The 138,297-nt window shown below is 31.6% G+C and overlaps 6 protein-coding genes across 7 annotated transcripts in view; all 6 read right to left on the bottom strand.

Annotated features, from left to right (window-relative positions):
• Window positions 1–1,212, bottom strand: part of LOC134688063 (short-chain collagen C4-like) — a 2,521-nt gene extending 1,309 nt beyond the window's left edge. The window contains exons 1-2 of the mRNA XM_063548531.1: window positions 1,011–1,212; window positions 123–200 (exon numbers count right to left, since the gene is read on the bottom strand). Of these exons, the coding sequence (XP_063404601.1) occupies window positions 123–200; window positions 1,011–1,212 (280 nt within the window). The remainder of the gene's footprint in view (window positions 1–122; window positions 201–1,010) is intronic.
• Window positions 1,213–50,184: 48,972 nt separating this feature from the next.
• LOC134686469 (aplysianin-A-like) lies at window positions 50,185–59,448 on the bottom strand. The gene is made up of 8 exons (XM_063546136.1): window positions 59,253–59,448; window positions 57,761–57,859; window positions 56,831–57,037; window positions 55,957–56,146; window positions 55,379–55,474; window positions 52,573–52,797; window positions 52,106–52,190; window positions 50,185–50,898 (listed from the first exon to the last, which is right to left on the bottom strand). The coding sequence occupies exons 1-8, from the start codon at window positions 59,353–59,355 to the stop codon at window positions 50,215–50,217; spliced, it is 1,689 nt and encodes a 562-aa protein (XP_063402206.1). The 5' UTR covers window positions 59,356–59,448; the 3' UTR covers window positions 50,185–50,214.
• Window positions 59,449–71,301: 11,853 nt separating this feature from the next.
• LOC134688064 (trophoblast glycoprotein-like) lies at window positions 71,302–72,063 on the bottom strand. Its single transcript, XM_063548532.1, has one exon. It carries the CDS (start codon window positions 72,061–72,063, stop codon window positions 71,302–71,304), a length of 762 nt encoding a protein of 253 aa, XP_063404602.1.
• Window positions 72,064–87,165: 15,102 nt separating this feature from the next.
• LOC134686470 (chaoptin-like) lies at window positions 87,166–88,766 on the bottom strand. Its single transcript, XM_063546137.1, has one exon. The coding sequence runs from the start codon at window positions 88,576–88,578 to the stop codon at window positions 87,379–87,381; it is 1,200 nt and encodes a 399-aa protein (XP_063402207.1). The 5' UTR covers window positions 88,579–88,766; the 3' UTR covers window positions 87,166–87,378.
• Window positions 88,767–96,951: 8,185 nt separating this feature from the next.
• LOC134688367 (5'-nucleotidase domain-containing protein 1-like) lies at window positions 96,952–112,280 on the bottom strand. 2 transcript variants are annotated; one of them, XM_063549029.1, is made up of 12 exons: window positions 112,085–112,280; window positions 109,012–109,103; window positions 107,952–108,023; window positions 107,440–107,552; window positions 104,772–104,860; window positions 103,895–103,976; window positions 102,451–102,625; window positions 100,810–100,898; window positions 99,838–99,956; window positions 98,492–98,658; window positions 98,076–98,269; window positions 96,952–97,328 (listed from the first exon to the last, which is right to left on the bottom strand). In XM_063549029.1, exons 1-12 carry the CDS (start codon window positions 112,244–112,246, stop codon window positions 97,237–97,239), a joined length of 1,446 nt encoding a protein of 481 aa, XP_063405099.1. In that variant the 5' UTR covers window positions 112,247–112,280; the 3' UTR covers window positions 96,952–97,236. The 2 variants fall into 2 exon arrangements, 1 of the variants encoding a protein (XP_063405099.1); XR_010101802.1 differs by having other exon boundaries at window positions 97,145–97,328; window positions 98,076–98,250.
• A 15,024-nt stretch (window positions 112,281–127,304) lies between these two features.
• Window positions 127,305–135,514, bottom strand: LOC134686473 (uncharacterized). The gene is made up of 4 exons (XM_063546139.1): window positions 135,379–135,514; window positions 133,846–133,953; window positions 133,266–133,379; window positions 127,305–127,494 (listed from the first exon to the last, which is right to left on the bottom strand). The coding sequence occupies exons 1-4, from the start codon at window positions 135,439–135,441 to the stop codon at window positions 127,366–127,368; spliced, it is 414 nt and encodes a 137-aa protein (XP_063402209.1). The 5' UTR covers window positions 135,442–135,514; the 3' UTR covers window positions 127,305–127,365.
• Between the last annotated feature and the right edge of the window lie 2,783 nt (window positions 135,515–138,297).

Raw genomic sequence — 138,297 nt, forward strand, 5'->3', positions numbered from 1 at the left:
ATATTGTGAAGATACATTGTATATGTTTATGTTTGAAACTAAAAAAAATCAATTCATATAATTCACTTCTATAATTTTTCTGACATTGACCTGTATATATGTATATTTATTAAACTAATTACCTGAAAATATTGTACTGGTCCCATTTACAGTAGGACAGAATTTTCTCCCCCATATTGTGTATGCTGTGGCACCTAAAACTATAAAGACATCTTGATTTTTATATATTTCATCAAAAAAAGCTTTTCTGAAGTAGTGAAAAATACATTGTAAGAATAAAAAAAAAACGCAAAAAAAAATTCTACAATACGCATAAAAATAAAATAAAATGATGCTTTTTTTTCTGTAGAAACTGAACTAAATTGATTAGATAGATAAATAGATTAAAAAAATTGAATAAATCCAAGTACAATTTGAATGTGTCTAATACGTCTTTTGAATGTCACCCATTATCAACAGACACCTAAAAGTCAACATACAGCCTTCAGCCTGTGGCAGTAGAGAGGTGGTCAAACAATAACTCAAACTCTAAGCTGCTCGGATTAAGATAAAAGTTGTGAATAGAGAAGAGAGAAAGAATCAATGATCATCCGTCTGTACCTGGCTTGTTCTCAAATGATGTGATTAATGCATAAACACAAACGTGTCATATACGACACAACAAGACAACACTTGATGACACATCTGTAGTAGAACAACAAGGGAGATTTGTGTCTAGCTCATTACTAATTTTGGATAAGTGCGGTCTTTAAAAACTTTTTTAGTGTTGTTTTTAAATAATGTTGCTAATTTTCTTTGAAGCATGTGAACGAGAACAATGACTTTTTTACGCTCGGTCTTTCATTTCAACAATTATGACACCTATTGGTGTGGTATACTCCAAGAAAAACCTTAAAATATGCATTATATATAATATAAGTGTTAGTTCAATGACGGCATACAATACACAAAGGTCAAAACTGTCTACTCTTCGTGTTTTGCTGGTGCGCATAATATAACTCTTTGCATACCTTGTGTGTTCTGAAGCTGCTTCTTCATTATCGAGTTTTCATTCTCTAACTGGGTCATTCTGTTTCTTATCGTCTGCAGTTCTCGGTGGATGACATCCTGATCATCTAGTAAAAGACGTTTCTCGTTTGATTGACCAGACAAAAAGCTAATATTACCTAAAATGACAACAAGCCCTATTGTCAACATTTCGTCCGTCAGCATTGTCAGTAAAATAAGTGCAAAGTTACCGAGATAAGATAATATACACATATGACAAACCATGATTAAACACTGATTGTAAAAGTGTTTGACTTCAAATGAAAACAGGTAAACCATGTTCAGATATTTGAACAGACATAAGAGCCCAGGTTCTACAAAAAACACTGCAGACCAAAATTAGGGTGTCGTATTCCACATCTGGCGCAAATACAAAATTTCAATCATGTATTAAAAAGAAGATGTGGTATGATTGCCAATGAGACAACTATCCACAAAAGACCAAAATGACACAAAAATTAACAACTATAGGTCACCGTACGGCCTTCAACAATGAGCAAAGCCCTTACCGCATAGTCAGCTATAAAAGGCCCCGATAAGACTTCCCGTATTTTCCCGGCTTTTCCGTATTTTGTTTATCTAAATTTCAAAAAGTATTGATAATTTTAATGTGTGTTTGTTATAATGATTGGCAATGTTGATATCATGAAGAAAAATATCACGTACAGAGTTCTGTTCACCTTAACTGTAGTGCAAACAGAAATAGTTGTAAAGAAATTATTCTAAGAATTACATGGAGCTTTAAGATAACACTGACCCATGTAATACGATAATGCAATGACTTTGCAATGTTGACTTAGCCTTAATAACTATTCAATTGAATGATAACATCAATTATATAATTCTTATTTGTCTTAGATGTAAAGCAGCCTTTATTGAAAAAACACTCACCGCATTAATTTGATTAAGAAAGTTTCGATCCTTTTTTGTATTGGATGTAATAGTTGTTATAAATACATTCCTATGGACATTGAACTTAACACTGTAGTCATTGTTTTACGTTGTCTTTTAATAACTATCTTTTATTATTGGTTTTAGGTAATGAAATGAGCAGAATTTATAGAAAAATTCTCCAATTTCCGGGATACAACTGTAATGACGCAAATCTTTATTGACTTTGATAGTTTCTAACAATTACAATTATAGAGATTTTCTTAAAAAAACATATTTTATTGTATCTTTACTCTTACACATTGATAAAGTAATGAATAGCTTGTTGTTATCTTAAACATACATGCTTTTCATTGTTATAAATAAAGAAAGTGGGATACGTTGGCTATGAGACAACCATACCCACAGACTACAGGCCAATGATTGCATCTTATCCTAATCAAAATGTTAAATGACAAAAATACCGAGTTCCCAGGAATATTCAATATTGAAAATCCGTAGTCAAATGGCAAAATTTAAAACTCAAATACATGAATCAAATAGAAAACAACTTTCACATTCCTTACTTGTTATAGTCATTTTCATGTAGAACATGGTGGATTAAACCTGGTTTCTTAGCTATATAAACCTCTCTCGTATGACAGTCATATAAATTCAATTCAATTATATTGTTAATGACGTGTTAACAAAACAAACACAAATAATAGGAAACATGTCAAAAATAGGGGTAAAGCAGTCAATATTGTATTTTAATCTTAATCACTATAAAAACAATCCACAATCAAATGTGTAACAAAGAAAACCAAAAAGAAACATAGACAAAGCACATTAGCAAAAATGAGAGACAAGAATACAAATATTTACCATGGCATAATAACACAATGACGGGAGGTATAAGTACAGAGCCACATAATGAACATGTAACAAAAAAATCAATGATGGCATATAAACAAAATACAGTTGCATACATTGAAGACAAGAATACAATTTGATTAACCATAACACAATAACACAATGACGGGATGTTTAAGTACACAGCCACTTCAAATTTATATAACCAAAAACATAACTAAACAGTAAAAGTAATTCTTAAGACAAATAAAAGAATAATATAACACGGTTTTAAATGATAAACAACGCCAGAATCCAGAATCTATACATCAAGATCATCGTATATTATTTGTGAAGTTGATACAGAATATTTATCAATAAGATCTGGGTACCTTCCGATCAACGTTATCAGTAAAAGAACGAGATGTTCTTTGACATACCTCTTTTCGTCAACTTTTTATCAGACACTGGTGACGTTTGACAGAGTCTGAGTAGCTGCTGCAAGCTCTTGAGTACTGAACAAAGTGGATAATATATATCCCATATGCATGTGGAGTTGGTATATTGCTAATAAGGTGGGCAAAATTGAAAAAAAATAAAATCGTTTCGTGTGTCATAGGTTCTGATACTGAGCTGACTGCTTTTGTCAAATTCGAGATATTAGTATAAAATGAGGCGGAGGAAGCCGTGTTTGTTGTGTCTTAAATTTCTGGTACTTGGGTATATCAACAACAACGTACAAATCCAAAATAGCATGTGCCTTAACATGCCTTAGAATTAGCATATTAACAAAGAACCCATCTATTTTTTTCAAACTTTTTACCATTTTTTTTATTTTGCACAGCTCATAATATCTTTTTCAATGAGTTCAAAACCAATCTATAGTAGACATGGTTTTTTAATGACACTATTACTCCATGCACGTAAAAAATAAAAATGCCTCTATTTAACATGAAAATTCTTTAAATTTTCATTGAAGTCATTTGAACAAATATACATTATCAATGTATGCAGATAATAAATCTAAAAATACAATGGTGAACAATATTCTTCATGAAAAGCTCCTTATTTTCCAAGACATAAAACATAAAAATATGTTGTTCATTAGCTTAAGACAAGACTCTGTTTGACAAGGTATAATTTATTTCTAGTATTTTCTCATATATTTCCGAACAAAACAAATTTCATATATGATTTGTCAAATTCTCGAATTAAACGTAATATTATCACCCCAAAAGACCAATTAATTTGACGTAACAACGATTAGATATTGGAAATTGTTTTGGGATGAGAACATTTGTGGTTGTTGATTTAATGCGCATGATAATTCTGTGTAAAAAGAACTAATCAAAGATGCAAGACTTAAGACATTCATTTACTTTACCCCTAAGATGAAAACAACTTAACTGAAAAAAAACAAAAATAGATATTCGATCTTCATTGTAATAAAAAAAAATATTTGTTTTTTATATAATCAAATATTTGCAACGGATTTTTTTCTAATTTGAACGATTTCCAACTGAAAAACAAATAACAGTCCGTTTTGTTTCCGATTGCCTTGACCTGACGATAGATTACAAAGAGTAATGAACTCAAAACACGAACCAAATATCGTTCATCTTATTGTTTTGTGAAAATCAAAAAGACAGTCACTGCTTTATTTTTTACTTGGTATTTGCACTTTATAATACTAAAATGGTGGTGTCTTCAGCTTTTCACAAGCACATGAAGGTTTTACTGTTGATCAGATTTTTTTCTATCTCTAAATTACAGATATATAAACGGCTGCAGTGCAGGCGATTTGGTGTCACGATATCACAGTAGCATGGGTTCGAATCCCGGCGAGGGAAGAACCAAAAATTTGCGAAAGCAAATTTACAGATCTAACATTGTTGGGTTGATGTTTAGACGAGTTGTATATATATATATATACAACTCGTCTAAACATCAACCCAACAATGTTAGATCTGTAAATTTGCTTTCGCAAATTTTTGGTTCTTCCCTCGCCGGGATTCGAACCCATGCTACTGTGATATCGTGACACCAAATCATCTGCACTGCAGCCGTCCCGCTAGACCACACGACCACCTGGGCTCTCTAAAAGAGCTTTCGGTGGCCATATGTTACCTTTCCACGTCAGTTTTAATCTAGCGGCGTACTACAGTACATGATATATTAGGCATGAAGATGTTATTGTTACAGATCAGCTAAATTATCTATAGTAAAGGATCCTACAAATTAATGTAAGATACAGTCACAGAAAATAATTATATTCATAAGTACGTCTGAGTCAGTGACAACCCTACAACAGATGTGTCCATCGGATCGCCATCAATGATGGTGATACATGGCTGTGTACATAATGTATATACAACTCGTCTAAACATCAACCCAACAATGTTAGATCTGTAAATTTGCTTTCGCAAATTTTTGGTTCTTCCCTCGCCGGGATTCGAACCCATGCTACTGTGATATCGTGACACCAAATCGCCTGCACTGCAGCCGTCCCGCTAGACCACACGACCACCTGGGCTCTCCTGGGCTCTCCTGAGAGCCCAGGTGGTCGTGTGGTCTAGCGGGACGGCTGCAGTGCAGGCGATTTGGTGTCACGATATCACAGTAGCATGGGTTCGAATCCCGGCGAGGGAAGAACCAAAAATTTGCGAAAGCAAATTTACAGATCTAACATTGTTGGGTTGATGTTTAGACGAGTTGTATATACATTATGTACACAGCCATGTATCACCATCATTGATGGCGATCCGATGGACACATCTGTTGTAGGGTTGTCACTGACTCAGACGTACTTATATATATATATATATATATATATAAGTACGTCTGAGTCAGTGACAACCCTACAACAGATGTATCGTATCCATCGTATCGCCATCAATGATGGTGATACATGGCTGTGTACATAATGTATATACAACTCGTCTAAACATCAACCCAACAATGTATATATATATACCTAATAGACATCTACACAAGTTATGGCTCTCCTCGAACTTCTAAAGATGGACTAAACAACTTTCCATTTTCTAAAGGCGATGTTGTTCAATCTATAGTTTTCCATGTCAATAAATTATTTAAATATTAAGTATGTCTTTTCGTTTATTGTTTGTTGACTTTTTCTCTCTTTTGGACATAATATTTTCACCCTTCTTCATTTTCATATTTCTATAATGCCTACTTAATTTAATCTTATTTCAAGATGCAAATCTAACAACGCATACATGTCATAACAGAGACTTGTTTAAGTTCTCATTGTGAAATCAGTGTAAAAAGAAATTAGACATTGGTACAATTTACATTTTAAAAAAATAATATATAAACCTTTCAACGTGATCGACAGGGACAGAATGCCAAAATGTCACCATTTAAGCATGTCATACATAAAAATTATGTTTAATAAATATCGACAAAACATATATTAAATACAAGTTCAGGTTTTATATGACCTTCATTGAAATATATCTTATTGAATATTTTGAGAAACAAAAGGAGACACATTGATACTATTAATAAATTAAAAGAAATCAAAGAATATCATCTTTTAAGATGGATTTCAATGTTCTTTCAAGAATCTTCCATCATTTAATATAATTAGCCCATAGTTCTCAGAGGTTCATTAATCACATGTGATATATGATGATGTATTAAAACAGATGGAATATGTAGTGTGTTAATTTATAACCCATAATTGCTACATGATAAACGAAAAACACCAAAAAAGCAGAAGAACATCTCGGTATGCTAAATGTGATAAAACTAGATATTGCTGTCGTGTCGTACTTAATTAATTTGGATGCTACATGTTGTTACTGTTAATTGACACTTCATAAACAAAAACGTATGTTTTGTCTTTCAAAATGTTTAACTTGAGTGTACATAATGCAGGTTATTAGAGAAGCACGAACTGTGCTAACAGGGATCATATTCTATTAAATATGTTATTGTAATTTGTGAACAGTCATATTCCAATGTATTATATCCTACCAATTAGCAATGCTGCCTTTCAAAATTAGAAAATTTCTGTAGGGAACTATATGGGAATGTCAAATTGATAAGTTGACTATAGAACAGACCAATAATCATAATTTATCGGAAGAAATTAATTGGAAGCAGTGATATATGTTGGTAAATTAAAATATCACGTTATTCCACCTGATGGAATGATGTTGTTGTTTGTTTACCATTTTTCGGTTCAGATAATTCATATCCAGAAATCAATGCCACTTTGTTTATTTGAATATTATACTAAAGAAATCGGATACGGGTCTCGGAAAGTACATTAAATTGATAGGGAATTTTGAAAAAAAGTATTTTTTAATTTTAATTTAAGTGATATACAGGTTGCCGGGGAAGAAAATGAATATACACAAAAATCTACACCATTGAAACGAAACATAATGGCTGTTGTTGCAAACATACAGGTTCCTGAGCAATTTTAAAAGTTTAAAAATCGAGGCGAGAGGCTTTTATCATTGCAGTGTAAAATACAGGCTTAAATGGCTGAAACGTCAAATTTGCAAACTTCGTGTTGAAAATTGGCTTATAATGTCATTACAAAAACAGGTTGCCGGGGTGAAATTTGAAACTTGAATTTCCAAAGAATAAGCAAGTCCAAACCTTGAACTCTAGGTTCCCACGTAAAGTTAAAATGTCGCTATTTCAAGGAGCATAAACTCACGAAAGTACGAAAAATTCACTAAATTCGCGTTCATTGTTTTGGTTTTGACCGCCTGACAACTTTACGGAAATATCAACGTGATTATAAATAAGGACTCTGTGACGGACAACTTAAAATATCCGTATTTTAAAGATTTTAATGATATTATCCAGTCCAGTTCAAAGTACTATCACGTGGTACAATTCGCATTTACATATTATGAATATTAATAAGCAAAACCTTTACTAATTTCTGGCTATGTTCTATGAAATTTTTTTTTTTTTCTACTTAGTTTTTTTGGCTATTATGATTCCTATTTTGACTAATTGATATAATTTAATGTACATTCAATGAAATAATTATCTTTTTTTTAGTTTATCCTTATTTTAGTTTGTAGATAAAAGAGGGACGAAAGATACCAAAGGGACAGTCAAACTGGTAAATCTAAAACAAACTGACAACGCCATGGCTAAAAATGAAAAAGACAAACAGAAAAACAATAGTACACATGACACAACATAGAAAACTAAAGAATAAACGACACGAACCCATCAAAAACCAGGGGTGATCTCAGGTGCTCCGGAAGGGTAAGCAGATCCGGCTCCACATGCGGTACCCGTCGTGTTGCTTATCTGATTACAAATCCGGTAAATAGTCTAATTCGGTAGGTCAAATTCATGAAAGGGAGAAAAGGAAGGGGTTGCAGTTGACATAGGGATGCTTTTTCAATGCCATACATCTTCTCATATTATGTTATACCACATACATTTGTGTTGGACCAAGTCAGGAAAATGTCCTTTGTTATATTTTAGTGCGCTTATGTGTTTCCCTTAGTTTTACTTGCAACCCGAATTTTTTTTTTTTTTTACAATCGATGTATGAATTTCGAACAGCGGTATACTGCTGTTGCCTTAATCTATTTCAAAGCCAAATTTGCTGTTATAATGCCATTACAATGATATATGTTCTTCCCCGAACTGTTGATACCGTTTCACTTTACAAAGAGTGTGCTGTTAATTACCTACCGAATAAGACTATTTACCGGATTTGTTATAACATAAGCAACACGACGGGTGCAACATGTGGAGCAGGATTTGTTTACCCTTCCGGAGCACCTGAGAGCATCCCTACGTTTTGGTTGGGTTCGTGTTGCTTATTCTTTAGTTTTCTATGTTGTGTCATTTGTTCTATTGTTTGTCTGTTTGTCTTCTTCCATTTTAAACAGGCATTGTCAGTTTATTATCCATTTATGAGTTTGACTGTCCCTCTGGTATCTTTCGTCTCTCTTTTATTATTATTTATTCATTCAATCCGTTTCAAACGCCCTGTTGAGAGGTATTTTAATTTTTTTCCATTTGTGTTTTGATTTGATCTTTCGATATCTGACACTAATTAAGTAAAAACGGAATATAGACCCTATTCAATGAGAAAACTCCCACTATTGGAAAAGTATGTAGTTGCTAATCGAAATCCAACATTTTATGTCATATTAATATTTTAATAATATATTTTATAATAGTTACATGTTCCCCAGAATTGTAATGCTGTTCAACTCTTAACGCCACCTAAAATGGGTTACATATTTATTGTGAATAACTCTTGTCTTTCGATTTCTAATATTGTTAACAAAGTTTATATTTAACTCTCTTCGATCAAACATGTTTTTCTTTGAAAACCACAAAACCAATTGAGAAAGGAAAGGAGGAACGTGTCAAAGACAAATATACAACAACCCTACCAGAGATCAGAAAACAGCCGAATGCCACTATATGGTCTTCAATATATTAAGAAAATTATTCACCCGTAGGCGGGCCTCAGCTGGCTCCTTAACAAAAATGTGTACTCGTTCAGTAAAAATGCACGTTAAAATTATACTAAACTCCAAAACATATGAATGAACTAAAATAATTAGAAATCAAGCAGGACTAACAAATGCCACAGGCTCAGAAAGTTTGTTAAAGTTTCATTAAACTCACCATGCTTTGAAGTAAATAACTTAAATTTCATTTTGCATTCTCATTTTTAGTTAAATACATATCCATTTTTAACAATCAAACAATATGCAAAACGACACTTTTCTGATCCCCGCCCGACCTTGAATACTGGTAAACACTTGTGCGTACAGTCAGCTATAAAATCAAACGAAAAAAACATTACAAACCATAATGTAACCTATCATTTTATTGATTGGCTATTGTTTAACTTTGCCCAGTGGCAAATATTTCATGTCCATTTAAGACGACATCAATTAATTCATAGATATGTGAAAAGTATAGACTTGACACTGACTAACATCTAAAGTGCATCATATAATAGCAGCATCCTTGGTTAACAAAACCAAGTTCATTTCCTTAATGGACTTCCTAAGCTACCGTCTGTAATAATATCTAGCAAAAGTAGTGCATTGAATTCAAGTAATACTATTAGACATATTAAAAGGAATATTTATGTGTTAATGGTATGAACTGCGGTGACGTGTCTGTTTACGAACACTGAACATGCTTGGAATAAGATGTTTCCTATTAACAAACAATAATAATATATATTAAACTACTTCCTCCCACATCAAACCAAATAATCGGATAAGACAGAAGAAACGTCTAAAATGTAAACAAAAATGTTGCACTTATATGAAATAAAGCATTACGATATTGTTAGTAAAATTCAAACTGAAATTCAAATCACATTTATGAGTTGTATTTTTCAGTGATGAATTCGACATATTATAAGATTAAATCATACTAAAGAGGTCTGTTGAATGCGTTGTTCTGTACAAATACATACCACATACAGATTCTATAAAATAATACGAATCGATCTGTAACAAAAATTGAACACAAAGACGAGGTAGAAGTAGAATATAAAGGATATTTTGTAAGGTACTCATATTACTGATTTTATCTTAACCCTTGTATAAATTTACCCTTTTTTTATTTAGCTTTCGATGCTTTGAATTGAAAATGGTTATATTGTACCAGCAAAAGCTTTTAACGTTGCTATATATTTGGCTGCATTGACAGATTCGAGAAATACTGTTAGTCCAGTTGAACAACCGTTTTACTCTTTACAGTGGATGCATTCTCTTATTGGATCATCATGTTTACCGACGAATTCGTCTTTAGTATAATTAACCTACCATAAGATTTGAAGCGTAGCTTGGCTATTCCTACGAATATAAAGGAGCCTGTTTCGGTAGAATTACTGCATAAAATGTGGGTTGCTATGTTTTCTTTTGATAACGTGCTTAATCAGCATCATAATTATTTGTACGTGTTTCATTGCTTTTGTGAGTTTATGAGTTGCTTTATATCCGACGAAGTGAGTATAACAAAAAAAATATAGCAAGTTCTTAAAATTGTAGCCATTGCACTAGTAAAAAGATTTATGACATGTGATGGCGTGTTTGTGTAGTTTAGTTAGTTATATGTAGTAAGGATTTTCAAAAGATCATAAATAAAGGCAACAGTAGTATACAGCTGTTCGAAATTCATAAATCTATAGAGAAAAAAGAAATCCGAGTTACAAACTAAAACTGAGGGAAACGCATCAAATATAAGAGAACTAGCTTATTTTTTAACTGTGTTATATTAAAATAAAAAAGACACATTTTCTGAATTATGTTTAAGTATAAACATGGAAGTATTATATTGTCAATATAATACTTCCATGGTATAAACACATTGGTCTGTTTACATCTTTTCCAAATTTAAGTACGGGTTGTCTGGAACTGAAATTGATATCTTTTATGAAAATATATAATACATTAAGACATTTGATTTAAAAGTGTTTAGTACTTATAGCAGTCACAGAAATGCTGTCAAATACAAATATATCACGCAACAAAATGAAATATTCTATTCAATCCGAATCTGTAATCCTGACAAGTGATGATAGGTTATTTTCTTTTATAGAAAATTCAGTAGACATGTCGGTAAAGTACAACTGCACCCTAAAAAGTAATGCCGTGAACTCCAGGAGCCATTCAACTGAGTTGGTCTGTAACACTTGTAGGGATTGTCTTGTTTTATTTGTTCAATTGAATAAAGTTTCAAGGAGATAAACACTTTTACAATTACTGACAAATAAGTATCACATAAATTCGTATAAACATCAGAGAGATGTAAATAAGAAAAAAACAAAAACAAAACGAACAAATCAATTCGTAAATTAATTGAATTAATCAAACAAGTCGATTGAATAAAATTATATATGAGCATACCATACAAGCGTAAAGAAAAACAAACTAGCCTATCAACAAAATTAACAAAATGAAAGTACAACAACAAAAACAATGAAAATAACGAATACTATCAAAATGAAGAAAAACCTTTACTTATGTCAAATTAATTTAAAGTTTGATTTCAATACGATAAACCTTTTAAGTACAGACATGTCACGAATCGCAACATAATGCTTTTGTCTGTTTGTTGGATACAAAGCTTCCATTGTCTGTATTAAAACTATTCACCACTTAATCAGAGAGTTAGACGCTTAGACCTTAAACGAATCAACGTAATTTGGAAGTTAAATAGTATGATATTTATACAGTCAAACATTTGTATTATCATGCTAGCCATTACACTAGTCTTTTGTTGTCTAAATAATAACAAACGTTAGGTCCCTCCAAACTCTTGTTTGGAAATTTCCTTTGAGACGCTTGAAGATATTGAGCATGGTAAGCCGCTTAAATATCACTTAACAAAAAAGATAGAAAAATTGTGTCAATTTCTTTGTCATTAACTTTAGATAAAGAGAAAAGATATAGGAAATTACACGTGCTACATCTTTTCTAAAGATGCTGAATGTCTAGTGATATATGACACAAAAATACAGAAATGTGTTGGAAGTAGTAAAAGGGTAATTTTACAATTGTAATTGTCCTAATACAAAATTTGATCTGCTAAACAAAACACTTAATATACAGTTTTCATATTATCATATTTGGTTAATTATAAATACATTAATACAACTCTCTATATCAGCAAAATCTCTACTTAAAAGAAGGAAATAGAAAGAAGAAAAAAACGTGAATTAGTATTTCAACAGAATCCTGTTGTTCTTCGTGATCACAAACAGTTATATAAATTCAAAGCATTATTTAGAACAAACTCAATCATGTTACTAGCTTAAATATTTGTTTTAACTGTTTAATATTTTGCTATCATGTCACCCTTTGTACCTTACTATACAGTATATGTTTCACTCAAAGTTCAAGATCGTTAGTAGACCTGTACCGTTATTCTCTGGGTCATTGGATCTCTGGCGGTTATTTGCCTTATCGGCAATCATACCATATCTAATAATTTTAATATTAATAATTCACTACTTGATATTAGGTACGATTCATAGAAATATCGAAATAATCAGGATCGCCTTCTCAGTGTTTGAGCGCGTAAGGTTTAGAAATTGAATCTCCGAAACAAGACATTGATATATATATTGTCGTGTAGGTCAACTTTCCTCCATTGATTCTCCATACGTTATATTCATTATAAATGAAGACTTTATCAGTTTGTACCAGATAGGGTTGCTTTCCAATTCATTACACTTTTTCAGTTGTTATTATACTTTGTTTCATCTCTAATTGGTTCTTTGTTCGTTGTAGTAAGTGATAAATGTGTCAACCTATAAAGTAAAGACCAGTTCTAAGAATGAGATTGAAATTCCACAGTATCTGCTTTGACTGCAATAGTAAAATCTGCTTCTTCTACATGGTTAGCTATTAATATTAGCTATTAATACAAAAATAAAAACCTGTCATAGGATTGCCAATTCGAAATCTCTCAACTACAGACTTAAATACTGAGAATTAGCGGGGTTAAAAATTTTAGCGAGCGCTCTCTAACCTGGGACAGTGGTGAAACATCACAATTATACTACAATGAATCCTTAACTAAAACACATTAGATAAACGAAAAATAATAAATTGAAAACTCCTCAGAACCTTCCTCACATTTAAGATCATGTGTCAAGTGTCCCTCAAGCTTACTTCAACGATTGTCAATCTGCTTACCCTTCCGGAGCACCTGCGATCACCCTCATTTTTGGTGGGGTTCGTGTTTTAGTCTTTAGTTTTCTAAATGGTCTTTTCTGTACTATTATTTGTCTGTTTGACTTTTTATTTTTAGCCATGGCGTTGTCGGTTTATTTTCAATCTATGAGTTTGACTGTCCTTCTGGTAACTTTTTGTCCCTCTTTTTTCACATATGGGGCTGTGTAACTATATTATATCGACGCACTTGTAATAATGGTGCTCAGCATTATTTGATTTTATGTGCTGTTTATTTTCTTTGTCTTTTAGTCGTTTTTCGTTGTTGTCATGATTTTGTTGGTTTTTCTAGGACTATAGACATTTGATGCTCCCTTTGCCAATTTTGCCTCATTTTTATCACAGTTCACAATTAACTTAACATTTGTTAATTATAACATTCTAAAAACAGCAACTTTCGTTGTCAGTATTACATTTCATGGAGCAAAATATTCTAATATCATTATACACATTTGTAATATTGTTTTTCAAACTTCATTTAGCTTCAATCGGATCGTTAGTTCTTTCTGTTGTATTGTTTCACATTAGACTATCCGAAGCTTTACATAGCTGATACCTTCATTCGGTATTAGTTGAAGGTCGTGAATTAATGAAAGTCGTAAGGTAATTAATTGTTCTTATCTGTTTTAGTTGGTCTTTCTTGGTGCTTGTCTCATTTGTTTATCATATCACATATTCTTACTTTCATGCTGAAAGCAAAGTTATAGTTAAAATATCAGGTGATAATATTTTTTCTATAGGATTTTTATAGTGTTGACAAAACTAGGACTATGTTTTAGTCATATCAATATAATTAAAAGTGGTTTATCGAGATTATGGTCCACTTTCAAAACGCGGCATTTGTTTTAGTATTTTTAGTTTTGTATTAAATATAACAAATTTGAAGGACTATGCAACTATGAAAGTTAAAATATACTTTTTATTTCATTACATAAACACGGACCTGATAAAAGTATGTCTTGTGATTTTTTTTCATAGCGTTATTGATACATATATCAATTTTAATTTATTGATCCATAGAATGGCTTTATAATTGATATTTTAGTATTAAATACATGATTCTTTTATCAGATTGTATTGGCTTTGAACAAGTTGTCAGTAACTGTGAGTATTCTCAGATTTATACTTAACGTCTTTCCGTTGTGTGGATGTATAAGTTCCCGTTCACGTCAACTCTGTGTTTTTGTAAGATATTGTTCTTTTTGGTGAGTTAAGGCTTTTTCAACTTATTTTTATAGTTTGTTCTTATGTTGTACTGTTACATGACTTTCTCAAGTCCAGGGAGAGTTGGCGCCTTCAAACAAGTTTCAGGGTTGCCAAATTATATATTTGTCTGTCCGAAGTCAGTGTTTATCGGATATTGTTATGTTACATATTTGTCTTGGTTTTTTTTGTGAGTTTTTTTGTGTCATTTTGGGACCTTTTATAGCTGACTATGCGGATTGTGCTTTGGTCATTGTTGAGGGCCGTACGGTGACCATTGTTGTTAATTTCTGTATCATGTAGTCTTTTGTGGTCTTTCTACTTTCCAAAATCTTTCAAAATTAAACTTTTCAGCCATCTTTACGTACTTTTGATTTAATTATGATATATATTACATAATTTATTTAATTTACCTCAATGATGTTATAAACATTTCAACTAAATAGCCGTAGTTTTTGGCAAATACATCTTAATATTTCTATTGACTTATCTGTCCGATCGCACATGGCGTTTACTACTCTGAATTGATAGTTGCTGGCGTGCATGGTCATATTAGTCGGACTTTGTTAACAAGGATTAGCTTGCTTCAAAAATCATCCTCAGTAGGGTAAAGAGGAAAACAGACTGAAACCATTACTTCACAAGATTTACGATCACCGTCAAGAATTGGTTGACTCATACGATGCGTCAGTGTCTTATAAGATAAGATAAGATAAGATAAATTGTATTTCTAATAGAGGACCCATTATAGGCATATAGTCAGTACATTACTTATAGCATGAGACGTATGCTATGTTGTCTTACATTTCAATGCACCCGAATACTAGTTTGATCTGAAAATTGACTGATTGTCATCTGTTTCCTTTCGTGACATTTTCAGCTGACTCAATACGTATGGGTTGATACCAAATATGGAGAAGACGCTACTAGAAGCATTTGCGTTTTTGGACAATTCCGTTAGGGTCTTTTTCTCTTCGATGGTACCGTATATTTGAAATAGATATTGGATTTTGCATCACCGATTAACTAATTTGATTGAAATTAAGGAATTTATCATTTCTATGAAAAGCTTTGATTCTTTGCCGAATTTTGGCTATACGTTTTGTCTTTTAGGTTTAACAGCTCTCCGTTTTTTGTAAAATATTTAGATTTTCAAATTTTTTGGCCTCGATCATCTTTGAAGATACATTTATTGCGAATACGTATCTGGTGCAGGAAATTTGATTTCGTCAATTGCATTAGCCATTGTTGTGTTGAAGTGACATACATGTACATTTATTGCCAAAACAATGCATGGATCCTTGTAGGGCATGGTTTTACAGGAAATCAACAGTGGATAAATCTTAGATAATTTCTTTTTAAATAAGTATACAGTTTTTATATATTTTTTTAGATTTCAAAGTATTCTCATGCGACCAAATATGGATCAAAAGTGTAATTAGAAATTAAATCATATATCTTTTAAATCTTTATATCGTTTTCAATTTTTTGAAATTCTTAGATCAGTTATTCTGTAAATATGACTCTATACATCATTAAATTCTCTAGTTGATAGAAAGAAAAAGGAAAAGTGTAAATTGATTTACATTTAATCAGTACCATGTTAAGTGCTTTACCAGCAGCAGTACAGAATTGTCAAATTGAATGACGTTTTAATCAAGTTTTTTTTATTTAGCTTTTTTATATTGTTTGAAGACCTCTGTATTTAAAATTAAAAACTTGCAAACGTGTCTTCTTTTTGAAACTTATTATCTCCTTTGTAATTATAGTTTTTATATTCTTAACTTATAATAAAAAAAAACTATGAAAAACAATCTGCTTATTTTATTATGCGTCTTTCATAAAATAATCTTACAGACTGAATAGATTTCTTGTTGCATTCATTTGAAGTATTGTCAAATCTGAAGATTTGGTATTTCAGAATTTTTAAATGAGATATTGAATTAATATCCTCGATTCTTTGAAATATATATTTAGACTTTTAAAGATGTCTTTTTAGCATTGTATTCTGTAGAAAGTATTGTAGAAGTGGTTTTAGAGGAAAGTCAAAATGTTGAAATGCTGTACGGAGGCAACATAAATAGAATTTATAAAAGACTGGCACAATTCTCATGTCATCGTTGAAACAGTTTTTAAAAGATTTTATTTGCAATTCATGGACAAAGAATTGCTATTTTAAACATGAAATGCTCTTCTTACATCTTATGTATTCTGTTATTTTGTTCTACCATCAGTAAACATAGTTTCGTAGAAACAAAGCCCAATAGTAGTGGCGTAATAAATGTATATCGTCTTTTCATATCAAGAAATAGAAACATAACCTTATGGTAGCTATGTTATAAATTTATATATGATCCATTCAAATCAAAATACAGAACAAATATACCAATCAATAAATATTCCTTGTTCACATCAGAAAATCTGCAAATCAAATCTAGATAAACTATCTGATTCATTATACTGTGACCCACAGTCATTTAGACAGTTCCGGTTAAATGATAAATATTTAATTTACTTCCATCTTTACATAATAGGAGATTTATTCATCACGATTGTTCATTATCAAACTTGTTATAGAACTTGGTTTATTAAGAAGAGGTAAAAAAAAAAAAAAAGCATTTGATCACTTCCATGGACATAATTTCTAGTCTTAAAATAATTTATCTCACCAATTATTGCGATATAACGTAATATAAGTTTGTATTTTTCTCTCGATTAATCATAATGCATCCATATGACAGTGTTTGGTTCTATGGCGACAGATTGGATGAGTTTTCTTTTTGGCATTGATTCAAAGGAGGAGTCTATAAGATCTGAAGATTCTCTATTTAGACTATTTCAATAAAATGTTGAAATGATGTGCTTGTTTTTATTACAATTTACGGATAATAACCCGAATTGGTTTCTTTACTTCCGTCGATGTGCATGACGTTTCAATTAACAAAGCATGAATTACGTCCTAATCTGTAACTGGCAGTATGCTTTCTGAGTTGGCGTTTCTAAATTGATATTTCAGCTTTGACAAAAACAATTTGAATATATTGCTGTGAAAATTACATTTGGATAAACACATATTTTTCTATATATTTCATTGGATAACTTAATAGCCAAGAGGATTCACTTTAATTATTTTTTTTAGTTTTCAAACCAGACGGGAAAAACTATTTGTTTTACAAGTTAGATATAATCAAATATGTATATATACTAAACAGAGCAACTTCACAAGTCCTATAATTTTGTATTACTGTATAATGTCAAATGAAAATCGAACCCAAGGAATAAATGCAACTGTACCAACAGTGGAAGACCTTCTCGTTTTATATCTCGGAGAAAAAAGAAAAGACATTGGATCCGTTGTTGTGCTGACTGTTATATATGCTGGTGTGTTTATATTAGGGATAATAGGGAACCTGTCTACTTGTGTTGTCATAGCAAGAAGTCCCTACATGCACACAGTTACAAATTACTACCTGTTTAGCCTAGCTATATCGGATTTGCTCATCTTGATTATGGGTAAGTTAACATTCTCATTAAAGATAGCAGAAAATGAATGTATTATAAGTATTATGAGACTTATCAAATACAAACAAAAACAAAATCAACAGATCTTAAAGGTAGGATGCACATGCCAGCATGCATCATGTTTTGTTTCATAACCCTATATATGTAGCCAACGAGAAAAGGCATCTCCCTATTAGCGATATAGTTCCAGTTTATATAACCTAGTTTATCAGTAGTAGTCTAGTTTTCAAGACACATTGTATATGTATGCGTTTAAAGCTACATATAGAATATTGTTCAGATATGTCACAGTGAGGGGTCTAGGAAATGCATTTTGTTATTCTTTGTAGGATTTTAAACAAAATCCACATACAAAAAAGAGAAGCTCATTCCTTTTAGTTCTTAAGCTAAATGTTTACAAACAATGTGAAAATTCAAACAATTGAGCAACTTGTACAAACTGTTATAACACTATGTTTCATCATAATGTTGCCTGGTTTCAAACCCGGCCGAGGGAAAAAGATATTGTTCCCTAGTTGTTGTAAATTGGTTCTTGTTTTTTTAAGTATCAACTTGTTGAACGAAAAAAAAAGGTTGTTGAAAAGGTGCAATCTTTATTTTAATATGTCGTGAATTCTTTTTTTAATTTTTGGTAATCAAAATCAATATAGAACCTGGATACTGATTGGATGTTAAAAGTCATTAAATACAAAAGTATCGGTAGTGTTGAAAGTCGTAAAACAAACTTGAATTATTGGATACTATTGGTTTATGCGTTCGTCTATACATAGCTTCTGAGTTCAAAACAACACAGAACCACCAAAAACTCGTTCTCCAATACCATCACAGTCACTTCCCTCCCTTAGGCTGTTCCAGACTTAATATACCGAATTCTATAGACAAAATGTAATCAAGGGTAACTTAAATAAACAATATTAAAATCTTTTCAATTCAGTATTTTTGGTTTCAATGTGTTGCTTATACACTTTTTCTGTTAATGAAGACGATTACGTTCAAATGTTATTCTTCTATATATCCGTATTTAAGTATTTACCATTTATGGGCATTTTGTTTTTCTGGTCTTTGCGTCCATTCGTTTGTCGCGCTTCAGATTAAAGTTTTAGGTTTAAGTTTTTGGTCGAGGTAGTTTTTGAAGAAGTTGAAGTTCAATCAACTTGAAACTTAACACACATGTTCTCTGTTGGCCTGGAGTCGATTTCACAAAAAAAGACTTACGACTAAGATTGGTCTTAAATCATGAACAAATCAGTACATTTACGATCAATCTTAGTTGTAAGTTTCTTTGTGAAATCGACTCCTGATCTTTTTAATTTTAATGCCAAATTAGAGATATTTTCCCTATTTCACGGTCCACTGAACATAGAAAATGATAGTGCGGATTGGACATCCGTGTACTGGGGACACATTCTTGTTTTTTTATATTTTAACTGTTACATTTCATTTGAGTTGTTATAGCCATGACTTTTGTTTCTTTTTTTCCATGTCATTGTTAGATTACAGCGATCATTTATTTTAATTACAAACCAAACAAAAATTTTTAGATTTACAGCGCGAGTTAGTTGACAGCATTTGTATACCATTGCTATCTACTGATCTGGCTGATGGTCATGACTTTGTGTTAATCGTTACTATTGAGATAATGACAACTCCTGGTTTCTTATTTATCGATGATTACTACGTGTGAAGATTAAATTCGATACTCAATTACGCATCGTAAATATAAATTCTTATTTCCCAGATATGGGAAAGACTTTGCATACATTTATCCAAACAAAAAAAGTAATCATTACTACTGTGTAACAGTTCTGTATAAGCTTAATAGGCAAATTAACATAAATTGAACATAAAGACATATATTTGAGATTTTCTCAAAAGATTTCAGTCCAGACACTATAAATTATATGTTAGTTTTACTAACGGTTTTTGCTCTAGCAACATTTGGTATTTGTTCTAAACAACTTAGATGTTTTTGTTTCATTTTGGTTCGTTTATTCATAAACTTATATAAAAAAAAGATGATGTGTCATAATTCCCATTGAGACAACACTCTACAAGAGACCAAATGAGAGAAAAATAAACAGGTATAGGTCACCTTTAACAAGAACAAATCCCATACCGCGTAGTCAGCTATAAAGGACCAAGTCAAGTTCTAATAATAAACATGTATTTTCTGTATCTATTGGGGTATCATGCTTTCCATATACCAAGTATAATATTTGGAGTTTAAAAAAGACTTGCATGTGAATGTGATTTTTTCAACATTATCGTAATATATCTTTTTTAAAGAAAATAAAGACTCAGCTGTTCGATTGGAGAAAAAGGCTTTGTGATGAACAAACTGTATATATTATGACATGAACGAACACTATGAATATTTAAATCCAAGCACGCCTTGAATCAAGAAATTTCACCTATGAGTTCTGAGTTTTGTTGTCGCTTTGACATAATCCCCATTTTCTTTCTCAATTTTATTGTATAAATAAATGTACAATTTTGGATCCTCAATGCTCTTCAGCTTTGTACTTGTTTTGTTTTATAAATATTTTGATATGAGCGTCACTGATGAGTCTTTTGTAAACGAAACGCGCGTCTGGCGTATATATAAAATTTAGTCCTGGTATCTATGATGAGTTGATTTACAACCACTAGGTCGATGCCACTGCTGGTGGAGATTTATTTGCCCGAGGGTATCACAAGCCGAGTTGTCAGCACTTTTTGTGCTGACATTAATTATCATTGATATTGTTATATTTATAAATTAGCTGTTTACAAAATTTTGAATTTTTGAAATACTAAGGCTTTTCTACTTCAGGCATGAATTACCTTAGCTGTATTTTGCAATTTTTTTAGTAAATTTTGATTTCAATGCTCTTCAACTTCGTACTTTATTTGGCTTTTTTAATTTTTTGGGGGATTCGAGCGTCACTGATGAGTCTTTTGCTAAAGAAACGCGCGTCTGACGTATATATAAAATTTGGTCCTGGTATCTATGATGAGTTTATTATGCAGACGAAACACGCGTCTGGCGTACTAAATTATAATCATGGTACCTTTGATAACTATTTAACAATGTTAAACTTTTAGCTTATCAATACAAGAAGTAAATATAATAAAACAAAACACTATTATAAAATTCCCTTTCGTGCTAGAAACTATCAATTCATTAACAGAGAACCCTACTTTTAGATAATCTTCCATCTCGTTGCACTTGGAAACCAGTCTGTAACTGTACATCATAAAGGTTAAGCCTGGTTTATCTATTTTTGAATACATGCCTTATAAAATATCTTTAGTTGATTTCAGCATGAAATTTCATTAATGCGTAGGGATTAAGTATAAGGCGTACGAAGTGATATGTATAACAAGTTTCTGTCAAAGTCATTCATTACTAGATTGGACTATTGATATGCTCTCTAAAGATGACGTTATTACGTGTATCAATCTCCATTGATTGCTATTTCTTAGATCAAGTTATATTAATTGTGTCGACCTTTTCAATAGGTAATGTTAAATGAGCCAGATTTTCATTACAATCAATCATTATCCAACCGCAACATGAAACACGTTAAATAATTGGTTATTAAAAGAGTATTGTTCATTTCTCGCCTTTAGGATTTCTATTTGTCAGTAAGAATTATGACTACCTTGGTGATTTATTTGTTTTTCTGCAAAGTTTTATGAAAAAGTGCAAAAGCATTATTTCTTTGAGATAAAAATACACTCGTTTTTTTCAAGATAGTGCGAAAAGCTGAATATAACTTGCTATTATTCATAACAACTGTTTTCAGAGGGAAACAATGATCGTGCACGCTATACTTTCATGAAATTACAATACTCTTCTTGCATTAGCTACTTATGCCCACCTCCCCTATGTTACGTGTATAAATTCATCGTTCACTTTCTTCTGTTTGAAATGTCGTACTATTACTCATTTCAATATTTTGTATGTACTATACATAAAAATACTAACTGACTGATCTCGGGGAAAAGTTGAAAAAAACATTGGCTGATCTATGTTACAAAACTTTCGTCGAACTTAACATTTGAACAAGTGGCCGAAATGTGAATCATCAGTTCTTTTTTTTTCTTTTATTCAGAAAAATAAAAAGAAGAATGATTAATGCTATTTGGGGGAATACTTTTATTTTAAAAATTTAGAATTGTATAAAAAATAAAGATATAGTGTAAACTTATTATATTTTTATGAGACAGCCTCGCTAACGAAACGATAAAAGCACCAATAAGGCAATAATAAAGTTATGTTGACTGTTTTGTATTTTGGAGATGTGGTATGATTGCCAGTAGGGGGATTCATGTTGCTCCTTTTTAGTTTTTCTTATAGTTCAGTTTAATTATTCTTATATCACAGACGACTGCTGTATGCAATAATTGGACACTGTACACCCTTCAATAATTAGCAAAACATATAGTTAGCTATCAAAGCCACGACAAAAAGTGAACTGTATATATTTGTTTAGGGGCCAGCTGAAGGACGCCTCCGGGTACGGGAATTTCTCGCTACATTGAAGACCTGTTGGTGACCTTCTGCTGTTTTTTTTTTTCTGTGGTCGGTTTGTTGTCTCTTTGACACCTTCCCCATTTCCATTTTCAATTTTATGTTTCAAAAGAACAAAAACACTTCTACCTGGGTTATGATAGAAATAACAAATGGAAAACAAATATTACAGACAGCAACAAACGAAAACCATTAAATTACAGACGTTAGAAATGGGACAAGCACAAACCGAATGTGACGAAGGGTAAATATATGTGAGAGAGCTCAACCCTTCACATACTAAGTCAGTTAGTTTTTTGTTTTGTTTCACTGAAATCTATTTGGAATGGCTATGGGCGATACTATCATGAAAATAAAAGATATTACACGTCAACTAGACATATAGTGTTTCTATGTTGTAATGTTGCCTGTACCAAATCAGGAATATGACAGTGTTTGTCTATTCGTTTGGTGTGTTTGAGGATTTATTTTTTCATTTGCTTCGCGACTTTCCGTTTAGAATTTCGATCTTTTTATTACTTTATTTTATACTGCTGTTTCAGGCTCGGGTGAACATTTTCCCCTGTTAAACGTTTAAACCCGCTACCTTTGTTTGTGTCGAAGCTTTTATAGGTTGTTGTTCGGTGTGAGCCAAGGCTCTGTGCTGAAGACCGCACTTTGACCTATAATGATTTACTTTTACAAATTTTGACCTGGATGGAGAGTTGTCTCATTTGCAGTCATACCACAACTTCTTATATCTATAGACGTACTCTTATTGACGATTGAGATGACCTCCGATATAAACAAACATAAATATAAATATATTTCGACCACTTGCAAGTGAATAATTCATCAGAGATGTTCCTTTGCTTATTTTTACAAAATTGAACTTATCTGCCTGCAAATATCGAATCATTGTTTCACTACTTCACTTTCATTATTTTTTTCACAGAAAACAATTATATATCTTTAATTTTCTTAATATCTCGTAGCTAATGCCGCTTTAAGAAAATTATATGTTTATGCTAACTTTTACAAAAACACGTAAAATTTCCAATATTATATCAACATGGTCTTTAACAGCAAAACTACATATTGATTTTTTTTTGTTTTCAAAGTATGCTTTACACTCTCTCAAATTCTGGTACGATTCAAAAACATGTGAATGAAACAAATATAGATGAACTTGACCCTACTTTATATTTGATCTTTGCCCTTAACTCACCCAATCGTTACCGGTTTGACAATAATAATTATATTATTTGACAAGTAAACACGTATCAGAAAAATACATTAGTGAGATGGTCGTTTTTCAGCATGAAATCCCATCGGTTTGAAAAAAATATATCTGATTAGTCCTTGATTTGTCCTGTCCCTCCATTATGTTATCTGATAAATAGGAAGTCCAATAGAAGCTACAATGACTATTAAGATGTAATTGAATACAGACATGCAAAAATGATCTATCTTCGTCAACAGTAATTGTGTAAACGTCAGAAAACATTACCCCATATCAGATTATGCCATTTAAATCATTGTTTTTCGTTTTTCGTTTTGGAAAAAATCACGCATTTATCGCAACGTATGATCGATAATATAACGCTATAATTTGTATCACTCCCTTTTTATTAGTGGAACTTTTTGTGATATTAACAATAAGGATAAAGACAGTGTTATCAAAATTTCAAAAGCTGGCTGTGTTGCATATGTCAATATATATAACAATGACAATCACATTCAAGTTTTTTAAAACCTATTTTTTTATTTAGAATTCTATGAATAAAGTGAAATGAATCTTACAATTTGAAGCTTGCGTTGTATCCACGACCGACGTAGGTTCAATGGATGACTTGATGTCCAACAACTTTAAACTACACTGCTGTGGATTCATTAATATTCGTTGGATACCAATTTTCGTGGATTTCGTGGAAACATGGGAACCACGAATTCAAATGTTCAACGAAATATAAAATTTTAATAGCAATGTATGCAAACTTTTCTCAAACAACGAATTTAAATATCCACGAATATGCAAGTTTTCCGCAATCCACGAAAATTGGTACCCACGAAAATAAATGAATCCACAGTATATAAATAACACATAGCTGAGAGGGTGATAGAGCAGATTGGTACCCCGAGAAAACATTTTGAACCGCGGCGAAGCCAAGGTTGACAATGCCTTTTCGAGGGGTTCCAATCTGCTCTATCACCCTCTCAGCTATGTGTTATTTAATTTATTATACTGAATGTCCTATCATTATTGGCTTTTACAGATTACTTTTATTTTAAAAGTATTTCCATGACGTCACGTTCATAACAACGTTACGGGCATTAGAAAAAAAACCAACAAAAGTCAAGCATTTTTAATTATTTTGTTTATTTTAACAGTCGATAATAAAATCTGAGCCAAAACGTAGAACTTGAGCATTGTATTTTATTTCTTGATGTAAATTCAATTCATTGTTCTTTGAATTATCGATTTCTGATTGGTCTAGACGAGAGGGTAACATTCAAAAAAATTGTCACCCGCTCAGCCATGTGATAGAGTTAAATGACACCCTTGTCTTAGCCAATCAAAATATGGCATTTTAACGTGAAGTATAATAAAAGCCATTAATATGCAGCACATTCACCGAATGACGAGCTAAAATTCTATCGAATTCCAAAGAGAAAACCATATATCTGACAATAATTCTTATTTCAAAAGAAATCGACATGTATGAGGAGATTGGGACAATCCCTCTTAAAATCCTTCGCGACGGAAAGGCACTTCGCAGGATAAAACTGGATACAAATGTAGTACTCAATTATTTATACGTTTTATCTTTAGCATAGTTATCTTTGACTTGAAATGTTGTATTGTCTGTCCCCTTTCGGTTGCAAGTTTTATGGATTCACTCTTATTCGAAGAATACCAATTTCCTTAGATTTCAAGGGAAACATGAACCACAAGTTTAAATGTTCAACGAAGTATATCTTTTTCTATCGATTGAATTGCAGAAATGGCAAAACCACGAAATCAACAATCAACGAAAAGACTTTGTTTTTCAATCTACGAAAATTGTCATCCTTGAAAATAAATAGAACCACAATATGTGTTTTTCATTTTATATTTTGCTTTACCACCTTTTGCTCACGCGCATTCCTACATGTGTAAATTTTTGATTAAAAATGAATAATTAATGAAGAATCAGAAAAACAATTTAGTGAACTGGTAAATGGACAATTGGTCTCACTTCATTTAACAGTGAGCACATATCTGGTCAAGGTTTAGTTGCTCTGCTTTCTAAATTAAATTAAACTCGTTTTTTATTGGTCACGCAGTACAGTAATTTATATTGGATAAAAAATTCAATTTAAAAGTAGAACTCACTTTTGAATTTCACTTTTCAGAAACACCAGAAAACAGGTAGTCAACATTTTAATAATTTAGAATTTTTATGTTTAAATATGTCTTAGTTTGTCGTTGAAACTTCTATCAGCGTAGCCAATTTGTTAAAGAACATTGTGTTTCGTCGTTTGTTCTTTTTTCAAAAGATATTAGCAGGTAGTCATAATCATATATATACATATGTCAAGAATATAATACAAATGAAATACAAAGTGATCATAGATTATAACTGACAAATAAACTAAATTAAAGAACTACTAAGTGGTATCTTCATAAATTTAAAGAATGAAGCATAACAAATTAAAAATTCTATGAAATACAAATGAAATATAAATTTCATACCCGCCTCGTACAAACATATTCTACCTTAAGGGAATGGGAGGGAGGGTTTTGAAAAAAGAACAAACGACGAAACACAATGTTCTTTAACAAATTGGCTACGCTGATAGAAGTTTCAACGACAAACTAAGACATATTTTTATTTAAACGGTATTTTCTTCTGAATTAATTTATCAATAACTGTTTTATGATTATCGAAAGGAGCATTATCGAAACGTTTAAATTTGAATTATTTGTGCTATGTCGATGTGTGGACTGTTAGCCCCCGAGGGTAGTTTATGACTAATTCTCATCTGCCAATTGCTGTTATTCCGTCACGTACAGCAAATTATAGACATGTTGGGTTTCCTTCGTGTCTCTTTTTGTGCCTGTTTCAAGTAGAGACACACCTATGACTTTATCAAGTGTTCGCTTTGAGCGTTTGTGGTAAAGGTTTATTGTATCAAGTACACTATACTTATTACGTTCTACTTCGAGTATTATATACAACCATTTTACTCTGAGGACAATCCTTAAATTAAGAAAAGGGAAAAAAAGAAAAATAAATATTAATATTCTATATTACCTCCAACATTGATTTAAAGGTCATACATTACATCAAATTTAACAGTCTCCAGTCAGCTATTCAATACAATAAATTTAATTACTCATTTTTCAAAACAAAATGTTTGATATCATGTACTTATTGTTACTAATTTATCATACTTTTTAAAGTAGTAGAAATCGGCATTGCATTTCTTTAGTGAAACTGAATAAGAAAATTAAAATATCAAATAGTGCTGTTAGTTTTAATAGCCTGTTATTTCCTATTCAAAATCTTAAAAATTTTTGGAGCGGTAATGTAATATTGATTATTTATGTAAATCTTCGATAGTGTCTCTCGTTCCTTTTGTTAAATTAAAACATTACAATATTGATAACGGCAGCACAGAGTGCAAATGCAAATTTTATCGTTTTTAATTGTTCTAAGAGCAACTATTAAAATGTTTTACGGGCTCATTCATACGTTAGTTGATTCAGAGAAAAATTTAATCGAAAAGTGCAGTATAATCTCCCTATTTTGCACGGTCTATGCTGCTTCAAAGAAATGCACTTTTCAATCTGAAATTTGAATATCATTGAAATTGCTTTGTTTTGAAATCCCGGTAAAGTTTTTTTCTTCCAAGAAATATTTTTCTGCTAACTTTACAAGGGATTTTACATACAAGCACACTTATCAATTAGAAAAAGGCGGTAAACAATTGTAGACATTCTCCCTATTTCAAATTAGGTTAGATTAATATGTGAAGATGAAAAGTCAGGGTCCTTTTTCATAAACATTTACACAATAATATTACCATTTTTTAAAAGGTAAATTTTAATTGTCAATTGTTAACGTTATCATTGAATACGACAGTATTAATTTCAGATTTACTACCTTTCTGGGTTTACACATAGAAAATCCATGTAAATGACTTCCCTCGACATCAAACGTGTAGTAATGTCTGATTCAAGGTTAAAACGCCGACGATCGGATATTGAATATAAGCTTCTTTATCATTCTTTGACATGAAAGGGGAATTATACCATGTATAGATGGTAGACTCACAGCCATAAGTCGAAGTCTATAACAATAATCATTTTTCACGATGACAACATAATTCTATAGTACATTCTTCTTTGCACAATTTTTTATTCAACGGATCAAGATTTGAAAAGATGATGATATCTTTTAAACACAAGTTGAGACATACATTTGTAAGATCACCTCCGATTTTCGGTGGTGTTTGTATTTTTCTGTATTAAGTATTTTGCAGGTTGTTGTTTGTATTTTCGTCTTTTTTAATTTTAATTTTGCCATGGCGATGTCAGAAACTTTCGCTGTTGAGTTTGAATATCCCTTTGGGATCTTGCTAAACGGGGGAAACGGAAAACGGAACGGAAACGGAAAACGGAAAGAGAAAAAAAATAACATCTTTTCTTTTTTGTTATTTTATCTACATAGGCATGTTTAATATAGTATTACACATGTTCATTAAAAAAAAAACACCAGTGCAATGAATTAAAAATAAAAGATTGTAAAGTGTAAAGTATTGAAATAATTACCAGGAGATGATGATACTATGTTTTTGAAATATTTGATAAAGTCATGTGTACGTCGTTCGTGCAAATCAGGATAGTTGTACGACTTTTTTTGTTTTTGTTTAAAGTTTGGTCAATGTCAATAAGTTAGTAACCCAACAACATAAAAAGAAATCTCTAAAGACCTTAAAAAAGATTGACATCGGCCTCGATTCTATAAATAGGTTGTGAAGTAAAACACTTTTGGGGAAATCCTTTGCATCATTTCTTTCTATTTTCTTTTTTAATTGCCTTGAATCAAGATTAGTGTTGTGGTGTATCTTGTGGCGTTGTTCTGCATTGGTGATTTTCGTTGTATCCTTTTTTTGTATAATGGAGAGAACGTAAAAGAAACATAATAGGACAATGGTACATGTGGACAAAATCCGATATGAAAACCAGGGAACTAGAATAGAAAATTGTATATACTTTATTTTTATGAAAAAAAATTGACAAAATTTCTACTATACAAAGCCTTTCTCACTCTTTTACAATACTCAAGGATTTGTATAGTAAATCCTTGCAATACTGAAGTATGCTGTTTGGTGTTTACGTAGGAAAAGTATCTCTTAGAATATAAATCAATAAATACGAATTGATGTGCAAAAAGTGGCGAACAATTATAGTAGCCTACATGAATATATACAATTTGCGCAGTACCCTCACCAAGTTAGTTGTAGTCATGTCCTAAGGTTTTCAAAATCAAATTGTCAACGCTGCTTCAAATATCATGCCGCTTAATTCTTCTCATAAAGTTCAATTCCTCTCAATTTTGCATAATCAGCAATGAAAGGCCCCGAAATGACAATGTAAAACAATTCAAACGAGAAAACTAACGGCCTTATTTATGTACAAAATTATCAACGAAAAACAAATATGTAACACATAAATAAACGACAATCACTGGACTACAGGCTCATGACTTGGGACAGACACGTACGCACAGTATGTGGCGGTGTTACACATGCAAGCAGGATCCCAATTCTCCCCATACCTGGGACAGTCGTATATAACATTACAAAATAAGAACTTACTTACTATAAAAATCCGTTGAAAAGGCGTCATCCTCAGATGGACACAAATACAAGCGGACGTGGCAGGGTACTTGTACATCCCAATAACAAAAGGACACTAGGTATACAGATCTGAGAGTACCCGCAGTTAACCGACAGCTATTTCAAAGCCACTAACAACTAATAAAAGAATCATGCATCTAAGTCGTAAAGCATTGATGATATAATAATAATCTAGACGGTAAAACATTATGTTGGACAATACTATATGCTACAGCATTTTGCAGAGAATGCATGTTTGAGATACTTAATTTGCGGAAATGCACAAATGTCTCCTGTTGTCCATTCAGCAGGTATCAAGCTGGTATTGATGATTGTTGGAAAATTGTTCAAATAATAATATGATAGCTGCTAATTCATTTTATATTTTTTAGGTCTATTTTTTTTTTACATTCTATGGCCTATTTCTTGTGGCCCTCATAATTTTTATTTATTAAATTCATATTCTAACTTTTTCTTGCCCATATTAAAGTTATTATGTGTTTACGTTTTGGATGGCCTGGTTTATTTAGTGGTACATATTCAGTTGATGTCTTCTTAGTTGATACAATTATAGAGAAATGTTCATTCAATATTTTTGCTTTGTCATTGTCGTTTTCTGCTGGTACTATGACCTGCTTTAGTCTTTAGTGGTATACTTTGAGAGAGTTTTTTTTATCTGACCTGGCCCTGCTAAGTGACCTTTGCTCGTCACTTGACGTTCGTCGTACGATTTCTTCTTTGTTAACTTTAACAACATTTCTCAGTCTTTTAAACTACTGGGCCAAATGTTAGTGAACTTCTGATTTTTAGGGAGTCGCCTGATAGTTTTGGTTTAAATATTGCAACAATTACCATTGGTGTATGTAATTAAAAAAACTGTGTTGGATAACCCTGCCTGTCAGCCATTTAGCCGACATGGCTTAAATCAAAACATAGGGATAGCAAGTGCTGTCTATTAAGAAACACTATGAAAAACGAAAACCTGATGTGAATAAAAGATATAATCTAACATCGGACTCGGACTTCTTTTAAAATGAGTTTTACTGTGTGTATGCCTCATATATATGTGTTTCTTTATTATACATTGGCTAGAGGTATTGGGGGAGAGTTGGGATCTCACAAAACATGTTAACCCCGCCACATTTTTGCGCCTGTCCCAAGTCAGGAACCTCTGCCCTTTTTAGTCTTGTATATTTTCTTTTATATGTTTTGGAGTTTGGTATGACACCCATTTTACCTGAACTAGTACATAATTTTATTTAGGGACCAGCTGATTTTCTCGCTGCGTTGAAGACCCATTGGTGGCCTTCGGATGGTGTCTGCTCTTTGGTCGGGTTGTTGCCTCTTTGGCATATTCCCCGTTTTCATTCTCAATTTTATTAGAATGTTGAGTTCTACCTAATGTCCATTCATGCACGTAAAAACGGTCAAATGTAATCTTACAGGAGTTATCGACCTTATATGACGAATTTTCTTGCTTGCCTGTTCGCCTGATATACTGAAATGTGGTAAATAGATAAAACTTTTAATAGCAAAAATTACCAGCAAGATATAATGATTTTCACAGTTCTTTATTTCCCCCAAAACTGCAAAATTCCCTTAAATTCCGTCTATATAAAAGTTTCTTTCCATTTCCGTTTCCGTTCCGTTTTCCGTTTCCGCCGTTTAGCAACACCATTCCCTTTGGTATCTCCCGACTCAGTTGTTATGTACCTGTGATCGGAACTAAGTTGGTGGTTTAAGGATGACTTATTGGTAATGATCGTTTGTAAACCTGTACGTGTCTGTTGCTTTCTTTGTGCATTTAAATTGATGTATGAGCGCAAATCACTGTTGTTTCTCTGTATTTTATAGATAATTTACTATCGACCTTTAACTATAGTGACAAGAATATATACGTTTGAACATTTCATATTAAAATAAACGACCAAACAAAATATTTATCTTTTGGCCTTACTTCTTCTCATCTTCTTATTTCATTTTGGATTTACTAAAAATCGACGGTAGTTATTTCAACAGGTTGTTTTTTTCTTCAAATTGATACATTTCAAAACACTTACCAAAGACGGGCTAACATAACATAAAACTAATGTAAAGACTCTTTAAACATTAGTGTTATTAAGTTCAGTCTGAATATTCCACCAAATTTACTGTCAATTAGAAAGGCTTCCAAGTCCTTTTAACTGAATATTTGAAAGTAATAAAGAAATCGAAATCGAAATTACTGAATGAACTACAGTACTTGAAGGCCAATGGACAACTTGTTTTTGCCAAGACGTGTTTTTCTCTTGTATAAATTCATTTAGTAGTCATTAATTGCATATAGAGTAAACCAATTTTTTGTCTGGTGATACAGATTGCTCATTACACTGAGTTGTAATTAATTGTCAAACCATTTTACCTAATAGGGAAAACCACTTTCCAGCAGACAAAAGTATTTAACACATGAACGTATCTATTATCTGTATTGCGGAAGGCACAAACAGATAGAATACATTCATGCGACAGTTTATCTGTATCAAGATATACCGTATGGTAATTTGTGTCATTCTAGATAATAGTATATGAAATATTAAACCCATAACAGGAATGGAAAACCAATTCAAATATCTGGTATAACCTCATTATTGAAACATCGTATTGGTTTATATTCAAATCAAATAAAACAAATGTATCCGATCATATCTGGCATTGGAAAAACGAAAAAGATTTATCCTTCATTTACTGAGTATGGTTCAACGAAGGTCATCGTACATGATTTCATATAAGTATTATATATTTATTGGAACTTGATATCTTTTATATATAATGACCCTGTCATATGCCAACATATGTATGGCCCAACTCAAAAAACACCTCTTATCTAATGCTCAATACCAGAAATCAAGGTTTCCGATTCATTGACGATATTGATATTATATAGGTAGATTCACAAAACCATCTTAATGCATTTCTATTACACTGTTACTCTTTCAACAATTCCATTAAATTTACAAACGAAACATCAATTGAAAAAAATAAACTTCCTTGATACTACGAGTTACATCCAGAACGGTTTCAATACTACGGATCTCCATACAAAGAACATCAATGTTTCTCTCCAAAAAGTTGCTAGCATAAAAACTGCTCACGTAGTATCACTATCAGTCAGACATTGTGATTTAAGATAACATACTCAATAGTAATTTTGGGGCCCTTTATAGCTTGTTGTTCGGTGTGAGCCAAGGCTCCGTGTTGAAGGCCGTACTTTAACCTATAATGGTTTAATTTTTAAATTGTTATTTGGATGGAGAGTTGTCTCATTGGCACTCACACCACATCTTCCTATATCTATTAATTAAAAATAAGCAAAATGTTTGACTCGATAACTATGCAAGCAGCTAGTTGATCGAGGATACATTAACAATATCATCGATATAGCTTTCGAAAATCAAAAATAATTATTCGCGAAAGACTTCTGGAGTACAAGGATAAGAATAAATGAGTTAACAGAACATCTCTTGTACTCACTTACAATCTTGATTTGAAAATTGTGTCATCCATTGTTGGAAAGCATTGAAGAATTAAAGAGAATGACTCCAATTTGAAAACCAACTAATTTACTCACTACCAGTAATGGCCATCAGAAGAAACGCTCGTTTGATAATGTTACTTTCCAAAGCAAAAAAATGAACCCTGAGTTTGATACCGCAGCGAAAAGAAGAAGATAAAACGTTTTGGTCCACCAGTTCCATACTTTAAAACCTGATGGGCTTAATGAAAAAGACGAGAAAAGATACAAGAGAGCTAAAGAATAATTTATTTTGTAGCTTCCTTCTTAATATTTCTGTAATATCCTGTTGTTATCTACATCTCCCTTTGAAACTTCACATCTGTATTGTACCTTTCAGAGTGGAACATATCAGGTATGAATTGTATAACCAGAATGTATTTACTACAGGAAAATTAGAATAGGGTACCTCTATTAGTATTGGAGAGTCGTCTACGTTGAAAATCAAAAACATCCTGCTTAATATATGATTCACTTCTTCAGATGCTATCTAGAGCGTTCGAAGAAATGAGCTAACAGCATATATTGTGAGATGCATTTTTATAAAAGATGTACAATACGTTGACCGATTAAATTCCAGAAAAAAGAACAAAAATAGGAAATGAAAGTTATTTCCAGGAAGTAATTGATGTTCTACTACCGTGTTTTCTGCCCCTAGCAAGACCATTATTTAATAATAAATCCGGGTTCTATACAAATATTAGTTTCTAAAAATTACAGGATAGATATTTATTCCTACAGGAGTATAATGACAAAATAGCTTACAACAGGAATTATCACTCCTTAGAAATTAGATATATGTAAGTAACAGGAACACACGAAACCCTGATGGCAACATGGAAGACAAATATAAAGAATTTTTCGATATCATTTACTCCATTATGTGATTTTTGTCACACGTCATTTGAAATCAATTCGATAAGTTCCATATGATGCTCACCTTTGGCAAATACAGATTTACCAAATGAAATAATTTGTTTGTAAAGGACATTATTATGCAGGACATTTTATTTAATATGGCGAACCTACTATTTGTCAATTTTCCTTAACCACATTATTGCGTACATAAAGTTAATACTATATGACATTATATATATTAACATTGCCACCTGAGCTGGTCGTACGTCTAGACGAAAAAACACCCTTTAAGGAATATCGGATTAATTTGCCCTTCGTTTTCATGAATTTCCCCTAACTATGTTTATCCTCAATGATAATGAACAATGTTTGTAATGTTCGATGTACTTTTCCGTCCTTCTGTAAAAGAGGTAGGACCAATTCATCATTGATTAATTTCTTTACAAGACAATTTTCCTAAAAAGTCTCTCAAATTAAATAGGTTCACAACATCACAGCTTCGTTTGTATACTTTGAGAATCAGTCAGCATTAAATGCCACTTTTGAACAAACAAAACTCCTTTGAAAGCTTTTTGAAATGGCTCAAACTTAATTTGCAATAAAAGACAATCAGAATATAGCTTGGAACAAATTACAAACTTCTCATGGAAGTAAGCTGTATGTAACTTTTCAAATACAAGTTATATGTTTTTCTTTCAGATCCATATTTTATAAAAACATTAAGTTTGGTATCTATGATGAGTTTATTATCGTAGGTTTTCATTTTGAATTATTTAACGTTTCATCAATTTTCCTATTACGATCTCTTTTTGAACGAGACATAGCTCGATGACCTTCTCTACTAACTAGCATGGTCACCACTGACATCAATAAAATATTGGACTGAAAAACAAATAATTACCATTTTTTTCTTCAATTGTATAATTTTGTTCCTATGTGTTTATAAAGGGATGAAAGATGCGATCCATTCAGTTTTATAGTGGGTGACCCTCCCTAATAGTCTCTCCCTTATATTTTTTCTCACAATAAATTATTAAAATTGAGAATGGAAACAGAGAATTTGTCAAAGATACTACTAAAATCAGAAAACAAAGCAAAGCCACAAATTGGAAAATCCCACACCAGAAGGAAGGTGCATGTAACAAAACTTCATATGAAAAAAATAACAAATATTCGAGATAATCTCTATCTTAGGAACTATTTCAGATGAATCCTATCGCCAAACAAAGTTGATTTTTTATAAATATTACATACTAGACATTGGGAAACATAAAATAAAATCATGTAGTAAGTTGTGATGGTTTCTCTTCGTTTTCACACCTTGGTGATAAAATGAATATATATGTATATTGGTTAAAGTGATGCGGTTCCTCGGATAACTTGTTAAACGAAAGGAAACATCGACACAATATTCATAGCATAATTGAAATAGCGTCAACTCTAATTATGTTTAAATCGTTTGTTGTTGGTACTAGGAATTGAAATTAATACTGAGAATAAGTAGAATTATAAATTTGGTTAAAAAAGTCGTTTTAAAAATAAATTGCCCTCAAATATATATCACGTATAAATGGTGCTCAGATAAGCGTTAGAAAATAAAGAACTAGTAAGTGCATCGAACATGTTGCAAACTTAAGTGCTTTAGATTAATAGAACTGTTCTTGGCTTCCTATAATAAAAACAAAAATCGTATTGAAAGCAAATTCAATTAAATTTTAAAGATAATCCTAAATCAATAAATTAATTTGTAAAATTATCCAGTATTTATTCTCATAAATATAAATGACAGGAACTAGTATAAAAATAAAACAACACGTATAAATGTAATGCGTCCTGATTTTATATGATCACTCCTTTTTTTTTTACAAGAAAACACAACTATTTCTGTACTTAATTTCCTAACTTTCATTTTCAACGGAACGCCTAGTGTTATCATTGCTTAGCATGACGATAAAAAAGTTTTTTGTTTAAATATTGTGCTAACTGACAAATAGTTACAGGATACACTAACATTTCAACTGGAATAACTGTTTAACCCCGCCACACTATTTATGTGTGTGCCTGTCCCAAGGAGCCTGTAGTTCAGTGATTGTCGTTTGTTCATGTGTTACATATTTGTTTTTCGTTCATTTTTTTTTTTTTACATAAATAAGGCCGTTAGTTTTCTCGTTTGAATTGTTTTACATTGTCTTATCGGGGCCTTTTATAGCTGACTATGCGGTATGGGCAATGCTCAATGTTGAAGGCCGTACGGTGACCTATAGTTGTTAATGTTTGTGTCATTTTGGTCTTTTGTGGATAGTTGTCTCATTGGCAATCATACCACATCTTTTTTTTTATAACAGTTACTACACTCTTGTGTGACAGTGCTATATAGGATCATTTTACATAGGATGTCATTATTACAATTTCCAGGAAATGGAAATAATTATTTTCTTTTATACGAGACAATGTGATGTAATTACTATTAAGGCTTCCCTTACTACTTTCCATGCTTTGAAGCGTTGTGGCATATTCTTTGATTGCCATTCACAGCCTTAAAGTAATTAATGCCTTCCAGAACGGAAAATCGTAAGGTAACGTCAAATCATTGCATGGTATTCCATGGTGAGGGTAGGTGATATTCTTCAACATTAATATCAATGCTGTTTTACAATATTGGAATTACTGATTTTCTAGAACCTGGAAGTTATTTTGTTCTAATTTAAACGGAATAATAGTTTATTCTTAAAATGATTTACACAAGGAAGATATTTCGTGATGAAAGTGCACATCTTTCTATTCTATGTATAATAGCATGATAATTTTAAACGCTCTGTCATATGAACTGCAAAGAAGTAAAATTAATTGATTTGTTATTTGAACAATGATAATACTTTTTTATATTCAACTAGATCAATTTAATAAAATGAGGTTTGCATGCATTATAGTTAACGTTAAGCATTTCAACTTCGACTATCGGTTCCGGTTTTCATTTGGGTGAGTTGGTCTGAGTAACCTCTGTTACGGAATAACAGTTGATTAAAGTTTTTTCTTAACAATTCTATAGACATGCAATAATTTTCCAAATGAGTGTAAAGAGAGAAATAAAATCGTTTCGTTAACTTCCTTATCGCCATAGACATGCAATAATATTCTACACAAATGTTAAGAGAAAGAAAAAAAACGATCAATCAATCAAATTGGACTGAAAATAGTAGAAATGTAATATTTCGTCGGTCGTTACATTTTTTGTGTTAGAAAACGACCTGTTTTTCATTTATCTATTATCCCATGCAATTTTATTCTTCATAGTCTTGTTGGGCATTTGTAAATTAAATTTAAGTTCCTCACAAAATTGTATTGAAATTGAATTAACTACTTTTTTTTACACAAAACAGGTATATAGCCTTTTATTCTTGATTCTTTGTTTCTAAACACAATTTTTCCTTGTTGTTGAAATCATGATGCTAGTTTAAGATATAATAGAATCCCAAATGTAATCTGTTGAGAGGATATATATTCAATTATAAACAAAATAAATGAACTGTCTGTGTTTAATATTGCAATGATTTTTTATCCCGACTTGATCATTAATTATCGATGATCACATTGTGGTATTCTTTTGACCTAAGTTTGACTTCCTGACAAGATATGTTTTATTTCCCATAGGATCTTAAATAAAAGATTTTTTTCTACAATATCATATATTTGGAAACGAAAAAGGAAAAGCACATTATGTAGTTATACATGAACAGAATAAATAAGTTAACTTTCCAAATATGGAATATCAAAGAGATACCTATTTCACAGTACTTGAATGAAAAACATTTTCTTTTTAAGCCAGTGTTGTAAAGTGAAAATAAAGCGACAATAGTTTTACAACACTAATTACCTCCATCCAAACGTTTAACAAAACTGGTTTATGTGAAATCTTAAAACATATACATACAGAAACCACAGAGACTGCACATTAAGTGAAATATCAAATATCTCTGAAAAATAGCAGAATTTCAATAGGATCTGATCTGCAATGCACAACCAAACAAATGAGATAACCGATACTTCAAAAACTACTTGAAAAAACCTCTTTTTGATGGAATGGAATGAATGTGATGGAAATGAAATATATGACAAAGACTAAATATGACTAGAGATCCCAAATATACAAACAGTACATAGTAATATAATGTTCGGAAATTTTGTATTGTTCAATTGAAATGTTTACTCCTACTGCCTTTGCACAAAGGAGTCGATCTGAAAAGCGTCTATAATCTGTTACGTAAAGCGGGAGGAGCAACGCGTTAAGGAGACAATGCATATTTTAAAAAAACTGGAAATATTCGTGTTTGAGATAGATAGATATCCACAGAATTTTGTATGCACTGAAACAAGACTGTGGCGATTGTTCACGTTCGACATGCTCGAGACGATGTGGTCGGAAGATAAGAATAAATATATAAACGTACAAATTCAAATGTAAATTCCCACATACACCTTTTTCGAAAGCTACTATTATATGTTGCAAAATGTACAAATAGCAATTAAACCAATGTCATTGTTGTAAGACATAAATACATTTCTTATTTGATTGTACAAAAACGTATAAACAAATAATCCGAGCTCAAAGGTAAATTAAAATGAGGAGGAAATACATAAATCCTGTACAATATCAAAAGTTTGACTACATTAATCATATGTTCTTCTCCTGGATTCCATCAGTAATGAAACTAAAAACTAAAGAACGTTTTGAGTATAACAATATGCTAAAAATATGAATAAATGACTGAAATGATATATATATTCCACATGTTCCAATTGCTATATATAACCATGATAAATGACATTATAGATCGTATGTTTTACTTTTGTATCTGTTATGGCATGAATCTAAAGGCATTAACATATCTTATTTCAATTCTTCTGGAAAGCCGTGTTCGGAGATATTCATTTGTTTTGTTGATCAGCTAAAACAAATTGAGTCTTAAATGTGTTGATAAAACCAGATTGTTGACCTTTATCAGTAAACAGTCAGACATTGTAATTTCCTTTTATCCAAATCTGGACAATGTTAAGGCGTGGTAACATTTTTCATTTCGTGTTTTTTTTATTGAATCTGTTCGTCACAGATTACGTTTATGTGCTTAAGAAGGAAATTACCAGAACTTGAAGACATTTTATTAATGAATTACATCATGCCATAAGCTAGCCTGTAATCTAATTGCGACGAATTATACACCTCTTGTTGTACCGTGAATTGTAGCACGCAATCAGACTGCGTGTTATATATATTTCTTCATTATGGCAAATTTTCTCTATGTTTCTGTTAGACAATTGACATTCATCCCTAAATCATGTGGAAGGAAGTATTTCTCCAATGGTGTCGATACAAAATAGCTACTGATTGCATTCATTAGGATGATTAATAAGATATGGCAGGTAAATGTCATAGGAAGGATATGGAGTAACAAATATACTAACTAAGTGTAAAAAGAGAATAAGTCGGGGGAAAATCAACAAGAAACTCACAAAAAATACACAACATATACAGGGGAGAAGGGGGAGGGGAAATGGATGAATTCTTAAAATTTGCAGGTTGAGATTGCAACCAAATCATGTAGAAAAAAACTGACTTTTGTGTTGGTGATGATTCGGAGATAAACCATTATAAGCAGCGATATCGACCTAGTGATAAAACCCCTTCTAAACGTATACGTGGTGCGTCCTAAAATGTAAAATAAAACAAATACCAAACTCAAAAAGGCGTAATCAGATGACTGAATTAAAAGTTCAAACACATGAAACGATTGGAAAAGATATGTCATAAACTTGACTTGTAACAGCCATTTGCTCAGGTAGAAAATAATGGAAAAAACCTTGTTTTATATCTAGCTATTTCTAACATTTACCTTCAAATACTAATAAGTGAAAGCCATGGGTGTACTTCGATACCTAAAAAGCTATATGACAAATGTTTTACTTTATTTCAATGGACTGAAATGCTTTTTTTCGCACTGAACTTATTTGCGTATTCTGCATGTGGACTATCAGTCCTCGAGGGTATCATCAGCTCAGTAGTCAGTACTTCGATACTGACATAATTTAACAAACTTTTCAAAAATTGTCCGTTTATAAAAAATGAAATTATTTAGACTAAGGTTATAACTCTCTCAGGCAAAGTTGACTTTAGATGAATTTGGCTATTTATTTTAGGTATTTTTGTCATATAGCTCTTCAACGGTTCCGGTACTTATACATCTTTAGATTTCAAATGTTTGGCTTTGAGCGTTCCTGATGAAGGTAAATCCCAAAAAGCGCTTCGGACGCATAGAATTATTTAACGTTTTGTTTTCAATTTTTTTTCTTCTATGCACTGTGACACATACGAATAAAAGGAGATCGAGAAGAAAATAATACTACTGGAAAATCCCACACATCTTCTGTTTCATATTTTCAAACAATAGTGTATTTTACATTAACTATGTCGCATACGTCGTCTTTAAAATGATAACATGATTTTTAAGCAATAAACAATATGTTTTTGAAATGTAAATTCTATATATGTATATTGTGTATTTATTTTATATTGTCGTATACACAAGAATACAACGAAAAACAATACTTAAATAATATACTCAGTAAGTTCAAATTTTCAAATGAATCGATTTCATGAATGATTATTTCATTTTTTTTATTTTTAGGTCTTCCTCCAGAGTTATACAGTATATGGGAAGCGTATCCATGGCGATTTGGAGAAGGATTCTGTATATTCAGGACATTTTTCATTGAAATGATGTCATATTCATCCGTTTTAACTATTACGGCTTTCACAGTTGAAAGATACATTGCAATTTGCCACCCAATTAAAGCGCAAACCTTATCAAATTTGCCGCGAGCTATTAGAATAATATGTGTTATTTGGATACTAGCAGCAATATTTGCCATTCCTTACCCTGTTCACACCAGGTTGTATCATTATGTACCTTACAATGGAACATATCTTTCTGCTTCATTAGTTTGCAACATTCCGTTAAAATGGTTAACTCAAATGAAACATGTCTTCCAGATGTCAACATTTGTATTTTTTATATTTCCAATGGCACTGATTTCCATTATGTATATATTAATTGGACGAGCGCTTAGCCAATCAGATTTTCAGCCAAAGAATAATTCGAATGACAAGCATTCAACGAAAACAAGAGCAAGAAATGCTGTTATTAAAATGTTAGGTAAGATATTTATGATTAATTGTACATTCATGGTAACTTTTAATGAAGATTAATAGAATGTTCACGATGTGAATTAAAACCATCACTTAAAGCGTAAAATTTGATTTCCGCACGCAAAAACACTTGTTCCTGAGATAACCTCCGTCACTTTACGCTTGTGACCTATACTATTTAAACATAATTTAGTAATTAAAAGGACTGGGATTTTACAAACAAAATGTATCATTTGAATATGACTGGCTATTATATACAGGATAACCGCAGAGGGTTAATAGAGCATAAAATGGAGACAACAAAATAATATGCTTTCCATGTATACACGTGTTTATCTTCGATCTTCATCAGATCCGTTCGTGACAAAAACTGTTACAATCGGAAAAAATATGAGTGCATTAAAACTAACTATCACAATAACATAAGTTTTACAAAACTTACAATTCAAATCAAATTAAAATGTGTGGATAATATACACTGAAGCATTTAAAGTTGATGAGCGATTGTCCTGTTCGATGAGATACATCGTTCATGTCTAGAATTTTCTGCATTTCTTGTTTTACTAGTATATTGACCAAATTTAAGAACCGAAGAATAACAAAAAAAGAATGACTTACAAACATAATACGGAAATATTGCAAGAAGAAATTCTCAAATCCATGGACAAATTACTCGACCATTATGTTTGGCAAACTCTCAAAATGGTTCAAGCTGTATATTAATTGCGTCCAAGCCAAAATGAGCGACGTGTTTATGGCTAAATAACCACGTTGTCAATCATCTGTCGAAATCAGATGACAGATATAGCCAAAATTTAATTAAATAAGATAAATTTATGTACATAACCCAACTTTAAGGCAAAGAGTTATTGTCAGGCATTTTATAATGTGCGCTTTCAAATTGACGGTTTTTAATATCCTAATATCAGGGTACATAAAAAATAAATAGGAAATACTAGAATTAATATTCATAAGATATTAAAAATATCTGTACATCAATAAAACGATTTGCAATTTGTTGAATATGCAGACGATTTTATTTCTTGGAGAAATTATATGAAACTTAATTAGATATTCTAATGATTTATGTCTTTAGAAAAATTCTTCATAATTGATGATGCCTCCTTCTCCATTCTTGCGCACTGCCAATGTCTGTAGTGACGATTTATATCCAAAAAGAGGGACGCAAGATACCAGAGGGACAGTCAAACTCTTAGATTGAAAATAAACTGACAACTCCATGGCTAAAAAAGAAAAAGACAAACAGACAATAATAGTACACAAGCTTAAGACACAACATAGAAATCAAAAGACTAAGCAACTCGAACCCCACCAAAAACTAGGGATGATAACAAATGGATATCAAAACTTATTCTTACGATGATTGTTTATAGATCTCGTAGATAATGAAACGATTCATTTAACCTTATTGTACATTAAAATGAAACAACTCTTAAAAGTAATCAATTTGGTGCCAACATAAAAAGTTTAACCGCACCACAATCGTCGTGTGCTAGTTGATAATTGCTGTTTGCCATACTTTTTACTCGTTTAATGTTTTAATATTAATTAAGGTAACATTAGTTAACCGATAAACTCCATTTAGAAACCGTGCCTTTTATTCGAGTTGTATAATTAAATTTAAACAATATTGTCAACATTTGTTTTAGATATTGAGGTTGTTGTTTGTTTTTCAAGAAGATTCTGTAGGGAATAGTGTTCTATTTGTTATAAACTTGCAAATTGGCTTCAATGATGTTGAACATGTCATCATTGCATGGTTTATAAATGGAACGAGTTTCACCCTGTATGCTAACATTGCCCATGTGAAATTTTAAAATTGTTTGTAAATACATTGCACGACCCTGTATGCTAACCTTGCCCATGAGAATTTTAAAAATTTTTTGTAAATACATTGAACGACAAATATATGTGACGTATAAAATTTTCTGACGTCAGACAATGAATGTGTTTGTAGATAGATGTTTTTGTGTTCTGTTAAATTGTTCCTTTTAAAATTTTTACACGATGATGACTGCTGTACCCATATTTTGACTATTTTATTTCTTGTGTCTGTTTAGTTCACGCATCATTGTATATATAACGGAATTTGATGAGACTGTCATCAAAGTGAGAGGTTTAGCGCTATAAAACCAGGTTTAATCCAAATTTTCTACATTTGAAAATGCCTGTACCAAGTCAGGAACATGACAGTTCTTGTCCATTCGTTTTTTATGCGTTTTGTCATTTGATTTTGCCATGTGATTATGGACTTTCCGATTAGAATTTCCTCTGAGTTCAGTATTTTTGTGATTTTACTTTGTTTCATGATCCTCATTCTCTCTCTCTCTCTCTGCTGTTCATTCACAATAAGAGATTTTTATACCTCTCTTCTGTGGTCTATTAGTTCATTAGTTGACTAAGGTAGTTTTGTTACTTCAAATTTATTTTCAGCTTATTCAAATGAATTTCTTTCTAAGATTCGTTATTAACGATATAAAATAAATTCTTTTTAAAATAAAAAAAAATGTACTTGTTGATACATATTGTACTGCAGAAATACAATCACAAAAATTGCATATGTTGGATGAGTTTTTGTTTTCGTAGCTGTTTAACTTTTATTGCTTCTGTAAAAAAAGTAACTCGAAAATCTTTGATCAATAATTTGCGCATATATTTTTTTCACAACTATACGACCATTAGTTCTAGTTTGATTTGTGAATTGGGGACTCTCAAACATAAATTAACGATATTTTTTAATTTTAACTTTATATGTATATGTTTCTCTCAGTTTAACCAATTTATCCTTTTATGAATGTTTGTTCACTCACCGTTGCCAATATGATTGAATGTATGCAATGCAACTGTCATACAGATGAGAGGTTTAGCTAGCTATAAAACCTGGTTTAATTCATTATTTTTTACATAATACAACGCCTCTACCAAATCAGTTTATAAGAGTTTTAGCTTTTGAATTTGCCATTTGGTTGAGACCTTTTCGTTTTGAATACTCCTCTCGGAGCTCGGTCTTTTGGTTCTTTTTCTTTTTCCTGAAATGTTGATTATTTGTATTTAATCAGCGTGCCTCGAGTTTTAAATTTGAAAATTACACTGTCTCAAGTGCATAAATACCGTATTACAATCGAAGCAATTGTAGAATATAAGTGTATATGTATGGAGATTCCCAATCTCACATAATATTTCATACGGTCATATATATCTTACATTGTTTTTCAGTGGCTGTTGTCGTTGCATTCTTCTGTTGTTGGGCACCGTTTAATGCACAACGATTGATTACCTCATACGTGTCAGAATGGACGCCTCTACTTTTTGAGATTCAGTCAACTTTATTTTACATATCAGGTATACATTTTTATTAATATTATAGACATTGATTTCTTGTTCCATATACAATGCTAAAGGATTTACACACGCAACGTAGGAAAACGTGAATGGTTGAATTCAATAAAAAAAAAATAGATCTGTTGTATATAAACTCATCATATATACTAAGACTGAAATTGGGTACGCAATAAGCTATTTTTTTTTTAAACTTATCTAGCCCTCGAAAAATAGTACAGTTCTTGTTTGAGTCATACTCAATTCGTAGAGGATAAATTTATATAGGTCTTCTCAATATCTAGATGATTCATTTAGATATCTATTCTGATTGCATCATGTCATTACTCGTTTAAAGCAAACCTTCTTTTTTCGAAAATAAAACGTCATAAATTTGGGGTATAAGAAATATGTTAAAATATAAAAAGAAAATAAAAATTGAGAAATTATTAAGTTTTCCATTCAAGGATGGTGATAATATTATGATACGTTCATTACTTTGGTATTTGATAATGATGAATAAAATCCATACGGGACAAGAATAAACAAGACCGATTACAATATAAATACAAATATTTTTTGTCGTGGATGATAGCACTCCTTTAAATAACGAGAATAAATCGACCATAAAATGAAGACATAGCCCTTATTATGCAGTGCAAAACCAAATGAATAGTTTAAAACGCAATAATAAAAAAACAATCAAAACGTGTACCACCGGAAAAAAAGTTGAAAATGTTTGAAATGCTCAACATTAAAGTTTAATTTGTTAAATCAATTTGCATGTGAATAGCTTGCTGTAACTACTTACTCAGCAAGCATTACTTTGGATACAGCAAACATCTAAAGCTTTTACAATACTTAAAGCACAGTTATTACTTTGAATACAGTATATATCTGAAGTTCTGTAAAATTTAATACGTTGTATAATACATTGCATAAATTAATTGATTTGCTTTTATCTAATTATTGATTTCAGGTGTTTTATATTACATTGGTGCAACTATTAATCCGCTTTTGTACAATCTTATGTCAAAGAAATATCGAATGGCTTTCAAAAGAACATTGTGTCGGTGCGTATACAGTCAAGAAGAATTATTAGAACTAAGTGTAAGGTCAAAATCAGTTCTTGTGTATTCAGATAGATCTCCAAACATCCGACGGTCAGCTTATCGAGGCAACCATTATAAGTTTTTAAGTCATCCGGATATTCAGAGATCAAAATCAGGAAGTTCTCTTCTTGCAATGTCAGATTCAAATTTTTCACGAAATAACAATTTATCGGTAAATAATTTTTATCCAAACATACGAAAATGGAATAACCAAGGATATGACAGTAGACCAGAAAGCCCTACCAAATGGAGAAGTACAAGTCCAAAAAGGACGAATACCAATTTATTAACTACAGATAGTGACATATCCTTCAAAGGTTCACACAGTTTAAATATTAGTTCTAATTCTATGATCAAAGTTGGCTCCACAGGGAGTATGATCAGTTATGCTGAGCTTCAGCAAGATATATATGTGGAATTAAACAATAGCACGACACAGCTGTGTCGCCCAGAAACATTGTTGCTCAAAGATATGAAACAGAGATTATCAACTTCATCTTTTAATAGTGGGTTAATCTAGCTCATCTGTGAAAAAAGAGTTAGAAAAATTGATGTTTAAAACTATTAAGAATTTATTTTCTTTACAAACATGGTGTATACGTTCAAATGACCAACATATAATGTTTTAGCTTATGAAACAGGTATTAGCGTTTGATATGAATTATCATTTTTAATAAATGAACTCGACAGATAATAAACAGACAGCTTACTTACAAGTGATGTCATAAACATGTTGAGATTGACATATGAGAAAAAGTAGCCATTGTTTGGACAAAATATATATGACCTAAAGTATTACTCATTAAAATTTGTACAACATATATCTTGGCTCATATCGTTATATTTAGCACATGATATGCAACAATTTGTTTGCACTTTTCTACTGAATTTAAAAGTTATTAAGTCCTAATGCAGATCTGAGACAAAATTTAAAAATTGAAATCCCGATATCGGAAATACTTATATGTTATGAATGTTTGGGGATGTTGCCTCGTTGGTTTATAATATGCTGTTAGATTTTTGAATTCAAGAGCCTATTAATATTCTCCTCCCTTATTAAATTTCCTAAGATTAGGACAAGTTTTAAATTATTTAACCTATTTCAATAGCGAAGTATTGTACTTTAGTTGTAAGAATAATCCAGAGAAAATCATCACTTGTTTGTCAAGTAGTTGTTATGCTAAAATTCAATAAACATAGAACACTATAATTTAAATCATTTATTTGCTTTACTAATGAACCAAAAAAAGAATGCATAGTGTTACATAATTTGAACATCGTTGAAATCCACTTTAACTCAACATATTGAGATTATTTTCATCCTTCATAATCATTATCCGCGGATAAAACCCGAAATATCGGAAAATAACAATCCGAGTAAACACAGAAGGAAAATATTAGTTTTGCTTACACAAAAATAGTTTGTCCAACCAAAACAAAAATGCCGCAAAACAATTTTTTTCATTTTTCCATAAGCCTTAATGTGGAAGGAAATCACATCCATTTCAAAAAATGAAAATTAAATAATAATTAATCACATAATCACAAGAACTATGATATGCTGGTGTAAATGTTTACAAAAAACGAATATTATGTTTAGCATTTAAGTGTATCAAAAAAATGTTTTTTTTAATTTTATTTTCGTGTTTCAATGATAAACACTGCGCATACCTTATAAACTCATTATGGTCTCTGGTGGAAAGTTGGCAATTATACCACAACTTCTTATTTTTATAGCTGCTAGTAGTCCATTGATAATTGATAAGGATTATTGTCCTTTTGCTTTTTCTGTAAACTAAGATCCGACTCGATCTGAATTTATACTGTGTTTGTTGTTACATATAGGCTTTAGATATAAAGGAGAGCTAAAATCTTACAAAGCAAGTTGAACCACGTTGCGGTTTTGCGCCTGTTCTGAGTTAGAAAGTGTAGCCTTCATTTGTCGTGTATGTGTGTTGTTATTTTTTTTTTATTTTTTTTATTTAATTTAGATGATTCGGAGTTTATTATGGCATCCATTTCGTTAAAAGAGGGGTGAAAGATACCAGAGGAACAGTCAAACTCATAAATCGAAAATAAACTGACTACTACATGGCTAAATAAAGGCAACAGTAGTAGTATACCGTTTTCGAAATTCATAAATCGATTGAGAAAAAAACAAACTAAAACGGAGGGAAACACATCAAATATAAGAGGAGAACTACAACACAGCATTAAAAAGTAACACACTCAGAAACGAACTATAATATAACACTGGCCATTTTCCTGACTAAAATGAAAAAGACAAACTGACAAATAACAGTACACAAGAAACAACATAGACAACTAAAGACTAAGCAACACGAACCCCACCAACAAGTCGGGTGATCTCAGGTTCTCCGGAAGGGTACGCAGGTCCTGTTCCACATGTGGCACCCGTCGTGTTGCTCATGTTATTACAAACCCGGTAAATAGTCTTATTCGGTAGGTCACATTCCTGAAAAGGGAAGGAAATTGTAGTTACGATGTAAGTAACATATCATCTGTGAAACGGCTATTCCATAACGGTCAACCACTTCGTGATGATTTCAACTTTACCATTTGTAACTCTTGGTTTGATAGCTTCCTTGTGAGAAGCAACCCTGTATCAAGGATATCATGATAGGAAATACAAGCGCGGGAATATCGTATCAATTGTGAGATATATACGCCGTACGCAGGTACTGCTTGAATTGCTTGAATGTTGCTACATAGAAATGGTAAGTTTACAATTGGGACGCTGAAATCATCTCGTTTGTCGTAAAGATTTGTTTTCAACCTACCTTTATTGTCAATTTCTACATGTAAGTTAAGTTATGGGGCAGACTAAACTGTATTTGTTGTATCCTTTATCTCTATTTCGATGTGATAGATGCGTTCAACATAATCACAAAATTTTGAATTATTTAGTGGAAGAACATCTTCTATATAGCGGAAAGTAGACTTAAAGGATTTTTCTAAATTCTTATTTTTCACCCAAAGAAGTTCCTGTATGACGTCAGCCTCATAATGATAAAGAAACAAGTCGGCAAGAAGAGGGGCACAATTGGATTCCATTAACGTAACAAATATGTTGTCAATCAAGAAATGAAGCATCTTGATAATGTCTGTTTCAAAGAACGTTTTGTTCGATTCAGTGTGAGCCTTTACAAAGGACGATTTATCTTTCCCTAAGACAAAATACTTGTATCTTCGTTGGCCATTCTTTTTTATGAAACAAAGCAATACCAACTCTTTTAATTTGTCTTTTAGTTTTGGGAATACTTGTGTAAAGTGTAGAGAAGTCAAATGCTTTAATACTATTGCAAGATGAACGAGTCTTCGATTGTATGTACTCTAAAAGATCTTTGGAATATTTTAGATCCACATCTGATTCACACCACCTCTAGATAAGGCAGTTTCGCTAGTATACAGTATTGTTTATAGGCCAGCTGAATATGCGGAAGTCCGCCTCCGTCTGCGGAATAGTTTCGCTGCGTTGAAGACTACTTGCAATTGGTAACCTTTGGCTGTTTTCTGCTCTTAATAATGCCAAATATCATATATGCACTCTGCCAATATAATGCATTTGTTATAACATATTCCTAATCGACGATACATGTGTTGCTTGCAAAATCCTACACAACCAAATGAAAATCAATTCAGACTGGGTTTTACTGCAGGAGGAATCCTTTTGGTCAATTTCTATTCACCAGTCTATTATTTGGCGATGCATTAATTGAGTACTTTTATAACTAATGATTAAAGAAAATCTTTGCTGGAACAAACATTCGGGAAATTCCCGAACAAAATACATACGTTAATAACATGACAACCCCTTAAATTAAAAGAATTAAAAGAATAAATCTTCAAAAAAAACAAAAACAGATTCAAATTTCATGTCAAATTATTGATACGCTATTAAGGCGGTCATAGTAACAAAAAAATGAATCCGAAGAAAGTTTTGAAAACAAAATGTAAAAAACCCTTAAGCCTATAAGATTACAACCTTGTTCGCAAACAGGATTAATAGCCAAGCGTAATTGACAAAATAAACTAAGTTAGTTTAAATTTAACACCTAAATATAAAGGTAGTGAAAACCCTTTAACGTCCAATTCAATATATTGATAAGGATTCACCTCGTCGTCGATTGGGGACATCGCTCTAAAATGGCTACTAAATTCAGTCAAATTCTGTATATCAAAACAAATATATTCCACTGATCAAGAACGCAATGTTTTTACAACACCATAAGGAATGATAAGGTTAGTTTATGTTTGGTTTGTCAGCAGCTGCCTTCTCAGATTATTATTCAAATATCAGAACTATGTGCATATAATGCAGCATAGTAGACAGGGATATTCAATACAAAAACAAACGGATTTACTTAAAATATTGTACTGCGCACTTAAATTATACCACCAATATATATGACTCACGATAAAATCAACAAACAACACATGGCCTATTACTAACGACACAATGATAGACATGTTTACATCTGTTGTCTAAGGAATAATATGAAGTACTAGCATTTATAATTTTTCCCGTTTATTCAAGTTTTGAACGTTGTAATATTGAAATGTTCCAACACCAATTCTGCTGCTTCTAAAGCACTTTCACTCCAAAAGGAAAGAGATTTGGAGTTAAAAGCATTTGAAGCAACATATACTTCATCGTGTGAAGATGGTTTGACCATTTGTTTTTCAACATCTGGCATAATGTATCCAGGCAACCACTCACACCATGCACCACCAATAGGATAAGCGTCCCAAATACCAATTACTCCGCCTACTGGTTTTGGAATAGTATGCATATCAATATTATAAATTGCTGCCAAATATTTATGAATGATGAACACGGTTTCATTTGTGACAGAATGCACCGAATTACCGGATACACGTGGGCCTCGTTTTACCAGTTCTTCCCATAAGGTTACATCATTATCCGAATAAACAGCATCTAAAACCGAAATATTGGTGCCCGCAACAGGCCCGAAGTCATATGTTCGATGAATTGGTGTATCAGAGATAGCGAACTCGGAATACATGTTACTTTTTTTCCACCATGGTTGGTCATAGGCTAGGAAGAATTTTACAGCATGTGCGTCTCTAACGGATTTAGTTATGAGGTCCCTTATATTGTGTTGTTTCAACACAGACCAATTCAAATGCTCAAGTGCTAATCTGTTTATTGCCAGAATTACCTTTTTTGCACATTTATCGTGTGCTGCATGATTCTGTAAGTAAATATATAATAAAAAAAAAAGATAATTGGTATAGAAATGCAAAAAACAAATAACCGTCTGTCTGTTTTCGGTAATGTCGAATTTAACAAAAGTATTTTTTTCATAAATTATTTATTCAAGTTATATGAGTTTGTAAAAAAAGTAATATGCATATATGACTTTAGTATCATAAGGCAAATGTAAAACAGACTAAATTGTGCACCCTTTATAGCTTGCTGTTCGGTGTGAGCCAAGACTTCAATTTGAAGGCCGTCCATTGAACTCTAATGGTTTACTTTTTATAAATAATTTCTTGGATGGAGAGTTGTGTCATTGGCACTCATACCACATCTTCCTATATCTATGTGAAAAAAGACAATAGCAACAAAAACAAAGTGCGATATGTTGCAGCAAAATCTATAATGTGCGTCAAGTGTCTTATGTTACCATTATTGATTCCCCAAATTTGATTACATATTTAGAGGTATTTACGAATATGCGGTAAATTATGATAAAGATATATGTCTAAAATGATACAAAACTATTAAAAATCATAACAGATTCTTTTTGTATCTTCAAGGCAATTCAACATTTGAATTTTTTTTAATTGCTGATACCTGGAAAGACTTGTGACTATTTATATGATATAATTTCCTCTTGAAATACATTTAGATGATCAAAGCAAGTTCCCTTGTATACAACTCTTCAGTATTTTACAAGGCAATTCAGCATATTGTTTTACTACACAAATTGTGTCGATACCTCTGCTAGTGGACCATCAGCTCCCGAGAGTACCACCAGCTCAGAAGTCAGTACGTCGGTACAGTCATTCATAACAAACCTGTCTAAAATTGTCTGTTGAAAATTTTTGAAATTAATAGAAACGAATTTCTCGACTCCCTTAGACAAAGTTACATGTAACTGTAGATTTATGGTCCTCTATTGTTAAGGTTGGTATACAATCTGGGTTTTTAAATATTTGGCATTGAGAGTTCCTGATGAAGATAAATCCAGAAAAGTGCTATGGATGTATTACATTTTTGACGTGTTGGTTTCATTTTTTTGTTAAAGAAGTGAAACCTTTCAAGGTATGCATTGTTTTTCAGTATCATAAGTTTAAATCAGTTTTTGTCGATGATGTAGATAAAACATAACATTGTGTCAAGGGTAGCAAATTAGTCAGATGGATGACAAGAATCACTCATAAGATAATACCTACTCTGTGGTTGTCAAAATGAAGCTGATATGTCCCATCATGGTTCTTAGTTATTCCCTTTAAGTTGTAATTTAATAATACATGGTGCCTGAAAGTATTTTAAAAACGTCATATTAATTTTTATTTAAAAATTATCGACACATTTTTCTTAAACTTACATCACCATCTCTGATGCGTTTTTGACAATTAATCGAGTAAGCTTGGTGGGTGTGTTTATGTTAAAGACATTTAACCTTCTTGTGGGAAATTATACTAGCATTAGGCAAACAAAGCATACTAGGGCTCCGTTACAATAACTAATTATCATTTTAATTAATTTCAGATATTTAAAGTAATGTTTACACGGGATTTTTTTTAATAAATATACAAATCATTCATAGATATGTTTGTAATATATCACATTACAGTTTTGAAAACAAATATTCAATCTTTTCTGTCTTAAAACATAATTGCGAAAAAGAGTTTCTCACTTGCTGCTTGCATTCTTGAATTGATTAATTAGCCTTTTTGGTATGGTACTAAATCCTTCTTTGATAGTTTTCATATTATAAGACGATTCTCCAGGGGTAATTGGATCAGACGCTGGTAACGCATACGCTGCACTAGTGGTACCAAAGTCAGACAAAAAGCTGTTGATATCTTTGATATAATGTGCGAGTTCTGTGCTTATCGTCTTTGCAAAGACAGCTTGGATACTATAGAATATAACAGAAGTATATGTTAATTTTACTTACATTTAAGTAAATACCATATGATATGATTACTAAAAGAATACTGCGTGTTACTAGAACACTCATCTGAAATCCTCGTGACCAAATATTTTAAAAAAGAAAGAATGTCAAACCTTTTGTTATATGAAACTAAATTTGACTTTATATATCTTGATGAATATTTATTCAAGTTTGACAAATAGAAATCCATTTGTCCACCCGTTGATTTATGAGAAATAGAAGGATACAAGAATGACATGACATTGATACAGTACTATCAATGACCCATCTTTTAAATTAATTTGCCTATCATCAATCCCAGTTTCACTTGATGTGTGTTCAATCTACTCCAAACTTCCTCGATTGTGACATCACAAGATGGAAGTATCCTGATGTGTTAACTCACTTTAAGGAATATGATTGGTGGATAATAGACTGTGCTTTTGAATTAACCCCGTTTATTGGAATGGTTCATGTTACTCAATCTTTAGATTTTTGTGTAATTTTTTTAATCCATTTGCCTCTTCCTTGACTTTTTTTCCTTCGTGAAATTTGTATTATGTCCTTTCTTTCAAGAACATCCATAAAATGTTTTGTGGGATAATAATGTATTGCTGTACAAACAATATGAAAGTCTAACTAATTCTATCTTTATATATGTAATGTAAGACATATTCAGGAGTTTATTGCCGGTAGGATTTTGCAGTTTTTATACACGACTCTGCATAGACACTGTTGAACTTCTGAAAGTTCAAGAAATTAAATACATAAATGAGTAGGAAATTGAAACAAAATTCGCAATTACAGCATTTGGAATGTTTAAACTTAAACACGACAATGAGGTTTGACACAATTTTGTAATCATTAGACAGACTATTTTCAATGATGTTCAAGGTCAAAGAAATTTAAAAATCCAAAACCTAAAACAAACTTTGAAGAACTGATAAAACCTAATGGATTAAAAAGTAAAGACAAACCTAGAAATGGCATTAGAGAAAGGCATTACGGAGATTAATTATTCAATTCTTAATGACTTCGAAAGTTTAAAACAGCATATTTAAATAAAACAATTTTTTTATTTTTTTTATGCCAGTACGAATGCCGAATTACTAGTAACTGGACTGTAATAGGCTCCAGGGCTAAGCATCCAAGTAACAATAGCAGTACCAATTCCACTGCATTTGACAAGTTGCAGTAGAATTAATAATTTTGTCTGTATTTAAAGAAATTTTATCAAGATGGAAAATTAGATGACCGTGATGACCGTGAATAAAGTTGCCAATGATAATTATACTGAAACTTTGGTTCATCCGAATAGTTATCAAAGTACCAAGATTATGATTTAGTACGCCAGACGCGCGTTTCGTCTACATAAGACTCGCCAGTGCCGCTCATATTAAACTTTTTATCAAGCCAAACAAGTGGAAGAGCATTGAGGATCCAAGTTTCCCAAAAGTTGGGCCAAATACGGCTTAGGTAATCTATTCCTGGGATATAAAAATCCTTAGTTTTTCGGGGTTTTCAGAGTTTTGTTAACAAGAAATTTATAAAAATGACCACATAATTGATATTCAGGTCAACACCGAAGTGCTGACTAATGAGCTGTGATAACCTTGGGGACGAAACGTTTTGCAAGATTTACCACTGTCAGGAATGCTTTAAATTAAAATCAAGAAAGCTAAGGATGTACAAATATATAAACACGTGTTGAAAAACCAAACAAAATAGACCATTATTCATTTACATCAATTTTATCTTTGGAATAGGATTCTTGTTTTCTAAATTATATTCAAATCTATCCACAAAGACTTCCAGAAATGTATGCTATAAATCATATCAGTACTGAAGCACAGACTACTGAGGTGATGATACCAGTGAACCAAACAACACGAACTAAAAAATATGAAGCTAATAAAAACATTAGTTTATCAAAGGTCAACATTGTCTGCGGGAGTTGGAAATTTCTAAAGTTTTAAATCATTTCAATACTTGACATGTATTGGCTACTGAGCTAATGATATCGTCGGGACTACCAGTCCATCAGCAGTGGTAACGACCGAGTGATATAACACAAATATAACCCTTGTAGATGCAAGCAAGGTTTTATCGAAATCATTAGTTTCATCATGTCAGGACCCCGTGCGTGATTAACATTAGTAAAAATGGGCCTTTTTCACAGTGGTCTAAGTTATACATTACCAATAGAATACTAACTAATGTTACAGATGTATTTCCTACTCAATTCAAGAAATTCTAGTATATTTGACCCTGATTTTCCAAATGATGTGTCGTTTTTTTTTATTTTCTTGTTTAAGAAAGTAGTCATCCTTAAGTGGTTGCACTGCAAATGTTTTGATGTGTGTTTAGTTTAACGGCATAATCTCTAAATAGGAAAAGATAGGATCGTTAGTCTCATTCATTTACAGGTTATCTGAAATTTTAAAGAAATTTGACAAATATTTAAGCTGAACATACGAAAAGAGGTCTACTTAGACTGAACTTAAAATTCGGTATGCAAATTTAAGGTCCTTTTTGCAAATTGTTATATAAATGACTATTACCGCACCTTTGTTTGTATAGTTCAAGTCCATCATGGGTCTTCAGATGAAAGGAATCTCGATGTTTGTGTTGTGAATAGTCAGTACTGTTAACATATATATTCCTGAAAAATAAATTTCATTGTCATATTCTATCATCTGATACGTAATGAATCTCTGTAATCGTTCTGAACAAACGTATGTCACTTTTTCTACATATTTAAATATCATGTGTCTGTCAATCAATTCACTGTTTAGATTAATACCAAAGTCAAGCCTCAAATAATTAAGAATATCATATCCTCTGTTAAACAATGACAGAACAAGAATGTATCCATAGTACGCGGATGCCCTTCTCGCATTTTCATTTTCCATGTTCAGCGGAGCGTGAAATGGCGTTAAAAACTCTAATTTGGCATTCAAGTTTAAACGATTATATCATGGGGACATGCGTCCAGTTGATTGGACTTCATAAAAAACTACCTTGACCAAAAACTTTAAGCTGAAGCGGGACAGACGGACGGACTGACAAACAGACGGAGGAACTAATGGACGCAATTACCGAAAGAATGGTATGCCCATAGGTGGTGTCTAGTAAATCCCTTACCTTAATATTTGGCGGTATGATATTTTTTCCTCTGGTTTTAAATTATACGGCATCTTGCTACCAACTTCATTATATCTCATGTGAACTCCACGCAAAAACATTAATGTAGAGTCTGAAGCACCGTAACCCAATGGAAAATCAATGACAGTAAGACCAAGATGCCGTGCTGTTTTATTTAAAAGTGCGTGAGCTGAAATTACAAAATTATTTGTCCTTTTATAAAAATATGATATGATCTTACAACTAGCTCCTCGTATGAATACAAAAAATATTCAAACATAAATCGAGTCTGCCAGAACTATTTTTTATCAATAACATTAACGGTACCTATTTCACTGCACCAGATGCGCATTTAGGCTATTATGTCAGTGATGTTCTTGGCAAAACTAATCATTGCATTCAAAGTAAATTTTGGCCTAAAAACGAACTCTACTGTCAGTGTTTAATTTTCTCCAAATTTTTAAAAATTGATTCATTTTCCATTATGCAAAAAACATTTTTTTTACTATATCAATTTTGTATCATTTTTTTACTGTAACACTTTTTTGTCATTTCTGTTTTTTATCTACTTGTCAGGCCAGGACAATAATGTGAACTAAAGATTGAAATGTGTATAAATGTTTTATTTTGCCACTTTTGCATTCTAATGCAAGAAGAATGAGTATTGAGATTGCATACGAGATGCAAATCAAGATGCACGAAGCAAGAACTAAACAGTACATTCGTTTTAATGAATTGAGCCGATTAAGTATAAATTACTAGTTCTAATTTACCTTTTTTCGGGTAAAATGAAAGAGAGTTTTATGCGAATAGTTTAAATTCTTCCTCCTGTTGTAATAACACTTATTAATGAATAATAAAATAATAAACATACACGTTTCATGGAATCGCATTGCACCAAGTTCTGCATTGAAACCTTTAACACCATGTATATGGCTTGTAAATATTCGTCCACCGATACGATGTGAATATTCATATACTGAAATTGATTTATTGCTATTTCGGAGTCGCCATGCAATAAATGAACCTGATATTCCAGCCCCTATTATTGCTATGTCGTCACACACTCTTTTGGATCCCTCTGGAAAAATAGATTATTTTATGTTATACTGGTATATGCGATATGACTTGAACCGTTCAAATGCTTATACATGATTATTTGAACACAACATTCTGAATCAATGTCTTCTGACTTAGACTTATATGCTGCACATATGAAATTGGAATAGTATACAACTGTAAAAGGTTTAAGATACATAACAGGGGATGTCAACGCATCAATTGGCCCCTAAACGAAATATTTACAGCGATAAAAGAGGCCATACTAAACTTCAAAATATATAAATGACTTAGAATTAAACACTGTATGATACTTTGATTTCTTATCACTTTATAACTTTAACAACGACTTTTTTAGAAACTTCCGTGATAAGTTCTGCTTGTACCATAGTACTGACTACTGAGCTGATGAGACCATCGCGAGCTGTAGTCTACCAAGAGCGGTATCAAATCAGTGCTATAAAAAAATCGTAAATATATTGAGTAAATTGCAATCGTTATGAGCGTTAGAAGCTTAAGAAGCCTTTTTCTGAACTTTGCTTTATTATGAATGCGAAATGCCGGAAAAAGGACAAAGCCAAATTAGCTGGAAAAGATGTTGGAAAAGAAAGACCGTTTGATCTTCTAAATACCCCATTGAAAATCGCAATTTTAAGGAAACGCTGATTGAAGACGCGATTGAAGGTCGTCCCGAAAACTTTTCTGTTTACAGTCACCATAAACATTCCAATAGATCACATTCTACCTGTATGACTGGCTCCTTCGGTACCAGGAACTCCAAAATCATCAATTACAACTGTATCACTGAACAATGGATCCGTATCTGCTATTTCGTCAAAATTAACTGAAAATGAATTAACAGATAATAATCATAAATAATAATAGCACAATGGTGAGTCATTACAGGATGGTAGAGAAATATATAGTAGAAGAGTCAATGTATAATTATAATGACCAATTCTAAATTGAATGAAGGTGTCCGATTTGTTTGTTCATCAAATAACTTTTATTAGTTCTTCCGATAAACCAAGGTTGATGTATTTTTAATACCATATAATCATGCCTTTACTACATAGCAACTCCCTGTATTATCTTGTTCTAATGATCACAGAAATGAAACAAATGATTCAATATAATTTCCAATGGACTGCAATTATTTATATCCTATGATGGCTTCTTAGCCCACTCCCTTGTACTTGAAAGAAGGCACACAAAAACACTACAAAACGTATCTTGCGTCTTTCAAACTCATTCAATTAAGGATAAGTATAGTTGAATCTCGATATTTCTAGCACAGATAAATGAAAATATTGATCAAACAACACTTTAGGTCTTTAAGTAAATAATGATTATCATTTTGTCTCTAATATCTATCAAGGTCGTAGATATAATTATTTGGTATCTTCAACTCGAAATGACCAGAATATGTTCTAACGGTTTCTATGTAAAATGAAATTGTTCAGAAAAAAGGAAAATAATTCTTTATTTCCAACTTTTTTCAAGTCGACACTAAAATGATATTTATCACATTTATATGTATAACTTGATAGTCGTGTCCAATAAAGTGTCTATCCTTATTTTGAACTTAATTGCAAATGTACTATTATAGTCTCTCATACTAATGGGATTACGGAAAAATAACCGATGAAAATTTAACATGCACAATCTGAAAAAAAAATTATAGAACAAAAATAAATGAGAATAAATATCCTTTTGGAAAATAATTCAAAACAATTTCGCTATTGCATGATGAAAAGCTTGCCATACAATGTTAACATTACTTCCAAAAAGGCCGTTACATGAGCTTTCGCTATTCATTTTTACATATTATACATCTTCTCTTTGGCATTAACATGTTTCTCCTTTTCCATTTATACTGTAGAACTCTCAATTCGAGTTACAGAAATATTTATAAACTCATTAAAAACAAGGCGACGACCGGGCTGATTTGATTTAATCAACTCTAAGTATTTTTGTTATCATGATTATTATGTTGTTATTCCTCTCCTAATTTATATATTTTTATTTCTTTTTGAAAACATATCATTTTGTTCTTTTAATTTTCTGCTTAAATGATAAAATCAGATATGCAACCAAATCAAAGTCTATCCAGTAATCGGATTGTAATGGTTATTGCGAATCAATATGATAATGTATTACTCAAAAAAAGGTAATAAAATTCAACATTAACATCGTTACAACAGAGTTTAAATGGATTGACCAGCATTACTACTTACCGTTTGGGTTATTTTCATCAAGCAGAACAGCCTGTAATAATTCACATTGTGTTTTGGTCCATGTGAAACAAAATAGAAATAGAATAAACTGCATTTTGATCATATTAGAATATGCACTTCAATTAATACTTCGAACACCGTCACATAACTTTATAGTACAACTAGGGTATGTTTTAGTTCAAGTATAACTGAGATATGACCGAAGAAAATGATTTTGGAAATAGAAACATGATAACCCTGTCTGTGTCAACCGAGTGACACCATTTTGTCAACATTGTTAGTTCATGATAAATTTCGACGACAAAAGGTGACAATGTTGGTCTTCGAACAAAGCTAACAGTAAACGTTCAATATGTTGTTAAAATGAACGATGCAAACAAGATGATGAAGTATTTTTTCATAGAACATACAAACACAAAATCAACAATGTAAGCTTTAGTAATTTGTTCTTTTTCCCATACAATTTAAAAGCACTTTAAGTTGCAAAAAGGACAGTCATATTCATTAGTGAAATATGTATTCGTCCTTTTTCTAACTGAAACAAGTTTCCATATTTGATTTATCTGTTCAAAAAAACTTCAAATGTTTTTAACTTTTCATAAAGTGTTTTTATATATTTGAGCAATATGTTACATCTGCAATTAGTTAGAGTCAAAGGTCCACAAGGAAATATGCAGGTCATTTTAAATTCTAGGTCTTTACCTACATATATGACCAAATAAATATGCATGCTATCACCGAATGATAATAATGAACAGTTCTGCCAAGACGCACGTAATCTTTAAATGAAAACCAGATTCACATTTCACAAGGTGAAACAAGTAAGCAGATGATCGTAATAAATCATCATTCTATCAAGATCATTTCTACAAAATCAAGCAACTATGTGCGTTTTCGTAAATCCGATTAATTTTTAAAAGGCCATAGGGGCTATTCTACATTTACAGACAAACTCGAAATTTTTCTTCATTATTCTACTACTTTGAATACTGTGCACAGTCGCACAATTCCAAATTTTCAAAAATGAATCGACGTTTTTTAAGGGTCATTAAACATTATTGAATTAAACTTACATATCAAGACAGTAAGCTATACCTAATCCAGTTTTATTTATATAATTCAGCAAAATGGGATTTCGTCATTGTTACGATGTGTTGAGAAAACTTTGTTTGACAGAAATCTCTTAACATTTATTGATTTCTTTAACTGATAATACTTCAGTTACACATATGCATACATACTGCTATATATAAACAGTGTTTATGTTTTATATATTAAACCGTACGGTGAACTATAATTGTTATTTTCTGTGTCTATTTGTCTCTTCTGGAGAGATGTCTATTGACAATCATATCATATCCTCTTATTTGTATAAACAATGAGTTTTACCTATATATTTCATATACAAATAGTTATCAAAGGTACCAGGATTATAATTTTGTACGCCAGACGCGCGTTTTGTCTACATAAGACTCATCAGTGACGCTCATATCAAACTATTTGTAAAGCCAAACGAGTAGAAAGTTGAAGAGCATTCAGGATTCAAAATTCCAAAAAATTGTGCCAAACACGGCTAAGGTAATTTATGCCTGGGATAAGAAAATCCTTAAAATCCTCGAAAAAAAGTTTTGTAAACAGGAAATTTATAAAAAAAAAATGACCACATAATTGATATTCATGAAATTCAACAAGTTTTTTTTTAAACATTGTCAAAACTGATGTTAATGAGCGTGTATTTGATTGAGGACAGTTCTTTTGGCTATTATGAATTAGTTTTGTTACTGCGAAATCTTTAATTTGCCAAAAAAAAAAATCAAACTTGTTTTCATACAGTATTTTTCTGTGAATTATTAAACCAATAAATTATTCCAAGAAACTGCAGGCATGTCTTTATTTTAAAGACAAGAAATAAGTCGAGTGTAATCATCAATAGTGTGTTTTAAAGTGACATATATAGCGAAATTTTCAAAAGATGACACTGTTTTTACCTTTGACTTTAGTTTGCGATTATTTCCCTGAATGGATTAGCTAAAACAAACATAAATTAAGAAGATGATCTTGTTATTAACTTTATGATTATTGAAATTAGTACGTTGTGTTCTCTTAATGTGTGCTTAATGGCCTGTAAATGCTTGGGACATTTTTTCATTACATGGAAACAATGCTTTGTTTATGCCCATTTCACATGACTATCATCCATTCTTTTTTACTGTTACATTTTGAGAAGTAATGTTTATTCATATTTGCACGATGCTAGGCTTTTAGTTTCGAAAAATATACACGCCATCTTTAAATTATTTCTTAACTGTAATTAGTTCTTATTTGTTTCCTAATGGTGTGGCTAAGGTTCGTTTTGCTTGACTGGGTTATAAAATTATCAGCACATAAGGAGAGAAGAAATCGAATATGGACCGGATTGAATAGTAAATGTATTAGACACCCGATCGAGGAATTTATTGGTAGAGGATTAAGTAGGATACATATATTTGATAAGCACCGATAGTTACAGTTTAACTGTCCCTTTTGGTATCTTTCGTCCCTCTCTCTTGACACTTATATCATAATGCATTCCCTTTGTATACATAGTGCTATATGTATACCCGATATGGTTTTAACATAATTTCAAATCTGATTTTAAATCAAATATCAGCAGTCATAATTGAATGACATGCGAAATAGGATACAAATTGTAATGCTCAATTTATTCAATCAAATTGAATGCTGACCGATATTTTAGTACTTTTATTCGAGATTCGTTTGATATAGTCTAATATTATTAATTCGTATATTTTAACAAATTTGATTCGTTTAGGGATAGTCACATGTTAAACTATATTTTCGAAGGTAGATAGAAAACGGCGGATAGCAAAAAGCATATTGACCGGCAAAAAGCATATCGCACGGTTACTTTTAGAATATCTAAAAACCGATATACTATGTGACGTCATGTAATGAATTCAAGGATATTAAAACACATGATGTCTGTGATCGATTATTTGACGAAAAATATCTTTAAATACATAAGATGCACAAAAAAAGTAAATGAAATAACAACTAATATGTTGGTATTGTCAGGGAGAGAATGTAATGTCTATAAAATTCCAACAAACCTATATGACGACTTTGATACAAATATGGTCGGATATTAATAATATAACAAATATAGCCTTTGTATGAGGTCAATACAGGATATATCGACCCAAAGAAGTATATCGACCTCGGACTACGTCCTCAGTCAATATACTTCTTTCAGGTCAATATATCCTTGTATTGACCTCATTCAAAGGCTATATTTGTATAGTATGTGATTTGATAAGAAATTGTATTTCAATATTTAGAACGCGTGCGTTTACATAGAATAACAACACAACACACAAGTTACAGCAAACATAATATTTCTTACCACAACAAGCATCAGGGCATGGTCAATTTAAAGCATATATTTATGTATAATCTCGCTATGTACTAAATGTGCCCTTAATTGTAGACGATGATAACAATGGACCTCAGACAATTTAATTGATAAGAGAGCGTTACAATATTTCAGAATGAACGATTTCTAGTAACAGTCTAATCAAGGAGATCCGTTAAAAACCTGATTTTTCTAATGAATGATTTTGGGGTCAAATCTTATTTTCAGCAGTTTGAAGTTAAGAGTTCGGACCATGTTCGTTGCAAGTTGCGTATAACGTAGAACTAAAATTACTACGAATGGCATTTAACTTTCAGAGGTTGCAATTTCTATCCAATAACTCCGGCTTTCTCTATGATTACATACTTGATCGCTATGATATATCAAATCCGATGACAATGGTGTTAGATACCAACAATAAAAAAAACTCAAACTTACGTAACCATTTATTCGTGACAAATAGCATTTATAGCTCATATTAGGTCCTTGTAAGAATGATCTAAGTTTAATGTTTCTATGATAATAAGTGTAATAGACTTCAAAATAAGAGTATCCGAAAAAATATAAATACAACTAATTCATATAAAAGAAAAATTAAATTAGATTAAAACTAAAACAAACCACAAATATGATTGGTATCAGCAATTAAGTATACAGCATCTTGGATCGGGATTTACAATAAATGATCATTTCTGGTTGGCAGAGTTTTAAATATTCTGATACACAACTTCAATTACTTTATAAGGTTGATTTATGAAATCTTTAAAAAGCTAAAAGAGAGGCGTAAGATACAAAATACCAAAGAGATGTTCTTCAAACTCCATGACAAAACAAAATAACAAAATAGAAAACTTAACATCGAACAACCCGACCAAAAACTGGTTGAGATTTCAAATGCTCTGAAAATAAATATAGATATAGCTCCTCATCTGCCACCTATCGCGTTGGTTATGATAACCAATGTTTAATAGCGTCCTTGTGATCAGCAATCATCTTTAAGATAAAAACCATGATAGGAAACACAAGCCCGTGAATATCGTATTTATTTGGAGATTCGTTTGCAAGAGCCGCCTGAATGTTGTTCCATATAACATAAAAATGTAACGTTCACAAGTTAGAAGCTTAAATCATGTGTTTTGTCGTAAAGTTTTGTTTTGATCCGATCAGTAGTGTCAATTTTTTGGTCATAGTCAAGCTAGTACGGTATCTGTGGTAGCCTTATTTCCAGTTCGATTTTATGAGTGCGTTCAGCATAGTCACCGATCGATGAATTGTTTTTTAAAAGATCATCATATTTATTTCAGCACGCAAAGTTAAACTGTATTGCTATTTTCTGTTTATACTTCTTTAGATGCTCCTGTGTACTTGCTGTTATATATTAATATAGAAAGAATCCGCGAAAAGAGGTGCACAGATGGTTCCTATAGAAAGGCTTATTGTTAGTTAAATAACACGTCATCCAAACACAACAAAATAATATCAATCGGGAATAATCACTTTGCCGTGAATAACCCTAGATAATAGATATTACAATGAATTTGCATTATTTGAAGTTTGAAAATCAACCTGGTGAAGTATGCTTTTACAAAATAAAAAATCTTAAAATGATGGTTGATAAAAACAAAGGAGTATTTTTCGGAATATTAAATGCTAAATAACGTTAACAAAATGAATATAATTATATATTGTCATTACTCTTGTGTTTTTATAAGACATTTTTTTCAGTTATATTCATTTTGTTAATGTTATTTTGGCATTCATTGTTCCGACGAATGATGGAAGTCATATCTCATTTACTGAACCGTAACTGATTGTAAAAATAATATAAATGTATTTCTGACCATGCAATGCTTGAAGACGTACCTAAGTACCAACATCGCTGCTAAGGTATAATGTATCAGAAAATGCTGAAATGAAAAATTTGTTTTCGTTATAAAGAAATGGAAAAAAGAAGGCTTAGAATATCCATCTGAAGTATTCATAACAAACTATTGAATAAGGACATTTAAATTAAAAGTGAATTCTTTTAAGATTCTCTAAGATAAAGTTATTCATTGTCTTACAGATACAAAAATAATTTAGTATGCATTGAATGAGTATATCCTTCAATGCTAAAAAAAAAAAAAAAAACTTGTCCAAATAGTATTTTTTTTATTTTACTATCTTGGATATTACGCAGATAAGATAACTATATAAAGGTGTCGCGTATAGCAGTATATGTTTATCTTTTCTGGTCATTTGATATCAGTCCAGTGTTAAGTCAGAGTCGTTGTGATCTACATTAATTTTTTTATATAGTGTTTTGTAGAATGTAGGTGACTTTTATTATTTTTTGTGTTCTATTTTCGACTTATGAGAGTTTTTTTGTATTCCTCTATAATATTCCGTCTCTTTTTTAGGTCACCTGGGTCACAGTCCCAAGTGAGCTTTTCTCATCACTAGGCGTCCGCCGTCGTCGTCGTTAACTTTTACAAAAATCTTCTCCTCTGAAACAACTGTGCCAAACTTAACCAAACTTGTCCACAATCATCATTGGCGTATCTAGTTAAACAAAAATGTCCGGTGACCCGGCCAACCGACTAAGATGGCCGCCATGGCTAAATAAAGAACAAAGGTGTAAAATGAAGTTTTTTGCTTATAACTCCAAAACCAAAGCATTAAGAGCAAATCTGACGGGGTAAATTGTTTATCAGGTCAAGATCTATCTGCCCTGAAATTTTCAGATGAATCGGGCAGTCGGTAATAGGTTGCTGCCCCTGAATTGGTAATTTTAAGGAAAATTTGCCGTTTTTTGTTATTATCTTGAATATTATTATAGATTGAGATAAACTGTAAACAGCAACAATGTACAGCAAAGTAAGACTTTAAAATAAGTCAACATGACCTAAATGGTCAATTGACCCCCTAAGGAGTTATGGCCCTTTATAGTCAATTTTGAATAATTTTCAAAAAAATTGTAAATTTTTACTCACATTTTCCACTAAACTACTGGGCCAAGTTCATTATAGATAGAGATAATTGTAAGCAGCAAGAATGATAAAGTAAGATGCACAAACACATTATCATCACCAGTACACAATTTTGTCATGAATCCATCTGCGTCTTTTGTTAAATATGCACATAGACCAAGGTGAGCGACACACGTTAGATTACACAGGCTCATCATTATTGGAATGTTACTTATTTGTCACGTTTTATTCTATTAATTTTATTCTAAAACCGCTATTGAAAAACCTTATGTAGAAATTGATTTTCACTCTTTAACATTCGTTCTAAAACTATCAAAGTCGGCAACATTGTCCGTGCCACGATCTATTAATGTTGTGTTTCATTGTAAAAAATTTTTATTTAACGCAATGAAAATTATTAAGTAATAATGAGTTTCATATAGCTTGCTTCTTCTTTTTGCAGACGATTTTGTTGGTCTTGACTTTTTACTTGAATTCCATTTAGATTTCGCCTACACCAATTAATCGTTCCATTTTGGAACGTAAAAGATTGCTTTAGGAGCGTGCAGGTGTTCTATTAGTTTTCAAAAACAATTTATAAAAATGTAACTTTTAACAGTAGAAACAGTCCAGACATTTCCAATATCCTTCAGCCACGTACGGTATCATAGAGTATAATAGCTTGCAAAATTTACACTCATATCTTTATTGTTTTGTCATGTGTACTATTGTTTGTCTATTTGTCTTTTTCATATCTAGCCACGACGTTGTCATTTATTTTCGATTTATGAGTTTGGTATCTGTCGTCCCTCTTTTGATATCCACGTCCATTACAGATTTGAAAATGACGTTTAATTTACTTCAAACTCAAAATTCAACTTTTGGTGAAATTCAACAGTTAGATATCGGATCCTTTTGACATTAATGTGAAAAATAGGATAAAAAAACTAAAAATCCAAATTCAATGCGAGATTCAGCATATGAAAGATCCCCAAAAAAATCATTTTGTATTCAAATCAAACAAGAAAAATGTTAATTTGAACACTCTGAAACTCAATGAACAACAATTTATAAACGGGACTAATAGGCCAAAATATAAATATATGTGAATATTCAGCATCTTACAAAACCCAAGAATACAAGACCTATAGTCCTGTCATGTAAATAAACTCATCATAGATACCAGGACTAAATTTTGTATATACGCCAGACAAAAGACTCATCATTGACGCTCGAATCCAGAAAAACTAAAAAGGCCAAATAAAGTACGAAGTTGAAGAGCATTGAGGACCAAAATTCCTAAAAGTTTTGCCACATCCAGCTAAGGTAATCTATGCCTGCCTGATGTAGAAAAGCCTTAGTATATCAAAAATTCTAAATTTTGTAAACAGTAAATTTATAAATATAACTATATCAATGATAATTCATGTCAGCACAAAAAGTCCTGACTACTGAGCTGGTGATACCCTCGGGGGAATAAATCTCCACCAGGAGTGGCTTCGACCCAGTGGTAGTGTTGTCATTTTAGTGCGTTATTCAACATTGTTATAATGTTTAATGTCATGTACCAAAGTCAGGAAAGTGGCAGTAGTTATCTTATAGTTCTTTTCTGTGTTGGTTGCATTGTCGTTTTGTTTTTTGTTGTACTTCAGTGTTTCTGTTATTTCGATGATTTCCTCTTATAGTTGATGTGTTTCTCTTGTTTTCAGTTTATAATCCGGATTTGTTTCTCTCAATCGATTTATGGCTTTCAAACAGCGGTATACAACTGTATAATTATAAATAGATTCATACATTCATATTCAAGTTACAAAATGTATCAGACGACGAAGAAATCGACGTCATGCCATAATACGACCATAAAAATTTAGCAGCTGTATATAAAAAAAACCCTCATAACCTGATATATAAATTTAAATTGCAGATACCGTATTTAACATCCTGTTGGTTATATTGTTTAGATTTGAAAATTACATATCAATTGATCTCAAAGGACTTTCAGATAATAAATAGTATGAACTGGACCTTCTAACTTAAACTTCATTTCAACATACAAGATGCAGGACAAACAAATTAAAAATGACCTGCTAAATCAGATTTTTTTGATTTTTCAAAGCTCATAATTAAAAGTAATGTGCTTTGTCCAAAGTCTTCCTGTAATGCATTTGTTCCTGTTGTTGGTTATTGGCGCTAATATTCGTTTATATCACTTTCTTTGTTATACATTAGGGCCTTTTTCTCCCTGTTTCACATTTTTCACGTTGTGACCTTTTATAGCTTATTTGATGGTATTAGGTTTTCTCATTATTGAAGGCTGTACAACAAAGACCTGAATCGTAGTATGTCTATGTCATTTAAATCATGATGAATAGTTAAGAAATTCAAAATCATACCATATTCTCCTTATTTCTATCATCGGCATTTTTTTCGATCAATTTTTAGTTTTTAATTTTTAATTAATAACATCTGAACAATTCATAGTGTTCTTGGTTTGATGCATCTCCCTCCACCCCACTCCCTCACCTCTCCCTTCCAAACCATTTCCTTGCAAAATGTGTGAATCCTGTCGTCATAATATTTATACGGACCTTCATAATTTGCAAACTGTGTGTAACTATATATAATCTTTTCGTGTGCTCCTCTAGAAATTCAACCTTAATTTTCACTTTTAACTTTTTACTGTGTTGTTAATACTTTCTATCGTTTTAAACATAAATTATAAATCAATGATTTAAAAAAAAACACTTTATTCATAAAGTATAAATATAAACTTGAAGAAATATTTATGAGCATATGTAAATATGAAACCGTAACATTGTACTTTTATAATATAATTTATGCAATGATTTTTCTCATTACAACTTACTACTTCCTTGTGCGGGTACGGGGCGTAAAGCACTCAAGCACTAAACGATCAACAAAAATCATTACGATATTGCTTAAGGCAGTCATCAAAGAGATATAACACTTAAACAGGATCCTGTACTATAACTGACTATATAATTATCAAGGTAAAGTACAATAATAAAATCATTCCCTACCTGTCTTGATTTTTTCAGTGTCAATGTGATTTCTGTCTACTTTCTCTTATTGCGTTAAAACTTTTCACAAAACGTGAAGAATCGAATATGTCAACCCTCGTCCTGATTGTTAAAACAATTTGATTACTATATGGAAAGTTGTGAGATATGGTAAAAAAAAACTCTTGATTGAAGTATTAAAAATGAAATATTATTTTTTGGTTAGTTCAGGATATCCTTGTCCAACTTACAAGTTACTGTTATGGAATGTAAATGTCTATGTTAAATGGAAATAAGTCTAACATTTCCATTGTGGTCAATATTCTGTTTCGTTAAAATAAATACCACAAAAATCTGAATTTTATGAAATAATTAAAGGCACAACCTATTTTAACAACAAATAACAAATAAGAAATATGTTTCGAAGCACAACCTAGCTTACAAATTAATTAAAACAAAAATGATCTTAAACTGATAAGTTGCTTGAAATCTTGATTAACAACGCATTTGTTACGTTTAGAGGACGTGCTTTTTTCAACAAACTATCGACATTCCCATGGGAACCATTTATGCTCTCTTCTTGCCGGATTGTTCCTTTATTCTTATGAGGCTAACATCATACAGGAACTTCGTAGGAAGAAATAAAAGAAGTCAGCAAAGTCATGTAATTTTACTTTCCGCTATATAAATGATTTAATCAAACTTTGGTGACTATGTTGCACGCATCTATTCCATCGAACTAGAAATACGAGATACAAAAGATACACTCAAGTCTGCCTCATATCGTGACTTACACCTAGAAATTGACTCTGAAGGTCGGTTGAAAACAAAACTTTACGACAAAAGAGAGGATTTCAGCTTCCCAATTGCGCACTTTCTATTTCTATGTAGCAACATTCCAGCAGCCCCTGCATACGCATATTCCCTGGCTTGTATTTCCTATCATGATTTTCTTGATATGGCTGCTGCTCAAAAGTAAATGATCAAACCAATAGTTCAAAATGGTGATATTGACATCAACCCTTCATAAGTTTTACGAACGCCATGAGTAAGTTGACCGTTATGAAATATCCGTTTCACGGATGATATCGGATAACATCCTTATGACGTAACTACAATCAGTTTCCATTTCACGAATGTGACCTACCAAATTACAATTTTTACCAAGTTTGTAATAACATGAGCAACACGACGGGTACTACATGTGAAACAGGATTTGCTAATCCTTCTCGAGCACCTGATATCACCCCCTGTTTTTGGTGGGGTTCGCTTTGCTTAATCTTTAGATTTCAATGTTGTGTTTTGTGTACTGTTATTTTTCTGTTTGACTTTTTTTTGTAAGCCATGCCGGGTTTTTTTTTATCTATAAAGGCAACAGTAGTATACCGCTGTTCAAAACTCATAAATCCATGGACAAAAAACAAAATCTATGTCTTTCTGGTATCTTACGCCCCTCTTTTATAAACTTGTAACAACATGTGCATAGATATATATACATTACTACCTTAAATGAACTATAAAAAAAAAAATTGCAAATAAACATGATAATCTAAATAAGAACGTAACAACACATAAAAAAATTCAACATACAAATCTTAAATATCAAATCATTGAAAGAAATAGAAAAATTGTTTTTAAAAGATATTTTGAATCAAAGATGGTGTTAATTACAATTATATGTACAATTATATGTCTGTAAGAAAGCAAATCAATTACACAAAAAAATAACACGAAACCTTACTAAGAGAAATAAAATGTTATCACAATTGTATTAGAATAAAATCATGAAAAGTTTGTATTTTTATTCTCAATGCAATGTAAAGGATTAGGTTCAGTAATACCCCTTTTTGGCCCCAAAATATAGCAGTTTTACAAAATTTTGAAAATGTAATCTTTTAGCTACTTACTGCAAAGTAGAATGCTTCTGCTACATAAATATAGGCTGTTTTTGACAATACAATGCACATATATCGGGTACTAGCAGCATTACAAAAATCTTCACAATTTGAGCATTTTAGTTAAGTTATAGACGGTTTCCGTCTGAAATGAAATTGGCCGCATTCGTGTTCTTTCATAATATTGAAATATAAGTTGCATTTGATGATAATACATAACATATATAAAGGTTGAGGATGAACACTTTCATTTTTGACAAAAACCATCTGAAAAGTGACATTTTTTTGGCATATTTGATAGATTTTTCATATTCAAGCTTGAATCGGAGCGTTTTTAATGACTAGCTCAGTGATAATCTTTTACAGAAACTAATTGAATCAATAGAAACAGACACTTAAGTATTTAAAAAGTGTCCAAAATCTTTCTTTAGATGAACCTGAAATTTGAGGATAAAATCGGCCCTTACCGGACCTCCTAATTTCAAAACAAAAAAATGTTTCTCACACATTTAGTATATGTTGCAATATTTGATTACTTTTGGGGCTTATCGAACATAAACATATTATATATATACATCTATATAAATTGCATTTGCTATTATAAGCAGCAGAAGTAAGTAAGTCTGAGATAGAGTAGACAATTTCACATAAACAAACTAGGACTATATTTTTTTCCAAAATCATAAATATTTGAGAATGCAAACAGTAATTTTATAGTTGACGGAACACATGTACGACCACCAATTACAATCTACATTCATTTTAATGAGTCTGTTAGGCAGAATTCCAACTTCCATGTTTTGCATTTTCATTATTTTCTGATAAATAATTACTTAACAATTGCTTCTTAACCGTTGGCTGTCTCTTGAATGAACTTACAACATGTTGAATAGTTTCTCTCTTAATGTAAGCAATTACACTCAGGAATATTGCAATCAAGGCAAGCCTTGTTACCAAAACATCAACGGTTGCATTACTACTAGATCTGTTACTGCTACTGTCCCCAGACAAACATATGAATTCAGCTGACTGCACTGATACTATGAATCTGTTAAAGAACAAACCATCATGACATGTCAGGTTTTGTTTCTTAATAACATGGACTTCTGGTCTCTTTAGCCAGTCATGAAATTCTCGCAACTGGCAATCACAGGCGAATTCATTTCCAAAGAAATTGACAGAAAGACTTGATTTTTTCTGAATCTGATCTAGTGAAAATAGAAGCCCATTATGGTTAGAGTATGCTTCGAATGTACTTATACTGTTATAAGATAAATCGAGGTACTCCAGATGTGTCAAACACCTTTTATGATAAAAGTTCAAGCTCTGAAGTATGTTATGGGCAAGATTCAATCTCTTTAGGGCTGTAAATGTACACATTGTATTAGCAGTATCTTCGTCGAAAACCGATAATTTGTTGTTGTCAAGTGCTAACACTTCAAGTTTGGTAAATTGACTTTCCAAGAACAGAAGCCGAATATGGGTGATATGAACTTTACTGTCAATCTCGTCATGCAAAGCATCACTTAAATTCATTTTTTTCAAATTTTGAATATTTGTAAATGTCCGTGTGAGCATTGTAGAAACGTTCCACTGATTATTTGCAAGGTTCAATTCTTCCAAATTTGGCATACATTGGAGTGATTGTCCATTTATTTTCCTTATCCTATTGTTTTGTAAACCTAACTTTTGCAGAGAATAGAGATGATAACTAGAATCGTCAGCACATGATCCAAAAAGATTTCTTGGCAATTCGAGAATCTCACCATCAGTTATGTGAAGTACACTCTATACTTATATATAACAATTAATATATAAAACACAACTTATATTTACCGATCGCCCACAAGACTAGAAGGACACCGGATTTTATTATAATCTATCATAACCTGTCCTAAGTCAAGAATCTGATGTACAGTAGTTGTCGTTTGTTTATGTAATATATACGTGTTTCTCGTTTCTCGTTTTGTTTATATAGATTAGACCGTTGGTTTTCCCGTTTGAATGGCTTTACACTAGTAATTTTGGGGCCCTTTATAGCTTGTTGTTCGGTGTGAGCCAAGGCTCCGTGTTGAAGGCAGTACTTAAACCTATAATGGTTTACTTTTTAAATTGTAACTTGGATGGAGAGTTGTCTCATTGGCACTCAAACCACATCTTCCTATATCTATATAATATTTATGCAAATAAAATTTATATACATATATATGAACAATGCTTTCAATACGAAATGAAAACATTGACTCTGTCATAAACGAACCCGCCGGCCAGGAAAAACCAACAACCAAGTTACCTTAGTCGATATGGAAACCTGTGTCCAAACCCTAATGCTCGGAAGATCGTCTCGAGAGTTGTACTTGGACAATACTGAAAATTAGCTTATGTTTACATAAACAAAATACCATCAAAATGTGTAATAGCAAACAAAAAAAAACAATTTATAGTACAAAAAACAAGAAAAAAATAAACATTAATGAAACAACATTAAATCTTAACTTGACCATTTCGAAGTTGGCGAGAGAATGGTCTGATAGGGAAATAAACCCGCCAAAATGACCATTCACGTGATACTACAATTAATATCACGTGTCCATACATATATATGGAAAGAACCGTTAGTACAATAATTTTCCTCTATACTTCGAAACGCCGAAAATTATAATTCTTTCAAGATCAGTTGTAATTGAGCGCAAATTCATCACTCTCAAGAGAGCCGTGGTGTAGTGGTTAGTGCATCGGACTACTAACACAAAGGTTCCTGGTTCGATTCCCGTTTGGGATGAAAATTTCAGGAACTCAATTTTCGGCTCTCCCTTGACACCATTTGCGAGTATGGTCTTGAGGAAACAATGATAGTCCGTCGGACGGGGACGATAAATGGCTGACCCGTGTTAAGAGAGAGCCATATCTCTTGTACGTTAAAGACACCCTTGTAGATTTCGAAAAAGAGTAGGCTAATGCCGCTACAAGGCAGTACTCACACCCGCAAAGTGGAAAGGGATTAATATAAGTTGCAAAACTTGTTTCCCAATCCACTATAAATAAATATGTTTAAACTAAACTCAATGTCATCTTGATTAAAACCGTTACATTGTAGAATTTTTGAGTGACAAACGCACTTTCTGTGACATTTAGTCATGCAATTCGTTGGCTGAACAATCAGATATAAAATAGCGACAATAACACTTGCTTTCATAGCTTAATTTCGAGCGTGTAAAATTTCATAAACTTTTCGAAGTGTTTTTGACTATGTAAAAAGGTTTATCTCCTTGATTGAAATTTTCTTCACAACATTTGCGATGAATAATTCGGGTAAAACTTATTTGCAACAGAGTTATATCTCTTATTCGAAACTTCTTTTGTCGTTTTTTTTTTCAATTTAACTTTTCAATCAGCTGTCTAGACCGGTGTATATAGAAATTAAAATTCGATCACTCATCAGTAAATTCATTCGTTTTAGGTTGTTTATTCACATTTGTTTACCTGTTTTAAAATACTCTTCTATTATTGTAGATATTCATCGACTTCCTTGTTTGTGTATTTTAATCCAATCTGTCGTAAGTTTCAGATACTTTTTCGTCAATTTCGTGTGCTTTCTACACACATGATATAAAATTTCAACCTTTTTGAAAGAATTCCAATATTGATATTTGTTTTTTGAAATATTACTGTTTGAATTCTTTCAATAAAAAAAGTGGACATTGTGCAGAAACCATATGAAATCGTCGAACCAAGTTCTGAAACTTTCCCTTTGAATCAACAAATTTCTATTTTATAATCCATAGATTTTTCTTAAATGTGCATTAGCTGTCAAATTTATATTCCCCGATTTCACTCAAATTATCATATTTGATTTATTACATGCTTAAACGTATATCCAAATTTCACAAAAACTTTGAAAACTGTTATCCGCTAATATAAAAAGGTTCTCTATGAAATCATGTTGAAGTCCGTGTCCTATTTTTAACATCGAGTTGAATTGTTGTGCATCATTTTGGTAGCCCAGGACACCGCAGCATACAAGTCGAATGTGGTTTAAATTTGGTGGTCAATTAAAGCCTGTTTGGTATCGATCTGATGTATTGTAAACTTATTTTCATAGGTTGATCTTGTGTTGTGTTGTTACCACTGTCCAATGTTAGGGGAGGGTTGAGCGCTCACAAACATGTATAACCCCGCCAAATTCTTTGTGTGCCTTACCCAAGTCCGGATCCTGTAGTCCATGTCTGTCATGTTTGTTTTTCGTTTTTTGTTTTGTTATAAATTAGGCCGTTAGTTTCCTAATTGTTTCATATTTTCAGGTCGAGGTCTTTTTATAGACAACTATATGGTATGGGTTTTTCTTGCATTGTTTACAAGTCCGCACGGTTGCCTACAATTGCTTACATTTACTATATTTGAACTTTAGTGGATAGTTGTCTCATCTTCTTTTTTTTATCATTGACAATCATACTTCATCTCGTTATTTGTTTACTGGGTGTGAATATAGTCCAAATGTCTGTGTACGGGATAAAACTATTCCTGTGGCTCATTTTGTGGGCGTTGAATTACATAAGATGTACCGTCTACTGCCATCATTGCTTTGGGCAGTCCTGGCCGTAAGCCTTGCAAGGAAAACCACTCGTTATACAACGGTCAATCCAATTGAGAAAATATCTGTCCCAACAACGATACTACATGTATAACGTCAATTGTATATGACATAGTAAATGGAGAAACAACAAACAACATAGACAGAATCGAATAATCCGAATGAAATTAAATTCTTAGCCACAAATTTACCCCTAAAAGGCAATTTCTGGGAGACCGGATGCATATGACTGCTTCATCAGTAGGCAAATTCCAAAAGAGCTTTTGGTATTGACTCAGAATATGATTCTGATACATATTTAAATAAACATAATATACTAGTATATAAGTTATCTTTATTTGTTAATATATCGGTATTTCTATTACAAAAAAAAATATAAATATAGATACAGACGTTCTAATTCAGGACATGTATGTTAACTCTGTTCTCTGAACTGCAAAACATTATGTCGAGTGAGGTAACATTGGCGGATCAAGGGACGTGTTCCGGGGTTTGAACTTCCTTTTTTCCTTCCGATTTTTTTTTTCAATTATGTGAACGTTTCATGGTGTTCCTGGTGTTAGAACCCCTATTTAAAATGGCTGCATCCGCGTCTGTGTAGCAATGTTAAAATATTATTATGAAAATAAACTCATCAAAGATACCTGGATTAAAAAAAATATTTACGCCAGACGCGTGTTTCGTCTACAAAAAACTCATCAGTGACGCTCTAGTCAAAACATATTTAAAAGGCAGAAAATAGAATACGAAGTTGAAGAGCATTGAGGACCAAAAGTTCCTAAAAGTTTAGCCAAATACAGCTAAGGTAATCTATTCCTGAGGTAATAAAGCCTTAGTTTTTCAAAAGTTCCAAGTTTTGTTAATACAGAAGTGCTGTCTACTTGGCTGGTGATACCTGCGGGGAAATAAATATCCACCAGCAGTGTCATCGACCCAGTAGTTGCAAATAAACTCATCATAGTTACCAGGATTAAAATTTTATATTTTAACCTAGTAAATACATAATTAGTTCCACTCTTTTGTGATGATCACTAATTTATATGTCTCAATTATAGACTCTCGACTATCAATTGTCAACAATAGTTATTCATCTACCATGTCTATTTATTACATTAAAAATTACATACATATAAAAATAAAAACTAATATTACATTAAAAAAAATGTATAAACTTTAACATTTATATGTATAATTCAGTCACAAGGAGCAATAAATTTAGGAAGTATATAAAAAATATTCAAATTGTCATTTTTTATAAAATATCATTTTAATCACCAGGCCATACAGATAAAAGATTGGTTGTATTCATACGTTTTAGTATTTTGTTATGTAATTTTATGAAGTTTTGTTCACTTGTCAAAAATTTTTTTTTTGTATTTCTATGAAGAGAGGGCGATCTCAATCTACCACCGATAACATACTTGAGAACACATGTATACTACTGTTGCCTTTGTTTGTAATAATGTGTTACATGGACCAGTGACATGATTACAACATACCACTGTGATAAATTTTCTAATGAAAATTAGATTTATTCTCTATTTAAACTTACTAACTTACTTAATCCTCTTCATGTTCTTGAACACATAAGGCATCAATATTTAAACTACCAACATAATAACATCATTTTAAAAGTTAACTGAAGGGTATGAAATTTTATTATTCAAGATTTGTTTTTCAGGTACTTAGTTAAGTTCTGACAGATTAAAACAATTTCTGAATAGGCAAACCATACTTGTACATAACATATAAACATGTCATTCAAAGTTTTAAAATAAAAAAGATATAACAGTTATGTTAAAGTAACTTCCGTATATAACATGCTAACAACTATTTTTTCTTAAAGTCATATAAAACGAGTGAGTGTTGAAAAATAAGGTTTGTCCAATTCTTGAACCAAAGCATGTATACATCATGAACGTAGTCCTCTGTGACGATTTTATCATTATTTTCGCAAACATATCATATATTTGTCAATTTTTTTTTCTCTCTGTTTGTTATGATTTAACAAATATTGCTGCTCATTAAATGCCGTTTTTTGAATCCGAGTTTTACCGATTGTCCCCTTATAGTAAACAAGTCACAAAAAGCATGGGTATTGAGCACCTGTTTAACATGTATAATCAAATATTTGTTTATTTCAATGACAGATCCATGCGTATTGTGGTCACCGGATTTTACGAAGAGGGTTACGCTCGGGTCACTATGCATACGGAAAATATGTCGGCGAATTGCTTCCTGGCAGCAAGCAATTAAAAATAAGTAAACGTCTTCTAAATGTTGACAAATTAAAGAATTTTCCTAGAAAAAAGTATATAGATATAGGAAGATGTGGTGTGAGTGCGGTGTGAGATGTACATAAGTTGTATAATGAAAACTATCCATTTAGTTATAAAAAACATATGCATATTTTTTTTTAATTTGAGGTTTCTTATGACTTTAATACAATATACAAATTATACATGTAATAAGTAAAAAAATGTACGTTTGCTTCGTGAATGTAATTACATATATGTCCTAAAATTGAACAATCATCATATTAAGGTTGCTGTTTTTGTTGTTGTTGGTTGGTTTGTTTTGGGTTTTTTTTTTTGGTGTTTTTTTTGGCATTTAACAAGTTGGTTAGCATTTGTTATTTATTATAAGATGACAAATCTTATTTCATTTTCAAAAATACAAAAACAAAAATATTTAAATAACCTTGGCATACACAAATTAACAAAAAGCAACATAACCTTCAGTGTCATATTAACTATATTGATTCAACTTTAAAAATCTTAATAGATCAGTTTGCACTTGTTTACCATAACCAAACATGATCATTATGAGATCCCTACTTATCTATGTTCAAATTTTAAAAACTACTAGATCAGTTTGTCCTTGTTCACAAGAACCAAACATAATAATTTGGAGTTATCTCAATCTATCATGAATAATTTTGTAGTTCTTAAAGTCACTGTTTGACATTTACCAAACATTCACTTTCATTCATAAATGTATCTAATTGTATGTTAAATGTACAAATGCATGTCACTGTAATTCACAGCTGATTTATTGTGTGTTTTGTTTTATTGTCGCTTTTCATTATTCCTAATGTATTTAGCATCCTAATGATTATTCAAACACTCATTATTATTTTTAGGGACAAAATTACCCAAAACCATAATGTTTAATCTTAAGCTATGTGTAGTATATCTGAAGAAATTAAATGTAAGTTTTCATCAAAACAATAATAAAATATACATGTATAAATGCATATAAATGTACTAACCTAGACTCAAACTTTCAGAAATCCAGAATAATAGTGATAACATACAATTTTATTACATATTTCTGACTATTTTAACAAAAAAGAGAAGGTCATACATTTCTAATAAAAACTTACATATAATTTGTAAATAATGGAGTATCCAAACTTCCATGTTTTGATTTTTCATTATTTTCTGATAAATAATTATTTAAAAACAGCTTCTTGTCCATTGGCTTTCTCTTGAGTGAACTTAAAAAATGTTTAATAGTATATCTCTTGATGTACGAAATTGCACTCAGGAATATAGCAAGCAAGACGAACATTGTGACCAAAACGCCAACGGCTGCTTTACTACTAGATCTGTTACTGCTACTGTCCCCAGACAAACACATAAATCCAGCTGACGGCACTGATACTATGGATATGTTAAAGTGCAAACCGTCATGACATTTCAGGCTGTTTTTATTAAAAACATGGACTTCTGTTCTCTTTAACCAGTCATGGAATTCTCGCAACTTGCAATCACAGGCGAATTCATTTCCAAAGAAATTGACAGAAAGACTTGATTTTTTCTTTATTTGATCTAGCGAAAAAAGAAACCCATTATGATTAGAATATGCTTCGAATGTACTTATACTATTATACGATATATCAAGATATTCCAGATGTGACATACACCTCGTATGATAAATGTTCAAGCTCTGAAGTATGTTATGGGCAAGATTTAATCTCTTCAGTGCCGTAAATGTACACATTGTATTAGCAGTATCAGCGTCGAAAACCGATAATTTGTTGTTTTCAAGTGTTAATACTTCAAGTTTGGTGAATGGACTTTCCAAGAACACAAGCCGAAGATGAGTGATATGACCTTTACTGTCAATCTCATCATTCAAAGCATCACTTAAATTCAACTTTTTCAAATTTTGAATATTTGTAAATGTCCGAGTGTGCACGGAAGAAACGTCCCACTGATTATTTGCAAGATTCAATTCTTCTAAGTTTTGCATACAGTGGAATGTTTGTCCATTTATTTTCCTTATCCCATTGTTTCGTAAATCTAACTTTTTCAAAGCATTCATATAATAACTTGAGTCGTCAGCACACGATCCAACAAGATTTCTTGGCAAATCAGGAATATCACCATCTGTTATATGAATTCTTTCAAGATCAGTTGTAATTGAGTTCGCAAATTCATCACTCTCAATGTCATCTTGATTAAAACTTTTACATTGGAGAGTTTTCGCGTTACAAACGCACTTTGGGTGACAATAACTCACGCAATTCGTTTGCTGCACAATAAGGCATAAAATAACGACAATAACACTTGCTTTCATGTCTTACTTTCAGGCGTGTAAACTTTCTTCAACTTTTCAAAGTTTTTTTGACGTAGAAAAATAGTCTATCTCCTTGATTTTAACTTACTTGTCACAACATTCGCGGTGGATAATTCGGTTATTAAATATTTGCCACAGATTTTATCACTTTTTCAAACTTCTTCCAGTGTTTATTAAACTTTTCAATCACCTGTCTAGGCCGGTGAAGACAGAAATTAAAATCCGATCAACCAGTAGTAAATACATCCGTCTAAAGTTGTTTATTCACATTCTTTGGCCTTTTTTAAATGACTTTTGTATTATTGTAGAAAATCATCGACTTCATTGTTGGTGTATATAATCCAATCTGTTACATGTTTCAGATATTTTTATGTCATTTTCGTGTGCTTTCTAAACACGTGATACAAGAAAATCTACATTTTTGAAAGAATTCAAATATTGATATATATTCTGTGGAATATTACTGTTTGAGATTTTTTCAATAAAAGTGGACATTCAGCAGGAAGCACATGAATTCGCCGAACCAAGTTCTGAAACTTTGCTTCAATATCAACAAATCTCCATTTTCTTATCCACACATTTTTCTTAAAGAGGCATTAGCTGTCAAATTAATGTACATCGATTTGTCTCAAATTATCATATTTGATTTATTACTTGCTTAAACGTAAATCCAAATTTCACAAAAAGTAAAAAATAAACCATGCATACTAAAAATATGTATAAACATTTCGTGTGTATTTTGTTTAGTCGTAATCTAACTTACCACCGATATGACCTCCGAAGACTGTCGACGGTCTTACAACCCAATTTAAATTTGAAAACAATTATCAACAAATACCTTCCATACGCTATTAGCTTTTTCTAGATCTGTTTGAGCTCATATTGCAAGTTAAAAGCATGCTGATCATCAAGTTTATCTGTATCAGAATGATTTTTGAAATCGAATTATTCAACTAAATTGTTCATCTTTGTGACACTTCCAATGTTGACATTTTTTTATTTTGATAGCTTAAAAACATGGGTAATAAATCTCTATTATTAATTAAAAATCACATGAATACAGATTCAATGAGGTCGAATGATTCACTTGCAAATGAATATTTATCAGCGATTGTTATTGGTTATTTAACAAAATTGAAACAAATAGGCTGCTCAAAAAAATTATTATTTAATTATTTCACGTTAATTGATAATTGCATCGCCCCCTCCCCCTTTTCCCAAAAAAAAATCACACTTTGACCATTTATCATCTAGTAGCTACTGCCCTTTAAAAAAAAACTTGTTGGTAACATATAATTTCTGAAAATACTTATTTGGTCATCGACCTTTGTGTACAGTATGTTGTTATCAAAATGTGTTTAATGTGAAAAGTGACCAAAAACGTCGAAATAAGCGTCACGTCATCGCTTTGTAGACCGTTTAACGTGGATTGTCTACGTTTTTTCCTCCCATTTTTTTTCTCGATTTTCAACGATATAGGCATTTTGTTTTTAAGGACCAAGTGTGAAGAAAATCATATATAAAACTATTATAATATTATTACACAATTCATTATGTTCCAGATATGTTACATGTATATCAAATGACAAAAAATATATTTAACGAGTCACTGGAGATAAATTGAGGTTAAAAAATTTCTTTAAAAAAGCTAGCAGATATATTGAGTATATACAACTGATATACTACAACAGAGATCGCAGGTGAAATGACCGCCTAGACTAATGTTTAAGACAGTTATTAGTTCCCTTGATGACAATTTTTTATGTCTGCCTGTGCGAATTTCAAACGCGCACTGTTACACCAGTACTGACAACCTTCCATCTTTTATGGGTAGATTTTACATAGATAAATAAAATCGTACAATATAAGCAAAATGAGGAGGTTAAATTTGATGTTGTTGTCTATTTTGTCTTTTATTGGAAGAGTCGGATGTCAGGGTGGTCAATTTGGAAAATATTTTAAAATCATTTCAGAGAGTAAACTGGAATACAGGATGGAATATCAACCAGTGCATCATGATATACAACATTTCATTGCAGATGTTGTGTTGATGTTGTTTACAAATTTTTCCTTGGACTGTAGTGTCAATATACAATATAGCTGACTTGAATATACCCTTAAACCAAATTTCAGAAATCCTTGTATTGTAGTTCCTAAGAAAAATGCGACGAAAAATATGCATGGAACGGACGGACTAACGGAAGGATGGGTGAACTGACGGATAGACAGACAGAGGTAAGACAGGAAACCCCTTTTTCAAAACGAGGGTATAATTACAATATAGGAAACCTAAGATTGAGTACCACGTTCCTCACCAAAATATATGTAGTCTCATGTGATCCGGATATTTAAACAGATCCTGCTTCTCATCTGGCATCCGTCGTGATGCTCATGAAAATTTTGATTTAAACAGCAACATCTGTGAAATAATTTCAGAGAATGATAGCAAACGAAAACTTTGGAGTACCTTATTACCTTGGAGATATACAAATCAAATACATTTGCTAAATATTCCGTTTTGAATTTTCCTCTAAATCCTATTTTTGTAATTTTCTTTCTTCGTTAGGAAATTTATGTACAAAGTCTGGAACTTGACAGTTGTTTTCCATCCGTTTGATGCATTTAAGCACTTGATTTCCCCATTTGATAAATGACGTATTTGAATTTGCCATGGAGTTCGGTAGGTTTGCTATTTCACTTTTGTTGCTTCACATACACAGCTACTTTTGCATAGGTACTATTTATGTACTAAAAATATGTAGTACTGGAAATTTACTTTTAATTTTCAGTACTATTTTGTTACTTTAAAATTATGGTAATATTTAGGTACCTGTTTTTTACAGTACTTAATTTGAACTTGAAATTTAGGTACTACAGATTTTTGGTTACTATCGTTACATTTTCAGCATTTTGAAAGTTTTTATATTTCAAATCTCTTAAAATCATGATTTTCAAACATGGAATATTGTATTATTTCTGTACCAAAATATTTAGTACAAATCAAGTACTGTAAAATACAAGTCCCTAAATATGACAAGAATTTTAAAGTAAAGAAATAGTACTAAATATTAAAAGTAAATTTCCAGTACTACATATTTTTAGTACAGAAATAGTACCTATGCAAAAGTAGCTATGTAGAATAGGAATAGAACGTTCACAGTTTTGAAGCTGAATTATATGTTTTGTCTTAAAGTTTTGATGTCAGTTTCTCAGTTCTAATTTCTAGATGTAAGTCAAATTATGACATAGACTTATATGTAAACGTTTGAATTTGCTCAAAACACATTCATTCATTATAAACTAACCAAGTGTGCTCCTATCCTTGCTTTGAGAGTATAAAAGGAATGAAAGATCATAGCTTTACTTAATGTGTTATTATGCAGATGATGACATCGTACTAAAAAAAATCCAAGTTAGTCGAATGTTTTGAATGCATTCATCCAATGTAAAATAAAATGAAATTATTTTTAATGACAGTATCAAATATGTAATCAATTAGTAATACGCTAATTTCCAATCATTATTTTTCAATATTCCATCATTCAGTTTTCTTTCTAGATATGCTTTTGACATGAATAATCCTTTCAAGTGCCACATGTGGAGCAGTATTTGCTTACCCTTCCGGAGCACCTGAGATCATCCCTATTTTTTTATGGGGATCGGGTTACTTATTCTTAAGTTTTCTATGTTCTGTCATGTGTACTATTGTTTGTATGTCTGTCTTTTTAATTATAGCATTGTTTGTTTATTTTCGATTTATGCGTTTGACTGTCCCTTTGGTATCTTTCGTCCCTCTTTTACAAATTAAATATTATGATTAATTAGCATTATCGGTAGTTTGAAAGAATAATTTGAAGAAAAATATATTAGTATTTAATATGAAACCAATGTTCACGTCTTAAACAATTGCGTTAAACTAAATACAACCGACGTACGAAGCCTGGAAAGGGGATCACCAACCCATATCAGACATTTCCAATTTCGTATTGATACATTTCGTTCATAATATTGCATGAAATCTTATAGAATTCTAAAACATATTGACTTTTAAATTGAAATATGTCCTTAATCAACGCACAGTAACATAGAGTATTATAGCTGCCAAAATTTAAATTCATATCGATTACACTTTTTCTGCGTCTGGCACAGTTTTTGAAAATGATATTTGATTAATTTCAAACATTAGTTCGTTTTGTGGACGAAACTCTCGTCTGGCGTAAATACAAAATTTTATCCTAGTAGCTATTATGAGTTTATTTTCGTTGTGTTATGAATATGAATATATATGGTCATCATATCATGAAAATTCAACTTTTGATGAAATGAAACGATTAAATATTAGACCCTTTTTGCCTTGATGTGGACCAATTGAAAGATTTAGTTAATTTGCACCCTTTGACCTCAATGTAAAACAGTTTATTAACGGGGCCAATAATTCAAAATCTGAATATACAGGAAGATTCCGCATCTCTAAGAACTCAATAAACAAGACTTCAACTTACATTCCATATAAATTGGTCAAGAAATAAATGATGTATACAAAGTATTAAAAAAGTATTGTTGTTGGCCACTAATTCCTAGTTGGTTAAGGCCCATGCACTTTAAATCAATCAGTGCCGTCCTTTTTAACACCAAACCTTGCGGTACAATAATAAAAGGTACCAGGATTATAATTTAGTACCCAGACAATTTTATAGAGATTCAAAGACTTATTCTCAATTTATTCTCCTGAAAACAATTTCAAATAGATCGATATATTTATACTCAAGTTATTGTCTGGAAACCAAATGGATTTAGACGACGAAGAAATCATCGTCATGTCATAATACGACCACAAAGCTAACTTTAAATTCAATTCCTCACACAAGATGCAAGACAAGCAATGTAGCAATAGTTATCAAATGTACCAGTATTATAATTTAGTACACCAGACGCGCGTTTCGTCTACATTAGACTCATCAGTGACGCTCATATCAAAATATTTATAAAGCGAAACAAGTACATCTTTAAAGAGCAATAAGGATCCAAATTTCCAAAAAGTTGTACCAAATACGGCTAAGGTAATCTTTGCCTGGGATAAGAAAATACTTAGTTTTTCGAAAATTACAAGGTTTTGTTAACAGGAAATTTATAAAAGTGACCACATTATTGATATTCATGTCAACACCGAAATGTTGACTACTAGGCTGGTGATACCCTCAGGTACGAAACGTCCACCAGCAGTGGCATCGACCCAGTGGTGTAAATAGTTATCAATTAATTTTTTTTCTAATTTTTAAATTAAGGTGAATTTAAGTAATGTGTCTTTCAAAAGTAAGCTTGAAAACTTGTTGTTGTTGAATATTGTCGGTCATATTCGTTTTAGTCAATTGTCTTGTTATAAATCAGATCTTTTGTTTTCCTGGTAAACAGTTTCACATTTTTATGTTGGGAACTTTTATATCTAATTTAATTGTACAAGTTTTTCATATTATTGAAGGCTATACTTAAAAACAAAAACCTTAAACTAATTCAAGTTATGATGAATAGTTATGTCGTTGAACATTATACCATTGTCGTTTGTTGATATGTTGAATTTTTGTTTTTTGTTCATTTCTTGTACATACATTAGGCTGCTCGCTATCTTGTTTAAATGTTTTTTACATTTGTCAATTCGGGGCCTTTTATAGCTGACTATGCAATATTGGGTTTGCTCGTTGTTGAGGTCTTGCGGTGACCTATGTTTATTAATGTCTGTGTCATTTGGTCTCTTGCACAGAGTTGTCTCATTGGCAATCAAATCACATCTTCTCTGTTTATGAAGTAGCAGAAAAGGGACCAAACATAAGTACAAGTCTTTAAACTATACAGTCTATCAACTCACATGTTATACAAAGAATACAATTTAAATATAGTATATTGTACAGAACCTGGTCATTAGCTGAAAGTCTCAGATCATTAATGATTGTATATATTCATTTGAATAAAAAATATATATATATCTAAAAGCTGAAGCAAAATCCAAATACATGTGAATATATGGCACGCTATGTTGTTCCGTTGTTTTCCTCTTATACTTCATTGGTTTTCCTAGGTTTTATTTTGTAACATGGATTTGATTTCTTTAAATCGAGTTATGACTCTTGAACAGCGGTATGCTACTGATGCCTTTATAAATCAGTTCAATATGTTTATGAAATGAACTTGAGTTGAAGGTCTAAATAAAATGTATTCAACTTGATAAACATGTAGATCTGGCTAGCTGCTATTTCAAATATCACATATTACATGTATTTCATTATACAATTATAAAGTTAAAGAATAGGTTTCTATTACAATGAGTTCCTTTGTTTTCTTCTTATAGTTGATGAGTTTCATTCCGTTTAAGTTTGTCACCCGGATTTGTTTTCTCTCAATTGATTTATGACTTGAGAACACACGTATACTACTGTTGCCTTTGTTTTCATTTTGAATTTGTTATTGATAGCATCATCATGAGTACAATATGCCACTGTGATAACTTTTCTAATAAAAATAAGATTTGAATCTCTATTTAAACTACTAACACAATGACAATGTTTAAAAGTTTATCTGAGTGTATAAAATGTTATGTTTTATGAAAAGTACTTATTCACCTATTTTAGTTAAGTTCTGACAGATCAAAATAATATATGAAGAGGCAAATTGTGCTTGTACATTTTACATTAACATGTAATTAAAGGTCGAAAAATAAAAATATAACCGGAATGTAAAGTAAGTTATATTTTTTACCATGCTAAAAACTACTTTTTTAATACAATATGTATTTAAGAAGCTAGGGAAAATGTGAAGTATATATACAATAATTGAACAATAATCAAATAAAGGTTGGGTTTGCTTTGTTTTGTTCTGTGTTTTTTTTTCCATTACACAATTGGGTTAACATTTGTTTAAATAAGTCGACAAATTTTATTTCATTTAAAACTGAAAAAAAATTAACATGTAGTAAAATCTGCCCTTAGCATATATGAACAAAATGAAACGTAAACTTCAGTGTCACATTACCAATATTGATTCAAATTTTTAAAAACAACTTAATAGATCAGGTTGCACTTGTTTACCATAGCCAAACATGATCATTATGAGATTCCTACTGATCTATCTTTAAATTTAAAAAAAATACTCAACCAGTTTGCACTTGTTTACCATAGCAATGCATAATCATTATGAGATCTCTACAACTATCATGAAGAATAATGTATTTTTAAAGATTGCTCACTGTTTGATAGTTGCTAAACATCCACTTTCATATAATAATGTGTGTAATTGTATGTAACATGTACAAATATGTTTCACTGTAATTCACAGCTGATTTATTTTGTGTTTTGTTTTATTAACACTTTTCATTATTCCTAAAAATGATTCAAACAGTCATTATTATTTTTATGGACATTTTGATCACTTGTTAGAAACAAAACCTCCCCAAAACACAATGTCAGGCTTTGTGAAGTATATCCGAAAAATAAAAAATGTAAATTTTCACCAAAACAACTATAAAATAATAAAAATATACATGTACAAATCTGTATAAATGTTCTGAACTAGACTCAAACTTTCAGAAATGCAGAATATTAGCGATAACATACATTGTACAGTTGTATTAGATATTTCTAACTATTTTAACAAAAAAGGGAAGGTCATACATATCTAATAGAAACCTACATATAATTTGTAAATAATGTAGGATTTCCATGTCTTGCATTTTCATTATTTTCTGATGAATAATTACTTAACAATTGCTTCTTGGCCATTGGCTGTCTCTTGTATGAACTAACAACATGTAGAATATAAGCAATTACACTCAGGAATATAGCAAGCAAGACGACCATTGCTACCAAAACACCAACGGCTGTATTATACCCAGAACTGTTACTGCTACTGTCCCCAGAGCTGCTAATATCCAACGAGAAACACTCAAATTCAGCTGACTCGACTGACATTATGGACTTTTCAAAGAGAACACCGTCATGACATGTCAGTTTGTCTTTCTCTAATACATGGACTTCTGTTCTATTTAACCAGTCATGGAATTCTCGCAACTGGCAATCACAGTCGAATTCATTTCCAAAGAAGTTGACAGAAACATTTGATGCTTTCTGAATCTGATCTAGTGAAAATAGTAACCCATTAAGGTTGGAATATGATTCGAATGTACTTAAACTATTATAAGATAAATCAAGACATTCCAGATGTGGCATACACCTTTTATGATAAAATGTCAAGCGCGGAAGTGTGTTGTGAGCAAGATTCAATCTCTTTAGTGATGTAAATGTACACATTGTATTAGCAGTATCAGCGTCATAAACCGATAATTTGTTGTTGTCAAGTGCCAATACTTCAAGTTTGGTAAATGGACTTTCCAAGAACACAAGCCGAAGATGGGTACTTTTAACTTTGCTGTCAATCTCGTCATGCAAAGCGTCACTTAAATTTAACTTTTTCAAATTTTGAATATTTGAAAATGTCCGTGTGTGCGCTGTGGAAACGTCCCACTGATTATTTGCAAGGTTCAATTCTTCCAAATTTGGCATGCAGTGGAGTGTTTGTCCATTTATTGTTTTTATCCCATTGTTTTGTAAATCTAACTTTTTCAAAGCATTCAGATGATAACTGGAGTCGTCAGCACATGATCCAACAAGATTTCTTGGCAATTCAGGAATATCACCATCAGTTATATGAATTCTTACAAGATCAGTTGTAATTGAGTTCGCAAATTCATCACCCTCAATGTCATTTTGATTAAAACCTTTACAAGTGAGAACTTTTGGGTTACACATGCATTTTTGGTGACATTTTTTCTCGCAATTCGTTTGCTGTACAATGAGACATAAAATAACGACAATAACACTTGCTTTCATGACTCACTTTCTGGCGTGTAAACTTTCATAAACTTTTCACAGTTTTTTTTCTTAGCAAAATAGTTTATCTCCTTAATTAAAACTTACTTGTCACTACATTCGCGAGGAATAGTTCGGTTAAATATTCTTTGCAATAGAGTTATATCACTTATTAGAAATTTCTTTTGTCACGTATTTTATTCTAACTTTTCAATCACCTGTCTAGACCAGTGTAGACATTATTTAAAGTTCGATCACTCATTGGTGAATCCATCTGCCAAATATTGTTTGATCACAGTTTTTGACCTGTTTTAATTAGTTTTGTACTATCGTCTTATATTCATCGACTTCCTTGTTTGTGTACCCATTCGGTTACAAATAAACTCATCATAGATACTAAGACTAAATTTTGTATATACGCCAGACGCGCGTTTCGTCTACAAAAGACTCATCAGTGACGCAGTCTCCGATTTTTTTTCCGTCATTTTCATGTGCTTTCTAACAAATGTTAAAAAAATTGAAAGAATTTCAATATTAATATTTTTTTTAAATGTTACTGTTTGAATTCTTTCAATCAAGGAGAAAATTCTGCAGAAAGCACATGAAATCGTCGAACCAAGTTCTTAAACTTTGCCTTAACATCAACAAATCTCCATTTTCTTATCCATACATTTTTAAAGGGGCATTAGCTGTCAAAGTAATGATCATTGATTTGTCTCAAATTATCATATTTGATTTATTACATGCTTAAACGATATATCCGAATTTCACAAAAAGTCTAAAATAAATATTTAACAATGCATTGACATTAAAATATGTATAAAAATTTCGTGCGGCTTTTTGTATAGACGTCATCTAGTTAACTACCAAGATGACCTTTGATGACTGTCCACGGTCTTATAACCCGATTCAAACTTGAATTTATTAACGAATACCGGACATGTGCTATTGGATTTTTCTAGATCTGTTTGAGTTCATTTTGTAGGTCACAAGTATATTTATGATCGAGTTTATCTGTATAAAAATAATTATTTGGATCGAATTATTCAACTGAATGAACGGTTCGTCTTTTATATCGTCAACTATTTTCTATTTCGTAGCTAATGACCTTTAAAATTAATACATATGTATGTTATTGATAAATTTCTGTTTTATGATAGAAAAAAAATAATTTGTCATCGACATGTTTTTACACTATGCTGTATTCAAAATTGTGTTCTAGGTGAAAAGTTATCAAAAACGTCGAAATAAGCATAACGACATCGCTTTATAGACCGTGCAACAAGGATTGTGTATGGTTTTTTTTTTTCGATTTTCAGTTGAAGTTCAACGAGCAAAAGATGTATGCACAAATCCCACAATCTGTAACTTTGCCCCTTTACTTTTACTTGACATTTTTAAAAAAATGTTCCATTTATAATGAAACAATTATGGTGTATGCCTCGCTGTGACGTTGAAACGAAAAACAGCGATAAAATCGTTCTTTTTTTTTTCTTTTAATTTTGTACACATACTGATTTTGTTCATCCTTTCTCTTCTATTGCATTTACCGTTTTAAGGAAGTTTCGTCTTTTTTCTTTTACATGTTTTTTGATTAATATTTACTTATTACCGACGTATAATAAACGCAGTATAACCTCTTTTAAAGAATTAAAAAAAAATGATAGGAAACCCAAACTTTGAAGTAACGCATCACCTTGGAGATGGTTTGAATGCTGCCTGAATGTTCCGTTTTGAGTTTTCCTCAGAGTTCGGATTTTTTGTTATTTTTTTCTCTCAATATTTTCTACACAAGGAAATACCTGTACCAAGAAATTGACTTCACCGTTGTTTTCCATTCGTTTGATGTTTTTTAGCTCTTGATTTTCCCACTTGATAAAGGACTTTTCATTTTGAATTTTCAATGGAGGTCGGTTGTATTGATATTTTACTTTTGTTGTTTCAAAAAGAATAGAAATAGAACGTTTCGCAGTTTTGAAGCTGAAATTGTATGTTTTGTCATAACGTTTGGTTGTCAATTCCTCAGTTCCAATTTCTAGATGTAAGTCAAAATATGACGTAAACTTAATGGTAAACGTTTTGGTGTGCTTTTCAAAAACACATTCATCATTTATATAGGAACCAACTGTGCTTCTATTGTCGCTTCGAGATGAAAAAAATAATATAGGTTCATAGCTTTACTTAACGTGCTCCTATAAAGATGATGACCTCGTACTAAAAAGGAAGGCTACTGTGTTGAACGCACCCATCCAAGTACAATGAAATAAACAATTTTTAGTGAAAGTATCAAATATGTTATCAATCAGTAATAAACTAACATCGAATGACAAACTAGATAGTATGATACATTTGAATTATCGGTAGTTTGAAAATAAGCCTTTTCAAAAAAGAAAAATTCAATCCAAGCGATACACACATCTTTTTTTGCAAAGTTCGTTTCACAATTTGTTTGTATATGCTATCATATGCTATCATGCATTTGATTTGTTTGATTTTTCTTTCTGCATTTTTGTTTTACTCGAAATATGTTTATTCAAACGCATATTTCCACAATTTACAGTTTCGCTTAGGATCTAGGATGTGGTGCTGCTATACAAAATATATAAATCTAAAAATATATTAGTTTTAATATGTAACCAATGTTCATAGTCTTCTACAATTGCGTTTAAATAAATACAATCGACGTACGAAGCCTGGAGGGGGTCACCATCCCAGTAGTCAGCGCTTCTGTGTTGACATGTATTATCATTGATATACTCATAGTTATAGATAAGCAGTTTACAAAACTTGAAATATTTCCGAGGATTATTTTTTCCAGGGAGAGATAACCTTAAGTAAATTTGCCAAAACCTTTCGAACTTGTAATGTCGGTCTATGAATTTTCACTTAATTTCTGTTTAGAATTTATTTACTAACTTTAGCTGAATTTGGCAAAACCTTTCGGATTTGTAATGTTGGTCTATGGATTTTTCAATTAATCTATGTTTATGTTTTACCTTCAACAATCTATAGTTCAATTTTGCACGTAAAAGATTGCTTTGGGAGGACGCAGATGTTCTACTAGGTTTCATAATCAACTTTCGAAAACATTAAAAAGACAGGAACGGACAAGACATTGACGATCCCGAATTGATTCATTTCGTTGATGATGTTGCATAAAATCTTGACTTTTAACTTGGAAATAATTTTTTGTATCCACTTACAGTGACCTAGATTATTAAAGCGTGTAAAATTGACAATTGCATTTTAACATTTTATTTCTGCGTCTGTTACAGTTTGAAAAATCATATTTAATCTTATTTCAAAATCAGTAAAATGTGGAATAAATCTGGATCTCTGTCCTTCTACGAAAGCTGTCAGCTTAATACGAATTTCATCTTGTTTAATATATTCAAATATCGGATAATACGATTCTGTGGTAAAACTACTAAAAGTAGGGATGTTAATTACTTTTAACTAAAATGGTTTGCTTATACTAATTACATTTGTAGTTTTTCAATCAGCTTTCCCTTTGGTCTAAGTGTCTTATTTCAGTTTCAAATGCATGTAACTATGTTATTTCTATAAATATATGTTACCTGCTAATTTCTTTTTTTTAATACAAAGATGTCAATGTTAACTTGGTTGTATTTATTCGTGTTGAAGTTCTAACATTTTAAGTAAACTTGTATTAGTTTCTATTTAAATAACCATGAACCAATTCGATGACCCCTACCTATTTTCACTTAGTAATGCTTGTGTCGTTTTCATAGATATTGGAAATATATGTGTCTGTATGCAATGTACTATGCATCGAAATTTTAGTTTGTCATAATTAGTTTTGAGCTAACTTGTGCTTGAAATAAAATCATGAATTATCGTTCCAAAGTAGCAAAACGACGTTTTTCATTTATAGCCGAAAATAGATTTATCATCATGAATAAATTTTAAAAAAACGCAGTCTTTGCAATGTTTTGCTATTTGGCGTAACATTTCGTTTTCGTTGTTCTACGTATTTGATTAACATTCACAACTCTTCCATTAAAGCTCCATTGGTAAGTTTCGTTTCGTTTACCTAATAATAAGCTTCGTATCTTTGATGAATTCCTTCACGATCTTTGAAAAAATGTTACATTCAAAATAAAAAGAAAATAGATAATGCAGCGTTTTAATAAGAGGATTTTATCAATTCAAATGACAATAGTGACATCACCGAGCAAGGATACGCATAGCCAGTGGTTGCATATCAATAGACAATTACACTTTCGACGCATCTGGTCATGCTCCTTTTGATGTTCATGCTATTTGTATTTGGTTTCTTTATATGTCTTCTCAAACTATTTATTGTAAACAAATATGACTTACTAATACTTGATTTGGTTTTTTTTACCTGATAATTGTAATAAATATTAATGAGATTATAGACAGTTATGTTAAGGTTCACTGCCCTAACACGAATAAGTTGATAGTTCATACGATGACAAATGAGCATAGTACACTTATTGTCGTCACCCTATGAATATCATTGATACCATATAATTGCATTAGAAATTCCAATTCGATAGTGTTAAACGAAGCATAATACACTTTCTAAGACTCCTTATGCACGCCCTGTTCCAATACGAGTGTATGTTGTTCAACATATATGCATAAGAGGAATATTCAATGTCAGAACCCTCTAAAATTTAATGAGAATAAAAGTACCGTTATGAATACTTAACGCCCTACATCATATCGATACTTAAATTCATTAACTGCACAAAGACACGTTATCTCAGACTGGTGAATGCGTTTTCATTTGATTTCATCGTTTTGTCTAGGGAAACATGATTTATCTATTGTTAGTAATTTACTATGAACTGTCTTAATCAACTCTTACATCGAATATTTTGGTCTTCTGTCTTTTTCTTAGTTGTTTGTGAGTTTTCTGTCGGTCTGATGAGGGTCGGGCTGTGTTCAACCGATTCATAATTTGTTCTGATCTTGTGCTGTTACACTATGCTATGTTATAGTTATCTCAGCACCACGGTATCAGGTTATAATATTGATAAGTGCTCCGCAACGTTTCGCCTCGTCAAATTCTGTATTAGGCTGTCATTGTTAAACTGTCCATCATTAATGTTTTCAGTGACATAAACGTTAGTCCTACTCATAAGTTGTGAATGCTTTGAAAGATATTAAAATGATCATTTGTATTGCCTGTCACCTCCTTTTCTATTAACACTTTTTCTTTATTATCCAAAACTACCTTGACAACAACTTTAACCTGAAACTGGACAGACGATTTTCCATGTTCAGTAGACCGTGAAATTGGGGTCAGAACTCTAATTTGACATTTAAATTAAAAAGATCATATCATAAAGAACATATATACTAACTTTCAGGTTGATTGGACTCCAACTTCATCAAAAACTACCTCGACCAAAAACTTTAACCTGGAACTGGACAGACGAACGAACGAAAGGACGAACAGACGGACGAACGGACCCACAGACCCGTAAACATAATGCCCCTCTACTATCTTAGGTGGGGCATAACAATGGGTAACAATCGGCATTTATAAAGGTACTGAAATGCTATTGAAATTTCCATTTATGAACAATAACTTCTATGTCAACATTATCGTTAGCAGTTTTCTGACAATTTCAGCTCAATGACTTAATTGCTGATATTGTCTTTTTAATCAGAACTGTTTTGCTCTTTTCAGGTTTTCTTTATTTTCTATAGTTAGCGACAAAAATCAGTATTATGATTCATGATTAAAAGACAATAACTTATAAGAGTCGGCTTACTTTTACAGCTATGAGATTTATTTTGAAGACGTTATAAAAAATTGTTGAATATAAGCTAATGTACATGTTATTTTTAGCCTTTGGAGCAAAATGGTTGGCATGTAAGACACATATTTTGAACTGTATACCTTAAGGACGAGGGTGTTTCAATTTTGTCTTCATTTTTTCAGTAGTTTCATAGAAGACGTTTTAAATGACAATTTGACAAGAAAGCAGCCAAAGCTAGGCACTTAGTGTTAATATATCTGACCATATGGCCCCAAGGGCCAGGTGAGCTTTAAATACCACATTTTGACAGATATCTGTAGCACATTCTCTCTCAGCATCACGGTCTTCTTTTACAGTTAAATCATGTCATCAAGCCACCATTTTATGAACTACTTCTGCTTTTATTAAAATAACTTCACATCAATAACGGTGTCAATCAATTATTTTTTAGTAAATCAATATGCCATGAAATAAACCAAAATGTAACTATTTTGACTTGTTTCTTATTCAAAATTTAAAAATTCCAGAATTAAGCATCTTATAGTTTAAACATATTTATTCAAATAGTGGATTGGGAAACAAATTGTTGAAACTTATATTAATCCCTTTTGACTTTGCAGATGCAAGTTCTGCCTTGTAAATGGCATTAGCCTGCTTTTTTTTTTAAATCTACAAGGGTGTCTTTTAAGTGAAAGAGATATGGCTGTCTCTAAATACAAGTCAGCCATTTATAGTCTTCTTCCAATGGACTATCATCATTCCTCAAATGGTGTCAAGTTAGAGCCGAAAAATTATGTCCTGAAATTTATTCCCCAGATCTGGTATCAAACAAGGAACTTTTGTGTTAGTAACTTCTATACCACGGCATCTTTTATTAGAAAAGAATTGAATCTAGTTTCTAGAATTCGATTTAAGTCCATAAAATAAATAAAAACATACAATGTGTATAATCATAACTAATTTATTCATAACCTGCCAGTTATCACAGTAAATTACAAAAAAATAACTAAAGATATATAAAACAAAATCTGGCAAAATTAAAACAAATATATAGAGAATAAAAAGGGTACATATTTTCCTGCATACAAGCACCTTTCAATAAAATGTGTCTCTTACATACTAATATAGTGTAAAGAGATTTTTTATGTGAAAAATTCAGCAGTAGGAAGATAATAGTTAACACAAATGTAAAAGGCATTAACTTTTTTTGTAAATTCATAATTAACACAATTACCTTAAGTTAGTTAGCCAATTAGCACCTATTGGTTAAAATTCATTTGATATGTAACAATACCCACGGATTATATTGTTGACCACACTGCCTAAAAGTCTGAACTATAGACATTGTACGTCAAATATCAGTAATTTAGTACTGGCATGAAAATACGGATTTTTTGTGTTATTAAAATTTGCTGTTACAAAATATTAGAAATTATTAAAAATTAAGGAATGTATCTCCCTCATGCAAAGCTCTGATTCCTTTCACGAATTTGGCTATACTTTTTGGACCTTTTGGATTATAGCTCTTCATCTTTTATATATGCTTTGGATTTCAAATGTTTTGGCGACGAGCATCACTGAAGAGACATGTATTGTCGAAATGCGCATCTGGTGCAACAAAATTGGTACCGTTGATTTTATTACATCATCTTCTTTTTTACGTTACTAGAGTTTAATAAGTATGATCAAACATTGAATTATTTTTAGTTTTCAGTGCAAGAAGTTTAATAAATACTCTGAATATGTAAATCATTCAGCTGAAAACATTTGTGGTTTTGATTTTAAAGGATTTTATTAATCAATGAAAACAAGTAAAAATAGCACCTAGCAAAACAACTCACTAAACACTTTGGTACACATGTTAACATGATTGTCTGATTTCAACTTAATGGAGATGAAGGACTCATGATTTCCACATTCACTTAAGGTAACATATTGTTTTACATTATCAATTCCCTAAAGTAAAATAGTGTTTGATCCATGTAAAAAAAGTTGAACTTATTAGACAAATCAATCTTCATTTTCAAAATCTAATCTTTATATTTTCAGTAAATCAAATAATGGAATAAAGAGCATAACAGTAAGATGAATATCACCATCACATGTGGTTATATTATGCAGTCTATGTTTCATAAATCAACAGCCAAAGCCCGGCCATGAAATGTTTTGAATCAAACAGTAAAAATAATATAATCACATTATTAATTTAACAATTTACTCCAGACTTTTTTATCTATCATAAAAACTGTTATTGATCACTAGTTATGACCCCACTCCAGATCTTATAGTTTTAGAAGCAGTACAAAGAACATAGAAGGAACTGAAGTTGTTAAGGACTCAGTATAAGTATTTGGCAAAAAAAAAGTAGAACTTTGAAAACTAAAAATTTGGAACACAATGTATCTAGATAAAGGTTGATGCCATATATCAAGCTTTGACTAGACATTCACGCTTAAAATGTAACAAAAATCAGTTATAGATAAAACAGTACCCTGTTGAAGGTATATACCAGATGTCAAACAATAGTTTCTTCCTTTAGAGCAGGGTAATAAACGCAAACACATTTCAACAACAACTGTTGATGCAATTAAAGTTTGAGTTTCATAAAATGTTCCAGGTTTTTACATGTGTAGTAACCTATGGTCTACTTGCTCCTTTATAGCTCATACCAATTATGATGTATTTTTAAGTTTCCATGTATATATCATTAAAATAAATAAAACAATATAAATTACTTATTAAATTTAACTGAAACATAACTAGTAATCTATGATCATTTGGATTTCTGTCTTTGCAACACAGAAAATTGAGATTTTTTTTTTTAAATACTACTCTATTTATTGTACTTCAAAGATTCAGCCCTAATTCATCAATCCCAAATCTATCATAAATTATGTTCTGTCATTATAATGTCTTCCTTTTATAACAAAGGTTTTGGCTTAGCAGGAGAAAAGCCATCTGTACTGCCCACTCCATCACTAAATCTTTTGTACTTATGATCAATAGGCATTCCTGGAATAAAGAGAAATATGCATGTTAATCAATCCAACATAGAGATATCAAATGGGTCTTGAAATAATAAAGTTGATTTTTCATTTATTGAAAGTTTATTAAATTTTGCATATATTTCACTCAGGGGCATGCACTTCCAGAAATTAATTAATGAAGCACATTTTTTTCTGCATTAAAGCATCATAAATATAACTTGAGTCAATCATTATATATCGTGGGTCAAAACCATTTTCTGATGCAAAGCTGTTTTGGCAAACTTTTAAACCTATTACTTTAACATTCACAAACAGGACCATATATACCAATATATGTACATTGTCAGAAAATATAAAATTTATTTGTATGAGCTTAAGAAACAGGACGAAAAAAGCGAAGCTCCTTTGAGCTTTTCTCCTGTTTCGTACCGAGTACAAATAAATTTTATATTTACTGACAATGTAAATATATTGTGTTTATCCTAAAATTACTCCCAAAACTTAAAAATTTAGTTACCAAATCAAAATCATTGTCTGTAATTTCTCAAAGAAATCGACATAGTTGAAAGGCAGACTGCAAAGAGGACCCAAAAACCAACTGGTTAGGAAACAGAAATATTCATATTACAGCTTGCTCAACATAGGAGTTGGGTAACAGGAGACTTTATTTGTACAAGTACAAGTACAAATAAAGCAAAAATTTATTTATATACCTGTTTTTTGTACAATAGTTGGCTAATTGAAGGATAAATATATATGTTTGGATACCTACCTGCTATATATTCTATAAGTGGCACAGCTATGGCATTATATTTGCTGATAAGACGACCCCAGAATGTGTTCATATGTTTATCATGCTTTACGTCTTCTTCTTCGTGATAGAAAAATGAGCCCCATCCCTTAGATAATAGGAAGGACTCTTCTTCTGGATCAATATATAAATTAACCTGTAAAAACAAATCATACCTTTATGTAAAACATATTAAAGTTCTAATCTTAAATTGTTTTTTTCTTAATCTTAACCATGACATTCATAATACAATAAGATCTAAACCATGACATTCAAGATAAAATAAAATCTAAACATTATGTGAAACAAAAATTAAGTTTGAAATACCATAAGCTTTTTTTTCCCGCTTAAAATCAGTAAAAAAAAAAATTCTCAATAAAAATATTTTTGAATCTTACATCTCTTTTTGGTTTTTGACTGTTGCTGTATCATCACATTCAAGATCTTTTGGTGTTAGGTGATATCCCTCTGCTTCCATTTCCTCCAACACTAATACTACATCCCATCCAGCATAGTTGTTGGCAGGGAAACTGTCAGAACATAAACTATCACCAAAATACACAACCTAAAATAAAACAGGGAAACTGTCAGAACATAAACCAAATCACCAAAATACACTATCTGAAAATTATTAAAATACATAAAACTCTGCACACATTATTCTGCGTTTAACTTAATAGTTTTGGTTGATTTGTGTTTTAAGTTTGATGTTGTTTGATTTTCTAGGTATCTTAATTTACAATAAAACATTGACCAATCAATACATAACTGGGTGAATAGAGAATTCATAGTGAATACCCATGCATGGATTAATATATTTGTAATTGTTATAAATAAAAGCTGAAGAGAAAAATAAGAACTGTCAAATATGTAATAGATTATAAGTCTGGATGTAAGTTATTAAGGCCGGATCAAGCACTAAGGAATGATATATAATGCATTGAGATACAGATACCATGACAACACTTCTCTTACAAGGATCTCATAAAGCCTACAGAATCATCAAAAAACTCTGGTTTCTGATTTGAAGAGGTTTAGAAATCCTTTGTAATAATGATATGCCCTGTCCAAAATTCACTTATATTATAATTACATGTACAGAAATAAAACCAATAGTCACTGTGGTAAGATCCTTGAAACCTAAGTGGGGTCACAGGATCAGTATTTAATTCAGACTCCAATGCATTTGTACTAATATTAACAAAATTTTCTCTAATGTTTTCAATATTTTCACATTTTCCAGCCGATTTTGATAAATTGCTCTCATGACTAGTGAAATATCTGTTCTTGGCAAATGATTTGTTGAAATCTTATTATGAAATCAAATTTTCTTGCTTTCTTTTAAATTTTCTATTGTGATTTTACGAAAGACGTCAACCATGCCTGATAACCTTGCATATAAAGAACACAACTTTCTGAAATGGTAGAATAAAATCACTAGAGAAACAGATTCAACCAATATAACTCCACTCTCAACAGTTAAATTCTATTTATCTTAAAGACTTGTCAAGCCTTGCTCTTTTATATAATGCCACTGAGTGGTGAAATCTATATATACCTCTAAGATATATTAGTTAGGATACTCTATTTTGTCAGCCTTCAAAAACTGCTGTATTCTGATTTCACTTTAAAATAATATTTTTTAATTTGTTTGAAATTATTGAAGTTTTTTCTGTAACTACGGTCCTGGGAATGTTTTGTTACTGATACATACATTTCCCTTGAAACAAGTATGAAACTTTACCTTAGGTTTAACTCTCTGTGTTTGCTGTGATATAAACTTCATGAGATCAGGATGATTACCCATGGAATAACATGTTTTGGCTTGTAATTCTGTAACAGGAGTAGTTTCAAAATGGCCATCTAAAACAAATATGATTTTCATCAAATCTCAGACAATCTTTTAATATTAATAACGAAATGGTTTATTTAGTATAAAGTTGTTGAGTTAGGGACAAACAACTGATATGAATCTGAATCTGTAATTAAAACACTGATTAAGTTGTTGCTAGTTTGCAAATGAGTACAAGTTAAATATGGTAGCTACATACCAATATTTATTGACTCCACAAATACACCTTATTCTGTAAGCACATAATTTTATTATCAAATTACTGTTTTCATTATACTCAACATTATCAGACATTTTTAAACCAATTTTCAAACTATTTTTGTTCTGCTTGTTCCAGCAACAGACAAAATTATTATCTAAATTCAGAATAATACATGGAAAAATTACAAACTTGTTAATTGGTAATGTTTTCTTTTGAAAAATATTCTTGTGAAATGACACATCTGAATGCAGATCCAAGTAAAGCTTTGTTGGTAATGGGACCCTGACTGCCAGGGATTAATCTCTTAGTAAGTAACAGACGAAATCTTTATTTCAAAATCAGAAAACTAAATATGAAAAAACACTGTTAAGTTATTCACTTCATCTATCTTTAGTAATATACTGTAAACCAACTAATTTTGGGAGTAATTCATTTTCACAACTTCCTCGAGAAGAAAAAAAATAAAACGAATATAAATCATTGTGACAATCGAAAACCCGGATCTTTCCTCGTCCTGTTAATTTGACAATTGCTCAATTTGATCATCACAATTTGAGATAGAAAAGGCTAAATGCGAAATAAAGTTAATGTATCCACGAAAATAAGTTGGTTTACAGTATGTGACTATCTCAGGGTTTTGTCCACTTTATTTCCTTGCTTACCTAGACCTAGAAATGAATTCCCATCAGTGAAGAAGGCTGGCTTCTTTGCATTAAATAAAAATATATCAAAATATTGTTGCCAATCTGATCTGGAATTATATAAAATGAATAATGTCATGGCACATAACAAAGTTGCGACTGCAAACTACTGTGGATTCATTATTATTCGTTGGATACCAATTTTCGTGGGTTTCGTGGATATAGGTGAACCACGAATTTAAATGTTCAACGAAATAAACATATTTTCATTAGGCTCTTGGCAAAACCACGAATTCAAATATCCACGAAACTGCAAGTTTTCAGCAATCCACGAAAATTGAGACCCACGAAAATAAATGAATCCACAGTACAACAAATAGCAATCTTCTCATTTAAATGTTGCAAGTCTATCTGACCTATATAATAATCAATCTCTCCAATATTTGACCTGAGATATTATCTTTTTTTATTATCAATCTTTTAGCTGGCTACTAAAATTTTGATGATAATTTTTATGCTTAGGTTTCGAGAGATTGGTTAGCAAACAGACTGGTTGAATTATAAAAAAAAAAAATTCAGATGCTGAAGTGGCAAAGTCAAAAGTTTCATTCATATACTACATTATCATATTCCAACAAAATTGGGTTTTTTTTCCATATCAAAGAATTTTAAGTTAGCAGGAAGTTTAATCCTACATGAACATATTACTCGTCTGAAGTTTCGTTTGCATGAGCACTCAAATACAATTCCTATACTGTAGATTTATTTATTTTCGTGGATTACAGTTTTTGTAAATTGAGGAAAAAATTTAATTCATGTATATTTGGTTTATGCAAAGTCTGCATAGATAAGCAAAGTCTGCATAGATGCCTATATATAAAATGTATACTCTCAAAATCAAAGAAAATTCTTATTTAAACAATAATAGTTAATACACAATATTTTTAAACATTTTAAAAATATTTCTCAAAAGAGATCTTCAAATGGCAAACTATTTTCAGGAACATAAAGACGATGATTGTTTCAGCTATTATAAAAATATAGCATATATACCAATACACATAATTAACAGCGCCTGGTGATGTTTAACAGCCTGACCGGTTTCAGTCCATAAAGGACCTTCATCAGAGGCAGAATGGTGGATTAATGTTTGCACCCTATTTATATAGATATGGTAACCCGGGTTGAGTTGACTAGCGGTTGAGTTAACCGGTGAAAAATCCCAGTGGGATTTTCCATGGTTACAGTTATCTATATTTAGCTAATGTTGATGTTACAGTTAACTTTTTGACATGTTATGGTAAACATTTTTACATTATACGGTAAACATGTGACCTGGTGATATAACCATATTTGGGCTTTAGCATTGGGTAAAGGGTGTTTTAATAATTCAAGAAGTACATGGTAATTGTTTCAGCTATTATTTTAAAAAGTTTCTTATTATTACTGACTCAGGATTATTTATCATCTTATATTTTTTCAGACAGTTATGCTAATGACATCAACTTGATATTGAAATAATTTTTTGGATAAAATAACAAAAAGGTTTACTTTTACATTTTGTGACATGGATGGAGAATTGTCTCATTGGCACTCATACCACATATTCTTATATCTAAATTACCTACTTGATCAATACAAAAGAATAAATCAAATAATTACCCTAAAACAACCTTCAAAACTGTAGTAGCAAAATCATGAGCTGATGATGTCATTAAGAAGACAACTTTTCCCTGCTTTTTTAACTCCAGTAGCCATTGTTTAACACCGTCACTACAAGGTTGTAAAAACTTCTCCGGATTTCTTTTAAGTGAAGGGAAAAAATAACCAGTCTCCTCTGAAAATTAGGAAATTTAAGAATTAAGAAAACATTATTTATGGATATTTGTATCATACAATTTTTTTTAAATGGGGAATGTGTCCATGGCACACAGATGATGCCCCTGCTTGTATACAGAATTTTAAAGGGACATAACTCAAAAACTGTAAAATTGATGCTACCTTAAATTCCAACTTGATCTGAATATTGTGGTAATAAACATTGTGTATAAGATTTCTTACGTTAAGTTGAGGCAGACTAATGTTAAATAACAGAAATGAAAAATTCAGCAATTTTTCCATTTGTAAAGGGGCATAACTCTAGAATGGTAAAAGTGACCACACCAAAATTCAAATTTGATCTGCATTTAATGGTAATAGGCATTGTGTATAGTTTTTATACCATTTGGTTGGTTATACGTTAGGAAGAGAAGGGAAATGTAAAATTCAGCAATTTTTTCATTGGTAAAGGAGCATAACTCTAGAATGGTAAAAGTGACCACAACCAAAATTCAAACTTGATTTACATTTTGTTGTAATTAGCATTGTGTAAAAGTTTTATAATATTTGGTTGAGGTAAACTAAATTTAGAGAACAGAAAAGAACTGTTGGGACGTACCCACTTACTGACTAACATGGGTTAAACTAAATGCCACCTCCTCTACGGTGGGGCATAAAAATTGAGATATTCAAATCCTCATGCAACCACTGGTTCAATCAAGAAGACAAATCCTAGCAATAAAAATGTTTTGTTTAAATTGTTTCTGATGGTTAAAACATGTCTTTTTGGAAAAAGTATTAAGCACAATATATAGTTTAAACAGAGCCCTAGTTACCTTCAACTTGTTTGAGAACTTATCTGATCAGAATAAATAGCAATACAGTTGATGAATCTAAGACATAAGTTTCAATATGCGAGTTCCGGGATACAGTTTTCAGATGAATCTGTCATGTGACTTCCAACACCGTGTTACAAAATGTATGCATTGTCATTTCCAACACATGTTGAGCAAACAGGTGAAAAAGTTTGATTTTATACTGCACAAAATATTTTGTAGGTAATGAGATAAAAGCATGCAAAATTGTAAATCTATTCCGGTGAAAGACATGATTCCAGAATCGAAATGACGTATTTGAGTTAACCACAAATTATGAGACGTGTATGCAATCAATGCAGCTCAGTTAAATGTAATAATCAATGGAACATTATGAGTCTCCTGGTTAGAGTTTTGTAGTTTATTTTCAAGTAAAAATAATTTGACGACATAAATTAAAATTGTGTTGATACCTGCAAAGGCTTTAGGTATATAATTATGTCCTAAAGAGGCATAGACATCTTGCCAAAAAGTATATTTCTCTTGAGGACCATCCTGAAATGATATAAAATTGATTTAGTACACTTCTAAATATATCTCATCTAAAACAAAATGGCAATACATAGTCCCCTTCCTGTAAAATAATCATTGAATTGGAACAAAATTATTACTTGATCTATAACTATAGAGTTCACATGGTGTAAAAGTACCAGCTATTATCCAAATAATTTCTAATAATATCAATAAAATGTCATTCAAACTAGTTTTAAAGTGATGCTAGTGTATCAACCTTGTATTCTGTCAATTTAAATTTGCTAAAATCGGATTCATTTCAACACAGAATGGTACGGAATACAAACAGGGTAATAGAAAAATGGCACTGATTTCATTCCCAAATTCAAAAACCATATTATAAAACACTTCACATCAAATAAATCAAACTTATTTTGGTCATCCTATAGCTATAATTATGTCAAAATATAGCTACTTTGTGATTAAACTTGTTTTTATTTAGGATCAGAATTATGTTTTTAATTTATTAAGCAGTTCTTATAGTTCTCGGTCAGACCCTACCAAAATCCATAAATCTGACAAAGTGTCAGGTAGTCCGAGTTTTATCAATTTTATACTAAAAAGCTGATCAGATATATTAACTGTTAGATATACTGTTCCCAGAGTCGGGTTGTTGTCTCTTTGACACCTTCTCCTTTCATTCTCAATTTTATTTGTTGAACATTTAAAACTGTAGTTTCCCTATACTGACAAAACCAACAAAAACTGGTAGCCAACAAATAATAATGAATTCATAGTATTTGATTTAATGAGAAGATTTACAATTAATTAACATACCTTCTGGTCAATGTAATCTACTACATGGGCACACAATACAGCAGAAGGTATATCAAAGTAATTCTCAAAAAATCTGTATTTAAGTTTACCTGTAAAATAAAGCGCTAATTTCCCATAACTGTATATTTAAAGTTCAACAGCTATAGGAAGACAACTGTGTTGTACATTTGATATATATGTGTATATGGTTTTGCTTTCAACTTTAATTTGATATCAGAAAAATTTAGAGTTAAAATCCATATATATGGGAACATCAACTATTAGCTATTGTAATATCATAGGTAGAAGTATGAATATGAAGTACAGGATATAATTCACATCTATAAATTTTACTTTTTTTTTCAGAATAGAAGCCAATTCAACGCTAATAATTATGCAACTTTTCTTTTCCTATATCAACTAAAATTTAATCTATAATCATGATTCTCTAATTCTTCATGAATTTATCCCTTTCTGCACCCATTGTATAAAAAAGTTTAATCAATGTGTGGTTCGTTTGATCTCAATACAGTGAAACCTGGGTAAACCGAACCCTGATAAAACCGAATTTCAGTTAAAACTGAACAGTTTTCAAAGTCCCACAAAATTTCCCTATCATTTAACGTTAATCTAACCTGAAAAAAAATGAACCCTGTCAACACCGAATTCCGAACGCTTTTTGAATGCTCGTTAGGTAATTTGTATCTAAAAATTACCTGTCAAAATCGATCAATACAAATCAAAACAATAAAATATTATTAATGATTTGCATGATTTAATTAAACAAACACAGAATGGCAGAGTTTCCCGGAGGGTATTTGAGGTTTAATGAACTTGTGAGTTGTTATTACAAACTAATTAGCATGTCTGTGTCATGTATAAAGTGATTTTTTTTATAAAGAAACGTTCAACTGGTCAGCTTCCCCCATCGCCGATAATGACAAGAAAGGAACTTTCCCACAGATCAATTAAATAATTACGGCCACAAAATTGCAACTGACATTCTGTAGCTAAAGTCTTGAATTAAATAATAGTTTTAAAGCCTTTCACTGGATTAAGAAGTCGCGGAACACAACAAGGTCAATGAATTTCGATTTCTGGAGTCCCTTAAGAGGCCTCATATATTTCATTCGTGCTCCCGAAGACTTCCATTAGCTATTAAGCAACGATAAAGTCCGAGAATAAACTGGACCCCTGCTGTTGTTTCACTGTTATCGTGTGCTGAAGTATCAATCAGCGGGTGACCAGTTTAGTCCGATAACTCGGGTGTACAATGACGTTCCCTATTCAACTACGGAATCGTAATTTGACAGTGACTGTGACTGTGAATCTGAATTGGTCAGTGCATTTAATGGATTAAAAATTATTTCTAAAAGGTAAAATTGTTCCACGTCGGACATCTCCCAACGACGAGCTTGATTGACGGGGTGGCGTATGATTCATAAACAAACATGTAGCACATTAAAACGGCTATCTTGATCTTCTTTATTTTTACATTTACAACTAAATCAACACAAAAATAAACTGTCGTCTGTTGTGTCACCTATAATCCCTTGTCAGTAAATGCCCAAAATTATTTTGATGTCGACTTCTGTTTACTTCTACAATCCGAGCACCTGTGAAAACCGAGCAAAACGCAAAGTCCCGTGGGTGTTCGGTTTGGACAGGTTTCACTGTACTTCATTGGTTGAAATCCGATTATGACGTCGAATTGTTTGCTTTCCTCTGAATTTCCTATTGTGACGGCATGAAAAAAGGCCACCATGCCTGATGATGTCACATAGAAAGAACACATGTTTTTACAGATCAGTTGCAAAGAAGGAAAAAGTTTGTCTGTGTTTTGTTTGAAAATCATTAGAGAAACAGATTCCACCACCAAATCTCTTGTAATACGATATTTATTCACTCTCGACAGTTAAATTTTAAATATTTAAAACGCTCAGCTTTTAAATTTGAAAATTTAACTGGCTCGAGTGGATAAACATCGTATCACACTCGATGCAGTGGTAAAATCTATAATAATCAATCAATGTTCAACTGTTGATATTTACATATAGATTCAAAATCTTAGTTCTGTCCTTCTCCACATATGTTCAAGGGAGCTTTCCATTTAAATTGACACATACAAATTATTATTTTTTTATTCTGTTTCCCTTACATCGTGTTTATTAATTAGAAATAAGAAGATGAGGTATGAGTACAAGTGAAACAACTCTTTCATCCAAGTCACAATGTGTAAAAGTAAACCATTATAGGTCAAAGTATGGCCTTCATCACAGAGCCTTGGCTAAAACAAGCTTCAAGCACAAAGAAAGAAAGTGTGGAAAACTGATTTGAAAGGAGGACAGAGTGCAAACATAAAGTCCCCTTTGACTTCATTGGTCGGGGACAAATAAACAACTAGGAGACTAAACACATTACTGTAAATACACAAATTATTGCGTGCATTTATTATTGCAATTTTGTCATTTAAGACTTAAATGCCATTGTATTTATAACAATTTTGAGAAAATCCTGTTTAATGCAAATGAAACATTTCAAAATGCGTGTTTAAATTATTGCGTTTACAACTCTGTCACATTTTTCGCAATAATAAAAACCTTGCAATAATTTCTGAATTCACTAAAAAATTAAGTTCTAACATTTTGAGAAAGATATTCTCATTTAAGTTTCACTGTATAATAATTACCATCAGAACTTTTGACATTATCTTTAGCCTCCTGGAAATGTTCCCAGTGTAAATCTGCTCCATATGTCTTCTTTAATTCATCTTTTGTTAACATTTTTGTCCCATGACTTGCTCTGAAAAACAAATTCCGGAAATCATAAGTATCCCTGCATTCCCAGGAGCCGCCTGTACAACACCAACAAAAAAAGTAAAAAGCACTTTTTTTTTCCTTTTTTTATCCTGTTAAAAAAAATTAGGTCTCACACTAAAAAAAACTGTATTATCTTTTAAAAGAATTGATGAAAAATTCACACATATTTCTTTTCATCAAAAGTTTAGAGAAAGTTGTACAAGGATTACATGAATACTTGACTGTTATGGATATTATATAGAAATAGAGAAGTTTTTTAATACTATATATCTAACTTTTTAACTAATGATTTCCAGAATATTCATGAAATAAAAAAATTAAGACATTTCAGGGTTTAATATCGTCCATTGAAAAACTGACATAAGTGATATTTAAAAATTACCTCAAAACTTTACCGTCATGAGACAGTTTAAGAATGTTTCCTTTATCTGCATCCAAAAACAATCCTTTACAGCTGTAAAATAATGATATCAAATATAAGTATAAATTGCCAGAATATAGTAACTACATACCTGACAATTGTCACTATTTGAGGGGGATTTCCCTCATGAACTTGATGAAAGCTCCAAAATGCAATTTTGAAATGTTGGCAGGTAGGTTACTTTTAAGATATATATCATGTCTATGTTTAGTGTTATCTTAAATATTCCAAACACCATTTTAGAACGAAAAATAAATGATATAATCTGCTGTGTACTGATGTTTTGTGTGCAATGATTTATACCAATATCAAAGTATTCAAATTGATATATATATATATGAAAAAGTAGCTTGAGTGCCAATGTGAAAACTCTAAATCCAAAGTCACAATTTGTAAAAGACAAAAACAATTATAGGTCAAAGTATGGTCATCAACATGGAGTCTTTGAGAATATTCAAAAGCTTGCAATACACCTGTTTCTTAGCTGATATTATCTATATAAAATTTGTACATATATATATTCATGTATTGTCTAATTGACCTGTTCATTTTCAGAGAACCATATGTAGTCATAACCGAATAACTACGTGTATATATGTAATAGTCTGTTCATTCAAAAACACATGCAGCAAACTGATTTGTCATTACAACAGTACAACATGTACAAAGAAATAATAATTCCATGAACTTTTTGAGCAGCTGTCACAAATTTACCCTAAATAACCTATTGCCAAGCATATCAACATTGTTTATGGTTTATGAGTAAAATCATCAGACAGCATTGCCTTCATCTAGACATTTTTCATCAAAGAACCCACAAAAAGTCCCACATATATATAGCTTACAACGAAATACAAAATATTTTATTTTGAAAGAAAGCTTGATTATGAGAATTAGTCAATAATAGTAAAGATACAACAAAGAATAACATTTAAACAATCTCACTGCACAATTAATACTAAAAGTATCAAAATATTGTGTGTTCCAAGGGGGATCACTCTAGCATGTCTAGTATACTTACATGAAATCTTTATGCAAAGCTATGTCATCTTTGAGTTTTTTATCATAACCTTTTGTCTTGATGAGTGCTTCACATGCTCCTTCATATGCAAGCTGAAAAGAATATAAAATGACTAGAGGTATAATATAGATCTGTTGAGTTTGGATTAATGAAAACACAGATTAAATAAAAGTAAAGATTGTCTTTGTAATGTAAATATATTTATCCCCATTTAGAGTAATTTCTCGCAATTTGATTGGCTGATATTGTCCTAATAAATTTCAGTATAATTTTTTATCACGTCAATTGGAATTATCTCCCTTATTTATTACGTCAATTGAAATTATCTCCTTGATACCATTGACCTAATAAAAAAACAAAATTCACAGTTTAAGATTAAATATCTAAAATATATTTGTTGATATTGTCCTAATATTTATTTGAATATTATAATATGTCATATAACAAAATCAGGATAAATTTCGTTACACAGTGTTCAATTGTCCTAATATACGGAATTTATCGGGTCAATAAAATTCTTGTATTAGGACAATTGCACACTGTGTAACTAATAAACCGATAACAATGTGATAGGTACCAATTATAAGCCTCAGGTATCTTCAATCAGTTAAGAAAAGATGTCTTTCCTTTAATAAACTGAAAGGAAGCTGTACTTTTTCCACTGTGTATCATCAGTACAGTGGATATATATAGGTACTAACCAAGCGGGCATGATCCATTTTGAAATTACATTGTAACGAAAATCTTTGTTTTGCTTTATCATTGTTAAATGTACATTTCTCATCATTTGAAATTCCTGCTCCCAAGTAATTTTCACATCAATTTTTTCCTTTTTATAAAACAACTTTGATATTCTAATAAGAACAATTAACTTGTTCATTCTCAATACTTTTGAATGTCAACACCAACTTTCAATTTCCATACAGTTGCAGAGACATTTACATGTTTTATCTGAAAGAAGGCTTATACAGGGCAAAAGTAAAAGTTACTAATCATAAACCTACCTGTGATTACTCATTCCTTGAAATTGTTTGGGTAATAAACGAGTATGAAAATAAAGTTTTTGTGTATGCACCGTACAGAAGGATTTATGTGGTCAGCTAAACACTGTACACAACTCTCTTTTCAGAATAAAATATAGAAAATTAACATATGTATGAAAGATTTCAAAGCCAATTATTAAAACAGCTATACTTATTACACACACACACAGTGGCCTTCTATCAAAAAAAGAGTTGCAATGAATATAGAATTATACCAGATGAGACGAGTGCCAACTTCTTTGTCAAGTATGTTTTAAGTAATCATACTTGTTTTGGGAAAATAATGAGACCAAATCATTTCTTGAAACAACAATTATATTGGTATTATGTGAACAAAACAAATTTTTTTGTTACTTTGTAAGGTCAAAATCGCTCACGTCCGCTTGGTTACTTCCTATATCCACTGTACGATGATGCACAGTGTTTACATTTAGTTTTTGTAAAACAATTGAAAAATGTATTTTTTTTCAGGAAAGTATTATTTTTAAATAATTTTTAAATAATCAATGTTTTAAAGTCAGCAATATACAATGATATATGTCATTCAGACTTTATAAGTATCATTTGGATAAGGACGGGGTCATACAGTCATTTTTTTACCCCAAATTTACTACATGTATCAGGACGATCATATCTATATAGAGAAAAAGTAACAGGTTTGGAGGAAATACTTATTATAGTTAAAATTATTCACCAGATCATTCAAGTTACAACATTATATTTTCAAAGGCTTTATGAAGACAAAATAATTAATGGTTGAATGACGTGCTTAGAAGGCCTATTATGAATGATTTGGATAACAGAAATAGGTGTGTTATATCAAGGGCGTATAACTAATGTTTATCATATACTTAGCATTGATATGATAGCTTTTGCATATGTGTAATGAGAGGAAGTACACAAGCTATAATTTCCCACCCGGGCTGATAACCCATATCAGGTGCATCTCGTGCACAAAACCAATAATAGTGCATGGCCATCTCGTGCAAGTTACTTCTGGTGTTTCCCGTATCGGTTTGTTCCTTTCCTTTGAGAGGTCAGACATTTTTTATGACGACGTCGAAATTTACAGGAACTTTTGTGGGGATAGTTTAGTACTTGCTAACAAAATGCCATTGACAAGTATGAATCATTTTATAGTACAACAAACATGGAGTAATAATGATCATAAAACTCTTTCAAATTTTCAATGTTTCAAAATGCCTCTATAGGAAATGTTACCATAAATATATATGAAGGTAGCGGCGATGCTGTTGTTGGACAATTATAGTATATTTGTTTCATAATTTAACTCCTTTAATAAGTTTTTGACTGTTTTAGTTATTGCATTTCTTTATTTTCCTTACATAAAACTATCTCCACTTTCCTGCGGGACCACCGGAAGGAGCTCTTCAATGTCACTGGCTTTCCCAACTGTATTGTCGGAAGTATATGATAAAGCGATTAATACATGGCCTTTTCCATATCAGCCTGGGTATCATCCCTCGACCTATATCAGCACCTGAACTCTGTCTTGGCCTGATATGGGGGTCTCGGGATGATACCCAGGCTGATATGGAAAAGGCCATGTATTGATCTCCATCCAATATACATCCTTGGTTTTATGAGGGGGGATAGAACCTTTATCGGGACTCCGGGATGGGGTGTTTTTAAGCTCGGGATTTCGGGATTGACCCTTTCGGGCTCCAGGAATCCTTTATTTCGGATTTCGGGACGTCGGGATTTACTTTATTTAAATTTGGGACCTCGGGATTTCGTTTTTTTAAGTCCGGGATTTCGGGATCAGGACCCCTCCTATCCCCCCTCTTTTATATAATTTTGACTATAATTCAATGTAGTTTTTATGGGATAACGAAATGCACCCGAAGCTCTCGTCCAGGTGATATTTCTCAAATATACGAGTTAGGTACGTTGAGTTATATAGACCCCCTTACGCATGTTAATTAAGATATAATGGGGGTGGGGGTTTAGACACAAGTGCCTACAGTGTTCAACTGTGTTGAGCTGTTAGTTACTTATTTTTTTCTTACACGACAAAGTTCTGTAAGTTTATATTTAGCAAGGGTGTGATCTAAGTCAAAACCATAAGCATCATAATCTGTCAAACAGAATGTCATGTCTTTAAACTGGCGGTGTGGTGCAGTGAGGCAAAATAACTTTCGTGTGATGAAATGTTTGGTCGGCTGAAACATTAGAGTTATCTCCCATGTAAAATGATACAGGACATTTCGGCCACACTGCCAGTTCCGCCACAGTCGTTTAGGTCACATTTTTAAAGTCGTACGGCCATGGTATTTATTTTTAAAGTTGGTGGATAATACAATTGTTTTGAGAACAGATGAAAAAAGATAAATGCAAAAATGCATGTTATTCATATTTTTATTTTTATTGATAAAAATTTATTACTGTTATCCAAAAATTCTCGTAATCATGATGGTGAATATGTAACGGTTTATTTCTTCCTCTCTGAGGATAATTTGTCACGGTATTTTTTTTCCAGGCATGGTATTTCACAGGTAGAATTTTTCCAGAGGATGAAATTCTATCTGTGTTATGTGGATAGTATGTGCCGGTATATATTTGCCGTATCATATTTCACAGAACCTTGTGAAATAAAGTCCCATTAACTAGTATGTAAGTTACTCGCAATCAATATATACCCAACTTTAATTATAAAATGTTTCACAAAGGTAGAACAAATTTGCATAATTTATCTAGAATGAGTTCTCAACTAAAATTTGTAATTCTCATATGCTAAAAGAGAATTTTTTGACAATTTTTGAACTTTTAAGGTAAAATTATGATGTATTCTACTAAATATTTCAATGTCCAGAGAAAATGTTACGGCCATGTTCCATATTTGGAATATTACTACTATATTGCATTTGTTTTAGTACCAACATGTGCTCATTTTACAAAAAATCATACTGATTCATTTATTTCTATGAATAGTAGATGCTGCATTATAGATTTTATTGGTTCTCAAAGATTGTGGATGCTCTCTCGATTATATTAATAACTTTTGTAGTTGTGAAATTGTTTTGTATAAAAAGCACTTCTTATTTCTGTATATGGCATATTCAAGAAAAGTGTATGCGGATAATGAAGAACAAAATTAAAATTGCATCTCCACCTTTGAAAGATGCTGATGTAATTCTTTTAATTTCATATTGAAGTTCATTGCATACCTCAACGTTTGGATGCTGGCTTCCAATTATTTATAGATTCTGGCATCCCAACCTATACGGAAACTGACATCCCAACATATCTGGATGCTGGCATCCCAAAATATCCAGATGCTGGCATCCCAATATATCCGGATGCTGGCATCCCAATTTATCTGGATGCTGGCATCCTAATATATCCGGATGCTGGCATCCCAATATATCTGGATGCTGGCATCCAAAAATATCCGGATGCTGGCATTCCAATATATCTGGAGGCTGGCATCCCAAAATATCCGGATGCTGGCATCCCAATATATCCGGATACTGGCATCCCAATATATCTGGATGCTGGCATCCCAAAATATCCGGATGCTGGCATCCCAATATATCTGGATGATGGCATCCAAAAATATCTGGATGCTGGCATCCCAATATATCTGGATGCTGGCATCCCAAAATATCCGGATGCTGGCATCCCAATATATCTGCATGCTGTCATCCCAATATATCGAGATGCTGGCATCTCAACATATCTGGATGCTGGCATCCCAATATATCTGGATGTTGGCATCCCAATATATCTGGATGCTGGCATCCCAAAATATCCGGATGCTGGCATCCCAATATATCTGCATGCTGGCATCCCAATATATCGAGATGCTGGCATCTCAACATATCTGGATGCTGGCATCCCAATATATCTGGATGTTGGCATCCCAATATATCTGGATGTTGGCATCCTAATATATCTGGATGTTGGCATGCCAAAATATAGGGATTCAGGCATCACAACCATGCACCATTTTTCAGTATGAAATACGAATTTAAATGCTGCTTCCTAATCTATTGTTTTAAGTATTAAGCCACCAATATAACACCCAGAACATTTCCTAAGGTTTTGATGTGTGTTGAATGCATTTTAAAACAATCAAGTAAACATAAAAAAAAGCTACTGATGAATGCCGGGAAGATTATATTTTTTATCCAGTGGCCAGTTTAATGCATATTGAGAATGTGACATCATAGGTCAGAGTGTGAAATGTATACTTGACCAATTCAACAAACTGAGTCTGAATTGTAAAGTGCCAGTTTACCATGTGAATGCTGATGTTAACAATTTGTGATATTTATAAGACTATGTCAATGTACTATCGGTAAGTTTCCAATAATAAGCCAATTTTAATGTTATTTTTCTGACTTTGATTACCATTATGAAAGACATGATGTATACATTGTATTGACTACATGTATAATGGTCTCGAGACAATACATTTATATATGACATCAGGACTACAATTTTCAAATCTGCTCATGTTTCGAATGTTCATAGAATATTTTTTTGAAAATAAGCTTAATGCAATTGCCCAATGACCATCAAACTTTGGAATGTCTGATTAACTAAGTCATCCAGGACATACACTCTACAAAACAGATTGGAGACTGTACCTTTATGAAGATGCTAAATATGAGGTGCATTTAATGTATAAAGTAAGGAGATTTGTTTCCCGCACTATTGTCTGTATACCATAAAACATGTACCACAATGCAATATTTAAAAAAAATCTATTATCGATACTGGTGCAGTGTCTTTGATCCACATGCAAGTTCAACGGCAAGGCCGTAATGAAAAGTGATACTTTCCGAACCTTGGTCAGCTTGCCCTACTGGATATTGTCAGTATATCTGGACTTGCTGTATTCATCTTCCAATGTGTCAGTACAGTATGTCAGCATCTTTTAGTACTGGAGTCTTTCATTTCATTAACAAAACTTTTTTTTTATTACAATCATTATTAAACTTGTATCTTTTTTCTGTATTTTGATATTTCAATATTTGTTAATCATTTAATCAAATCAGTTACACGAACTGGAACTTTCAAACTTTCTATTATCATGTATTGCTAGTAATTTGAAATCAGCTGGAATCACAAATGATCTGGTGCTGTTTGGATGATTCGTCGTCTGAGTTTAACCTGTCTAATAACTATAAAGTATTGCGATACATTAATACACAACACATGAATAGTAACCAGAAAGGTGAAGCCACTTCTTTACTCTTTACAAATGCTGAAAAGAGAAATAATAATTATATGAAAGATTATCAAATATAATTTTTCGTTGTAACATCACAACACTCCGGGAACAGAAAGTAAATATCAATGTATGATGTCATAATGATGTAGAATTAAATTTAAAGATTGCTTTCTCACTCGTGGTTGATATTAAAAATAAAATACTTGCACACCCCTTCCCTACGAGAAAACGCATTATTATTCGAAGAAAATCTTCATTTAAACTTCTTTTAAATTAAGTATTCAACACCAATGTATGTCTGTTGTTTCTGCGTAGTCGTTAAAACCTATTCAAAACACATATGAACCATGCACTATAGTTCAATTGAAATTTTATGGAACAACATCCAGGTCTATACTGTACATTATGAAAGGGAGAAAAGTGTTCAATTTCAGCGATGTTTTTATTTAGAAATACATCCTACATGTATTTAGTGACTTTCGTGAAATTTAATTCCCATCTAAGATTGTATTCGGTTTAATAACACATTAATTTGTGTGTTTTGTTTTAATTTTAGCCTAGTCTTAGAACACAAAACTCTTAAAGCGATATTTACATTTTGTTCATTGTTGGAGGCCATATGCTGACATTTAATTGTAAACTGCTTAGTCATGTTAGTGCTAATATTATTGGGTCTCAGTCCTGTGGAGAGTTGTCTCATTAGCAATCATACCATTACTCAGATATTGCTCATACTTCAAACGGCTGTTTTGCAAGACGAGCTCATGAGCGTAGGAAGTCAAGTCTCTAAAGTAATCTCGGACGGGCACAAGTTAACTAGTTTTAGACCCTTGCAAAAAAGAGGCAAACAACACATTCATTTTTCTAGACCGAAAATCAATCTTAAATTAAGTTTTTCATACTTTATTTTTCTTGAACTCAGACTCTTACCAGTGATGCATTTTAATGATTTTCCTAAAGGTTGTCTAGGGGTAGTCCAAATAATTATGACGTCTGGCAAGGCTATTTTAATTTTTTTCTGGGACGCCGTAGTTTCTGGGACGCCTTCCTACGGCGTCTCAGAAAAAAATTAAAATAGCCTTGCCAGACGTCATAATTATTTGGACTAGTCTAGGGGTAAACAAATCAATTTTGCAGACCCAATATTTTTACTGGCCATGGCCATATTGATGGTGGTTAATCGTCTCAGTGGGTTTTATGTCGATCATATTTTTGTCAAAACTATTCATAACTTCATGAAAAAGGACATACTTCAATAAGGCAAAATAAAAAGAATATATGTGTATTCCCTATGTCTGTCTTGGAGGCTCATCGCTACCATAGGCGGATCCAGTCCTCCTCCTTTTTCATGTGAAAAAAATGGTTAATTATACAGGTAAACATTAGAAGAAGACTTTAGCGGGGCTCTCTGTTATGGCAGTCAGTGACCCCCCAAATCCCATTTATAGAAAGTTGTGGAATCACCATTTGCTACCACAAACGGATCGAAGTGCACCACTCCCCAACGACATGGGAGAATCTGGCGACTGACATTAATTATTGTTGCCTAACCATTTGTGCCTGTAATTTTCCCTCTGGAAGTAATCAGAATTATATTATCCGGCTGGCGAATTAAGTCACTGATATGCGTCCGAGATTACTCGGACTTCAAACAGCTGTTTTGCAAGACTAGCTAGGCCCATGACATGAGCGTAGAACGTCAGAGTAATCTCGGACGGGCACAGGTCAAATCGTCTCCTATAGAAAAATTCGACATCTGATAATGTCGATAATATATACATGTGAAACCGTTACAGACATACATGATACAGTTGTCGAGTTGAGTAGAACATTCCTTATGTCATGAATGAGGGGGGGTGTCATGAATGGCTAAATCTGAGAAATCTCGGACTACGAAGGCTACGAAGTGCATGTAAAATATAAGCAAATCAACTTACCTGTATGAATAGCGTTCTATTGCGAATATGTTATTTTTATATCAAAATGATGATAAATTGCGGCATACTGGCCAAAGAAGTGTTTTTTTGTCCTTCCCCTTGCAACCATGTCCACTTCGCCGATTTTAAACATTCTTTTTACATGACGTCATGCGGGTGGGATTTACCGCAATTAGCGTAAAAAAATAGTGCAAGCGCTTTCAGTATTTAACATAAGAAAAACTAATATATAAGAGAATATTAAAAGGGTTATCTGTTTTAATTACTTTTTAAAAAATATTTATATCGGTATAAGTGATTCTCGAGAATTGATTTCTTTTCATGTTTACTGTGTCTGCACGAATCTCTACGCATGATGGTAAACCACCTCTTACGTCATAATATCCCTGACGTCATTAGATAAAGTGTTGGGAAGAAACAACAAACGGATTTTTGTTGTTTTTTTTTTTTTTCCATTGCACAAAATTATGCATTGGAATACATCTATAGAAATTCGGCCAACGGAACTTGAAGGATTACTGCATTTGGATATTTTGCGATGTCTGCACTCCTACAGTTTTGGGTGCCAGCATCCAGCTTTTTCGGGATGCCAGCATCCCAATAAAACGGGATGCCAGCATCCCAAAATAACGGGATGCCAGCATCTCAATAAAACGAGATGCCAGCATCTCAATAAAACGGGATGCCAGCATCCCAATATGACGGGATGCCAGCATCCCAATAAAACGGGATGCCAGCATCCCAAAAAAACGGGATGCCAGCATCCCAATATAACGGGATGCCAGCATCCCAATAAAACGAGATGCCAGCATCCTAAGAAAACGGGATGCCAGCATCTCAATAAAACGGGATGCCAGCATCCCAATATGACGGGATGCCAGCATCCCAATAAAACGGGATGCCAGCATCCCAATATAACGGGATGCCAGCATCCCAATAAAACGAGATGCCAGCATCCTAAGAAAACGGGATGCCAGCATCTCAATAAAACGGGATGCCAGCATTTCAATATATAGGAAATCCAGCATCCCAAAAAAATTTAAAAAAAAAGTATCAGTAGTAGTAAGATGCGCCAGTACATTATTATTTTAACAACAGCATCTACATCAAATTTTAATGCCAGAAGCATATAAAATAAAACACACAGCATACGTGCTATAAAAAGATGCTACCTTATGCAAAATATGAAAGCAATTAAAAAATTGAGAAATATTTTGAAAAATTATTCAAAATTAGCATCTTTTCATTGAAATATGCTATTTCCTAGTTATTTCACGGAATGTATGAAAAAAACTGTACATGAGAATTTGAAATTTTAGTTGAGAACTCATTCTAGGGAGGTAATAAAGTGCAATTTATATTTTAAAGATATTAATATAATATTCCTGAATCTATTTCATAATGAAATTTTTCCTTGAATCTTATTTTTTATATATTCATTTATATAACAAGATGACTATCATTATGAATTTTTAATAAGACAGATAAAATTTCACAGGTAAATACTATCCAGCAGTTAAAATTGCTTTTGTTCCAATATATTGTAATGCTATAATTTTTCTGATTTCCATATAATCAACAACAACATCTTTGTCCCCAGACTAATTATATAGTTAAAAATATTATCATAATCAAATTCTTCCATTACTGTTAACAGTAGTAATGCAACTACAAATGTATTAACTACCTTTACGTTTTAATTTTTATTTGAACTGACATCTGAAAAAACTCACTCAGTTTACATGTATTTCACTTACCTGATCTAATTATGATAGATAATAATAATCTTTATTCTCATAAACCATAAGGTACAACGGTACAGAGATATACATACATATAGCAATGAAAACAAACTTATTTATAATAACATCTTATATTCAATTTCAATTCTTTATTTACACTCAGACACAAAATATGTGTTACATGAGGACAAATTACAAATCAAATACAACAAATGACAGAATAGACAGGTAACTATCAACAAAAGTGTAATTTCTACAGATAATAAAACTTGTAAGATACATGCATCTTTCTAAATGAAGGTAGATAGCTTCTTGATAAATATAGCTAGATTATACAATAACTGACAGTGACATAATGACAGCATATTTTGCATTTTCAGTACAGATGGGTATTTTGTATAATATATCGGTATATATTTCTTCCGAAGTTCAGTTATAGTACTATTATTACATACATATAAATAATGGTATTCATCACCAATACATGATTCATTACATAAGGTACATATACGATCTGTCCTAGCGATGTTGTACCATCTGCCAGTTTCCATAGGAATTTTTAGGTTACATGTTCTCAATTTTGAAATCCAGATTCTTTTATCCTCTGGAAGACGTAATAGATAATTTTCCAGACCAAATTCAGATTTAAATAACTTATAATATTCGCCACGAGACGAGTTATAGATATTACTGAACCACTTTTGAAGAAACTGATCCTGAAGAATCTGTTTTATAACGGGTTTGATAGTTGAATAATCAATGTATTGATTGAAAAACATATAACCTAATCCTGAGTTGTCAAATATAGATTTTAAAAATGACACCCATTTAAATTCACAAATACCATCAGCATGTAGTTTGAAAATAAGCTTATACATAGAACTACTCAGTTTGTTTTCATTTTTAGCCATTCTGCTCCAAAACGATAACATTCTTAATTTTACTTTAATTTCAAGTGGAAACCTTCCTAATTCTCCATATACCATGAAATTTGGAGTACTTGATCTCACATTTAAAATTCTCTTGCAAAATTGTAGATGAACTTTTTCAATTATATCAATTTTTTCAAATCCCCATATTTCTGATCCATACAATAAAATAGGTTCGACAAGATAATCAAACAATTTGAGTTGTAGGTCAATAGGTAAATGTAAATTTCTAATCTTTGTATAAACAGCAAAAAGTGCTTTTTGCGACTGTTCTACAAGCTTTTTCTTTGCACAAACAAATGACCCATTATAATTAAGCAAAAGACCAAGATATGTATAGCTATCTACAATTTCAAGAGATGTACCATCAAGTTTAAAATCATAATCCATTTTCGTTTTTCTTTTGCTAAAAACCATCACTTTAGTTTTACCAATATTCACACTAAGTTTCCACATTTTACAATAGTTTTCAAAAACTTTGAGAGCATTTTGCATTTCATCATAATTATCAGCAAAAATCACTGTGTCATCTGCATACAACAAAACAAAAATTTCTAAAAATACATGTAATTCATTATAACATTTTTCTTTAATTAAGTCTAGAGGTAAAACATGAAGTTCTCTAAAGTAATCTTCTAAGTCATTTAAGAATATGGAAAACAAAAAAGGGGAAAGATTTTCACCCTGACGAACTCCAATCATACACGGGAAGAAATCTGATTTCGTATTGTTGTATTGAACACATGATTTGATATTAGTATACATATTATATATAACTTGGAAACATTTTCCTTTTATCTGGCTTTTTTGTAATTTTAACCAAAGTCCAGTTCTCCAGATGGTATCAAAAGCCTTTCTAAAATCTACGAATGTACAAAACAATTTTTTACCAAAGGACAAATACAATGAAACAAGTACATGTATGACAAATATATTGTCTGTAGTTGAATGCCCTTTCCTGAAACCGGCTTGATTTTTAGAGATCAATTCCAGTTCATTAGAAAAGAAATTCAGTCTTTCGTTTATAATCGAAGTGAAAAGTTTACCCAGACAACTAATGAGTGTTATTGCTCGAAAGTTGTCAGGATCTTGTGGATTTCCTTTATTCTTAAACACCGGCTTAATTATACCCAGGAGCCAACTATCTGGGATAATACCTGTGTCTAGCACAATGTTAAAAAGTTTACAATACATTGAGATAAACTCAGGTGGGGTGTTTTTAAGATATTCGTTAAGAATACTGTCAATCCCAGGTGCTTTACTATTTTTCAATTTTTTAATAGCTTCAGCAACTTCTGTCTGGGTTATAATCCCATTTAATATTTCATCATATATAGGATTGTCTTGAATGACAGCATCTATATCGATAGTAATATCCCCAGGTTTCATATCGCCTTGCATTTCATCCTCCGAATTATCAGAGTTAAGATTTTTGAAATATTCTGAAAAAGTTTCGATAGATATATCCGGACTATCTTTTTTAGAGTTACTAAATTTATTCAACAACTTCCAAAATTGCTTCGAGTCGGATTTTGAAAAATTTCGCAGCTCATTTGCGCACTTATCTTTATATTTATTAAAACTGTTGCTCATCTGCTTTTTAAACTCTCTGGATCTCTCATTAAGCAATAATCTGACATTATCTGATTTGTCATGCTTAAATTTTGCCTTTACCTGATGAAATGCATCCCTTTTCCCTCGACAAGCTTTATCAAACCAAGGTTTATTACTATTACTCGATTTGTATGAACGAATATTCGAGTTGCCCAATACACTACTGGCTGTCTGGGTCAACACGTTGCCAAGGTCATTGACAACCATATTTACCTGTTCAGTTGTGATGTTTTGGTTACTATCTAGGTCATCTAGCGCGCTGTCAATTTCACCTAAGCGATTTGATAACACCTGCTGAAATTGGTTAGCGTGAACAGGATTCCACTTAATTTTAGTATGACCAAGGTCATTTATGTTTTTGGGATTTACTTGTTTCAAAGTCTGGAAACTCAAGGTAAAATGTATTCTGTTATGCACATCTGAGATCATCGGATCAAAATCTAATACATTAAAGTTTGTAATATAATTAAACAGATCAGGTGAAATAATCAAATAGTCAATAAGACTCACATTTTTACACGTGGTTTTACCTATTGTATCATCAAATACATACATACATACACACAAACATACACTAACTATCGTTAAATACACACATGCACATGTATCAGTATGTACAGAATATACAAAATAGCGGTTATGTTATTGCCTAGAGAACAAATGATTTATTTATTTGGCGTATAAATCTACATAGTTTTTCTAATTTAAACCTGTTATTACAACTCATTACTTCTTTGAATTTCAAAATATTTGGCCTTTGCCACAAATTTTTATCAATTATTTTTTTTCTGTCATTTTCAAATAATTTACATTCCAGAATATAATGATATTCATCACCAATACAGTTGTTATTACATTTCAAACATTTTCTATTTTCCCTTTCTATACCATCCAGATAGATAGATACTTTATTCTCTAAAATGATAGTATTTCAAAATTACAATCTTTGAAATTATTTCTAGTTTTCTCTCTTATGTTTGAGGATAATTTTATTTTTAAAAGAATGATATTTACTTGAATTTTTTCAGGAATTTTTTTCCACGATAATTTGTGAAATAATTCCCATTATAATACATTTTTTTTTACAAAATAGGTTTAATTCAAATTCACTATTATTATTTCATAGTAATAATATTTCTAAAGGATAAGTTCTTTCTAATAACTATTCAATTAGTTACATGTAACTACCCAGATAGAATTTCATGGCAAAGGAAAAAATATCTCAGGGAAATATTTTCCTCTGGATAAAATAATAACAACAACTACTGTGACATTTTTTCCTCCGGATCAAATTTCACCCGGATATAATTTTGCTTTACAAATACTATAATCTTTTCACATTGCCATTGTGTTGAAACATGTACAGAAGATCTTTGTTTGTCATCATGTCATTATATACCGATAACTATATATATACTGACACTTTGTCTTCATAATGGTATTTTGTCATTATATGATGATATTTGTCATTAACAGATCATGACACTTTGTCATTATAAGATCATGACACTTTGTCAGTAAATGATGATACATTGTCATTATATGATGATACTTTGTCATTATATGATGATACATTGTCATTATATGATGATTCTTTGTCATTATAAGATGATACATTGTCATTATATGATTATGATACTTTGTCATTATATGATTATAACACTTTGTCATTATATGATGATACTTTTTCATTATATGACGATACATTGTCATGATATGATGATACTTTGTCATTATATGATGATACTTTGTCATTATATGATGATACTTTGTCATTGTATGATTATAACACTTTGTCATTATATGATGATACTTTGTCATTATATGATCATGACACTTTGTCATTATATGATGATACTTTGTCATTATATGATGATACTTTGTCATTATATGATGATACTTTGTCATTATATGATCATGACACTTTTTCATTATATGATCATGATACGTTGTCATTATATGATGAAACTTCTTCATTATGATACTTTGTCATTATATGCTGATACCTGGGACTATTATATTAACATCATATTCCCAGCTGATAATTTGTCACTTCGTGCTGACAATTTGTCATTATACGAGGCCATACGTTGTCATCATAATAGTTCTTTGTCATTATAAACTGTCACTTTGTTATTTTGCACAACTTATATATATGGTGATACTTTTAAATATTATCAAGAATTTGTATAGTAAGATACAAATCATTGATATTATTATATGACATGTATGATGATACTTTTTCATTGTTACACTTAATTTGTCATTACTGGGGAGGGGGGTAATGACAAAGTATCATTACTTATTGATACATTTTCTTTATTTGCTGATATTATTTTCTTTTCATTATATGCTAAAATACTTGATCATTATATGATGAAATTTTTGCGTTCCATATAATATGCTGACAAAGTCATTATGCTGATACTTTGTCATAAGATGCTGACACTTTTTCCTAAAATTCGTTTACTTTGCCACTTCACACTGACACTGTGTCATCATATGTTGATACTTTGTAGTTATATGCTAATACTTTGTCATTATGAAACTTTGTCATAAATGGTGATAGAATTTAGGTTGAACAATTATGATGTGCTGATACATTATGAAATATGAATATATGAATATTGTAGTCGGGTAACTCTGACTGTGAATTTCGCCATTGACCACTATGATCTATGATAGTTAAACACTATCCATGTTGTCCGAATTGTGTTTTGTTGCGTTACTTTTATACTGTAGCACTTAAATTGACAAAACATCACACTGACCTAAACCTTGACTGTTCGATTTTAAATTTACAGTATACAAACCTTACAGTTCGTACCTAGGTCAGAATATTTTTTTCATATTAACAATCTACTTATCAATAACTATTTATCTTTCTTACACAAAATCAATGATTACAGGTTGTGGGAATAACCCTTGCAGTCACGTCAATACTTAATTATTATATACAAGTTGACCTATTGTAATATAACTTGGTGCTGGGATGCATTTTTCTTAAAACTGTCAGCACTCAACCAAAATTATTGTAAATGCAATATGTGAGCCAAAATTTGATCCTCTGAAAAGAGTTCTAGTGGCATAAATATCACAGGAAATATGTTTTGAAATATTTTTTTCACTGATAAATTCTATATAATTTGTTTCATCGCTATCAATTCTAGGTTTGTGATTTTATTCTTACCTGGTAAAACACGTCCCTGGTTTGTGAGATTTGTTTCCTACCTAGTAAAATAAGTTCCGTGTTTGTGATGTTTATTCCTTACCTGGTGAAATAACTTCTTTGTTTGTGGACTATGTTCTACTGGTTATGCAAGTGTCCTGATGGAACAATTAAACACGACCTACTGCATTGACTTTTGTTAAATTTCAGAGAAAGATTAGATCTCATCGGGAGATTGAACCATGAAATTGAGATTTGAAATTGGACATGTGTCAGAAACAACAACCCAACCAAAGAACAGAAAACAGCCGAATCAATACTGGACAAAAAAACAGATTTCCATGCCCGAAACACTCGTTCTAAGACTGATAATATTAGTCAAAGTTGTCACAGTTGAAAATTTCTATTGTTGCAGCTATTTTTTAGCTGATCCAACTTTAAAAGTGTTTGTCTCATACATAAATCGACTGCAACAACGCTAAAAAAAAAGTAGCCACAGTCATTATAGGACTGATACAAAACTGCTGCAACCATCTGGAAGTTGTAACAGTTATTTTATATTTGTTCCGACGCGAAAAACGTTGAATTTTTTTTAATTTCTGACAGTCCGGGATAGGTTTATAATCATTTACAAATCAATTTCACCGTGCGTATGAGGAAGGTTGTTACAAAATAGACACAATTGTCAATAGCATACAAACCTTCCGTTCAATAGAAACTGATTGTAAAAAAAGATTAGTATACTGAAATAATTGCCAATAAATATATTTGGTTATTTGATGAATGTGTTTGATGTTAAAAAATGTCCAAAAGGCCATTTAAAGTACGAAGAGAGTAAAGAGCATCGAGGACCAAATATTCCTATACGTTTTTGCCAAATACAGCTAAGGTAATATATTTCTGAGGTAGAAACGCATTAGTATTTTATAAAATCTAATTTTTGTAAACAGTTGATTTATATTCATAACCATAACAATGATTATTCATGTCAATACAGAAGTGCTGACTACTATGCTGGTAAGACCCTCGGGGAATAAAAACTCCACTAGTAGTGGCATTGACCCAGCGGTTGTGAATACACCCATAATATATATCAGGATAGAAATTTTGTATTTGCGTCCAATGCACGTTGTCTACAGAAGACTCATCAGTGACGCTTGAATATAAAAAGTTAAAAATGCCATTTAAAGTACAAAGTTGAAGAGCATTGAGGACCAACCATTCCTAAAAGTTTTGCTAAATACAACAAAGGTAATTAATTCCTGAGGATGAAAAGCCTTTGTATTTAATTAAAATTTATATGTGTAAACAGTTGATTTATAGTTATGACAATATCATTGATTATTCATGTCAACACATAAGTGCTGACTTCTGGCCTGGTGATACCCTCGTGGAATAATAACTCTACCAGCAGTGGCATCGACCCTGTGGTTGTAAGTGAACTCATCATAGATACAAGGATATAAAGTTTGTATATGCAGCAGTTGTGCGTTTTGTCTACAAAAGATTCACCAGTGAGGCTTGAATAGAACAAAGCCATAATGGCCAAATAAAGTACGAAGTTGGAGATTATTGGATTAATAAATATGTATCGGATTATTAGAAACTGTTTATAAGTATCACACGAATATTCAAAATAGTTTGCTCTTCTTATTTAGAATTAATTCATATATTTTTGTAACAAGTCGACATATGTTCTACAAGGGTCACCCTGACCAGTTCTGATAACCGTTCATTTGAAACCCAAATTACTAAACTACATTCTACACAGTTTGGTATGTACACCTATGCGTAGAAACCTGTTTGTTTTGAATATAAACTATTTTCAATATATTCTATTTTAACAGAATGATAGGAATTACAAAATCAGGGAAATGTTTCCTAGAAATGGAAAGTTCACAATTAATACGCTAAAATCACATCTTTTGAGGTACAGATTTGTTTAAAACTTACCCTAATTGATAATTTCTACATGTAGTTGAAGGTATGAGACAAACTCAAATGTAACTGTTAAATCCTATATCTCTTGTTCGATCGAATAGATGCGCTCAAAACAGTCACCAAACTTTAGAATTATTAAGTAAAGAACACTGATTACCATGAGACTGCTGATTTTTTTTTTTGAAAAACACGTCCTCCAAACGTTACAGATATGTCAATCAAGAAGTTTTACATGTTGATAATGTAGATTTTAAATATATTTTTGTTTGTATCAGAGTAATTTATACTAAGTACGATTTTTCCCACATTAAAACGAAGTATTAGTATATACGTTGACGCTATTTTTTATTTAACAAAGGAGTACCAATGCAACTCTTTTTGTGTTTTCTTGTAGCAAACAACGGTTTAACAACATAAATAAAGGCAACAGTAAAATAGCCCTGTTCAAAATTCATAAATCGATTGAGAAAAAAATCCAGGTCACAAACCAAAAACTGCGGAAAGCACATCAAATATAAGAAGAAAACAACGACACAACAAAAACACTAAAATGCAACACACACAGAAATGAACTATAAGATAACAACTGCCATTTTCCTGACTTAGTACAGGACATTTTAAGAATAAATGGTGGGTTGAACCTGGTTTTGCGGCCAGCTAAACCTCGCGCATTAAACCACCGTACGGCCTTGAGTAATGAGCAATTCTTATACTGCATAGTTTTTATTTCGTTATTTTATTTCGTATGAAATAATCATAAGTGATACATCTTTTCCTAGCTATACTCTGTATACTCTGTAAATGTTTCCTTGATGACATGAATGTTCCCATCGAGCGTCCCTCACTTCAAAATCGTCATGAGTCCACAATATAAATTGTTTCTTGGCCATTTGTTGCATCATAAATTCCTAAAACGAGATGGTAATTGATTTTTGAATATAACTTATATGTTTTGTATCAACTGAACGAGTAAAAACAACAGTTACAATCTTAAGTTGTTACTATTATTTTCCGAAGACAAAAGTAAATTAAACCTGGGTACTAACCTAGTGGATTCTCCCATTTGTATGTTAGGTGTTAATAGTTCTGTGTTATTGTTACATTTTGTTAGCGACACAAACATACATAATAGATAAATTTATTTAGTAGATATCCATCACAACTGACTACAAAAATGCAAACAAACATACAGATAAATCTAACAAAGACGCAACCAAAACATGTGTCGTAGCTGATAGTTTGGCATTGGACATTTGATAATGATGCCAGCAAAAAGAGCTTGAGAAGATCCCGATATAAAGTTATCGCCTTTTTTTACATCGTACATACCGTATATTGTACACACTTACTCGATAAAGTACAAATTAGGCAAAATATAAATACAAGGCTTAAATCTGAATACAACACTGTATAAGAAACTATGCACATTTTTGTTGAGACAAACCATTGTTCTATGCCCTGCTGATAAAATCTTGTTCCACTGCTGTTTGCGCCTGGCTTGTGTTTCAATAAATTTTGACCGGTCCCTTAATTTTTCTAGATGAAAAAATGATCAGATATTGTTATAAGAAATCTAAGATAATTAAATTTTCTGAATGTGCTTGTTGGAAACACTAGTCAGTTTCAAGAAACTGCTTTTTCAACGTCGATGCTGTCACAGCCCTTTCTAAAAAAATAGTTTATGAAACTTAAGCTTAACATATACTCACCTTAGTATGAACTGGATATCACATATTAATAAATGTTGTTTATACATCATGTAAATACAGATACGACATAAAGGGAAAACGGTACTATTTATCCTGCCATAGGCGACAATATTAACATTTTCTGAAGTTACCACTTTTTATGATAAAAACCTGGATAAAATAGTTATGCGTGGTGTTTATTATTCTGTTTTAAAATTAAAGCCAAATAGTATCATGAACAACTTCCAACGGAGCTGGTTTATGTTATTTATGCTAACGTCATTTTCCACCAAATTTATCAAACTTGGAAGTCTTTTCGAATAATTCTCTAGAAAATATTTCAATAGGTTTTAAAATTTATGTTACATCCAATCACAGCGCTACTAATTTTGACTGCCTTCATCTGCCTTGTGTGCCCTAAAGACTACCCTAATGCTGGGAAAATGTAAAATAACCAGTGTATGTAAAGTGCGGATCCTAAAATATCATTTTTACTGTATATGCGATAAATGTCTAATGTAGAATGATAAATAAACAAACGAACTTTTTTTAATTTTTGAAGAAAATTAAGAAAATTAGTTAAAATGTATATGTTCAGAAATACATAATACTAATAAAACAAAGTAAGAGATGCGAGCGGGGTTTTATCGCACCTAAAGCCATCCAGCTGTGAAATATATACCAATAGGTGAATATTTAGGACATTTCACGATCAGATCGTGCAGGTGCTTTATAACTAACAGGAAAGATGTTGTTGCAGTAAAAAATATTCATTTTAATACAATTATTAAAGTTGTATAACGTAGAATATGATTTGTCATTCAGTTTCTTCATATTTAACTAAATTCCACTATGATGATTTCGTAATGCTAGTCATGTTTACTGTTGAATAATGATACTATTCTTTCATTTTTACTGTGGAGCGAATCATTAGTATTGTATATGCGGTGCATTTTCACTGTATAATTTTTTTTATCTATTACAGGTCATTTCTTTAAGCATGTAGAGCAAGACTTTGGTTGACTTGCTTGCTTTTTTTTATTGGATAATCATTATGATAACACTCAATTTAATTCAAATATTAAAAATACAGGTTAAACTATGCCTATTTATATTGTTTAAAAATGTCAATCTTATTTACAAAGTTTGTATAAACAATTATACAAACAAAGCAAGCAAGCCAACGAAAGTTTTGCTTTACATGCATTAGGAAATTAGCTGTAAAGCCTTAACTTTGCCGACTTGCTCAAACAATAAATAAAGTAAGAGAAATATTTGATAAAATTTAACTTACGGAGGAAAGTTTTGTTTTAAAACACTCTAATAAATTCAATAGAAATAATATTTATTTTAAATGTATTCCATTTAGTTTCTTATAACGCGTATAGGGATCTTTATCCTTATTCTTTTTTATCCATTTCCATGACACTTCACCACTTATTACGTACATCTTGATATAGATTGATCCTTTGTTTTCCCGTTTAAAAGGTTTTACACTGGAGCCCTTTATAACTTGCTGTTCGGTGTGAGCTAACGTGACTCCACGTTGAAGAACGTATTTTGACGTATAATGGTCTACTTTTATAAATTGTGATTCGGATGGAGAGTTGTCTCATTGTCACATACGACATCTATATATGGCTCAAAAACGAAACGAGACGGGATAAAAAGGGATAAAAAAAATCCACGCTACTTTTTTAATAAATTTATAATGGGCTTAATATGAGTCAGAATAGAGTTGAATAGTGGGTCGCATTTGCATGGATATTCGCATGCGTATGTATTGCGTGGAAGATAACGTTCTCAAATGTACTCGTTTCAATTTTACACAGCCTAACAGACTGCACTAAAACTCCGCCATATAAATCTTTAACTGCAAAAAAATATAAAAATATCTTCTAAATTTTGGTTAAAATTAAGGAGAAACGTAATCTGAAGAATACAGTATGACATTTTGAGAATCGCTTTTGTTACACGTTTGAAAAGCTATATATTTGATGAAGAATGAATGAGGAGTTTGTATTTCAATTTGGAAATACATGTATCATAAATCCTAAAGTCATCAACTAAGTTTTTTCATTTGTTGCAAGTGCATTTATCACATAATTCTACAATAAAAATTCCTCGCATCTTTGGAAATTCTACATTAATAATGACTGCACTAACAGTGATAATTCATCGCATCTATAGTTAAAATGGATCGCTTTCAATTATCGATATGCTATATTATGATGCTTTTATAACACTTATTTGAACTTTAATGCTATGTTTGTATATTATAAAGACATATCACAATGAAAAAACTTACTTAAAAATCACTTAACTTGATATTTTCAAAACGTAAACAAATACAGTTTTCCCATGATCCTTTATTCTACAATAGACATACCCGCATATAACAGTAAAAATGAACTAGCTGGATTCGCACTTTATATACACTGGTAACGTTTTCCTTATATGTACAATGATTTAATGGAGTGATCAGTACTAACATTTTTAAATAAAAGTAGATTTTAATACATAACTAACCCTGAATTACTTTCCGGTTATGAACGCGCACGGTCCTTTTTCCTTACCTTTGCTTGCATATTATAACAATGCACGAGGTTTTTTTTCTCAGATTGACAAACCGGTTTTTTTATTAAATATGATGGAGATGCACTGATTTACACTTAACCTGTGCCTTCTTTTTTAGTTGATTTATGCTACCAGCAAGCTTTCAGGAGCCTGTAATTCAGTGGTGTCGTTTGTTTATGTGTTACATATTTGTTATTGTCTTTCATTTTTTTTACATAAATAAGGCCGTTAGTTGTCTCGTTTGAATTGTTTTACATTGTCTTATCGGGACCTTTTATAGCTGACTATGCGGTATGGGCTTTGCTCATTGTTGAAGGCCGTACGGTAACCTTTAGTTGTTAATGTCTGTGTCATTTTGGTCTTTTGCGGATAGTTTTCTCATTGGCAATCATACCACATCTTCTTTTTTATATTTCCTTAAAATTGTACTCTCAGACTGTTCTCTTTGTCTTTCACACTTGTTTCCAGTTTATTTTAATTTGTATTGATCTGATGCGGTAAACACTTCCCAACAACTTTGTTCAGTTTGTTCTAATGGTGTACCATAAAACTGCTATACACGGTTCGAAAATGTTTTGAAGCACTAACAAACATATTGCTTGAGGTATAGGGGAGGGTTGAGATCTCATAAACATATTTAGCCCCACCGTAATGTTGCACCTAACCCAAGTCAGAAGCCTCTGGCCTTTGTTAGTCTTGTATAATTTTTAATTTTAGTTTCTTGTTTATGATTCGGAGTTCAGTATGACATCCATTATCACTGTACTAGTATACATTTTTTTAGGGGCCAGCTGAAGGACGCCTACGGGTGCGGGAATTCTCGATTCATTAAAGACCCATTGGTGGCCTTCGGCTGTTGTCTACTGTATGGTCGGGTTGTTGTCGCTTTGACACAGTCACTGTTTCCTATCTGAATTTTATCAAATAGTTATCAAAAGTACTAGGATTATAATTTAGACGCGCGTTTCGTCTACATAAGACTCATGAGTGACGCTCAAATCTAAATATTTATAAAGCCAAACAAGTACAAAGTTGAAGATCATTGAGGATCCAAAATTCAAAAAAGTTGTGCCAATACGACTAAGGTAATCTATGCCTGGAATAAGAAAATCCTTAGTTTTTTTCGGAAATTCAAAGTTTTGTAAACATGAAATTTATAAAAATGACCACACGATTGATATCCATGTCAACACCGAAATGTTGACTTCTGGGCTGGTGATTCCCTCGTGGACGAAACATCCACTAGCAGTGACATCGACTAAGTGGTTTAAATAGTTATTAAATAAACCAGGATTATAATTTAGTACGCCAGACGCGCGTTTCGTCTACATAAGACTCATCAGTGGCGCTCAAATCGAAATATTTATAAAGCCAAACAAGAACATAGTTGAAGAGCATTGAGGATTCAAAGTTCCAAAAGGTTGGGCCAAATACGGCTAAGGTAATCTATGCCTGGGATAAGAAATTCCTTATTTTTTCGAAAAATTCAAAGTTTTGTTAACAGGAAATTTATTTTTTCGAAAAATTCAAAGTTTTGTTAACAGGAAATTTATTTTATGCGGCTTTTAATTGCTAGTAGACTGTAATCCAGTGGTTGCCGATGGTAACGGTCGCATCAGAAATGTTTTTTTTTTAATTTATTCATTTCTATAATAAACCATTCCGTTGCTATTGACTCTTGAATTGTATCATAAGTTGTTATGCCGGAGCCTTTTATAGCTTACTATGCGGTATGGGTTTCACCCGGTATGGGTTTCTAGCATTATTGTAGGTGGCATTACGTTTGTCACATTTTGATTTTTTTTGTTGTTGTAGTGGATCGTTGACATGATGAAAATCATACCACGTCTCCTTATTTTTAATTTTCTAGGATAGGGACATGCATCTCCCCACTACGCCACATACAGATTACAGACAAACAAAGAGTATTTGAATGGTTTTAACTTAAAAATGATGTGTTCACATTGTAGGAGACATTAAATTCAACGTGTCTATTCTAACCGGACGTGGCTTTGTATTACAGCTTTTATATATGGTTTGAGGTTCGACACATAAGGTATACAATTTTTGTTTTGATTCATTTGGCAAACGCGTATTTTGTTTTGGTTCTCTACTTTTTGTCATTTTGGGAAATTTTCGTGGTGATATATATTTTTTATTCTTTTTCCTTAGACAGTTTTTCAGTTTTCATCACATGTTATCTGTGGTATTTTAAGCCTAAACATGTAATCATTATATAAAAGAAGATGTGATGTGAGTGGAAATGAGACAAATTTCAAATCAAGTCATAATTTGTAAAAGTAAACAATTTAAAGGTCAAAGTACGGTCTTCAACAGGTAACATTTGCTCACATCGAACATACACCTGAAATTACCCCCACTCTGATTAATTTAATAAAATATAATGAACAAACCTCCATGTGATGCAATCCGATGCGATCCTGTATAGTTTGTATATCATCATGACTTAGCGGCATAACATAACAATCTTTAGTGTAATGTGCGTCAAACTGTATTATCAGCATAGGCTTTATAAAAATAAAAAAATAACTGAAATGGTCATCTATATACAATAACGTGAGGGAAAAAAGTTGTTAATAAACATTATACATTTTTAAATAATTCAAATAAGCCTTAAAACATCTTATTGTATTGACATTCTTTGCCAATATGTGCGCTTTTTTTAACAAATTATGTAATATGGAAAAGTTTTTTCCAATGACGTGAGAGCTTTTTATGAAGGACAATATTTTTTATGACATTATTATGATGTTATTGAACATAGATTTTTTAAGTTGCCGCTATTAGTTAGGCTCATATTCAAAATTTGATTCAGATACAGATTACACAAATACAAACATTCGAGTCATAGTATTTCTTAGCTAAAATTATCTTCTTTGTTCGCCTTTTTACAGTGACGAAATCTGAATGATTCATAGACTTATTTTTGGGAGTGTTTTCGGACCGTTTGGTTTTAATTTAACATTTGTTTACCTCTATTGACCTTGGGTTGTAGTGAAAGAACATCGCATGGTTTACATCTGGCTCCCTGGTAGGTTTTGGAGTAGTTGGTGTTCTAGTTGTCACAGCTGTGTTAACTGACTGAATAAATTTATTAAAATAATTGCATTCGTAAAGCTTTTTCTCTAAATATAAATGTATGAATTACTTATCATCATTTACAACTGTTAATGCATCCACTGTTATCTATCTCTGTATAAAAAAAAAGTATATATTATTTCATATCGGTTGAGAATAAGATTCTCTTATTGGATAAAAAGGGGTTACATGCCATCCATTAATCTTCAGTAATAAATTCCATCGGTCATTAACAGACCAAAACAGACCAGAAAACCGGTCGTTAACGAACTTGTACATGATAATGACCGTTGGGGCGTGGTTTCCGTCTGATAATGACCGTTGGGGCGTGGTTTTTTTGTTAATGACCGTCGGGGCGTGGTTTCTCTGTTTAGAGAGATGTTCCTTTTATAAAACATGTTCCTGTTTTAATATTTTGATATTTACGTTGTTGAATTGTTTATTATATTTTTTCGTTAATTATAAAATTAAAGAGAACTTGATTTAGTATTTATAAACTGAAAAGTTGCACTAAATTGAATGGCAGTATTTCTACGACTGGTCTTCACTCTTTGCCATAGAAATCGTACAACTATTCGAGTTCGCTGTAGGCATTTTGAATTTTTGAGAATTCTCCTCGAACACTGGACAAGACTAAAGTTTCTTTACGGTTAAACAGGTTTCCTTAGAATTAACATTTAGATATTTAAAATATGGCAATTTTGAAATCTTTAATGTAAAATGAAAGAAAGTTATATTTATCCTCTACTATGAAAATTTCAAACAGGAATATAAGTTTAACTACTTAACAAAATGTTAATTATCGTATTTGTACTGTAATGTACACTTATAAACATCTCATAGTTTATAATAGTAAAATAACGAAGTCAACTCAACATGAACATTATCATTCAACCTTAAATACGTAGAGTACAGGTTCAAGATACGCAATGTGTTATCTGTCCTGTATTTTGACTTATTCTGAAAGTATACTAATTATGTTGTAAGGAACCAGACGCATGTCAACATTTGTGTTACGTTGTTGTCATTGGTATTTACTTTCAATTTTTGGGGCGTTCTGTTTCTGTATCCTTTGGTATAAAACTCATCAAAGATAGTAGTCTTTAATTTTTTTTCTCCGATAGACCGTGTTTCGTTTACAGAAGACTCATCAGTTTTGTACGAGTAAAACAAACATAAAGGCAAAACGAAGAAAGGGCAATATTCCGCTAGGTTTTGTCCAATACAACTTAGGTAATCTTTTCCTGGGATAGAAAACTCTGAATATTTCAAACAATTCAAAGTTTTTTAAACAGTCATTTTATAAATATGGCAATATCAAAGATAATTCATGCCAAACATTAGAAATCGCCTTTATTTATAGGCCTGCACAGAAATATGATTTTAAAATGCATTAAAAATTGTTAATAAATAAAAGAAATAACCAACCTGTAAAATACAGAATAATAGTACGCTACATATTATTAAATCGGAAAAGAAAATGGTCTTCATTCTGTCGTTGATAGATTCCTTATCAAATATAAGACACCGAGATACAAACTGACCTCCTCTGTGTTATATAATGTACAATAGTATAGTTGTCAGGTGGCATATAACTTGTTTTAACGTCTTGCTTGATCCACATAGTTTGAACCGAACTTCTTGTTTGAATTAAATGTCAGCATAGTTACCATTCAATCAAAAGAAATCCAAATATGTAACATTAATTTTCAGTGCAAATGCCACTGTAGACTTAGAGGAAATAAATAATCATCTCAAGTTTTTGTTTTGGGTTGCTGTGCTCCCTTTTTAATTTCTATGTGGTATTTTGTTAACTATTATTTTTCTTTTGTTTTTTTTTAGCCATGGCGTTGCCTGTTTACTAGTGGTTTTTTTACTTCAATGTTTATATGTTCCTTTGATATCTTTCGCCTCTCTTTACAGTATTTTGCAGATGTCCAATTTGTTTTTATTTCGAATATACAAAACTATGTAGTACAAAGAAATATATGTAAAGTTATCGGGTTTTAATTGAAAGACTATGAAAATGATTTGTAACAATGCCACAAAGTTTGAACTTTATTTTCTGCTTCATTTTCACAATTGTCCATTCAAAACTTTTGGTTTTTTTTTGTATGACTGCTGTGTAATGTGGATTGCTAAGCTCTCCTGACTAGCAGGTAAAACAAATTGACAGAAAATGTGGGAGATATCAAGAAGAAAACCAACAAAAGAAAATGAAGAAATATTAATTGCCATTAAAAAGTAAAATCACAAAAATACTGAACTCAGAGGAAAATCAATTTGGAAAGTCCATAATCACATGGCAAAATCAAAAAACAAAACGCATAAAAAACGAATGGACAAGAACTGTCATATTCCTGACTTGGTACAGGCATTTTCAAATGTAGAAAATGGTGGATTAAACTTTTATTGAATACATTCTTGGTATTGTTAAATACAAGGTAAAAGAGACAAGTATCGAACAACAATAAAAAAAAAATAAGTCGAAAAAATAAGCATGTAAGAACAAAGAGGCAGATAATGAGGTCAAATACTGAGCAAATATCAATGGAACTAAAAAAATATTTTGACTGCATCTTATTTCGATTCTTACCGATTCAAACAAAAATGTATAAAATTGTCTAACTGATACAACATTTGATTCAAACAGACCCTCACTGAATTGTTAACTGAAACGCTCATTTTATATTGAATATGAATTTATATCAGACAAATATAGTTCCTTTGCATATTACCGCATTAACATTAAAGTATACACCAAAAAGAGGCTTTCCAATGTTCAAGTCTCAGTTCACTTTCCTCCCAATCGAAAAAAAGTTTTGTGATACATTCTTTAAAGTGGTGACAAGTAATGTTTTTTTCTGAAATATCGTTTAAAAAAAGTTAGTCATTGAATGCTTTGGAAACATAATACAGACAAATCAGTAATTATGTTTAACTTTTTTATTAAATAATCTCACCTCCTTTCACTTCACTGTTTCGTCTTTATACTTATATGTTCCTATGCATAATAAGTTAACATTAACCCCTATTCGTTATTTTTTATTGAATACATTCTTGGTATTGTTAAATACAAGGTAACTACAAAATGCATGTTATCGGTTTAAAGCAGCTGAATTGTTACATGCGTTTGACTTTCAAAAACAATCTAAGAATATTTTCCTATGGTTAATTGTAGTTTGCGTTAACATTGTCAGTTAATTTACTTGTTGAAAGATAAAAGCGCGCTATGTACAGCCTACTTTATAAATAACATTTGAATCCAACTGTTTATCTATAGTAATACTATAATATAAGACAACTTTTGATAAAGACTTATAGACCTTTCATAATGGCGACACTGTTTTTTAGTCCTGATTTTAAGTGTTTTGGTTTTAACCAATTCTAGCGGCCATTCCTATGTCAAACGAATTCTTTTAGACAGTACGTATATTTATGATATATCTTTTTCTTTTAGAACACATCTTAAAATGAAGATGTTCGATCTAATGGTATTTAAGTTTTATATGACAATAAGTTACTTTTCAAAATCTGACCTTGAGAAAATGAGATAAAGGATTATCTAAAATTGTGATGGGGAATTGCTTGTTAAACGGTATTTATTAATCAGTATGTATATTTATCATATATCTTTTTCGTGTAAAATTTATCTTTAGATGAAAAGCATTAAATGGTATTTTTGCTTTATGTGATTATATGGTACTTTTTCAAATCTGACTTTAATAAAAAATAAATTAAAAAAAAATAGACGAGTATTATCTTTTCGACCACCAATCAAATATATTAATTAGAATATCCATAAATGTAAGCAACATCAGGTTACTAATTTTCATATCTAAATTGATTATGGAGACAAACCATGTTCATTCAAACTATTAATTAATGTCAATACCATCGGCAATCCTGGAATCAAATAAATACCACTCACAAGACTTCAAATTTACACACAAATAGACTTTTATTTAGAATATGAATAACACGATATATGAGGTATAATTTAATGCAATAAATTACCCAACTAGTTCAGCATATAATATTCAAGACTATTCAGATGCAATATGTAAATTTCTAAATCAACTCATAATATATCGACTTTGTATGTCTATCTGGGATCTTTCGCCCCTCTTTTGATAATGCTTAAATGTTAAGAAAAACATTTTCTAAGCTAAGCTAAATATAAACAAATATAAAGGATAAAAGTTGTATGCTTAATAGCACCTTTATAAAGAATATCGAGAAGTTGAATCATTCTTCTAAAATAAATTCCTATATTCCTAATACGTGTTGTTAAAAGAGTTGACCACCTTAGAATCTCTTAATTATTTCTGAATATAAATCAAATAA

This window comes from Mytilus trossulus, chromosome 10, assembly GCF_036588685.1.
Source record: "Mytilus trossulus isolate FHL-02 chromosome 10, PNRI_Mtr1.1.1.hap1, whole genome shotgun sequence".
Lineage (NCBI taxonomy): Eukaryota > Metazoa > Mollusca > Bivalvia > Mytilida > Mytilidae > Mytilus > Mytilus trossulus.

Coding starts and splice junctions, on each gene's coding strand:
- LOC134688367 (XM_063549029.1), bottom strand. CDS start 112,246: ATGTTTCAGCCGACCAAACATTTCATCACACGAAAGTTATTTTGCCTC. Junction 109,104..112,084: donor AACTTACAGAACTTTGTCGT/GTAAGAAAAAAA, acceptor TATTCTTTTCAG/CTTGCATATGAAGGAGCATG. Junction 108,024..109,011: donor GCTTTGCATAAAGATTTCAT/GTAAGTATACTA, acceptor ATTATTTTACAG/CTGTAAAGGATTGTTTTTGG.
- LOC134686469 (XM_063546136.1), bottom strand. CDS start 59,355: ATGATCAAAATGCAGTTTATTCTATTTCTATTTTGTTTCACATGGACC. Junction 57,038..57,760: donor CGAAGGAGCCAGTCATACAG/GTAGAATGTGAT, acceptor CTATTTTTCCAG/AGGGATCCAAAAGAGTGTGT. Junction 56,147..56,830: donor AATGCGATTCCATGAAACGT/GTATGTTTATTA, acceptor TTGTAATTTCAG/CTCACGCACTTTTAAATAAA.
- LOC134686470 (XM_063546137.1), bottom strand. CDS start 88,578: ATGAAAGCAAGTGTTATTGTCGTTATTTTATGTCTCATTGTACAGCAA.
- LOC134686473 (XM_063546139.1), bottom strand. CDS start 135,441: ATGAAGACCATTTTCTTTTCCGATTTAATAATATGTAGCGTACTATTA. Junction 133,954..135,378: donor TATTATTCTGTATTTTACAG/GTTGGTTATTTC, acceptor AAATTTATTCAG/TCAGTTAACACAGCTGTGAC. Junction 133,380..133,845: donor ACAACCCAAGGTCAATAGAG/GTAAACAAATGT, acceptor ATTTTTATAAAG/CCTATGCTGATAATACAGTT.
- LOC134688064 (XM_063548532.1), bottom strand. CDS start 72,063: ATGAATTTAAGTGATGCTTTGCATGACGAGATTGACAGTAAAGTTCAT.